Source organism: Lemur catta, chromosome 3 (genome assembly GCF_020740605.2).
Source record: "Lemur catta isolate mLemCat1 chromosome 3, mLemCat1.pri, whole genome shotgun sequence".
In the NCBI taxonomy this organism is placed as follows: Eukaryota; Metazoa; Chordata; class Mammalia; order Primates; family Lemuridae; genus Lemur; species Lemur catta.
This window is the reverse complement of record NC_059130.1, coordinates 66,555,250-66,665,910: the sequence shown is the minus strand read 5'-3', so window position 1 is coordinate 66,665,910 and position 110,661 is coordinate 66,555,250. Positions and strand designations below refer to the sequence as shown.

At 34.1% G+C, this 110,661-nt stretch overlaps 1 protein-coding gene across 1 annotated transcript; it reads right to left on the bottom strand.

The window, feature by feature from the left end:
* Positions 1–822: 822 nt before the first annotated feature.
* PIGK (phosphatidylinositol glycan anchor biosynthesis class K) lies at positions 823–109,793 on the bottom strand. Its single transcript, XM_045547721.1, has 11 exons — positions 109,662–109,793; positions 100,661–100,714; positions 95,980–96,071; positions 77,482–77,617; positions 75,678–75,789; positions 72,686–72,782; positions 70,227–70,344; positions 69,919–70,029; positions 65,926–66,095; positions 29,798–29,882; positions 823–1,278 (listed from the first exon to the last, which is right to left on the bottom strand). The coding sequence occupies exons 1-11, from the start codon at positions 109,752–109,754 to the stop codon at positions 1,162–1,164; spliced, it is 1,185 nt and encodes a 394-aa protein (XP_045403677.1). The 5' UTR covers positions 109,755–109,793; the 3' UTR covers positions 823–1,161.
* Positions 109,794–110,661: the final 868 nt, after the last annotated feature.

The window sequence follows — 110,661 nt, the reverse complement described above, 5'->3', positions numbered from 1 at the left end:
TTAGCTTTTTCTGATGACTCTTCGGTTTTAGACTGCATTTCAGCACTTCATCTTTATCCAACCATTGTGTCAAATGCTTGCAATTGTCAAAAAGCATCCATTTTTCATCATACGTAACAATACAGTGTAGAAATGGTTCGCCTTTATGTCGCGACAGCAAAGAAAGGCAAGCTTCCAGATGACCGCTCTGCGGATGCTTGTTTAATTCATGCAGAGCTCATTCATCCAGCTTTACCTTGCCAATTTGTTTCAAATGGTCCAATATTGTTGGAACAATAAGGTCAACCCTTGCTGCTGGTTCACATGTAGGTTGAGATGGATTTGCTTCCACTACAGCTTTCAGCTCATCATTGTCCACCTTGGTCTCAGGCTGCCGAGGTGGCTCATTTTCAAGATTAAAATCACCAGAATAGAACTTCTCAAACCATAGACATACTGTGCTTTCATTAGCTACACTCTTCCCAAACACTTCGTTGATATTTTGAGCTGTCTGCACTGCATTGGTTCCACAACGGAACTCATACTCAAAAATAACACAAATTTTTGACTTATCCATGGTTTCTCAAAAATTGCTCTAAAAAATTCTGAAAGACAATCTCAGGCCAAAACACGTATTTGCAAGACTGAGTACCTTCACAATAAAAATAAAACAAGAAGTGTCAAAGTGAAATGTCAGAGATATCAACTGTCAAACTTAGTACTTAAGGAAATCGGACATTTCATACTTAATAACCTAATATATGATTCCCAACTTTGGGGTAAAATATGTGTATACATAAAAAGATTGGGAGGACATACAGAAAATTATTAACAGAAGTTACCTCTGTTAGTGAGAATTTAATGTCTTCAGAATTTTTTCTTCTCCAAATGAAAAGGAGATAAAAGAAAGTGTGATTTCAAAAAAGAATCAATCAGTATATATATTCTCATTGTACCATTTGTTTTTATGACATACAAAATGAAAACCTGAAATATATTTAGTGCCATTAAGCAATTACATTAATAATTATTTTTAAGTTATAAAATCAATAGTTTGTTCAAATTTAACCTCCTTATACTTTTTTCCAACTCACGTAGAGCAAAGCATGTTTAAAACATATAATAACATAAATTTTTATCCAAGGCTGCAGTTTTCCATGCATTCTTCTTCATACATCAAGTCTAAAAAATGAACTTCATATGCTTGATTCCGTAAGTTTTGAAGAAAACCATGATAATGAGTGCCCACAATCCCAGAATAAAGCCCCCAGGAGGATGCCAATCTTTCAGCTTCGGTTTCTGTAAAACAAGGATAACACAGTAAATTTAACAATAGCTAACTAATTCAGCAATGGATAAAGCAAATATGGTGGAAAAGAGAAATTTCATTTACTGTGTTTTAAGGGGGAGTAATTTAGCCAAATTAAATGTATTGGGATAGCAACAATGATAAAGACTTCAAACAGGGTAAATACCCCAAAGAGTAAACTACTGACTCATAACAAAGATCAGTTTCAGCTCACATCTTGTTTCCTCAAAGGGTTCTTCCCTGACTACCCAGTCCAAACATTTATCCTCACCCAAATCATTCAGTAGCCTAACAGTCCTTCTCGCTTTGAATTTGCATATTCATTAGTCAGTTTCAGCTGTCTCTCCTATTAGACTGTAGCTCTATCTTGTTATATTCCCAGCACTGACCTGTCACAGTGCCTGGCAAATAGGAAGCCCTCATAGGCCATACGGAATCAATCAGTGGAAGAACAAATGCTATCAACTCCATTCATTCAGATATTCAACACACACTTGTTTGGGGGCCAGTGCCTTTGGTCATGTTTCTCCCTTGAGGTAGAATGTTCCTTACCCTATCTGTCGTGCCTGTTCAAAACTCACTTACTCAAATGCCAACTCCTCCAGATTCTCCCAACTGATATATTTTCTTTGAATTCTCATAGTACCTAATCAATAACTCCTTCTACTGTTACTCCTATCTGCTATTATAGTTATCTTTTTCATTTATTCCCCTGCATACTTCCTGGGGTTAAAGTCCATCTGAGTCCATTTTACATTCCCTTTCTCCATCGCCCACCCCACAACACATAGCCAAGTGTCTTGCATATTTCTTTGTCCAGCAAGGACCAGTCTTCCCCATTTAGACACCATTTTAACAGATTGGTCTTCCACATTTAGTCATCATTTTAACAGCTACATTATGGCCCTGTAATTGGAAGTTTGTGACAATGACTTCTTTATGAGTCTACTTGCTGAATTACTGGCCAAAATTGTAAAAATAGTTATGATATGAGAATCATGTTTTAGAGTAGACCAGAGGGAAGAGAAACTATAAGCTAAAATTTGCTTTAGTCATCATGTACAACTTTCATCAATTCAAAATTAACTTGTCAAACTAGAAAGACAAAAAGCCACCTTAATATTTTAATTTAGATCACAATGCTAGAGTTTTTGGAGCTTTTAATCAAATGCTTAATACAAACTGAATTGATAATACTATTTAAAGTGGTTACATTCCATCTTCATTGCTATGCCTACTCTCACCCTCTACCACTCCTTCCAGAAAACTCTGCAAAAATTGACCCAAAAATATCAAATCCAATTTTCCTCATGTTACTTTTCACTCAAGAACTTGCAATGGCTTCTGATCATATGTGTGATAATGATGATGACAAAAGTCCTTGTCCTCTAGTATTTTACAAGATGGTAAGTTCAATGGTTCTCAAACCATGTCAAATGTCAGAGCTCTTGGAAGTCACTGTGCTTTTTGTACAACACTGTGACAAATCTTTATTTAATTCCAGTAGAAAATCTAGAATAATATAAAGCATAGTTATACTAAAAATAGGTAACATAAGTATCACAAGCATGTGTCAATGAAAAAATAAATGAGTGAACTAAACATGACTGACTCCTGCTCAGTTTTTGTCCTCTTTATTATCCACTAGTGAAATAATCGGTAATTCACACAAAAGGACTAGAAAAGCTTAAGACCAAAAACTATTTTTCTACTACCTGGGAAACGATTACCATCATTCATTCTTAGTGGAAGCACACCTTTATACAACAGTCTGTACATGTTCCATGAGAGCTCAGTTTAAGAGCACTGACCTAGTTAAGAAGACAAGATTCTGATTATCCCTAATGACTGTAGGAGTCTCTGATTTATGTGGCATTTGAAAACACACACACTTAGGTTACTACTGTAGAAAAGTTAAATAAATGTTGTCAAAATCTGGCACTAATGTAAACTCTTAACTGAGGAGGACAGGCTATAGACAATTGTTCCATAAACCAAATTCATGAACTACAGTACTAATAAAGTTCAAGAGATGTTTACACCAAGTCATTTTAAAAAAATGGTGAACATTGCTTAAGATCTATCATTCATCAGAGATTATAGAAGCAATAAATCACATAGTTAATAGCAAATCTTACTTCTGCAGCTGTAGAAACTCGAGTTACTTTCCAATGAGATGGAATCCCTGAATTTGTAATTTTACCATTAGATCTTAAACTTAGTGCCAGAAACAGTTACCAATAATAAGGCAACTAAGGAAAAAACAGCATCTTTGGAAGTAACTATCACTTCTCCAAAGATCTAACAATTAGCCCTGGCAGCTATTTTGACCTATTATTCCAAAGGCTGGCTTGGAGAATTCTGGAGGTACTCCTTTCAGTCCTTCACCCTCCTTGACAGGCATACGTCCCACATTTAGACCACAGATGGCTAGGAGAGGACCAGAGAGAAAAGCAAAGTGCTGGAGCTGTGGTTCTCCAACAGCAAACTTTAGAATTCATAATGGAGGATGATATAGTTTAGACTTTTGTCCCCTTCAAATCTCATGTTGAAACTGATCCCCAATGTTGGAGGTGGGGCCTGGTGGGGGGGTGTTTGAGTCACGGGAACAGATCCCTTATGAGTGGCTTAGTGCCCTCCCTGTGGTAATGATTGAGTTCTCCCTATTAGTTCATGTGACAGCTGTTGTTCAAAAAAATGTCACACTTTTCCTCTCTCTCTTGCTCCCTCTCTCACCATTTGACACTCCTGCTCCTCCTTTGTCTTCCGCCTTGACTGGAAGCTCCCCAATGCCCTCACCAGAAACAGATGCTGGTGTGATGCTTCTTATACAGGCTTTCTTTATAAATTACCCAGCCTCAACTCAAGTATTTTCTTTATAGCAATGCAAACAGACTAACACAGATGACTAAGAAATATATGTAATTACTCCAGAATTATAATGGAATAGTTGTCCAGCATTGGTGGTTCAGTGGTAGAATTCTCGCCTGCCAAAATTATAATGGAAGAGTGTATTTATTCACATTATAACACTGCACAAGCTAACAGAAGCAGTAAATCTTAGCCTTTCAAAACTGCTGTTTGCAGATGCTATGTTTTTTATTATATATTCATTACATCTTTTTGGTTAACAAAAAATGGAAAATGCATTATTAATTAAATACATTTTGGATTCAGCTTAAGATGGCATCTAAATAGAATCCCCCAGTCCAGCCTCTCCCACCTTCTCACAACAATCCATACAAAGGCACAGAAAAGGAAAACAGCACACCCTACCAAAATTAAGTTAATCTATGATGAGAAACCTCAAATAGTTTCACCATCTGAAAGTCCTAGAAAACCAGGACTAAAAACAAATGAATGATGGTCCCAGTTTTCTGATTGGTACACACCATGAAAAGGATAGTTCTGCTCTGTGAAACACAATAATTCTGTCAGCTGAGAAAGGGACTTTAGCTTGCTCCCTTTTCCTCACTGCTGTTTAAGAGACACATTGCCTATGTCGTGGAAGGATAGCTTCAAGGCAGCCAGAGTTGTGTAACTCATTCCAACTCCCCGGTGGCACACCACTTTATACACCCATTTAAATACAAGTCCCAGTAAAGAACAGGACAGAGGGGCACTGAAAATGGTTCACTGTATCCTAGAAGTTTCAGTATCATATGAAAAGCTATGCAGAGAGGGAAAATAAAGGAAAAACCCTGTTAGTAGTGCATGTTAAAGAAATATGTTTTTTTCCATATATTTCACCTTTTTAAAGTGTCCCAAAACCAGGCATAAGTGGCATGGTAGCAGATGATCCTAGCTTAGTTCAGCAAAGCCACATTTATGACTGCCTGCCAGTCACTGGGAACCATATTACAACCTATTCCTCAGATACATACTTGAGAAGGCATTTAAGCTTGAGTGGATAGTGAAAAGAACCCCACACTCTGTTGGCAAATACCAACAATGTCCCAAGAAAAAAGAAAAATCACTGTGGGCTCTGAGGAGAAATACTCTCACACATGAGAAAGAAATTACACCTTGAAGATTCAGAGAAGATATCTCTGAGTAAAATTTAATAAAAAGCCAAAAGATTATTTTAGAAAATTTTTATTTGGCATAGATTTGAATAAAGATACATAAGCAACCAAAAATGAAAGAACGCTATAAAAAGAATAAAAAAATATAAAGACAACAGGCTGAGATAAAAAGGGAGCTGGGTGACACAACTGTATAATAGCAAATTAAAATCTACACTGACGAGGACCAGTGTTCTAAGCACATCTCTGAGTCCTTCATGTTAGACTGATGGCAAACATGGCCCCAATTCTTCATACTTCCCTGTGTCCATACTCTTTGCAATGTGACTTTATAGCAGCTCTCATCAAGAGGTAGAATCTATATCCCTACCCTTAGAATCAGCTGGTCTTGTGACTTCTTTTGGGCAACAGAATGCAATACAAATAACATTGTCCCAGGTCTGATTATAGCCTCTAGAGGCTTTGCTTGCTTCTGCCACTAAATTTCTGGAGAAAGAAACATTGACTAGAGGAGAGCTGAGGCACCATCAGCCAATAACCAGACAGCTCCCAGAGGTAAAACTACCTAAGTAATCCAGAGTTAACCACAGACTCAGGAGGGAGCCTAGCTGAGAACAGAAGAACTGTCCAGCTAAACTCGACCTAAACTGCCAACCTACAGAATTATGAGCTAAATAAATGATTGATGTTTTAAGTCACTAAGTTCTGGAGTGGTTCATTATGCATCAAAAGTTTTGGAATACATCCACAGAGGTGACAATTTAAAGGGAAAACGCTGATCCTTTATCATCATAAGAAAACAGAAAAAGTTCCCATCTATATACTTGTAGCTTCAGGTCTCTGCAACAATGGCATAAGTGAGAACACCATGAAGGGCAGCTAAACAATCTCTTGTCCACCATGAACTTTGCTGGGGTAGAGAAGGTCCATCAAGATAATTCCCTCTGACCCTCCTAGAATGAGAAATCTAGCCCTGTTATCGGAGAAGTCTGAGCTAAATTCCACAAAGTAGACTTCCACAGCCACCTGTGTCACTTGAACAGTGTTTACCGCTGGACTCTGATAAGGCCATCTAAACAAAATACCTGCTCTGCTATCTTCTAGAAGTAAATTCCATGAATGTTCTTTGTCACCCTCCCACTTTAAGAGAGGTGCAGTGCTGTTCACCTCTAGTTCTCCCTTACAGTCTTCCTAGAAAACAGAGACAATCCACCCATCATCATGCCAGAAATTGCTCTCAAGGAAATGAAGTGGGGGAACCTAGAGACGAACTCACCTAGCTTCCTTCTAGCTTTCCTCCTCCCCCCCAGCTGAAGTCTAAATCTGAAGTTTGGTTCGTTTCCTTTTAAAGTTACCAATTAGTAGTAATTAGTCATTGTCACCTTGCTGTCACCCTGCTGAAGAAATGAACATTGCCCAAGATCTTTATGCACCACATCTATGGTAACTTTGCAAAGCAGTTAATCAAATCCAAGATAATCAAAGATGATTTGTTTTCAACTATGATTTTAGTTTTAAAGGAAAGTTGACCATAGATTTCCCTTAACCATGATTTTAGCTTTCCTGTGACAAAAATATCTACTATTAACATTATTAGTTAATATTATTCTGGAATTTCTGGCTAATCCAGACATAAGTTTTAGGAAGGAAAAGTAAATTTTCATTATTCATAGATATTATGATTAAATATCAACAAACTCTACAAAATCAACTCATAATTATTGAGACTGAAGTGCTCAGATTTCAGGTATATATGTTTTTAAAAATCAATACCCTTCAAATATTTCAGTAAAAATGAGTCGGAAAATCTAAAAAAAATTCATTCACAACAGCAATAAAAAACATAAAATAACTATGATAACCCATAACATGAGATGTAAAGTAAACAATCTATATTACTTTACAGGGAGAGGTAAACAGTCAAGAATATAAAAAAAGATAATGATAATGCTAAACAATAATGTGGTTCTGATGCAAGATTAGAAAGATGAATAAAACAGAATAAAAAATAGGCAATCAGCCCAGTATTCCAGAATTTAGTATCTGATAAAAGAGCCATGACAAATCAATGGGCAAGAAAATATTATTCTTACTGGTGCTCTAACAATGGATTAGTATCTGAAAACAAATTCAGTTTTATTCCTAACCCAACACTATAACCCAAAATACACTTTACATGCTTTAGAATAAATTTAAAAACAGAAAGAAAAAAAAAAGAGAGAGAAAATGTAAGAGAAACTGCACAGTAAAGGGATTTATATAAGCCTAAAAGCGATGAATGAAAACAAAAAGGTGGAGAGATTTTAAAATGAATTTTTTGAAAGATCTGTATTTCCCAAAGCATATAAATCAAATTAAAAGGCAAATAAATGGGAAAATATAACAGAAAAGGGGATAAATGCAGTACATGGTCTCCAAAAATCAATAAAATACAAAGATTTATCAATAAATGGGACACAAATGAAAAATGTCACAAAATAATTACAAATGGCTAACACTTTAAAAAATTCATTCTTCTTAATCACAAAAACTATTAACTATTAACTGTTTCTTCCTCTTTTTAAAATAAAACTAGTAAATGTTAATAAGGATGGTCAACTTCTCGGGAAAGTAATCCACTAACATGTTCAGAGGTCTTTAAATGTTCATCTCATTCCTAGGACCTGTAACACTTCTAGAATCCCTATTAAGAAACTCAGAAATGCAGCTGACCAGTGATTGCTGCCCCCGCCCCAGCCCCTGCCGCCCTCCTCCCACCTGTGTCTCTTCTGCTCAAGGGCTGGGGAGATGTGTGGCTGGACACCCGTTCCCAGCCTCTTCTGCTTCCCCACCACATTCCCATCACCACCTCATTGATTCACTGACCAAATCCTTAACCTTAGCGATGGTTTGGGAGATGGGAGGTTGGTTAGCATCCTCTTTCTTGGCCCTTCCTTATCCTAGGAAAAGAGGGTTCCTCTCCTTGTATGTGTCTCTTCCCCCCACCCCTAATTCTTCTGCTCTGTTTGGAAAGGATGTGGAAGAAAAGCAGACTTCTGCCCCCACCGCTCTTACCCCCACTGTAGTGGCCTTTGGAGATCCCCCTGCCTCCCCCACCAACTCTCTTGCGTGTTGGAGAGAAGGGGCCCTCCCAGCACAAAGTTTCATTCCTCCCCCTAATTTATTCTAATTTATTAACTTAGGCCCACCCCGTCTGAGCCCACAGCCTTCAGGTGTGCCTGGGGGCTGCAGAGTGAGCTGCCCTGCCCCTCCCAGCCCTGGCCCAGCCTGGGGAGGGGAGAAGGCTTGGGTGTGGCCCCACTGGAGGTTGCTCTTGCTGTTTTGCTTCTGTCTTTGTGTTTGTGTTCTGTGGTACTGGCTGAGAGGGAAAAGAAGTGTGAGCATAGCAGAAGGAGGTGGGAAATGGATCCCGACCCAGCGTGCCCCGCCCCATGCCTTTCCTTTAGTGGTGGGAAACCCTTATCTCGCAAAGTGAATGTGTCCCCTTCCTAAACCTCTAGTGTGTTTCACAGACAACAAAACCTCTCAATAAAACTGTTGAAACTGAAAAAAAAAAGAAAGAAAGAAACTCAGAAATGCTAGCAAAGGTTTTGCATAAAGATTTTCTTCTCAGTGTTATCTATAATAAAAAATGAGAAACAGTCTCTATAAACATAACAAGGGAAATATTGTACATCCACATATTAGTCAACAAAAATGTTTTCAAACAATTCTAATGATTTAGAAAGATGCTTATACTACAATTATAAGAAAATAAAAGATACAAATTGAATATGAAATATGATCTTTTGCTATAAAAATATTCAAAGGAGGGAAATATACTAAAGTCTTAGTAGTATTTCTCTGGGGGAAGCAGGATTATAGTGGTTTTAAATCTTTTCTCTATACTTACCTATACTTTTGAAAATGTGTTCTACAATAAGTATTATTACTTTAGTTATTTTTTGGGGGAAGGGGAGTACACAGGAAAAAACTTGTATTGAAAAAGTCAACCTAGAAGAATCTTCATATATTCTTTTCCAAATCAGGAGAAGCACTGCAATAAAACTGTTTAGTACTTGATATCCTTTTAAGAAAAAGTAATATGAATAGCATGACAGCAACATAATATAATAAAGTGCTTTTTCAGTATGTGTTTAATGATATTGCTGCCATATAACAACATTGCTGTTTTTAAAATAACTATACATAACATTTTAGACAGTCTATAATAATTTTATGTACAATCAAGATCTAGTGACAGATTGGTATAATTATTACATTTTGTAGTAGAGCTGCATTTGAGGTAAGTTCATACTAAAGCACATCTTGTAATTTCATTTATGTCCATTAGAGCTTCTTTAAAAAATGACTGATTTTATGTAGTTAAGGTATTCTACTGACTGCTATTAAATACAGTCCTCTTTTTTCTTAAACTTTCACAATAACAGTTATAATATACAGAGGCGAAAGCATACATAAAACACTGCAATGTGTTATGAGCAAACACTTAAAAGCTTAAGGGCTACGCTATTATTGAAATGCCTAGTATTTAAAATTAAAAAGATAGGTAGCTAAGCAACATTGCACTTCCAGTTGTGAAAAGCATTCAGTTTCCCCCTTCGTGTTGCTAAGAGAACATTACCACATCACTTCAAAATAGTTAACAGAGTACAGATCTAAGTATTAAAATTATATAAAAAGAGGAAACTAAGGATTTTCAAAAGTGCACATATTTATTGGGAAGCAAATGGAAAATTTCCAAGGTTTCAATGAGATTCTTTACTTAATGTATAATGAGCATATCAGTTCAGTTAAACTATATTTTAAGAAAATAAAAAAAGTAAAAATAATCTACTAAGGTTACAGTAATAATTACTTTAGAAAATAGCTGTTTTCAACTATTTAATTGCTTATTAGTATTTCCAATCTATCTAAATCCTTTACATAAAGTATAATTTGCATTCTACAAATGATATTACCATGTAAGTCAAACTGTGGTAGGCAGAATTCTAAGATAGCCCCTATGACTCCCTCTCCATGGTGTATATGCCCTATATAATATCTATCGCTTGAGTGTGGATAAGACCTGTGAATATGATAGGATATCACTCCTGTAATTAGGCTGCACCATATGGCACAGATGAAGGGATTCTGATGATATAATTAAGGTCCCTAATCAGTTGACTTTCAGTTAATCAAAACGGAGATTATGGGGGAGAAGGTAGGGAGTGCTGAGGTAGGAAGGAAGGTGTTAAACTAATCAGGTAAGCCCTTTAAAAGAAGGTCTAGATATGAGAGACAGAAGTCAGACAGGTAAATATATTAGAAGCAGTAAAGATGCTCTCTTGTTGGTTTAAAGAATCAAACAGCCATGTTGTGGAGTGGACCACGAAAAGAGAATGGTAGACAGTCCCTAAAAGTTGAGGGCCTGAGTCCTATAATGACAAAGAACTGAATTCTGCAAATTAGTAAGCTTGGAAGAAAACTCTGAGCCTCAGATGAGACTGCAGTCCTGGTTGACACCTTTATTAAAGCCTTATAAGACCCTGAGCAGATGGCCCAGCTAAGCCATGCCTGGAATCCTGGCACATGGAAAGGTGAGATAATAATGGTTTTAAATCACAAAGTTTGTTTGTTATATAGCAATAGAAAATTAATTCACAAACTTGACAAGCTTGGATAAATAAACAATACATTAGCAAGACATAAAACTATTTATTACATCTGATACTTGTTCCTTGGGTGGAATAACCCCTGAAGTTATGATATTAACTTTATGCTTAAAAAAACAGAAATAAAGAGAATGAAATATTCTAGTCTAATTCTTCCTACTCTTTCATACCTATCTATTCTCCAAGAGCTAGCTCAAATGTCACCTCCAGGTGAAGTCTGTTCTCATAACCTAGTAAGAAATAATTTCTTCTTCTCTGGGCACCAGTGATACTTGGTTTATACCTCACATACTGATTATGAGTGTGATTCCACTACATTTTGATCTGTTTGTGATACTTATTGCTGAACCTGATCAAGGTCTCACAAGTTTTGAATACAATATGGTAATCAATTTGTCTTAGTTGTATATTATTTTCCTCTCCAAAAAAGAAATATAAAACATTCAAATATAAATATCATATATTAAATGCTAATTTATTAGTTTATATTCTTGGTTTTATGACTTAAGGAAAAAATAAGAATTGCAGTTATCGTCATAATCTATTTTAGGAATTCATAGAGGGAAATCATTAAGTTTAAAAATGTATAAACAATTTGAAGTTTGAAATAAAGAAATCTATTATTTCGCTCTTAACTACAAAAATAACCCATAGATCCCTCAAATAAATAATGAAGTTTCATTTAGCAATAGAGTCTAGCTGCATCTGTTCAGTTATGCTTCCACCTACAAAAAAGTAAATGCTACAGGAATTATCTGCTCACCCTGAACAATTAGAAAATCACACAAACAGTAAGGAACAATGGGTTTCAGACAGTGGACAATTTACACCAGTTTTCTGATCCCTGAGAGAATTCAAACACGTAAGATGAGACCTTTAATTGCCCCAAGCTTATTGCCTGGAGCCAGTTTCCAAGCTGCAGTACAAGGAGGGAGATTCAAACAAGGCCTGGCAGTCTTGCTGAGTTGAAGAGACACAAATTAGAATTCAGGAAGGTTTAGATGGTTAGAATTTGCAGGGTAGACTACTGGAGGGAGCTACACACAAAAAAAAAAACATAAAGGAGCTCCAGAGATCTGCAGAGAGGTCTCCTTGAATTTTCGGCAGAGTTCAAATATGTGCATGCATGACAAGAAACTAACTATAGCTGATAGAGGAAAAAACCAAAACCAAACATAAAAAGGCCAAACAATCCCCAATGCTCATTTAGGGATGGGATAGTCCATGTTCACACTTACAGATGTGGACAGAGCTTGTACTATATACACAGTATCAGGTCACAGCTTATAGTGAAGCTAAATCAGAATAAATCAGAGATAGCGGCGCTATCTCAAAAAAAGAAAAAAAAATACTATTCTGGATCTGCCTAAAACAACTTAAAAGTAATCCTTAAATAGATCAAACTGACCCTGAAACAAAATTTATCACTCACTATATAAATAAAATAAAAATCCAAAATCTAGCAGCTAACAATAATAAAAATAAAAATATCTAGCATCCAATAAAAAAAAAAAAAAAAACCCCAAGGCACGCAAACAAGGAAAAAAAATATGACACATAGCCAGGAGAAAAAGCTATTAATAGAAACAGACCCATAAATGAAAGAGATGAGAGATTTAGTATACAGAGATAGGAAAGCAGATATTTTAAATTGAATGTAAAAAAAAAAAACAAAACATGAACATATGAGGAGAGATTATAGAATATATAAGTAAGACTCATATAAGATCTCTAGAAATAAATAAATACACGAAATGAAAAATACATTGAATGGAATTAGCAACAGATGAGACACTACAAAAGAAATATCAGAGAAAGGCTGGGTGCGGTGGCTCACGCCTGTAATCCTAGCACTCTGGGAGGCCGAGGCAGGTGGATTGCTCGAGGTCAGGAGTTCGAGACCAGCCTGAGAAAGAGTGAGAGCCCGTCTCTACTAAAAATAGAAAGAAATTATCTGGCCAACTAAAAATATATATATAGAAAAAAAAAATTAGCCGGGCATGGTGGCACATGCCTGTAGTCCCAGCTACTTGGGAGGCTGAGGCAGTAGGATCGCTTAAGCTGAGGAGTTTGAGGTTGCTGTGAGCTAGGCTGACATCACGGCACTCACTCCAACCCGGGCAACAGAGCGAGACTCTGTCTCAAAAAAAAAAAAAAAAGAAAGAAAGAAATATCAGAGAACTAATTAAATAGCAATAGAATTTACTCAAAATGAAGCAGAGGCAAAAAAAAAAGGGGAGGGGATCAGGAAAGAATAAACAGAGCCTAAGTGAGCTATGGCACCACATCAAGCAGGATAACATTTGTGCAATTGGAGTCCCAAGTGATGAGGGAGAAAAATATCTAAAACAAATAACAGCTAAAATTTTTCCAAATTTCATGACAACTCTAAACCACTAGATCCACAAAGCTCAATACCAAGCAGAAGAAACACAGAGAAAGCCATACAAAGGGACACTGTAATCAAAACACTGACAAATGATGATAAAGAATATCTTAAAAGCAGTCACAGAAAAAGAGATTTGTTCTTACAGAACAGAGTTCAGTAAACTACAAGACATGTACTGGCCACCTGATTTTATAAATAAAGTTTCAATGGAACACAGTCATGCTCATTCATTTACATATTGTCTATTGCTGCTTTCATACTACTGCCAAAAGTTGAGTAGCTGCAACAAAGACCATGTGGTCCATAGCCTACAGTATTTACTATTTTCCCCTTAAAGAAAAAGTTTATAGACCCCTGCTACAGAGGAACAAAAGTAAGAATGATTGAAGATGGGCTGGTCAGAAACCATGAAGGTCAGAAGACAATGGAAAGGCATCTTTAAAGTACTGAAAGAAAAACAACTATTAATCTTGAATTCTAGGGAATACGTACCAAGTGAAAATCCAAAAGGTATATTAAAACTACATCTGTCTTATGGGGTATCAAAAGAAAAATCACCAACATACCAATAATGAATAATGCTTGTTTCCAATTGTCCAACTATTCCTAAATGGGTAAATAATTTTTAAAAAATTTTTAATTACCATAATGGGCTTTTGTTACTTTGCTGTTTAAACAACAGGTAAATTCCAACTCCTTGTTTTCAGAGAGAATTTCTAAAACTTCTTTTAAGTGGGGCTCCCAAGAGAATAATCACATGCTTTCAAGTATTAAAGTCTGAGGACTGGCATCTTCTCTTTTGAGATATATAGTCTGAAAAACAAATCATTAAGCCTCCCACTGTGCTTAAATGAAACTATTCTTAGGAGAAAAAAGTTAATTTCAGTCAAATTCATTTTTTGGAACACTATTTGCTTGTATCAAAGATCATAAACTAAATTCTTTTACTAAATTATGTAAAGTTTGACAAAGTATTTTTAACAGAAGTAGTCACTTTTCAACATGATAATCAACATAAAAATGTTGAACATAATTGTACAAAAACCAAATCTTATTATTTTTCCCATACTTTACTTATAATGATCTTTCCCATGGGTAAAGGTCTCTATGTGGTTTAGTCAATGACAATGCTCTGAAACAGATCTTTTCTACTTCTATACTAGATGAAGACAGCAGATTAAGGTTTATAGTCTATAACAATTATTATTTTACTTTATTTTTGTACAAAACAGCCAACTAAGATGTGAAAGTAGTAAAATAAGAAGTGTGACAGCTCTAAAAATTGTTGAAATGTCAATTAAATTTACCACTTTATCACAGGCCTTAACAATTTTAGTTATACTAGATAGAGCTATTTAGCAGGAGGAAAATTTTAATTAGTGCCTAACTTATCCATTTATAATTATTACATCTCTCTCTAGCAATGTTACAGACTGAATAACACTACCTAAAAGTATACATGTTTAATTATTTCACAAGATTAAAATGTCTATTGGCACATTTAAAACTAGAAACCCCTTAATTAATCAAAATTAGGTAACATGGATACTATTCTGTTTTCACAAGGTACTAGCCTTGGCTATAGAACTGGTAAATAAAAAGGACAAACAAAATCAAACAAATACATTAGGCACTGATAAACACATCTGAGTGTAGATTAAAGTAAAATAATCTTTAAAAGAAAAATCTGTGCATGTCTAAAAATGATTGGAAATTATAATCTGAGAAAGTTAAAACAATAATACACAAATTACACACTAAACATGATAGGCGGAATGAAATGAAAGTTAATCTTCAATGTTAAAAATGTGTAACTAAAGACATTGATTCCTTTAATGTAAAGAATAACTTTTCTGACATGCGTATACCAGTTTCACAGTGAATCATAAGTTTTAAAGTGAATGATAATCTCAACTCTTATTGGGAAGCACATTAAGGTGATTTCAGGTCAATTTAGATGACAGATTAAATAACTCCTGGTCACACTATTTCGATCAAGTTGTAAGTCAGCATCTAACTATATTGCCAAGTATATAGCATGCAGCTGAAGGGAACTATGTTTTAATATGTCTCTGTCTAGACAGTCAATTTCTGCATCTATATAAGAAGAGATCCCCTGGGGCTTTATTTGCTTCTTTGTCCACTGGTATTTCTAGTACTGTTTTTGGTGGATCCCTGGGTTTGACTGATGACAAGTTTATTAAGATGGGCATATAAAAATGACAGTCATTTGATAAAAGTAACAGAGTATTTTCCTTAATTCCTTTTTTTTAAACTAATGTTAATTTACCCTATTACACTGTAAATTAAACCCCTGTTTTCTTCACTGTATAATGTACTTTTCCTTCCCTATACAGTTTCTGTACCTTAAAAGTAGGTGCAAATATGTAGCTAGTGAACTAACCAAGGAGCATCCCTTTTCCATTTCTTTTCCATTTCTTGAAGCTGGAAAAGGGTCCACCTCCTCACTTCCAGTACTGTTTACTTGAACCCCTAGAAAGTCATTTATTAAAAACCAATAATCCTCTACCAAAGCACATTTATGCCCCTAATATTATGGTCTATACTTCACCCTTAAAACAAATACAGTCAGAAAACCTAAGAATATATCAGAATGGAATACAGAAAAGGAAAACATTCTTCATATTTGGCATATTTATGAAATTACAATGAATTTTAAAAGATCAAAACTCAATTTAGAATTGCCATATGACTCAATCATAGTATCTGCTAATAAAATGAAAATCTATCATAAAGTATATGTTAACAAGTCCTTACTATTTATAAAAAATATTTTAAAAGAAGAAAAAAATCTCTAATATATTCTTTGTTGAAGAAGCACCAAAAACTTTTTTGAAAGCCTTTTGTCTTAGTAACTGTGCTGAAGAAGCTGTAACCCAAAGGGAGTAAAGTTAATTACTACCAAGTATCTTAATATTCAAAGCAATACAAAGGGTCAAATGTCTAATATTCATTAGGGATGTCTGCTTTCTAAATGTGATGAACTCTAAATTACTTTGACTTGTGAAAGAAATGTGTATTTGTCTAGTTGTTTTTAATTACTGACTGCTTTAGCTGTGTATAGCTAATTCTCAAGTATTCCAGGTCCACTTATAAGTTAATGATCATTAAGGCTCTTTGACACTCATTTTTTCTTACAACTTTGGACATTCCACTATTTATTAGGCTGCTCACAGTAGTGAGGAACCAGATAAAAAAATTAGTATAGGCAATCTTCAACCAGTGAGTGAGCTATATTCTAAACATTCTCTTTAGTATCAGTTGTACAGAAATAAAAAATAATGTCCTTAAAGATCATGTTATAAATAGAGGCTAGATTATCTGGATTGTTCACAAAAGCTTATTAAATCCTTAAGGTTGCTGAATTATCTGAATTAAATATGGAACACTGCAGAATAGGTAACCACATAGCAAAAACTTTTCTCTCTTTTCAAGTGAGTCATATGTAGGTAAAATTTTAAGTAACCAAAGCTAATTTAAAAGCACCTTCCCCTATCACGTTTTGTAACCATATCCCTTCAGATCTCTGCTTTCTCAAATCCTCACTGGAAAGCCAAGTACAATTGGGGTGGAGAAGGAAATCAGAAACAAAATTTTGAAGAGGATGAGTCTCTTTAAGCCAGTTTATAAAGAGATGGATACTCATCTGCTGAAGAATAATGAACTAAGTCTGTGGATATTTATTCTTCCAAAATATGGTTTCAATTAACCAAAACATACATCTGTTGACACCTCATTCATAAAATTTTCTGGGAACAAAATTCTTTGTAAGAAATTTTAAATGTTTGTAAGGAGAATGAATGGCACAGTAGTTAAGAGGATGGACTCTGGAGTCAAACAGACCTAGAATCAAATTCTGGCTTTACCATTTATGAGATGGAAGACCATAGGCAAATTATTGAAACAATTCTGAACTTCAGTTTATTCACGTGCAAAGTGGAAATGATAACTTTTTCAGTGATACTAGTTATTTTCTGATGACGATTATGATCAATTGTGAAATATGATGTTTTGTACCTGTTCACAGTTGCACAACAAAAATGGAAAAGAGCAGATGCCTCCTTATCAATATCAACTACTACTCTCATTTTTAAAATCTTTATAAATTGGGTGAAAACAAGTATCTGTTCTTGCTTTGGAATATCTATGATTAGTGATGCTCACACTTTTCATTTTTATCATAAAAATTTAATATATCAGAAAGTGATATAATGATAAATTTATAGATGGGCCAAAAATTGTCAAACTTACATAAAGTTGATGAAAAATCATTATTGAAATACTGATCATTATTTTCAAACAGCTTTCCACTTTCATTTACTCCTTGAGAAGTGATATTCTTAGAAGTGATTGTCGTAAATTAGAATATGAAAGCTGAAGTTAATTTATATTAATTTAAAAACATATCCCAGTTGATGTAGAAGATTAGCACATGACCTTCAAGTTTAATTTTCATTACTTGCCTTATAATTGGAATAAAAATAAATGAACAATATATTACTTTTCACTAGACATCAGTTTTAAAGTTGCTATGGTCAGGGAAAGCTCTGTAAGATTTTGAAGCAATCTAAGTCAGTATCTAGGCAGAGACAGTGATATGGATTCAGTACCCTTTTGATGAGTTTCCAGATATCAATAATTCAATAGGCACATTTTTTAGAAGAGGTGTCAGAGATTTTCTACTTGATAGAGATTTCAGTCAATCTTTAGTAAAGTTTAGCTATATTGGGGTAAGCATTACTGCAATTTTAAAAAACCATTAAAATGCCAAAATAGCTATAATAGAACAAAATGAAGAGTAACAATAAACAAGGATGGAGAACTAAAAAATTAGCCCAATATATGTCTATAATAACAGGAGCTAGAATTGCAGAGCCCAAGACAACTTTTCAGAATGTAGAAAAATGAGAAGAGATTCTCCATTATGCATATTTTGAAATGTCACAATTATAATAGTAAGAAGGCTAAATTATACAAATAACAGGTTCGATGGAGAGACACTGCAAATAACCAGCTGTGATGGTCCTCATCCTGATGTGGTACTGTCTTCCACAGGAGAGGGGGAGTTCACAAAAGGTGAAGGCATTTTTTTGGTGTCACAATGACTGAGGAATGCTACTGGCAACCAGTATTTGGAAGGGCCAGAGATACCAAACATCCTGCGATGCACTGCCCAGTACTGCACAATAATAGAACTAGAACTGTCCCACCCAAATACCAAGAATGCCCCCAAAGAGAGACAATGAACACACCAGGATACTATATGAACTGGTTATACTGCAAAAAATTACGTCAGGACTAAAAAGGAATAACAAAGAACAGATGAAACAAGACTTTGCAAGATAATCTTCTATGTTTTAAGTGAAGGCCTAGCAGTAGATGCTAGTATTTCTCTCCAGGAAACTAAATCTGTAATGGATACATAGCTCTAGACTTTGTGCAGCTTGTAGGAATAAAAGAGAATAGTACGGTTATACTCTACCACGGTCATGTACAGTGTGCAGAGATGCATTAATAAATAGAAATCTTGCAACCTACTAATCTTATCAAAATATTAAAGGATTTGTAAGAGGCCTTGTAGCTGAAATAGGGGATCTAGAGAAAGCCTGGAATATGGATAAGAACACAGGGGGGCGGGGGAGTAGATATTCCTTAGCCAAGGCAAAGTATTCATTGGTATATAACAGTTGAGTAAGTTGAAGTTATTAAAGCATATGTGGGTTTGTGGCTTTGTTTACATAGACCCTTTGCTTTAGTGGAAGGACCTGAATTAATGAAGATAAAATTGTCTCATGATGTTGAGTCCCAGAATTAAATCTCTCACACATCTTAAACCCCAGGTAAGCATCTACCAAAAGGTCTGTAATCCAGTTGTTTAAATCATGCATGCATGTGTGTATATGTGCATATCCTTGCTTATTTTAGGAACAGACTCAGATAATAAAGATAAATTTACTTTCATAAATAGAAAATAATCATCAAAACCAAGAACATAGAGACTGCTGAGAGGTTTAAATTAAGTACTTTGCATTTACTGAGTTCATACCGTGCTTTGTTGCTTTCATAGCATAATGTAGTCACCATATTTAAGTTGCAAATTTTTGTTAAATAGTCAATTGTTTCACTATGTCACTATGTAACTATTCTTTGAGTTGAGCCACAAAATATATTCTGATAATATATCTTTTCTTGTACAACTTTTGTTCCTGAAATTAATAGTTACTTCTTTATCCTGCTGACTTAATTTTCTATGTGGCTATAACTAAATCTACTCTTAAGTTTAAAATTTCTCTTTGCATGGTCAATCACATCAAATAATTTATCATCATTCCACTCATCACAGACATCTATCTTGAAGGTCTCCATTGTCCTGCTCCAATCTGTACTCTTTATCCTTTAAACTTCTACACAGCTGTCACTCCAAAACTCACTTCACCATCAACCTGGAAATTTCACTAGCATCTTACCTTGATGGAACAATCTCTGGTGTCCTGGGAAATCTTTTCAGGTTTTTTGGTTTACTCTTTCATTTAATGAATCATATCTCAAGTAACTTATTGAGAAAGGATGAATAGGGAAAAGATAGCTACTGAGACTTGGAATGTCTTTCCTACATCATGATACTTAAAGGATAATTTGGCAGTGAATAGAACCTTAAATTGGAAATTATTTTCTCACATCATTTTGAAGACATCATTCCACTGCTTTCTTGTTTGAAGTGTTGCTATGGAGAAGTCTGATGACATTCCAATTCTTTTTTTTTTTTTTTGAGACAGAGTCTTGCTGTGTTGCCCGGGCTAGAGTGAGTGCCGTGGCGTCAGCCTAGCTCACAGCAACCTCAAACTCCTGGGCTTAAGCGATCCTACTGCCTCAGCCTCCCCAGTAGCTGGGACTACAGGCATGCGCCACCATGCCCGGCTAATTTTTTCTATATATATATTTTAGTTGGCCAGATAACTTCTTTCTATTTTTATTAGAGATGGGGTCTTGCTCTTTCTGAGGCTGGTCTCAAACTCCTGACCTCGAGCAATCCACCTGCCTCGGCCTCCCAGAGTGCTAGGATTACAGGCGTGAGCCACCGCGCCCGGCTGACATTCCAATTCTTATTCTTTTGGTTGTGGGCTTCGGTTTTTTTGTTTTTATTCTTGAAGTTTTTAGAATTTTCTATTTTTTACTGTTCTAAAAATTTCAAAATTATATTCCTTGGTATGTGGTATATTTGTTACTCATTGTTAATGAACCACTGATTTCTGGAAAAGTTTTCTTATTTTATTTCTTTAATATATTCTTTCCTCCATTTGCTCTGTCCTCGTTTTCTAGTACTTTTATTAGTCAGATGTTGGACCTCATCAGTTATTGTCTAAAACTGTGAAGTGTCTGAAATTTTACCCTATTTCCAAGCACACAAGCTGGCCTAGCACAGTTTCATGGATACTGGCAGAAGACATGAGACTCTTCGGTCAAAGACAAAGAACTTTATTACTCAAGGTAACATGAGCTTCATATTTGTGCCAATTCCCCTTGCATCCCAAGTCCCATGGTGGCAATGCAGTGGTGGGCCCAGGTAGATGCTATGTACACAGTATGTTTAAATAACAGACAAGGAATCCCAAGATTAGAAAACCCCAAACCTTTTTATAAGAGGCTGCAACAAACCTGTCCAACTTTGCTCTGGAGAGAGAGATTATCTTCATTATATTGGACAGCACCCAAATCTACCCTTTACCCCAGACAGAGTCACTATCTCTATCTTTCAAGTCTGTTCACTATACAAACACCTTTGACAAGATAATCCAGAACAAAAGGCTCTTAGTGCCTCTGCTGACAAGACGTAAAGAAATGTGACAAACTCATGAAGAATTAGTTACCAACAATTACTCCTCTAATTTTCTTAACCTTTCCCTCCAATTTCCCTTCTGTTTGTCTTTCTGTTCTATTTTGTTGAAGAGGAATTTCCTCAATTTTGCCTTCAAACCCTTCTTCTATTGAAATTGTTATTTCTACTCATTTTTTTAATTTCTAAGAGCTTTTGCTTGTGTTCTGAATATTCCTTGTTGTAAGTACCCTGTTTCATAAATAAAATACCTTCTCATTTCTTTCTGAGATTATTATTGTTGTTGTTACTGTTGTTGTTTTTGTTTTATGTTCCTACCATTGTGTATGTTTGCTAAGGCCCCTTTGCCCATTTGTTATTTTAATCTTTGCCTTTTGTAAAGAGTATATTCCCCAAAAGTCTGATGATTCTTGGTTGTATCTTCATAGTTAAGAGTGAGGCAATAAAAAGCTGATCATAAGCTCTTTATACATTAACAGTACTTATCAACCAGTGGGCTTACAAGTGGGGTAAATAGAAGGGGACGTGGCTATGAAACTGGGGTGCTGCAAATTTCAAAATGTACATAATTTTTATATTAGAATGGAAATTTCATGGAAGAATTGTCCAGTGGTCTGCCTAATAAAATATAAGCCTGAATGCCAATGTTCTGAGAGCTAAATAGGAGGAAAACACTTGGGAGGACAAGAGGGAGCTCCACTTTGGACCCAATCTCAGAAGTGCCTAGCACCTACCCTTCCAAGGTTCTGCAGTACAAATTGGCTTTTTCTTACAGGGCTCTCCCATGATAGAAGGTAGGGCTCAGCTTTTCCACTCTGCTAAATTCGTTACCATTTGTCCATCGGTAACTTTTTCTTCTTCCAAATGTTGTTGCTGCTGTCATCCACTATTTCTACTTTTCTATTTTCTTTGTCTTTTGGGGTTTATATATTTTATGTCTTTAGTCTCATTTTAGTAGTGTTGTTAGAAAGGGAAAGAATTAACTGTGTCCTCAGCCTGTCATGTTTAACTAGTTTATAAATGAATTTACATATTTTGGAACAAATTATCAAAATGACCTCAATTTGTACCAATTTATACTCTCCTCCAGTAGTATCAGTGCTTTGATCACCACTGAATATTATTACTTTTCATATCTTTGCTAATCTAAGAGATAAAAAAATGGTACTTTCTGGGTGAAATAATTCTTAGATCATTAATGAACATGAACATGTTTTTATCACTTTATTAGCCATTTTTATTTCAACTTTTGAGGCATGTGTGTGAAGGTTCTTTGTGTAAGTTCACTGGGGTGTTCAATTTTTTCCTTATCTCTCTGTAAAAGTTCTCTCTGTATAAGGATATAAATTCTGTAAGAAAAACATTTTTCCACTTTAGTATCTGCCTTTTCATTTTGATGTAAAGAAATTTTATATTTTTGCAAAGTCAAATATATCAATTTTCCTTTGTAGTTTTTGCTACAATTTTCATGCTTAGAAATCCTTACCCATAAATATTTACCAGCACACTTTTCTAATGTTTTGCTATTTTTTTTCACATTAAGCTATAATCCAATTGGAATTTATTTTTTCCATGTGTTATGAAGCAAGAATCTAGTATTCCTCCCCCTTTAATAGTTAATCAATTGTCTCAGCATCATTTATTGATTAATCTTTTAATTTCCCACTGATCTCTGATGTACCTTAATCATTTATATAAACCATATACATATTAGGGTTTTTAGGTTCTCTAGGTAATCTACCTATTCTGCTCATTATATGTTCTACTCATAGATCTGCCTACATTTTTGTATCAGTGTCATCTCCCAAACCTAAATAGCACTGGTTTAAATATTTTAATATCTGTCAAGGATACCTAAAATTGATTCTTGATGCAAAGTGAAATAAATATAAAGATATGCCTGACTAGATGAGACTAAAGTGTTATGATAACAACTAAATTATAAATATATTCATAACTGATCTTTTCATTTTTTGTACATTTCTAAAATATTTTACTTCAAAGAAAGTTTAAATAACATCTATATTTGAAACTAATATACATTAATAACCACATACATATCTCTTTTGAAAAGACTTTTCTGTTTTTTAAGTCACTGTCATTTTATAATTCAATAAACACTACATGGTATTAATCAACTTTTAATGTTTACAAATTAAAATGATATGAACCTACTAATTGTAAAAAAAGAAAAAAAAATGTTACCTGTCCCATCTGCAAGTGATTGTTTTTACAAAAAAGAAAAAAATACCAGTTTTCCATAAATATACCAAATTATATTCACAAGTTTTAAATCTTAATTCAAAAGTCAAGCTCTTTTTTTATTAAGTACTTTAATTTTAAAATTTATATCTGTGAAGTAAATGTAAAGTTTACTTATATGGAAAAATCATCCACATCTCTCTATTTCTGTCTCAATAAGACAAACTAGTTCTATACCTCCCTTCCTAGTAAACAGATCTAGAGAAAAAATAATTACCTTTAAAGGGAAATTATCAATATAAGCATGCAAAGTTAACCAAACCATTTTCTTTTTATGTATTTTTCTGCTATTTCTGCATAATATTCTAAGTCCTAAGAACTTAATCAATCTTTAAAGGATTAGTTGTACTTTCATATATATAGTAATGTCCCTTATATCAATAATTGCAATTTATATTTCTCATGATTTGTACTTTTAAACTTTGCTACAAGACCACTAGATTGCCTAAATAGTTAATATAATGGATGTTACAATTTGCATACCTTTTCAGAAATGTTTAATAAATTCTATCATTGTTGGCTATGAAAGAAATCTGAGTATCATCAGGTTTGTCAATAAGCTCTTGGTGACCTTCTTTAGAGATCCCTTAACCATCTTTGCTTCTCAATCAGTGTATGTCAAAAAAGCCTAAATTCAACAATCAGTAGTCATCATACTTATCCAGTGTCTACTATGCATTAAACACTCCATTTAGTTAACTGTTCAACAAAAATACTAATAAAATTCACCAACATTTGGGAAGGATTCTATCACCTTGACTTAGAAATAGAAGGAAATGAAATAGAAGGAAATATGGAGGGAAATGAGAAGAAGGAAAAGTGAGAGTCAGAAGACAGAAGAGAGGGGAAGATAAAGAAGGAATGACAGCAAATGACGAGCTGATCTCTCCCATTACCTACTTTGTTCTCTTCCTCTAACTTTGCCAGAGCTAAGCAACCATGTGTAGAGAGATGATGTGTCAAGTATTAACCCATGTGCTGTGCACACCAGCCATCTCAGTGGTTACCAGAATAGATGCCAATCTAAAACCATACGATGTAACAATATATCTCAGTCAGGAAGACTTTGAATCTCTTAGTGGCATGAAACTGTGTCAACTATACCCTATTACCTGAGCTGTGATTCCATCATCCCAGGAAGAAGCAGAAGAGGGAGAAAACCCTGGGTGTGAGTGACTTTATCTAAAAGTGACTATATTAAATTTTCTGCTCTCAGGAGGGAAAGGAAAGAAGGTTAGTTGGCAAGAAAATAAATCCAATTTTAAAAAAATAAAGAAAAGCATGCATTTGCTCTATTGCATTGTGGCTTCTGAAAATCATACATACTGTATCAAGTATGCTGAGGGGCATTCACGTTGTTTCCAGTTTGTTGTGCCCACAGGAAGGCTGCTATAAATATCACTGTACTGAGATACTTACATATTAGTACTTTTATTTATATATTAGAATCATGGGCTAGATTCTCATGAGTGGAACCATTGTGTCAAAGAGTATGCATATAGACACTCTTCTACTTATGATGGGGTCCCTACCAACCCATTGTAAACTGAAAATATCCCAAGCCAAAAATGCATTTAATACATCTAACCTCTCAAACATCATAGCTTTGCCTAGTATACCTTAAATGTGCTCAGAACATTTATGTTAGCCTACAGTTGGGCAAAATAATCTAACACAAAGCCTATTTTATAATAAAGTGTGGAAAATCTCATGTAATTTATTGAATATTGTCCATTACATCGAAACTGCTACCATTTCACACCATAGTGAAGTTGAAAAATTTTAAGTCGAACCATTATAAGTCACAGAGTGTCTGTATACTAAATGTGAAGAGATGTTGCCAGTTGGCCTTCTAAAAAGGTAGGAATAATTTATATATCTGCAAACAATGTACACAAGCACTTTTTTTCCTAGCATCTCTGTCAGAAATGGGTGGTTTTAATTTTTAAAATATATTTATTGAGATAAAATTACATACCACAAAATTCACCCTTTTAAAGTGTATAATTCAATGGTTTTAGAATATTCACAGAACTATGCAATGATTACCACTAAGTTTAGAACATTTTCATCACTCCAAAAAAAGAAACCCTGTACCATCAGCAGTCAGTCCCCATTCCCCTACCTCATTCCAGACCTCAACAACCATTAATCTATTTTCTAGATTTGGCTATTCTGGACATTTCATATAAATGGAACCATACAATATGTAGTTTTTTGTGATTGGCTTCTTTCAGTTAATATAATGGCTTCAAGGTTCATGCATATTGTAGCATGTATCTGTACTTCATTCCCTTTTATTGCTGAATAATATTCTCTATATGGATATATTAATACTATATTTTTCTAATTTATTTACCAGTTGATGGACATTTCGGTTGTTTCCACTTTTGGGCCATTAAAAATAATGTTGCAATGAACAAGTTTTTGTATAGATGCATGTTTTTATTTCTCTTGGGTATATACCTAGGTTGGAATACTGGGTTATATGGTAAATTTTTTAACCTTTTGGGAAACTGCCAAACTGTTTTTCAAAGTATGACATATGTCAGTTTGATGAGCATTAAATAATTTCATTGAATCTGTAATGTGTACTTCCTTACGGGGTTTGAAGCTCTTTTCTTTCATTCACTGGCCATTTCAGTTTGTTTTTTTCTAAATTGCTTTTCATCTCTTTTATACTTTTTTCTACTGAGTTATTTTGTTTGCCTTTTATAAACTTCAAAGAGTTCTTTGTACATTATATTATACCTATTAGCCAATTTACTGTTATCTTCTTTGTAAATATATTTGTCTTGATCCTAACATTTGTCTTTTAACTTTGTGGTACGTTGTGTCATATAAAATATTCCATTTTTATGGAACTACATATATCTTTGGGGTTTTAGTGTTCATTAAAGTTTTTCCCTACAGATTACATATGTAGTTGCCTATATGTTGTTCTAAGATTTTTAGCTACTTATTTATTTTACATTAAATCTTTAACCTATACCAAATTTATTTTGTTCATAACATGAAATAGAGGTTTAACTGCTTTCCTACTGAAATAAAATATCATCTTTATCATATATTAAATTATCAAATATAATAAAACAATTTTTGAGATTCTCCAAGATTCTAATGCTTTTTGAGCTAGAGGTCAGGACTACCTGTTGCTTGTAAAATCAATTCAGTAGGACTTACTTGGCATTTTTAAAAATACAAAATAGAATAGAAAAAAAAAATAAAGTATATCATGTAATAAGGGTAAATGAGTCTTGAAAACTTCTATTTCTGCCTTATAATACACACATATATATAGCAAGGATCATTATGTATGTAAAAGGTATGTCTTATTGTGAATTAGAATCCAGTAAATTTGAAATCCACTCCCCCATTGTGTTCCATTGATCCATTCGTCTATTCCTCTGTCCACACCATATTCACCTGATTATAGTTGCTTTAGGCTAATGTTCTGATATTCAGTAAAGCAAGTACTTCTCTTACATACTTTCTTTGGTTATTCTTGGACACTTGCTCTTCCATATAAATCATATAGTTATTTTTTCCTAACCTTAAAAAAAAAAACTTGTTTCTATTGTAATTAGAATTGCTAATTTGGGAGAAATTATACTTTTATCACATTGTTCCTCCCTGTCCACCATCCAGTAATTTGGTATGTCTTTCTGTTTCTGAAACATGGTACATTTACATGATTCTTATTATACTGGTCCTATGGCTTACTTGTTAAATTTAATTATAATTATTTTATAGTTCTTTTCATTGTTGGACAGAAAATTTTTCCCATTACCATTTCTGTGTGTTTATTGCAAATATAGAGAAGCTATCAATTTTATTTAGCTTATGTCTGGCTATTTCACCAGATTCTCTTATTAATTTTATTGTTTATAACTTGAGTCTCCTGCTTAGATGTACAATCATATTTGCTAGGACTGCTAGAAAAATGGTAAATAATTTGACTGTACAAAATGGCAACAGTGAGAATCCTAACTAGCTCCTGATTATAAAACGCAGTTTAAATATCATACACAAGAAATGAATTACTCAAATGACTGGGCCTCATTCTTCTCTCTTGTAATTATCAAGTTTCTCCTCATATTTTGGCCTCTGCCCCTGCTCCCTCTCCAAAAGCCTCCATCTCTCCTGCAGCTTCTAAATTGTACTAACAGTGAGAGTCCCTGGCTTCTGATGACTGGGTGGTAGGGATGAGATGTGGTCCTATGTTTCAAGGTGCCATTAAAAATACATATCTATCCATTCAGATATATGCACACATGGTACAAGGCAAGATGCTGAAAGAAATATTAAGAAATCAAGAATGTCTAGAAAGATAATCAAAAAGGACATATAAAACATGTAAATAAATAACTTTATTTTAAATAAAAATGACACATGCTCCAAAAGAGGTATAGGTAAACCATAATGCAAGATTACTTCTCATAAAAATAGTTACAGGTGGAGGTTAGTTATTAATATATACTACACTAATGCTATAATTTAGATATAGATCAAAAAGATTTTATGGAGTTGCCTGAACCTAATTATTACATATATTACTATTCTCTTAGCGAAAAAGTTGATTTCAAATAATCCACTTATCAGTGAACCTCTGGCAACATAACCCATATGTTTAGAGACCACTTGGACAGGCCAAGAGTAACAGTCCCGAAGTTGTAGTACTATCAAAAAAGGGAAAAAAAGGAATAGATGAAGAGCCTAGTATTAACAATGACCTTTCCTGACTACTGTTCAATTGAAAACAATTAATTTTATTCAATAAAAATGAAAATAAAATAAATTCCTATCATGCAAAATTTCTTAAAGATAGAAATTTAGTAAAATCAGGTACTACTGAATTTTAATATAATGTTTACAGCTCAGTATTGAAATTAATACAGCCTTTTATAGTGCCAAAAAAATCACAGTCTAAAACTTTCACCAGGGTCAAAAATTTTCATCTTTGAATTCACACAGTGTATAATAGCAAAACACAGATGTTACATAAACTAGGTAGTTTATTGGTTCATTCATGCTATAAAAGTATTACTGACATTTCATCTGGTCAACCATCTTAGAGGTTAATTCTTGTTTCCTCTTTCTGATTTTATTCTAGGTGAACTGTTCTGGGCAGATTCTATTTACCTATTCTGAGCAAACCACAAACTGTTTCATTGCTCACTCTTACTGTTAAGAACATATTGACTTGCTGCCTGCTCTGCTGTTTAATTCATTTATGCTGAGAGTCAGGCATGAAGACAGAATTTTAAATGTGACATTTGCAGACTGTTAGGTCATTTAAGCTCTGACAACACTAGGGAATTCCTGCCATATAAACTGGACCTGATTACCAAGCACAGATGAGCTTCCCAAAGGAGCAAATTTCTGACCATTTTTTGTAGTTTCTCACAGAATTTTAATACTAAATTTTAATGTCAATGAAAAAATATATATAGCTAACATTTTAAAGTAAAAGCCTCTGTTTCTTTTAGTAAAGCTCAAACTGGCACTTCTAATCAACATATATGAGCTAAATAAAAATTCTTTTGATTGAAAAAGACATGAAAAGACTCACAATAACAATTAACACTCATAACATTTCTGAAGAACTCTGCCATTTAAGGGCTTTTAAAATTTCCTATAATCTGTAAGGTCCTGAAAAATCTGTTGGGTCTAAAGGCTTATATGACTCTAGTCAACAGACCATTTAAAATTATTAGATTCTGGCCCAGCAGGGCAGAGGTTATATGCTGTCAAAATTACAGTACAAAGTGTAAGCTTAAATACTTATCACACTGTCTTCTCTAAGATTGTAGTTATGCAGAAGGGATGATAGAGTCATTATAATTGGAAATTAACAAATTGCCCACATGACATGCAGAATTATACTTTATAAGAGCTGATAATGGGGTGGGGTGGAGGATGCAGGGCAAGATTTTCTCTTTTTAGCTACTCCAAAAAAAATTATACCATATGATATTTTTTCAGCTCTTTTTTCTTGTCACTTATAACAAGTACTATACACAATGGTTCAAAATGAAAGTTTTCTGAAATTAAGTTTTGTTGTTAAGTAATGCACAAAAGATAATTCTGATTTTACCCTGTATTTTACATAAGGAAGATTTCTAGTGTTACATAGCAAATAGCCTTTTAATATTGTACTTTGAATGAGACTTTCAACTGTAATAGGTGTAGTCTAAATAGGGACAGACGGCCTGGAATGCCTTTCAGCTATAGCACATTGATTCTGAAAAACCCAACAAAAGCAATTACTTTTCAGAGATTAAAAATCTTGTTTCTTTCAAAAGAATAAAATGGAAAACAAACCTGGTGTATTATCTGAGCTACAGGAAGTTGTTCAGCATATTTCAGAGGTTCCATTAGTTCCTCATCCATCTGATCTTCCTTATAGCTGGAAAAAAGAATTAAAAAACACAGAGCTAAGGCAAATACTATTTTTAAATATGAGAAATATTTAAATATGCCAAATATATTAAAACATATATTTAGTGTAAGTTTTCGAAATAATCAGTATTTATCAATAATCTTTGAAAGGCTACCTAATGAAAATTTTTAAATGACATGACTATAAATATATTCATACTGCATTAAATTACTATGTAATAAGGTTAGCTAACATTACCCAATGTTCTCAGATCCTGTCTTTCTCTGAGACTTAAAATGTTTTAGAACTCTCTGTTCATAGAGGGTGCTTTTTATCATAGCATTTAATGGTCTTCAAATGGCTCAAACCACATTTAAGCCTCATCTCTAGCAACCCTTTCTCTATGTAGCAGTCTATTGTTTCAGCCACACCCAACTACTGGCCACCTCCTAGTGGGCCTTGTACCTCTGGGACTCTCTTGTTCCCCATGCTGTTGTATCTGTTTGGACCAACCACCAATTCTCTTCTTTGTTTATTTTTCTTTTAAATATATTAATTTGTTTATACCCACCTATGTATATATGTTTTTACAACCTTGAAGATAAAAACCATGTCTTATTCTTCTTTGTATATCTATTAAATAATATTTACATATAATAAAGACTTAAATGTTTGTTGAGTGAATATAGGAATAAAACGAAATAAAAATTTGGAGAGGTTATTTTATATGGAAAATTTTTTTAATATTTACATTTATAATGAGATGCAAAGTTGACATAATGCACACCTAATACAAAATAAAATAGTAACTGCAGAAAAAAGAATTAAAAATACAATCTTCTCAAATTAAGAAAATTGGATAAAATGTTTTTTAAAATTATTGACCCTTTCAGAAATAGCAAATAAACATTAGATTTCAAGATAATAAGACCTGAAGATATTTAAACTCCCTTTTCCCTTTTTTCTGTAAATTATACATCATCTTATCAACTTAAAAATTAAATTTTAAAAACCTAAACTTTGAATTATCTTGAAAAATAAATGAAAAAAGATTGGTCTAAGTCTCTAGGCTGCAGTTATGCAATCTGATGAGAACTTTGGAATCTTTTTCCAAGAGAAAGGTGGATGTACAAATGAAGACAAAATTTTGCATATGATTTAGAAGCATCCAGAATATCTTATCTAGGTAAAAGTTTGTAGATACCTTGCAGAATTAGCATAAAAATAGTTAATTTGCAGGAACTTTGAAGATTCTCACTGATAAAAAAATGTTTCAAAATACTATGTTTCATAAAGACAGACAGTAGAATGGTGGTTGCCAGGGGCTGGGGGGAGGGAACAATCCAGAGTTATTGTTTAATAGGTAAAGTTTCAGTTCACAAGATGAAAAAAGTTCTGGAAATGGATGGGGGTGATAGTTACATGATAATGTAAATATTTAATGCCACTGAACTATATACTTAAAAATAGTTAAAATGGTAAACTTCATGTTGTGTATTTGTTATGGGGCTGAATTGAGCACCCCCACATACCCCTCAAAATTCACATTTTGAAGCCCTTAACCCCTAGCACCTCAGAATAGGATTATATTTGTAGATAGGGTCTTTAACATGGTAATTAGGTTAAATGAGATCATTAGATTTGGCCCTAGTCAAACATGACTAGTAGCCTTATAAGAAGAGATTAGGACAAAGAGACAAAGTAAAGGCCACATGGAGACATCGGAGGAAAATAGCCACCTACAAGTCGAGGAGGGAGGCCTTAGAAGAAATCAATCCTGCCAACATCTTCTAGCCTCCAGACAGTGAGGAATACATTTCTGTTGTTTAAGCCACCCAGTCTGTGGTACTTTGTAATGGCAGCCCTAGCAAACTAATACGGTATATTTTTACTTCAATTAAAAATAAACTAAAATAAATATTCATTGACCAAAAAAACCCACATTGCTTTAAAATATTTTACAATGTATATTTAAAATGTCTATCTACATTATGTATAAAAATCATATATACAGCAACAAAATAAAAAAATAGACAACTGGACATCAAATTTTAGAATTCTGGTGTTTTCACTTTCAAGAAAGTGAAAAAACAGTCTACAAGTGGGAGAAATATTTGCAAATCATATATCTGAAAAGGGACTTATATCAAAAGCATATAAATATTATAAGTGAATATAGATTTTCCTCCAGGAAAAATTCTTAAATGAAAGGACCTTCTGAAAGGACATTCTTAAGTGAAAGTGACATATTTTTATTTCTTCTTTACTGTGGTCTACAGTGGGGAGAATATAGTGACTATTCATGCAATTTGGTGCCACTACCTTTATTCCTGCTAAGGCACCAGCAGTTTCAATAAGTATCTGCTGAAAATAGCAAAGATTAGATGATTGACAGTAATTCTAAGAATATACAGAAATACGAAAAAGTCATTCTTAGTTGGTTATTCCAAAGATCTAAAGTAATGATGTATAAGATGGAATACATTTTACTCACAAAATGTCTCTTGGTCAATATAAAAGATATATATCTTTAGGTATGCAACAATATTTGAAATTTGGCCATTTATTTTGACTAACTTTTTAAAATGCCAAGTAGTTGTTATGAAAAATTCCAAATACAGTTCTATATTTTTTATATTATTTTTTACTGGCCCATTTGAAAGTAAGTTACAGATATCATGACAGTTCACATCTAAATATTTCAGCATTTATCAACAAAGGGTATGGCTGAAAATTTTCTTAACTGTAGCATTTTTTCAAAATCACTCAAAACATAACTCACAAGTAATCTTGGGTATCACTATGGACATAAAAGTTTTTTCCTTATTCAATGTTTCACAATCAGTTAAAATGATTATTCATTTTTAATTTCTTAAAAATGTCCATTGTTTTCTTGCTTTATGTTGCTATCAAGAAGCGTGATACCAAGTTGATTTTCTTTCCATTTTAAATGTATTTTTCATTTTAAAATTACTTATTATTTTTTGGCTTGGAGGTTCAAAGGCCTTTTTTCCCCTTTTATTTTAAGGTCTAACAAACACCCTAACATATCTTAAGAGTTGGTTGTTCTAGATCAATTGTCCCAGGTACACAGGAGACAGGAGTCCTTTCAATATGGAAATTCAAATCTCATTTTATTTCAAAGAAGGTTTTTAATTCTAATTTAAAATATTACATCTGTTAATTTTCTGTTTGTTTCCTAATTCTAGGTGTTGAACTAAATATGTAGGATCTTCTCTATCACTTTCTTTTTATCTCTCTTATTTCAGTTTCATTCTCTTGACTTTTTCATTTCTATTCTTTATGTCTCTTACTGAACTTCCGGAATACCTATCTTCCTTTGGGTACCTTGTAATTCCCTTTTCATTTCTGAGATGAGTTTTGCGTTTTTTCATCATTTTCTTTTAAGAGTTAACTCAGCTGCTGTTTCACACTTCTTCCTGTTGTTTTTCCATTTCAGCCGTGAGTTTTTGCATGTCTGACTCATGGTGCCCTTTCATAATGCAATTGCTTGTTTAGTATAGGTTATTCATGTTCCAGTGTTGCATTTCAGACTTCCTCTGTTTTGTGGTTTTCTTTTATTCCTTTCCTTTCTTTTTATTTTTGCTTCCATTCTTTGTGTGTATTTGTATAATTTACTGAGAAGGTTTGATTTTAATTTTCTGCTTTATACTTATGGTAACTTTGTACAGATGCTGGCTTCTTTCTCTGTTGAGGATTATTTGCATTGGCTTTTTCAGGATCAGCAATAGCAAGTTATCTTGTGATGGAGGGAGAAAGACAAGTTGGCTTATTATAATGGTTTCTCAGTTCAAGAGCACCCTCTTCTGTGGCTACTCTGAAGTGTAGTTTCTTTAATAAATGGTACTTTTTGTGGCAGTAGGGGGACAGAATTTGTCTTTTAAAAAAAATGTTATCTTGCTTCCATAGGGCCCTTATCTTCAGCTGCTTTCTTTGCTTTCACTACCAAGACTCCAAGGGACACCTCACTCTCACCGCACCTCTTGCATTCTGTATCCCAGAATTAGTACTTTCCCAAGACTGTCACCTACGGTCACCCATACCTTTCTAAGCTCCATCTTTCAAATCATCAATAGGCAGAGCTCTGATCAACCATAGTCCATGCTTATAGCAGAATTCAGACAGAAAGAACTACAAATGTTCATTTCAATTTACATGTGGCAGCCATTCTAAGGTAACCTAGAATTTTTCTCTTAAAAAATAATAAAATCTCTTTCTTAAAGTCATCCTAGTATTCCTTTTATTTAACATTTTGATTCCTCTCAGGGACCCTCCTAAAAGAATATATTTTTTTCCATTATCTCTTTCCAAGGTCCTTCACTAAGAAGATCTATTTAAACAATTTAATTAGAGAGTAATTTCTGCATGGAAAAAAATCTGTGTATTCCTTATCTTACCGTACTATTTTTTAACAGAATTTTTTGTAGAAAACAATAAATGGAATATGTTTACTCTATGAAAGGATTTTGGATCTAATACATTAATGGTACCATCTCAAATGAAAAGGCAATTAAAATACTGTCCAAATCTTCTTCATAAATAAAATACTGCTGGCAAATTATAAAGCACAAGTTTAGTTTTTACAATCCCCTGTGTTTTGTGTGTCCTTTTTCTCTTTTACAGAAGTCCAGTACCTCAAAAATCTTTTTTGTCTGTGCTATCCAAGACCTCCTGAAATAACACTGTATAATTATTTACTGCGCCTATACATAAGGTTATCTCTGACTCCAATAAAGTTTTTCTTCTATAATACCATATTGAGATCAGATTATTTGTGTATGAAATGACATAGTTTACTATGGGCTGAAGGCCAAAGCATGTCTCCAAACACTAGATAACCCACTCCCAGAAAAGAACAGGAAAGCAGAGACATTGTGCTATGCTAGATACAAACTAAACATTATGAATATCGATAAATAATTCAAGACACATCATCTAGAGTAATCCAAAATCATTAGGAAGAAATTCCCTAAACATACCAAAAACAAGGAGGTAGATCTATAGTTAGTATAACCTCTTGAACATGATAACGTAAAAGAATTACTTGAAACTAAAAGGATATATAATAGAGAAATCAAATTAATTTCTTATTTCAACCTTTGAAAAAAATGTTGAAAAAGTTTTTAGTAAAAAAATTTTTACTCCTTAACTGCATTTTTTTAAATTTTCAAGTAGTCATATAATTGGTAACACATGTTGTGCAAGATATAAGGATACATCTGAAAATTTAAAGATGCTCTAAGAGAGAAAAGAACTCAAGTTTATTGGTCAATTGGGACAAACACAAAACACTATTACAAATCCAGAAAGGTCTCAAAAGTCACTAGGGATTATTTTTGTGAAAACAAGCTACATAGCAATGAGGAAACAATCTAATGCATCATCTCTCTTGAAATAAGATCCCTCTCCGAAACTCCCTGCATCACTGTTTTTCTATTATAATTAAAAAACTGGTGAGAGAAGATATGAAAACATAACTTGGTTATAACCTACTTTAAAGAAGCACATGGAAGATGGTGAACCAGGAGAAAGAGATGTAATATGAGGTAAAGAATAGAAAGTTAACTCTCAAGAGAACTAAGGTTACGCTAATTTATGGCCCAACTGTTGAAATGTATCTTATTTACTGTCAGTTTGCAATGTAGTACAAAAAAATGCACATACTAGTCTAAAAAAATACTTCCCAAGTAACTCAGTAAAGCTCATGTAATAAAATCACAGAAAAGCAGACTCTAGTCCTCATTTGAGACTACAGAAGTAACCTCTTGTCTAGTAGAAGCTGTAGTCACACAACCAGCTAACTTCAATGCATAAGGAAGCCACCTGTGTACAGTCAAGGCAATTCTAAAACAGTAGTATGTGTTGGGGGAGGAGGGATGTCAGAGCCTCTCTTTGGGGGTGTTATGATATGTTGCACATTTATTTACGTATTATGAACCATTATCACATTATTTCAATCACTAGAGGTTTAACATAGAAAGTCCTGGTGTCAGAGTAAATGCCTCTCTACCAACACTGCCTATAGTCATCTAAATGGCTTTAGCTATTTTTGTTCCTTTACTGGTACACATGAATTTGGTAACTAGCGTACTAAGTTCCATGAAAAATCCTGGAAGGGCAGAATACAGTAATGGATAAGACAGCATTTCTGGAGTCACACAGCTAGCACTTCCACTTATTAGTTGTGTGACAAGATACAAACCTCTCTGCATCTGTAGTCATATGTAAAATGACTACATACCTCACAGTTTTGAGGATTAAATGAGCTAATATAATAAATTCAAAGTGCTTGGAATAGTGCTGGGCATTTATTAAATAATGGAAACATGTTTACGTCCTAAGCTATTTCCTTCCTCAGTGTTTCGTAGTTCTCCCTGTAGAGGTCTTTCACCTCCTTAGTTAAATATATTCCTAGGTATTTCGTTCTTTTTTGTTGCTATTGTGAAGGGTATTGAGTCTTTGATTTGGTTCTCAGTTTGACTGTTGTTGGTATGTACAAATGCTCCTGATTTCTGTACATTGATTTTGTAACCTGAGACTTTGCTGAATTTGTTTACCAATTCCAATAGTCTCATGGCAAAATCTTTGAGGTTTTCTAGATATAAGATCATATCGTCAGCAAAGAGCAATAGTTTGACCTCTTCTGCCCCCATTTGGATGCCCTTGACCTCCTTCTCTTCTCTGCTCCGGCTAGGACTTCCAGCACTATGTTGAATAGAACCGGTAATACAGGGGAAAGTTGTCTGGCTCCAGTTCTAACCAGCAATGCTTTCAATTTTTCCCCATTCAGCATGATGTTGGCTGTGGGTTTGTCATATATAACTTTACCATTTTTAGGTAAGTCTGGTTTATGCCTATTTTGGTAAGTGTTCTTATCATAAAAGGGTGCTGATTTTTGTCAAATAATAGGAACACTCATATACTGCTGGTGGGACTGCAAACTAGTATAACCTCTGTGGAAAGTAATATGGAGATACCTCAAAGAGCTAAAAGTGGAACTACCATTTAATCCAGCAATCCCATTACTGGGCACCTACCCAAAGGAAAAAAAGTTATTCTATAAAAAAGACATCTGCACTCGAATGTTTATAGCAGCACAATTCACAATTGCAAAGATGTGGAAACAACGCGAGTACCCATCAATCCATGAGTGGATTAATAAAATGTGATATATGTATACCATGGAGTTCTACTCAGTTATAAAAAACAAGGGTGACCTAGCACCTCTTGTATTATCCTGGATAGAGCTAGAGCCCATTCTACTAAGTGAAGCATCCCAAGAATGGAAAAAAAACACCACATGTACTTACCATCAAATTGGTATTAACTGATCAACACTTAAGTGCACATATAGTAGTAACATTCATTGGGTGTCGGGCAGATGGGAGGGGAAAGGAGAGGATGGGTATATACACACATAATGGGTGCAGTGCACACCATCTCGAAGATGGACATGCTTGAAGCTATGACTCGGGTGGGGCAAAGACAATGTATGTAACCTAAACATTTGTACCCCTGTAATATGCTGAAAAAGAAAAATAATAAAATAAATTTTTAAAAAGGGAGGAGTTCCTGATTCTTATACCTCCTATTTCTTTCACTTATCTTACTCCATTAGTTGGGATTTCTTGTGCATTGATGAATAGACAGAATTATAGCATGTATTCTTATCTTGCCCCTGACTTTCATTGACATGCTCCCATAGTTTCATCCTAGAGTATAAAGTTTGCTGCTAGCTTCAGATACATTCCCTTTATTAAGTTAAGGTAGCTCCCATTTATCTTTAGTTTCTAAGCCATGTTGCCTTTTTTTTTTTTTTTTGAGACAGAGTCTCACTCTGTTGCCCAGGCTAGAATGAGTGCCGTGGCATCAGCCTAGCTCACAGCAACCTCAAACTCCTGGGCTCAAGCGATCCTTCTGCCTCAGCCTCCCGAGTAGCTAGCTGGGACTACAGGCATGCGTCACCATGCTTGGCTAATTTTTTTTTTCTATATGTATTTTTAGCTGTCCATATAATTTCTTTCTATTTTTAGTAGAGACAGGATCTCACTCTTGCTGAGGCTGGTCTCAAACTCCTGAGCTCCAATGATCCACCCACTTTGGCCTCCCAGAGTGCTAGGATTACAGGCGTGAGCCACTGCACCCGGCCCATGTTGCCTTTTAAAAAAAATTTACCACTTATTAATTTTATTTAAATGTTTTTTCTCTATCTATTGAAATAATTACAAAATATTTTTCATTTAATGTACTGATATAATGAAATATATTAATATATTTTCTAATCTTAATTATTCCTATAATTTTAAGATAATTTCTATTTGGTCATGAAGTTTATTTATACATTATTGGATTTGAATTTTATCTAAGATTTGTGACCTTAAATGAGGTTGGCTATATCTTTTTTTTCATTCTTTCCTTGTCTAGTTTTGGTTTCAAAATCATACTAGTTCAATTGAATAAGTTAGGTGGCAAGCTTTCTTTTTTTATTCTATTCATAAATGTCAGCCTCCACACATTTGATAAATGTGACATGTAAAAACCATCTAAGCCTACTGTTTTGTTTGCAGTTTGGGAGAAAAAGGCAAATATTTTTTACTTGAAGGCTTGATTTATTTATTTTAATTACTTTTTTCCTAAATTCCTGTATATTACTTTAGCCACATCCCAAGTGATTTTTGTATTCTTATATTACAGATGTCCCATGTAACTAGCACATTTTTAGTTGTTTTTAATTTAAATTGATCATTTGATTCTCTCAAATAGAGTACTTGGTCCAAGTATATTTAATGTAATAATTGATATAGCTGGCTTTATAACTATTATCTATTTTCTATTTCCCATCTGTTGGAACTTCCTTTTTCTTTATTCTTTTAAATTAACCAAATATTTTATTGAATTTTTTTTGCCTCCATTAACTTATAAACCTATTTTTACCATTATTGTAGCACTTACATTGGACATTATAACACCCAACATTGCCTTGTTAGTCTAATCAAACTGATCAACATCATTTCTCCAGTAACAGTAGTACTTTACAACACTTTAATTCCATTTATCCCATCTTTGACATTATTGTTGTCATATATTTTAATTCTACAAGTATTTTTAAACTCAATAAGAGACAATTTTGGGGGATATGTCCCATTAATATTCAATTATTTTAACTGATGTATTTATCTATTCTGGTAATCATCATTCCTTACTGAATTTTTTTGTTTCTCTTTTATTTCTGGCTGAAGAATTCCACTTAGTTTCATTTCTGGGGCACTGTCAACAAGTTCTCTCTTTTTTGGTCTGAAAACATCTTTATTTCACCTTCATTTTTGGAGGATATTTTTGCTGTATATAGAATGATAGGCTAGAAGTTTTCCTCCCTTTGGCACGTTAAATATGTCATTTCATTGTTTTATGGTTTCCATGGTTTATGTCAATATTAAAGATAATATGCCTTTTCGTCTATGGTGGGCTTTTAAGATTTTTCTCTTTGTCTATGATTTTTCAGCATTTTGATTATGATGTGCCAAGTTGTGGTTTTCTTTCTATTCATTCCACTTCGGATTAACAGAGTTAATTAAATCTATAGTTTGATATATTTCATTCATTTTGGAAAACTTTTGCATGTTATCTCTTTAAATATTGCTCTTTCTTTCCTATTTTCAATCCGTTCTCTGGTTTGGGATGCTGTTTATACACAAGTTGGACTGTTTTTCTGAGTCTAATGTGTCTCTTATTCTCTTTTCTGTTTGTTTTCTGTGCTTCAGTTTAAGTATGTTCTATTGCATTATCTTCAAGTTCATTAATTCTGTCTTCTGTATCCAATTCGCGGATCAGCCATTCACTGAGTTCTTAATTTCAGATACAATAGTTTTCAATTCTAGAATGTTCATTATTTTTGATATACTCATATTCTCTGGTGAAATTTCCCGTCTTTTCAAGAGGATATAGACAATACAAGAATATTTTTCCTATTTTCTTAAACAAATGAAACATAGTTATTTTAAAGTTCTTGTCTACTAACTCCACTTGAGTTTGGATCACTTGAGTTTGCTTCTATATTCTTTTTTTTTTTCCTCTTGATATATGTTCATAGTGCAGTTGTAATTTTTGATTGATATGTGTGGGACCCTGCATACTTAAAAAACATTTTTAAAAGCTACAGACAATGTTATTTTCCACTTGAGAAGGTCCTTGCTTTCCTTTGCTGAGTAGTTGAGTGGTGTTCTGGTCACTTTAATTCATTGAGGAACTGAGCTGAATTTAGACCACCTTACAATTTTGACAGGACTCATTCATTACACCTTGAATTGGTCTCTATTCTAATGGTGGAGACCTTCAAGGTTTTCAATTGAAAGCCTGGCAGGTCTTTGTCTCCTCAACACAGAGAGACTAAGACTACGGGAAATTCGACTATGCTTTCAAAGGTCTCTGGCTTAGATTTTTGGCCTACTGTCCTAAACAGCTTCAGAATTTGGCACTCCAGCCTCAGTGAACTACCAAAAGCTGTACTGGTCACTCTGTCCCCATTAGTGACCATTTATCAAAGGCCAAACCCAGAGTTTCAGCCTCTAGCACAGAGCTGTGCAACTTTTTTCTATAAAGGGCCAAAGAATAACCATTTTAGGCTTTCTAGGCCATACAGTCTCTGTCACAACTAATCACCTCAGCCACTGTAGCATGAAAGCAGCCACAGACAATATTTAAATGAATGAATATGGCTATTTTACAATAAAACTTTATGTTAAAAAACTCAGCAGGCCAAATTTAGCCCATGGGCCAGTCTGCTGACCTCTGCTTTTGCCGCACCCAGAATCAGCAAGTATACCCAAGAGAAAAAGTGGCTGGAAATTGTTAGCATCAGTTCACCACAATCTCCAGGCTGTCAACTCTCACCTAGTATGTTCTTAGGGGACTCTCATCCTGAAGATCTTTATCTATTCAGTACTAGAAGACTGGAAAATTCAGCTCTGGCTTTCAGAAGTTTTTTGCTTAGCAGTTTAGCTTTCCCTTAGTTTTATAATTTGACAAATATTTTGAAAGGGAAATTAGTTATATCATTGAGGCAAACATCTTGAAAAGGAAACTGTTTTTGTGTTTGAGTGACAATTCTTTCAGGTTAGCCTGACACAACCACCAAAAATTGTGCTGTTTTCTCTACTCCCCAGCAATGGCCCACTGCATGGACCAAGCCCACCTCCTCAACCTTTGGCCTCTTCTCAGAATTGGAAAATTACTATAGGGGAGAAGAGGCTCAGTCCACCTCTGAGAATTTTTCCCAACTTTGGAATTTTAGCTTCTCAGTCCTCATTGCTTCTGCATTTCTCTGTATCTTTTAAAATATGATTTTGTCTGGCTTTTCTAATTGTTCTTGGGGAGATCTCATAAGCCTCCTGCAAACTATTTTATCCCACTCAGAATCAGAAATTGTATCCCACTACTTTTGATATTTAATATTTTCATTATCACTCAGTTCCGAGTATTCTTAAATTTCCACTGATTTTTTATATTATTCTAAGTGTGCTTTTAAATTTTCAAACCATACGTGTTTTAAACAATTCTTTTTTGCTATTGATCATAACAATTACATTGTGGTTAGAAAAAATATTACTTAAGATTCCAGCATTTTACACTTAAGACTTGCTTTTTTAGCCTAGTATGGATCAATATTTGTAAATATTACATTTGGTCTTAAAGAGAATGTTTATTCTCTAATTGTTTATTCTATCAGATTGAGTTTGTTGATTATGTTGCTTGTATCCTCAATTTAAAAACTTTTAGGGGGATCTTTTACTGTGATATTGAAATCTTCCATTACAACAGTGAGTTTTTTTTGTTTGTTTGTTTGTTTTTAAGTGACAGGGTCTCACTGTGTTGCTGAGGCTGGAGTACAGTAACACAATCATAGCTCACTTCAACTTTGAACTCCTGGGCTTAAACTACCCCCCCACCTCAGCCTCCAGAGTAGCTGGGACTACAGGTATGTGCCACCACACCCAGCTGATTTTTGGTTTTAATTGTTTTGTAGAGACAGGGTCTGGCTATATTGCCCAGACCAGTCTCAAACTCCTGGCCTCAAGCAATCCTCCCACCTCAGCCTCCCAAAGTGCTAGGATTATAGGTGTGAGCTACCGCACCCAGCTTTGTGAATTTATCCACCTCTTTTTTAAGTGTGTAAATTTTTGTTTTAAATATTTTGTGGGTATATTACTACGTAACTAACAGTTTTACATGCTTTTCTCTTCCTGATGAGATAAATCTTTACCATTAATTTCCCTGTTCATGCTTGATAATGTTCTTTCCTTAAGTCTACTTTGTCTAATATTACTATAACTATATAAGCTTTCTTTTGGTTAGTAGTTGCCTGGTAATCCTTTTACTTTCAGCTATTTAATATCATTGTTTTTTTGTCTGTAGTTATATTTCTTTTTATCCTAATATGATGACCTCTATTTTACAACTGTTCAGATTAATTTAAATTTATTGTGATAAATAACATAATTATAATTATTTCTGCCTTCTCATTTTGTAATTTCTATTTGTCCTGCTTTTTCTATATTTCATCTTTACTCCTTTACTGCCTTCTCATTGATTTTTTAATTCTATTTTTTTCTCTTGTACTGTTTCTGATCTTATGTCCTCTATTTCTATTCATTTATTGGTCATTCTCAAAATGTAAACAGCATACTTATCAGTAAAGCTATTAAAATTTACAACCCTTTTCCTAAAACAAAATGAAAGCTTCAGAATCCTTTAAAAGCAATCACTACCTCTTCAATTACATAACATTGTTATTAAATACATTAATACTTAGATTTATCTTAATTCTCCAAATAATTATCACCATTGTCATCATCATAATTACAAAATATACTCAGTTTTTGCTTAAATTTATTCACAATTTACCAATTTATTAGCCCAGCATTTTTACTTGCATTCAGAACTCCCTTCTGGTTCATTTTCCTTCTTCAAGAAGTACAGCCCTTTAGATGTTATTTAAATAAAGGTGTATTGATAAAAAACATGCTCAACTTTCAGATGTTTAAGAATGTCCCTTTTTTTGTTCATTCTTTTAATTTAATTTTTATTTATTTATTTATTTAGAGACAGGGTCTTGCTCTATTCTTCATTCTTTAATGGTAGTTTAGCTAGGAAATAAATTCTAAGCTGATAGTTATTTTCTCTCAGTATGTTATTGATATTACTCTAGTATCTTTTTGTTTCTACTGTTGCTATTAAGATGTTTGCTGTCAACATTATTGTTATCCCATTGTAGATACTATTTTTCTCTTTGGCTGATTTTTAAATCTCTTCTTTGTTTTGGGGGTTCTAAAATGTCAGCATGAAGTGTAAACTCTGTTTATTGTGCTTTGGATTCGCTGAACTACCTTCAAAATGCAAAAGTATAATCCACTAAGTCTTTGAATGCTTTTTGCTCATTCTATATTTTCTTTTCTCTGGAACTCTAATCAGACATAGTCAACAGTTTTCAACATTACCTTCATGCCTTACAGCCTATCTTACCTACTTTCCATCCCTTTGTCTATATTTCACATATTTCACATTCATGTTTCAGATCATCTTCCAGCTTCCTAATCCTCCTTTCAATTGTGCCTGTTCTGACAAAAATAGCTAAAATCTTTTACTCCTTCCTGTATCTACCCATACTTTTTGTGATGTGATTTTGTAGCTCTTTCCAACAAAAGCTATAATCTATTTCTCTAGCCCTCAAATTTGGGTTGGCTTTGTTTTCCCTCTGTAAAACAGGATGTAACAAATATAACAGTGCTTCCGTTCCCAATCTAGGCCACAAGAGGTCCTGCCAACTTTTGGGACCCTTACCTCTGCCATATGAACTTGCCCAAGATAATTTCCTGGAGGATAAGGGACCACATAGGAGCTGATTCAACATCAAAAGCCCCAGAAATATCAGATAGTCTAGCCAAGACCAGAAGCCATACACTCACCCAAGAGATGACCACACATTCTGAGAAAGCCCAACATAAACTAGAAAAAACCATGCAGCTGAGCCCACCCTAAACTGTTGACTCTCAAAATCATAAGCTAAATATATGGTTATTATTTAAAGATATTAAGTTTTGGAATGGCTTGTTATGTGTTAATAGCTAGATAATTCATCTATTATTTAACCTATTCATTAAATCTTTAATTTGAATAATTGTGTTGTTCAAATATAGAAGTTCTATTTTAGTCTATTTCAAATATGCCTCATCATTTTTTTAATCATCTTGTAATCCTTCTGCATGTCTTGTTCTCCTTTATTTTTTAAAGCAATTTAAATGGTCATTTCATGTTTTTTATCTGATAATTCAAATATCTAATGTTCTTGCAGGTAACATTCCTCTATATTGTGGTAGATGAAATTCTGAGATGGCCCACAAGAGCCTCATCCCCTCGTGTTCGTGCCCTTTATAATCCATTTTCCTTGAGCATACATAGGACTGTGAATATATGATGGCTTTCACTCCTATGATAAGGTTATGTTATATGACAAAAGTAAAGGAATTTTGCAAATGTAATTAAGGTCCCAAAATAGTTCACATGAGTTAATCAGAAGGAGACTATCTTGAGTGGGCTTGATCTAATCAGATAAGCCATTAAAAGGGATCATGCCCTTCCTAAAGGCAGAGAGATTCAAAGTTTGAGAGATTCTACTGCTGGCTTTGAAGAAGCGAATAACCATACTGTGAACTGCCTATGGAGGGGGCTGGGGGAAGGACCTATGGCAGCCTGTAGGAGCTAAGAATGGTTCTTGGCTGACACATGGAATAAAATGGGGATATCAACCCTACATGTGCAAGGAACTCAATTTTGTCAATAAGAAGTGAGCTTGGGAAGAGGACCCCAAGCCTCAGATTCCCTGAACATTCTTTTTTCATTCAACTCCAGGCAAAGGACCCAGCTAATCCCTACCCAGCCTTCTGACCTACAGACACTGTGAGATAATAAATGGTTGCTGTTTTATGCTGCTAAGTTTGTGGTAGTTTGTTATAATAGCAGTAGAAAACAAATACTCTCATGGTAGCTTATTTTCTCAAACTTCTTTGCAATTGAAGAACATTAGCCCATCTTTGACCTTAACCTAAGAGAAGTCTGAGGAACCTCAGTTGAGAGTGATTCCTTAAAATAGAATTTGAATTTGCATCTTTCTTGCTTTGGGTTGCTATAACCTAGTATCACTTCAACTGAATTTCTCAACTTAAAATATCTTGCACCAAGAAGGAAATTACAACCCTAAACCATGTGAGAGCATGATTGTGATTATATATTCTCAAAAAAGCCACTTCTCCATCTTCCCATCTGTAGCCAAAGCAAATCAGAGAAATGTCCACATTTTCTTCCTCTAAAAGCTGCCAGATTTTATTCCAGCCTACTCTTTGATTGAGGGTAAAGCTTTGGAAGTTAATGGTCTTACACAGAGGTCTTAAGCCCAACTATCCACAACAAATGGATACACAGTCTTTTGTTCCTATCCTCTCACAAAACCATTTTTACTCTAAACTTTATGTTTCTATATCAGTAGTTATCACTTAAGCAGCCTTGCCTTCCACATTCCCCTTAGCACTTGGGTTTTTGCTCCTTACACATTTTTCCCCAAACATTTCCCTATTGTTAAGCCAAGTAGAGCTTCCTTCCTGTTGAGAACCACTGTTCAGCAATGGGCTCCTGCAAATACTTTCTGCTCACAGATAAATAGGCCAACAGCAGGATAAGGCACACAGTCTCCTATACAGGCTTATTTGAATTAAGGTACAGTTAGACCTATCATGGGTTGGACCAAGAAAGAAATTACAACCCTAAAGCATGTGAGAACCCTAAACCAGGAAAGGAACTCCACGCACTGATACTCTTTTTTTATAGTAAATCTAAGCTGGCCTTGCAAAAGGAGACTAAGAGTCTGAGTTTGCTGCCAACTGCTCAGGGAAGTTACATGTTTGCTACCATCCAAAGACACTGTAGGAAGCTGAACCTGTGTAGTCCCTTCCACTGAATAAGGGGGTTCTACCAGTTCTAGTTCAATCTTTAAAGAGCTAGCAATACTGTTCATCAAACCATGTTGTTTGTCTGTACATACCTGCTTTCTTGGCAACTCAGCTAAGTATTTTAAAGTGCTTTTTTGATAATTTATAGTGTCTAGGTATCTTAGAACAGAAGAGTTTTCAGAAAAATCCAGTCTGCAACAATTGATAAGTTTTTATTATTAACTTCAAAACAACTCTTTAACTCATTTACATTAATTTCTTATTCTGGGAAAAGTGAAATGTTGCATTTCATTCTGAATATTACAGGACATTCTTTTATTGAGAAATATTTCCTTCTGATGAAATTTGAACTACGAATACCAAAGGCCATTAAAGTCAAGTTGTATTTTTACATCTAAGGTAAAAATGGGATTTCTTACATTCAGTTTTAACTTGCTGGCAACTTTCATGTATTCTTTATTATCAGAAGTTATCCTGATTTCTGGCCATTCAAGGTTTTACATCTTAATTTTCAAAGAAATAGTAAAAAAAACTACACTTTAATACTAATACCATACAAGATATATATTAACCATTTTCTATGATTTAAAAGACACATATTACAGAGAGGAGATGGAACAAGATGGCTGAATAGAAATTTCCAGCGATCATTCCTCTGCACGAACACCAAATTTAACAACTATCCATGTAAGCAAGCACCTTCAGAAGAACCATAAAATCAGGTGAGCAATCATGCTACCTGGTTTTATTTTTTTTTATTTTTTTATTTTTTTTGAGACAGAGTGTCACTCTGTTGCCCGGGCTAGAGTGAGTGCCGTGGCGTCAGCCTAGCTCACAGCAACCTCAAACTCCTGGGCTTAAGCGATCCTACTGCCTCAGCCTCCCGAGTTGCTGGGACTACAGGCATGTGCCACCATGCCCGGCTAATTTTTTTCTATATATATATTTTTAGCTGTCCATATAGTTTCTTTCTATTTTTTAGTAGAGACGGGGTCTCGCTCTTGCTCAGGCTGGTCTCGAACTCCTGAGCTCACACAATCCGCCCGCCTCGGCCTCCCAAGTGCTAGGATTACAGGCTTGAGCCACCGCGCCCGGCCTTGGTTTTAATATTATATCAAGTAAAGAGGCACTGAAGAGTGCCACCCATCCCCCACCCCTGGCAGTGCCACACCAGCAGGCCAAGTGGAAAGAGAATCTATGCGCCCAGGAAAGGGATAGTGAAGTGATTGTGGGGCTTTGCACTGAAACTCAGGGCTACCCTGGCACAATGGAACATAGCACAGGGCAGAAATCTGCCAGTGCCCATGGAGGAAGCACTTAGACCAGCCCAGCCAGAGGGAAATCCTCCACCCTGAAAACCGAGTTCCAGTTAGCCCTACCACCAGCTGACAAAAAGCAACCTGGGGCCTAGACTAAATTCATCAGGCAGACTGCTGCAGTCCTTGGGCAATTCCTGTGGCTGTGCTGGCTTAGAACTAGTGGGCTTGGATGCACGTGACCCAGAGAGACACCAGCAGCTACCGCCAAGCCAGTGCCTGTCACTCCTCTAGGCAGTACGGTTCAGGGAGAGTCTTCTTCCACTTGGGGAAAGGAACGGGAAGAGCTCAGAGGACTTTGTTTTTCAACTTGAGTACCAGCTCAGCCATAGCAAAATAAAGTACCGAGCAGAATCCCGAAGCCCTTGAGCCCAGGCCTTAGTTCTTGGATGGCATTTCTGGACCAACCCTAGGCCAGAAGGAAACATGCTGCCCTGAAGGGAAGGACTCAGTCCTGGCAGGATTTACCACCTGCTGACTAAAGAGCACTTGGACTTTGAATAAACCTCAGAGGTAGACAGGCAACAGTCACCACTGCTTTGGGTGAGACTAGGCTGGCTTCAGGTGTGACCTAGCACAGGTGGGCCATGAGAGAGTGCCCATATCACTCTGCTTTCAACTCCAGCAGCCCAGCACAAAGAGTGAGGGAAGAGTGTGAGAGACTTTGCCTGGCAATCCAGGGAGTTCTCCTGTATCTTACCTAAGTCCACCAAAGCGGTACCACCAGGAGTCTACAAGAGTCACAGCATTACTGGGCTTGGAGAACCCCCAGTGCTGATATGGCTGCAATGACCACAAAGACTTAGATCACAACACTCAATTCCCTCTGAATATGTGAAAAGCCCTCTCAAAGAAGGATGAGTTCAAATAAGCCTAGACTGTGAAGATTAAAATAAATACCTCTTTAATGCCCAAACATCAACAAACATCCACAAGCATCAAGAACATTCAGGAAGACATGACCCTCACCAAACGAACCAAATAAAGTACCAGTGCCCAATCCTGAAGTGATGGAGATAGGTGATCTTTCAGACAAAGAATTAAAAATAGCCATTCCTGAAGAAGTGAAATGATCTTTAAGACAACACAGAGAAGGAATTCAGAAGCCCATCCGAGAAATTTAACAGAGACTGAAATAATAAAAAAAAAAAAAAGCAGAAATTCTAGAGCTTAAGAATTCAACTGACAATCTGAGAAATGCATCAGATTCTCTCAACAGTAGAACTGACCAAGCAAAAGAAAGAATTAATGAGCTTGAAGACAGGCTATTTGAAACTACACAGTCAGAAGAGAAATAAAGAAAAAATAATAAAAAAGAATGAAGGACACCTAGAAGATCTAGAAAATAGCCTTAAAAGGGCAAATCTAAGAGTTATTGGCCCTAAAGAGGAGGTAGAGAAAGAGAGACTGGGGTAGAAAGTTTATTCAAAGAAATAATAACAGAGAATTTTCCAAACCTAGAAAATATATCAATATTCAGGTACAAGGAGTACACGAACACCAAGCAGATTTGACCCAAACAAGGCTACTTCAAGACATCTAATAAGCAAGCTCCCAAAGGTCACTGATAAAGAAAAGATCCTAAAGGAAGCAAGAATAAAGAAAAAATAATATATAAAGGAGGTCCAATACATCTGGCAGCAGACTTCTCAGTAGAAACCTTACATGCCAGAAGAGGGTGGCATGACATACTCAAAGTGATAAAGGAAAAAAACCCTTAAGCCTAGAATATTTTACCTTGCAAAAATATCCTTCAAACATGAAGGAAAAAATAAAGATTTTCCCAGACAAATAAAAGCTGAGGGATTTTATCAACACTAGATCTGTCCTAGTGTTGCTAGGAATGCTAAAAGGAGTTCTTCAATCTGAAAGGAAAGGATGTTGATAAACAGTAAGATATCACCTGAAGGTATACAACTCACTCAACTCACTGGTAACAGTAAGTACACAAATATAGAATACTCTATTGCTGTAATTGCAGTGTATAAACCACTTATATCTTAATTATGAAGACTAAAAGACAAACATGAAAAATAACTACAAAGTTTTGAGAGATAAATAGTATAAAAAGATATGTATGGAAACAACAAAATGTTAAAAAGCAGGAGAGAGATGTAGAATTTGTTAGGTTTCTCTTTGCTTTGTTGTAAGCAGAGTTGTCATATATTTAAAATAATTGGTCATAATATGGTTATTTTTTGCAAGTCTCATGGTAACCTCCAATCAAAAAACCTACAACAGATACATAAAAAATAAAAAGCAAGAAATTAAAACATGCTACCAAAGGAAAACAGGATGGAAGAAAGAGAGGACCACAAAACAACCAGAAATCAAATAATAATGTGGCAATAGTAAGTCCTTACCTATCAATAATAACATTCAATGTGGAGGAACTTAACTCTCCAAGAAAAAGACATAGAGTAGTTGAACGGATAATAAAAAAAACAAGAACCAACCATATGTTGTCTGCAACAAACACACTTCACCTAAAAAGACACATACAGACTGAAAATAAAGAGTCAGAAAAAGATACTCCACACAAATGGAAAGCAAAAAAGAGCAAGTGTAGCTATACTTCTATCAGATAAAACAGATTTCAAGACAAAAACTGTAAAAAGAAACAAAGAAGGTCACTATATAATGATAAAGAGGTCAATTCAGTAAGCAGATATAACAACTGTGGATGTATATGTACCCAACACTGGAGCACCCAGATATATACAGTAAATATTATCAGAGCTAAAGAGACAGATAGACCCCAATACAATAATCACTGAAGACCTCAAAACTCCACTTTCAGCATTGGACAAATCATCCAGACAGAAAACCAACAAAGAAATATTGGACTTAACCTGCACTGTAGATCAAATGGACCTAATAGATATTTACAGAACATTTTATCCAACAGCTGCAGGATACACATTGTTCTCCTCAGCTTATGCATCATTCTCAAGGATGACCATATGTTAGGCCACAAAACAAGTGCTAAAAAAATTCAAAAAAATGAAAATCATAGTATTTTCTCTGACCACAATGGAATAAAACTAGAAATCAATAACAAGAGGAACAATGGAAAACATACAAACACATGGAAATTAAACAATTTGCTCCTGAATGACCAGTGGGTCAATGAAGAGATTAAGAAGGAAATTTAAAAATTTCTCAAAATAAATGAAAATGAAAACACCACATATGAAAACCTATAGGATACAGGGAAGGCAATAATAAGAGGAAAGGTTATAGCAATAAGTGCCTACATAAAAAAACGTAGAAAAGCTTCAAGTAAACAACCTAACAATGCATCTCAAAGAACGGAAAAACAAGAGCAAACCAAACCCAAAATTAGTAGAAGAAAAGAAATACAATAAATAAAAATCAGAGCAGAAACAAACAAAATTGAAACTAAAAGAAATACAAAAGATCAACAAAACAAAAAGTTGGCGTTTTGAAAAGAGAAACAAAATGACACACCTTTAGCCGGCCTAAGGAAAGAAGAGAGAAAATCCAAATAAATACAATCAGTGATGAAAAAGGAGACATTATAACTGATACCGCAGAAATCCAAAGGATCATGAGAAACTATTCTGAGTAACTATATGCCAAGTAATTTGGAAAACCTAGAAGAAATGGATAAATTCCTAGACACATATAATCTACCAAGATTGAACCAGGAAAAAAATCCAAAACCTGAATAAACCAATAACAAATAATGAGATAAAAGCAGTAATAAAAAGTCTCCCATCAAAGAAAAGCCCAGAATCTGATGGCGATGGCTTCACAGCTGAATTCTACCAAGCATTCAAAGAAGAATTAATAGCAATCCTACCTAAATTATTCCAAAAAATCAAGGAGAGACTACTCCCAAACTCATTCTATGAGGCCTGTATCACTCTGATACCAAAACCAGGCAAAGACACAGTAAAAAGAAGAAAACTATAGGCCAATATCCCTGATCAACAATAGATGCAAAAACCCTGAATAAAATACTGAATTCAGCAACACATTAAAAAGATTATTCATCATGATCAAGTAGCATTCATCCCAGGGATACAAAGGCAGTACAACATAGGCAAAACAGTTAGTGTGATATATCATATCAACAGAATGAAGGACAAAACCGTATGATCATTTCATTTGATGCTGAAAAATCATTCGATAAAATTCAACATCACTTCATGATAAAAACTCTCAAAAAACTAGGCGTAGAAGGAACTTACCTCAACAAGATGAAAGCCATATGTGACAGACCCAAAGCAAGTATCATACTAAATGGAGAAAAACTGAAAGCCTTTCCTCTAATATCTGGAACAAGACAAGGATGCCCACTTTTACCGCTATTATTCAGCATAGTACTAGAAGTTCTAGCTAGGGCAATCAGACAAGAGAGAGAAATAAATGGCATCCAAACTGGAAAGGAGACGTCAAATTATCCTTGTTTACAGGTGATTATGATCTTTTATCTAGAGAAAACTAACGGCTCCACAAAACTATTAGAACTGATTAAAAAAAATTATTAGAACTGATAAACAAATTCAGTAAAGTTGGAAGATACAAAATCAACATATAGAAATCAGTAGCATTTCTATATGCCAACAGTAAACAATCTGAAAAAGAAACCAAGAAAAAAATCCCATTTACAATAGCTACAAATAAAATACCTAGGAATAAATTTAATGAAAGAAATAAAAGATTTCTACAGTGAAAACTATAAAACATTGATGAAAGAAACTGAAGAGCACACCAAAAAATGGAAAGATATATTCCATGCTTACAGATTGGAAGAATCAACAACTACACATTCAATGCAATCCCCATCAAAATACCAATGGCATTCTTCACAGAAATAGAAAAAATAATCCTAAAATTTATATGGAACCACAAAGACCCAAATAGCCAAGGTTATCCTAAGCAAAAAGAACAAAAATGAAGGAATCACATTACCTGACTTTAAATTATACTACAAAGCTATAGTAACCAGAACAACATGGTACTGGCATAAAAACAGACACTAAGACAAATGGAAAAGAATAGAGAACCCAGAAATAAATCCACACATCTACAGTCAATTTATCTTTGAAAAAGATGCCAAGAACATAAGGTGGGGAAACGACAGTCTCCTCAATAAATGGTGCTAGAAGAACTGGATATCCATATGGGGAAGAACGAACTAGACCCTTATATCTCACCATATACAAAAATCAAATCAAAATGGATTAAAGACTTAAATCTAAGACCTTAAACTATGAAACTACTAAAAGAAAACATGGGGGAAATGCTTTAGGACATTGGTCTGGGCAATGATTTCTTGAGTAATACCCCCAAAGCACAGGCAATCAAAGCAAAATTGGACAAATGAGATCACATCAAGCTAAAAAGCTTCTGTACCGCAAATGAAACAATCAACAAAGCAAAGAGACAACCCACAAAATGGGAGAAAATATTTGCAAACTACCCAACTGACAAGGAATTAATAACTAGAATATATAAGGAGCTCCAACAACTCAATAGGAAGAAATAAAATAATCTGATTAAATATGGGCAAAGGATCTGAATAGACATTTCTCAAAAGAAGACATACAAATGGCCAACAGGTATATGAAAAAATGCTCAACATCATTAGTCATCAGAGAAATGCAAATCAAAACTACAATGAGATATCATCTCACCCCAGTTAAAATTGCTTTTATCAAAAAGATAGGCAATTACGAAGATTGGCAAGGATGTGGAAAAGGGGAACCCAAGTACGCTGTTGGTGGAAATGTAAATTAGTGCAACCACTATGGAGAACTGTATGGAGGTTTCTCAAAAAGCTAAAAGCAGAACTACCGTATGACCCAGCAATCCCACTGCTGGGTACATATCCAAAGGAGGAGAAATCACGATATCAAAGATACATGCACTCCCATGTTTGTTGCAGCACTATTTACAATAGCCAAGACTGGGAATCAACCTAAGTGTCTATTAATGGACAAATGGATAAAGAAATTGTGGTATGCATACACAATGGAATAGTACATAGCCACAAAAAGAATAAAATCCTGCCATTTGCAACGACATGGATGGGAATGGAGAACATTACGTTAAGTGAAATAAACCAAGAACAGAAAGACAAACCTCGCATGTTCTCACTCATATATGGGAGCTAAACATTTAAAACAATTAATCTCATGGAGACAGAGTAAAATGACGGTTACCAGAGGCTGGGAAGGCTAGCAGGGCTGGGAGGATAAACTGGGAGTGGTTAATGGGTGCAAATACATGGTTATATAGTTAAACAGAATGAACAATATTTGATAGCACAACAAAGTGACTATAATCAACAGTAAGTTAGAGTATACTTTAAAACAACTAAAATAGTGGAATTGTTAGGAATAGTTAGGAATGTTCCTAACACAAAGAAATGATAAATGCTTGAGGTGATGAATATCCCAATTACCCTGATTTGATTAATTCACATTGTATGCCTATATCAAAACATCACATGTACCCTATTAAAGATATGCAATATATACCCATAATAATTAAAACTTTTAAAAATAAAAAAGATGTACGTTACAGTTTTTTAGCACACTAAAGAGAAATTATGAACATCACTTGTTTTCTAAAGCATAAGTTAGAGCTTTCCCTTTACTTACATATAAGATTTTAAATGTATACGTTAATATCATGCTTAGGCAAAGCAATTACAGCAATTATTACTTTATGCCTATCATACAGCTTATTATTACCTGTCTCAGTACCTTAAAGTTAAAGTGCCAAAGACGGTTGTAAAGCATGCAATCTTTAAATCACCTAAAAGAAATCTAAAATATTAAGTTCCTGCTCTCTCAATATATATGCTCTAAATATACACATCTTTGGTATAAAGATATAAACATTTTAATAATCATATACATTAATTTTAATAAAGCCTAGTTTAAACTGCTCACCAAGTATCCCTGAGTCTCTGACTGGCAATATAGTTCAAGCAAATTAGATCCATTATTACTCACATTGTAGTGCAATATTAATTCTCAACCAGCATTTACACTTAGTTATGTGACAAACTCAGGTATTTTGAGGTCATATCCTATGAACTCCTGCATTTCATTATTTTTTGTTTGTTTTTCACTTCTTGGGAAATCATACTGGAAAACATTAATTATGAGAAGCTGATGCCATCAGATACAGAACAGAGAAATACTGAAGTTAAGATGAAGTTAATCAATCTCACTGAAAAAAGCATTCTATACAATATCAGCTGCATGCTTCCCTAAGTGAAAGTGCTGTCAGAATAGTATGTCACAATTTCATCAAAATATTAAAGAAAGTACAAAGTCTGGAATATCACTGAATATGATAAGAACTTTGTACATATGAATTTAAAGCAGAGAAAAATGGAGAATAATAGAGCTAGTCAATGTTGGTAGATTAATGTCATCTATAGCTCAAATGAAAACTGTCAATAAATTCTTTTTTTTTTTTGAGACAGAGTCTCCCTCTGTTGCCCGGGCTAGAGTGAGTGCCGTGGCGTCAGCCTAGCTCACAGCAACCTCAAACTCCTGGGCTCAAGCAATCCTTCTGCCTCAGCCTCCCGAGTAGCTGGGATTACAGGCATGTGCCACCATGCCCGGCTAATTTTTTCTATATATATATATATTTTTTAGTTGGCCAGATAATTTCTTTCTATTTTTAGTAGAGACGGGGTCTCACTCTTGCTCAGGCTGGTCTTGAACTCCTGACCTCGAGCGATCCACCCACCTTGGCCTCCCAGAGTGCTAGGATTACAGGTGTGAGCCACCGCGCCCGGCGTAAATTCTTATTTCATGAAGAAACACAGTATAGAAAAATATACTTTAAAACAATACTTACTGAATTCATTTAATGAAAACTCACATAAATAAACATACTTTCAATTTTTAGGTCTAGTTTGGCTTTACTAAAAAAATTAATCACAAAATTTCAATTTATTGATTAACCCTGAGAAAATCACAGTTTCTATTAAAGTTAATAGCTGTGACCCCAAATTAGTATCAGTCATGAAGGATATCATTAGCAAATGCCTCAGGGCCCTATCACTTACCAGGTCCATCTTTCCCCCCACAATAAAACACACAGACAGTTGAACACTAATATTAATATGTCAGAATGGGTACCCTAAAAGACTGAGAGGCTAAAATAATGAACTAATACTTATATTAATAATTATTAGTAAGATAAAAACAAAAAGAAATAAGCATAAAGTTCTGAAATAGAGTTTTAAAAAAATCAACTACACAAGTAAGTATGGGAAAGCCAGGCTGAAGATTCCTGTCAGAATGGGCCATAGGTGGCATGGCTGATAAAAATGCAAACCAAGCTGTATAAATAGAGCTATAGTACACCAAATAAAGATAGTAACACTCCCCTGTATCTTTTGAACTGGAAGGAAGACATCAATGTGACTACGATGAATTTTAGATGGCATATTTTTGAAAAGGCATTGACAATGTATGTTCATTTTATGTACATTATCCCCAATCTTCAAAATAATTCTGAAGGTAAAGAGTAGATGACGCTTCTATAGATAGTCTCTGAGTTTCAGAGAGCTTAAATAATGTGCCTGAAGACACAAAGCAAGTAACCAAATCAAAATTTGAATGCAAGTCCATTCACCTCCATGCTCTTTCTTCTATATTACATTGCCTTAAAAGTTCCATCTAGTACTAGTGGGAGCAAACAGACAATACTGCACCTGTAGAGTACTTGAAAACCAGGTAACAAAGGATACCACGATTTCAAAAAGAGTGGCAATTTCTGAAATGGATTACAGATTTATATTATTAATATAAATGTTGCCTTTCTTTTGTTTTACCTAACAGCTACAATCCTAAAGTGTTATATATAAATCATTCTTTTAAAAATTGAATCTATTTTCCTCACTGATAAATTAGGAATAAAGATTGCTTTATCTTCATTACTAATTAACAATACATAATCATCACACACTTTATGTTTTTTGAACCTTCAATTTCTTAGTCAAGTATTTAATAGTATGCAAACTAATATCTAAAAACATGCCAGAGGGTGTTAATTCAAAAGTATCCTATAGATTTACCTCTTTCATGGGTAAAATTCCATACTGTTGGGTTTCTCAAAGCAAAACAACTTACATAAAGAAAAATTTCTACCATTCTTTTTGAAACTGACAATTCAATATCAAAAGTCTTTTTCTCTTTTCAGTGTTCTGAAGATATAAGTATTATGATTTATTTGGAGGTATAACCTACCGCAATCTCCAGCATTTAAAAAAAATTACTGTTCCACGTGTACAAATATATACTACTGCTGCCATCTTCTGGTAAAACACAATTTCCCAATTCTTTATAGTATTTCTACAAATGAGAATCTTCCAGATATGAAATAACTAGTTTATATTAACAAAAATAGAATAGATAATTTAAGCAACTGCTAAAAATGCAGTACAAATAGAATTCTAGCAATAATTAATTTTTATCAGTGTATATAATAAGTTCTGTCAATAATACTGAATACATTGTGTACTTTGAGGCACAGAATTAAGTGCTTCAGAAGCAAAATAAAAATTATCTTAATAACTATATGAGGTAAAGTTATTTTTCTCCTTTCACAGATATGGAAACTGAGAATAGAAGAAGTCAAGTAGTTTGCCCAAGATGACATAGCTAGTAAATGGCAGAGGATCTGAATTCAAGAGTTAACAGATTCCAATGACCTTGCCTTTAATTATTGTATTGTAATATCCCCTATAATGTCAGATAATAGACATTAAGTAAATCTGTTAACTCATTCAGAATATTAAGGCTTAATGTAGTGGAGTGGAACAATAATATTACAATTACCAGCCTGAGCAAGAGTGAGACCCCGTCTCTACTAAAAATAGAAAAAAATGATTTGGACCGCTAAAAATATATATGAAAAAATTAGCCGGGCATGGTGGCTCATGCCTGTAGTCCCAGCTACTCAGGAGGCTGAGGCAGGAGGATTGCTTGAGCCCAGGAGTTTGAGGTTGCTGTGAGCTAGGCTGACACCACGCCACTCACTCTAGCCTGGGCAACAGAGTGAGCCTCTGTCTCAAAAAAAAAAAAATAATAATAATATTATTACAATTAGTATCAGTAGAGTCACAGAACACAGAATCAAAGAATTGTAAGTAACCCTAAAGGTCCCATGAGCCACTTTTCCATATAATTCAAACTTCTTTCTCTAAACATCCAAACAGATTAATCTCTAATGACTTTATAAATAATGCCATATCATTTTTAGATTTTATACAATTTAAAATTTTTAGGTTCTATATGGTTAGTGTTTAAATTAGAATTTTGTTTTGATGTAATTTAAAATATTAATAAGCAGTTGGAAACTACTACTCTTAGTAAGCATGATATTTATCAATTTATATTCAGAGATGTTTTGTTTTATACAAGGAATATAGTGCCACATTGTGCTACACTATTTTTGTACACTAATTTCTTAAAAGCCATAAACCAACTCAATGAATGTTTTTGTTAATTATAGGTAGTAAAATAAATTGATTTAAAAAATGCCCATGAAATGACCAACATATTCTGGAACTATAACAATAACTTTATATGTATACAAAATGACAAAATGGATAATTATTAGCTTTGGTGCCTTTAAAAACAAATTAATCACATTTAATTCTTGAAGTTCCATTTTAATGAGCTCTTGAATAACAGAAGTGACAAACAGTTATATACAACAATATTTAAAATAAGTGGCCAAGTGAGATACTTAAGATAATACAGAATTATACTGATGAGTAAATTAATCATTTTGAAATATATAGTATTATATAGAAAAGTAGGGGAGAATCCTGTAAATTGTTATTTAAGCCATTTTGGTAAATTTTGGTTCATAAAGTTTCCCAATCATATCAATTTACTATGAGTAATTATCAGTGAATCATTTAATCACAAAGTTTTATATTCCCCACAATTTTACCCAACTCTCAAGCAGATGTTTCTACTAAATATGTACATTTAAATTTAACTTTCAATTTAATTTCCTAGTAAACATTGTAAATACACTAGAGTCCATAAATTCAATGATATACTGTATACCATAGTAGGTCCTTTATATTTCTATATAAATTTTGGCATCAGCTTGTCAACCTCTACAAAAAAAGTGCCTACTGGAGTTTTGATTGGTATTGGGTTGATCCAAAATCAACTAAGATACCAGAAAACAGAAAACAGCATCAATATAGAAATCAATTGTAGTAATTCTATATTTAAGCATCAAAGAAATGAAAAAATAGCACCAAAAAATACTAAGAAATAAATTTAATGAAAAGTGTAGAAGAGATCTACACTTACAACTATAAAACAATACAGACAAAAATTGTAGGAGAGCTAAACAACTGTAGAGATATACTGATGGATTAGAGGATTCAATATTATTAAGCTATCCATACTACCCAAATTGATATATAGATTCAATCTAATCCCAATTAAAATTCCAGTAGGCTTTTTTCTTTCTTTTTTCTTTTCTTAGAAATTGACAAGCTGATTCGTAAACTTACATAGATGCAAAGGACCTAGAGTGGTCAAAACAATCTTGAAAAAGAAAAAGAAATTTGAAGGACTTACATACTAAAGACATCACTAAGGAGATGAAAGACAAGTCACACTGGAAAAAAAATATTTGCAATACATAGATCTTTGTATCCAGAATATACAAAGAACTCTTATAATTTAGTAAGAAAACAACCCAATTTTTTAACTATGAGCAGAAAACTTTAATAGGCATATCATGTAAGTATGAATAAACAATAAGCACATGAAATGTTCAACATCTTTAGTCATCAGGGATATGCAAATGAAAATCACAATGAGATACTACTACATACCTTCTAAAATAGCTAAAATAAAAAGATAATACCAAGAGCTAGCAAGGATGTAGAGCAATTATTTGTAGGAATGGAAAATGGCACAGCCACTTTGGAAACTAGTTTGAAAGTTTCTTATAAAGTTAAACATGTACTTTCTCATGGCCCAGCAATCCCACTCTTAGGTATTTACTCACATGAAATTAAAACATATCTGTATGCAAATGTTCATAGCAGTTTTATTCATAAATGCCAAAAACTGGGGGACAGGGAGGATATCCTTCAATTGGTGAATGGATAAACTATGGTATACACAAAGGTATACTACTCAGGAATAAAAAGAAATACTGATAGATATGACAACATGGATGGATCTCGAATGCATTATGCTAGTGAAAGAAGCCAGACCCAAAAGGGTACAGAATGTGTAATTCCATCTATATGACATTCTGGAAAAGGCAAAACTATGAGGAGAGAAAACACATCAGGGGTTTCTAGGGACATGGAGAGGGAGTGGATAAAAAGGAGCATAAAGAAATTTCTTACGGTGCTGGACATAGTGATTATTCAATAGTATTAATTTGTCAAAACTAAGAGCTATACACCAAAAAGGGAGATTTCACTGTAAGTAAATTATACTTCATTTTTTTAAAACTCAAAAAGAATGAACTGGTTAATATACAACATAAATGAGTTCTATTAATATAAACATAGCATTAGCAAAAGGAGCAAAACACAGTGTTTAAAGATACAGGCTTAGGAGATAAAACTAAAATGAGCAAGAAAAGTAATCTCCAAAAACATTGAGATAGTGGTTAATTATAAGGCAGAGTGAGTGGGTACAAATTGGAAATGGGCAAAAGATAAACAGGAGCTTCCAGTATATCACCATCGGTCTTCCTTTTTCTGGCGGTTGCCTGATTATTTGCCTTGTAATAATTCATTGAGCTATCATTTATATTTTATATCCTTTTCTGTATGTGTGATAGGAAAAATGATTAATTTTAAAAGACAGCAAGCCAAGTAGCTCAGGATAAATTATGAAAGAATAAAAGAAGATTTTTATTTTTCTTAGAAGTATGAAGTATTCCTGTTTCATATCTTGGCTCTATCATCTGTTAAATATGTGACCTTAGGCAGGTTTCTCAACCTTTCTCAGCCTCAGTTTACTCATCTATAAAATGGAGAAATTGCATCTGCTTCATAAAGTTATAATATCATGTAGATTAAATGAGGCTGATGGAAACACCCTTCAGAGTTTCTGCCTACCTTGCAAGTCTCTTTTTGAGGGTTCATTTTACGCACATGGGTTAGATTCACAACAGTCACAGTTTTATGTTATATGACCCCTGCTCTTGCTCAGTTAAACCAGAGGTGGGCACTTAGTCCTAACTGGGCTAATCACAAAGCCTTCTGGGGAATTTAAAATGGGGAATGAGTAAGTTCATTCTGTCTAGACTATATTACATACAGAAGAGATATAAATCTCCAGAACACAAACAATGAACTATCCAAAAAAGAAATCAAGAAAACAGTCCCATGTACAATAGTATCAAAAACTAAGGTAAAATACTTAGGAATCAATTTAGCCAAGGAGGTGAATTCAGTACACTAAAAACTATAAAACACTGATGAAAGAAAGTAAAGAAGACACAAATAAAATGAAAAGATATCCCATGCTCATGGACTGGAAGAATTAACATTGTTAAAATGTCCATACAACCCAAAGCACCCTACAAATTCAATGCAGTCTCCAACAAAATTCCAATGGCATTTTTCACAGAAATAGAAAAATCAATCCTAAAATTTGTATGGAACCACAAAAGTCCCTGAATAGCCAAGGCAATCTTGAGCAAAAAAGAACTAAGCTGGAGGCATCACACTATCTGATTTCAAAATATACTACACAAAGCTACAGTAGTCAAAACAGCATGGTATTAGCATAAAAACAGATACATAGATGAATGGAACAGAATAGAGATCCCAGTAATAAATCCACGCATTTACGGTCAATTGATCTTCAACAAAGGTGCCAAGAATAATACACAATAAGAAAAAGAGAGTCTCTTCAATAAGTGGTGCTGGGAAAACTAGATAAATTGGACTGTCATCTCATACTATACATAAAAATCAACTCAAAATATATTAAACATTTAAATGTAAGACCTAAAACTATAAAACTACTAGAAAAAAACACTTAAAAAAAAGCTCTGTGACACTGATCTGGGCAAAAATTTCTTGCACATACACCAAAAGCACAGGCAAAAGAGGCAAAAATAAACAAATGGGACTATATTAAACTAAAAATCTTCTGCAAAGCAAACAATCAACAGAATGAAGAGGCAACCTATGGAATGGGAGAAAATATTTGCAAACCACACATCTGATAATGGATTAATATCTAAAATATATAAGGGACTCAATTCAATAGTAAGAAAACTAATAACCCATAACTGTATACAGCTAACCATAATGTATTGCATATGTGGAAATTTCTGAGAGTAGATCTACAAAAAAAAGGATAATTATGTGAGGTGATAAACATGTTAATTAGCTTGATTGTGGTAATCATTTCACAATGTGTATATATATCAAAACATCACATTGTACATTGTAAATATATATAATTCTTATTTGTCAATCATGCTTCAATAAAGCTGGGGGAGAAAAAGAAAGTAAATGAGAAAGAAAAATAAGATCTCCAGAACAGTAGTGGGAACACATTATGTCCCTTTCTTGGCTAGAGTAGCAGAGAAAGAAAAGACTGAAACAACAGGAAGAGAGTGCTGCCTGCATTTCTGGTTCCTGATTCTAGTCCCTTACTGGGACTTGCCCTTAGGTTCCATAAAACATAGAGTATCTATATAACAAACATTGCTAAGAGACTAATGCTAGATCAGGTTGGATTCTATTATTTACAACCCAACTGTTTTAGCTAATGCCTTGAAGCACTATGTTTGGCACATAGAAAGTGCTCAAATTTAATGACTGTAGCAGCAATTGACTGATCTCTGATCTCCTGTGTGAGGTGGGCACTTCCTTACCAAGCCCTGAAAGAGGCCTACTCTAGTGTTTAAAATGTAAACTGACCTTGATGAGGCCTTATTCACACTATTGTTGGAGGTATATAAGAAATATGTAAGAAAAGAGCCAAGTCTCAAATTTGTGACTCTCCTGCTACAGTCACAGATTTTTACTGCTAAAGACTGCATTAAAAGAGAAGGAAATTCCAGTATTACAGAATAAAATTACAACAAAAAATTGAGATTTAGTACCTAAATTTAGAGCCTAAAGCAAAATTTCTTCTAGCTCATTAAGATAAAAACTAAGTGTTTACAGTTCATGATGTCCTAGATTCCATTTTTTCCTAAGGCAGTTCTATAGAATTTAAACTTCTACAAATTTGGTAAAACTAAAATGTGCAACATTTTTACTTCCAAAACCTGGAGGCTATCTTCCCAATACACAAAAGACACAAAACTAATAACCTATGTAAAAGGTATGTAAAATTATCAATAGTTTCTAGAGGATAGAGACTATTTGCATACTTATCCAAAGCCAGCCTATGAAGCAGTTTAGAATCAAGTTATCTAAGCCAAGCATATTGCAATAAGTCTTTATTTTACTTCATCTGCTCTTGCAAATAAATTATAACACAATTAGTTAAGACATATGCAGAAATAAAGTGTTGTTACTAACTATATGACTTCATCTAACTTAATATATCTATGTTTCAGAAGACATATAAAAACAATTCTTACTTCATATAGGTACTCCCAGTTGGTTTTATATACTAACGTTATCCACCATATCTGATTATGGTCTAGCGTACTCTCCTACACAAAATATAAAATATGGACAATCTGAACCAATGGATTCCATTGTTTCCCTAGTATATGTAGAAAGTAATATTTTAAAAAGTATAATTGCTAATTTTAATAACATTATATTGATATTTTTAACTTATAGACTTAAAAAAATACAAATACACTCTAGCCTATAATTTCCTTAATAAAAGTTTTATTGTCATATCTGCTCTCATGATATACTTTTCTCTACATAAACTTCTGATTCCCATTCATATTTGCATGTAAATAGCAACTACATATGAGATAATATTTGTAGTATCCATGTAAAAATTCCTGGAGCACATTGGAAACTTAATTTTCATAAATTATTATTTTTTTTTTTATTTCAGCTCATCATGGGGGTACATAAGTTCAGGTCATATACATTGTCCATGTCCCGCCCATCCCCCCGAGTCAGAGTCCCAGGCGCATCCGTTCTCATTCTCCAGACAGTGTGCCTGGCACTCATCATATAGTCATACCTCCATCCCCTCCCCCCCCCACCTCCCCGGGTCTGCACCTTCAAGCATGACCATTCCCCAGAGGGTGTGCAACGCACTCGTCATGTAGGCATACACCTATCCCCTCCCCCCACCCCCCATCCCAGTCTGATATCCAATTGGTATCCTTCCCTGATGTACATTTAGGTGATGATCAGGGAAACCAGTTTTCTGGTGAGTACATGTGATGCTTGTTTTTCCATTCTTTGGATACTTCACTTAATATAATGGGTTCCAGCTCTCTCCAGGAGAACCAAAGAGATGTCGTATCATCGTTATTTCTTATAGCTAAGTAGTACTCCATGGTATACATATACCACAGTTTACTAATCCATTCGTGGATTGATGGGCACTTGGGTTGTTTCCACATCTTTGCGATTGTGAATTGTGCTGCTATAAACATTCGGGTACAGGTGTCTTTGTTAAAGAATGACTTTTGTTCTTCTGGGTATATGCCCAATAATGGGATTGCTGGATCAAATGGTAGGTCTACTTGAATCTGTTTAAGGTATCTCCATATTGCTTTCCATAGGGGTTGCACTAGTTTGCATTCCCACCAGCAGTGTATGAGTGTTCCTGTCTCTCCGCATCCATGCCAACATGTGTTGTTTTGGGATTTTTTGATAAAGGCCATTCTCACCGGAGTTAAGTGGTATCTCATTGTGGTTTTGATTTGCATTTCCCTGATGATTAGGGATGTTGAGCATTTTTTGATACGTTTTTTGGCCATTCTTATGTCTTCTTTTGAAAAATTTCTATTCATGTCATTTGCCCATTTTTTGATAGGATTGTTTGATTTTTTCTTGCTGATTTTCCTGAGTTCTAAATAGATTCTTGTTATCAGTCTTTTATCTGATGTGTAGTATGCGAAAATTTTTTCCCATTCTGTAGGCTGTCTGTTTATTTTCATGACTGTTTCTTTGGCTGTGCAGAAGCTTTTTAATTTAATCAGGTCCCATTCGTTTATTTTTGTTGTTGCTGCGATTGCCTTAGGGGTTTTCTTCATAAATTCTTTGCCTAGACCAATGTCTGTAAGAGTCTTTCCTACATTTTCTTCTAGAATCCTAATCGTTTCCCATTTAAGGTTTAAATCTTATTAACAATTGCTTAAAGTCTGTCAGTATTATGAAACCATCTGGTAAATAGCAACATCATAAATAAAATTTATTTACAAACACTAGAGGGTGCTCTAATTCAACAGTGCTTGGTATCTGGCTTTGACACTTAAAATATTATTTTATCCTTGATTAAATTAAAACAATCTTTAGCACTAAAATTTTTACTTTCGAATTAATACATGCAGATAATTTAACAGCCAAAATTCCATTTTTCCCAAACATACAATGAAACTTGGTAGAATTCCACTGAAATCTTTTATTGTATAATTATTAAATATTTAAACAAAAAATAAGTACAGCAGTATAAAGATGGTCCTTGCCTACAGAGGAAACTGATGCAATGTTCAGATGACTAAGAGAAGGTGAATTTTATCTTTTGTAGGCTTAAGTTCAAGAAAAATTATAAAATGTATTTGGTAAAAAGACATAGTGACCCTAAGTATTCAGGGATAATTTAACATTTTACAAAGGTAATTTGAAAGCTGGTATTTAAACAAGGAATAAAAGTGATATTGCTGCAGGATCTCAGCTGCTGTCTTAAATTAATTTTTAAGTCAACAGCCATAGGAAATTGGAAAAGAAAAAACTGAAGTCTTTGAATATCAAGATAGAAAATAATATCAATTCTAACTCTTCATTAGAAAAGGATTTTGTGCTAGTTTTTTAAATTTATTTCTATAACATTCATAAGCTCAATTATAATCTTTGAAATTTTCAAAACTGAAAAATTTGTATATTGCCATTTGACAATCCAGAAAAGTTCCCTGAAGTATGAGTTTCTAATAGATAGCATTAGACAATCACAAATAACAAAGTTTGATAGCTAGCAAAATATACTGTTATATATTTCAGGAAAGTGGCTATTAACAGAGCCATTATTTAATCTCAATAACATATTTTACCTTTAAAAATGACAGAGAAAAAACAAAACATTATAAATATTTCTAAAATTATCATACCCAAGTCAACCAACTTCTCTCAACCTCTCTCTCTCACAAACATACACGCACACTCATTGCTCACTCACACACAATTCACTCCCCAAGAAGGGAGTACCTGGCTTGTACCTCTCATTCCTTTCCCTAATGAAGTATCGAGAGGCCCGATAGAAAAATATGGCTCGGAGATAGTCTGTTATGGAGAAAATTTTAGGCCATTTTAGCAAGTCTACAGTTGCACTACTAACATTGTATTTTGGAGCTCTAGCATAATCCTAATCATAATTTTAGCTTCCCACTAATATTTATAAGTTTTTGCCCATAAATCTGAAAAGCATACAGGCTACATAAATCGAAGATTGAGTGGAAACATGTAATTTTACTTACAAACACCAACTTTCATCTCTTAATATAGTGTTTCATAAAAATTTACAAATTGTGAGACTAGAATATTCTATTCAAATAATAGTTTAAGATAAATACCTGCTTTCCATTTCTGAATACTGTTGTAAACTAATAGTCTCTGTTGTAATTTCTACTTTCCGTACACTTCCAAAGAAATCAGTTATCAGGACATTTTTAGGATCCCTCTGAAAAAGATCAGTGCGATGTCCAGGAGTAGATACACACAAACTTTTAGGACATACCTGAAACTGAAAAAAAAATAATAATAATACATACATGTATACCTACACACACTATTTTTATTAAATCCAGTGACACAATACAATAGACTATAGTGTATTTATAAAGCTCTTCCAACCTAAAGAAGCTAGTAGTTCTAAAGATTAAAGTTTCATTCCTATTGTAATGCTTGGCATTGTAAGAAAACTACACAGACATTAGAACAGTGACAAAAAAGGAAGCGGTCATGGAAGGAATAAACAATACCTTTCTTGAATCATATGCTACAAAGTGTATTCTGAACCCTTAAATCCACCAAGAGCTCACACTCAACACTAACACAACAGAATTGCTTTATTCTGTGTCTATATTCATCTCAGTGGGGTACTCTACTATAGTGGTTTTCAAACATTTTGTAATCATGACCCTTGATTTAAACTTTAAATTCAAATAAAATATCACATGGTAGCCCAATATGTAAAATACATTAAAGTAGAGCTGCTTTGAATTGCAAAGTTGAAGTATAGCCTCCCTGCTGCATATTCCCCTTGCCCTCTGCTGTAAACTTATGTACCATTTTATAAACCAAATAACTTTCTTACAATATCCACCATGAAAATAAACTCAAGCCACCTCCACACATACTCTAGAGCTCTAAAGAATACAGTCTAAAAACCACAACTTTACTGCAAAACAGATGTCATAATAATTTTTGTGTTAATCTCATACCTGATATTCCACATCAGTGAATTACCAAGGACAGACACATATTCATTCACTCAGCAAAGCATAAAAAGTGTCTATTACATACAGTTCACACTGTTACACTCCGTAGAGGATATGAAGATTGATAAGATATGGTCCTGTCCTCAAGGAGTTAAGCCTAGTTAGAGATGAATAAACATAACAAGGCAGAAAAAAGATGACAGGTTCCATTCAGAAAAGGATAAACTTCTTATAGTTTAAGGATGGGAAAAAAAAATAGTGGGAGATGATGGGATTTAAGCTATTTTTTGAAGGAAAAGCAGGATTTACAGATGGAAAATAAGAACATTGCTGATAAAGGAGCAGTTTCAGAGATATGTAAAGCAAATAACTTAGTTTGGATGAAGCACAGGATATATGAAGGATAAAACTGAAGTCCCAGGTATACTGAAGGCCTCTCAGGTATACTGAAGGCCTCTCAGGCATTCATTCCTGTATGAGCAACTTGACGGGCTTTAGGAGGTACCAGTAGAAGAAAACAGAAAAAGCATAGTCAAATGAGCTTGGGAAACACTAAATAGTATTATCTTCTTCTTTGCTGCTAAAATAAACATATTTCCACTTATTATGAAATCATTCCTTCCTTTCTTGTTTATCATAATCTGATTTCCTTAGCCTGAGCAACACAGTGACTCACAGGTCCTTCATTACCCACTTTAATTTTCAATAATCCCCTTCACATACAGAATGGCCACACTCTAGACAGGCCATACGTTTATTACCAAAAATAAGAATCAGCCGGGCGCGGTGGCTCACGCCTGTAATCCTAGCACTCTGGGAGGCCAAGGTGGGTAGATCGCTCGAGGTCAGGAGTTCGAGACCAGCCTGAGCAAGAGCGAGACCCCATTTCTAATAAAAATAGAAAGAAATTATCTGGCCAAGTAAAATATATATATATAGAAAAAATTAGCCGGGCATGGTGGTGCATGCCTGTAGTCCCAGCTACTCGGGAGGCTGAGGCAGTAGGATCGCTTGAGCCCAGGAGTTTGAGGTTGCTGTGAGCTAGGCTGACGCCATGGCACTCACTCTAGCCCAGGCAACAGAGTGAGACTCTGTCTCAAAAAAAATAAAAAATAAAAAAAAATAAGAATCATGCATTAACCCAATTTCTGTGTGTCTGCAGTTCATACTCTAGAAAAGTATGCTAAATTTCTTTCTTCTCTTCCTTCAAGCCTGAAAACTTACCTCTTCCAATAAAAAATTTAATCACTAATCCCGACATATTTAAAGGAACCATACAAATATGCATTGTTGTCATGTTCCTTCATTCATTCACTAAACATTCAATGAGCATCTACAAGTATTAAGTTCTGTGGATAGTAAGATATGGAAATATCACAGATATAAACAAGTACAGTGCAATGGTAAAAGTATAATAAAGGCACATGGCAAGAACATTACCTGGAGGATCCAGAGACTTCATATAACAGGTAATACTTTATAAATGTGCTCATCAACTGTTACCAATGACACTGTAAATTTTTAAGGGGCTAAGCACCAGGTTTTCTAATTTTACTGCTCCTGAAGCACCTAATATAGTACTCTGAATATAGCTGATAGAAAATTTTACTATATGCATATAATCCAATAGAAAATAGGTATCATTACACAATTGATCTAGAGATATGTCAAATCACTGTACTAGTAAACTGCAAGAAAATGGATCTTTCTTATTGACTAGGATTAAAATAGTCATCATTAAATTTTTTAAACAGAGGTGGTAGGAGAAGATGAGATATTAGTGAGGAATGTTTATTAAAAACTAAATAGCAAGTGTGAGCAATTAAAAAATTATTACTTTTCTCAGTCTTTCCTGTATAATTTCAATGAAAAGTATTTTTTAAAATCCATTAGACATGTAAAGTGTGAGGTGCATATACTTTAAACTTTTGAGACATCATGTCATGCACTACATAATATATAATGTAAAATCCAAATGAGAATAAATTTTTAAATTAATTAAAATTTAGGTGACTATAATTTTCTTACAGTTAAAGTAACATTATCATAAATTTTGTTTTAATATTCAAATTCATATCAAGATCAAGCATCAAAATACATAATCTTCAAAACATAGTAATTCTATCAAATTTGAAAGACTATAATAGTAGTTTTCAGAATTTTGTAGTAGAACCCCTTTAATAAATGAAAACTTACCTAAAAGGTTTCTATATAATAAAAGTAATCAATGCAAAGTAGCTTGCCTGAAGAACTAAAGCACAGAGCCCTTTCTATTCAGACTCCCCCTCATTTCTAAGCTCCATGAAGGAAGGAACAGTGTCTGCCACTTTCATTGGGGATAGCCAGTGCTTGGCACTCAGCAAACACTCAAGAAATCTTTGTGAATGAATGAAAGGGGCATAAATTAATGGAAAAAAGAGTGAAAGTCATTGACTCATAGTAATTATCCAGTCTAGAATTGTTGTTTCAAGCATTTATTATGCCTAATTTCAATAGCATCTCCAAAGTAGATTTAATTAAAAAGATACAATCAACATAGAAAACTCAAGGGAAAAATTTGAAGTAAATTCAAAACACTATGTCAAAAGATTATACTAGAAGTTGTAGGGCTCACAAAAATATGTAAGGAAAGATCCTTGTTTTCCAGAAGCTACAAATTAAGTGAGGACTGACATTCAATTAGCAAGGTCAATAAAAGACATACTTTGATAAAAGTTATAAAAGAGAAATATAGTTCAATGGAGGCTCTGAAAATATAAGAAATTCCAACAGGGAAGAACTTAGGAAGACTTGCTGAAGGAGGTATGATCTTATTTGACCCCTAAAGAATAAGCAGAATTTCAAAAGAGGAATCTAAAAAAAATTACATTTCTGTTAAAGAAATGAGAATGAGCAAATGAAGGAAAACAAGAAAGTACTTCAAGAATAGCAAGTTACTAGGCTAAAGCTTTAAGACTCTTATGGCAAAGAAAAATACTAATATAAAGGTAGATTCTAAACAACTTAAAAGGCCACAATTCAACATATAAAACAGTACCCTCTAGGAGTAAAGGGAATAATAGATTTCATTTTTCACATTATGGTTAGCATACCTATGTGCTATAATCAAATCAAGCAAATACTTACAAGGTCATTCATATTAGTTTGGCTAGCTGGATTAATTTCTTCCAAAAATTCCAAGACATAAAATGTGTATCTATCCATAAGATGGACTCCAATGGCAGGATCAGGTTGATGCTATGAAAAGAAAAAAAAAGTATATGTCTAATAGCATCATTATAACAAAATGTTTAAAATGTAATCAAAATTTCCTTCTAATGTATTAAAAGGTCTAAGAATATGAAATAACAGATTCATAAAGCACATAAGTGATTTCAGAAATAGCTATACATTCCAAAGATACTGCAGTTTACAAATGGAGAAAATGTACCTACCGAGAGTGAATCTTCTCCCACTTGGCTACTCGCTAGAGCCATTATGTTAGGAGAATAAAATCGTTCATACATGGATGCCCCTTGACAAGTATCAATAATAAACAGTAGCTCATTGTACCTGAAAGAAAAGTGATACTATCTCTGACAAGAATCACATTGTTAATCACACATTGACTAATATTTCTATAATACTTCCATAATATAAGATGTTTAAATCATATCTTAGTCATTTCATTAGCTAAAATTTGGAGTTTTCAGTAGAATCCCCAGTAGAAATTTGACATCAGAAATGTTAAAAGTATAAACCTGTCCAAGGAAACTACCCTAACAGGGATTAGTTGTTGTGCCACAAACTAGCTGCCCCACCTCTCTCTTCCTCCCTTTTCTATGTCACATGATTCAGAATCCAAATGAAAATTTAATTCAACACACACTTATTTGGCACCCATGCTGTCCTAGAAACTGAGCTAGGTTCAGGAAAAAAAATATGACTTAGTTACTATACTCAAAGAGCTTAAAATCTAACTGGAAGGCAGACAAAACATGTGACTCAATTGGAATGTGGTAAGTATTACAAATATATATTGAGCACCTACAATGTGCCTGATACTATGCTGGGAATACAATAATTCCTGCCCTCATGAAATTTAGTGTCTTCTAAAGTCAAAGTGCTAAAAGCATTAAGAAAGGAAAAGAGGAAACTGCAAAGAAAAGTAGGTCTGAGAAAGGTGATGCCTGACATAAGCAATGAAGAGTGAGCATTATTTTATATAACAGAGAAAGGAAAGGAACATTCCAGTAGAGGAAAAAGCAACCAATTTTAAAAAGTATAAATATTTTGGAATAGTTCTAAGTAGTTAGGATTGGGAGAATGGGAGGAAATTACTTTTAAAAACATAGAGTAGTGTCAATTTGTAAATGCTCCCGTTTGAAGTGTGGATCTTACAAGTTTGGAGAAGCCACCAAAGCTTTTTGTTTTTTTAATGAAAGAATAACATAATCCAGTATCTACCATCTAATAAGCAGGCTAGCTGCTGAAGGTGGAAGTAGGGAGGAGATACATTTTCTGGGAAGTTTTTTTTTCAGACACTGGGTCTAGGTAAACAGCTAACATTGCACCTAGAAAAGAAAGCATGAATCTTGACCACAATATTCAAAAAGGTGATGGGAGTCACAATTAATATGACACATTTATTCTGAGGCAAAATCTGTGAAGGCCCCTAAGGATCAGAAACATCTAAAGTTATGAGAGGCAGTATAGTAAACAAGAGAGCAAGCTCTGGGATTGGACCACTTGGGCCTGAATCCTAGCTCTGGCACTACTAGCTGTGTAAAGTTTAGTAAGTTACTTAACCTGTGCCTCAGTTTACTCATTTGTAAAAATGAAGATAATGACAGAATCTGCCCTGTAGAGTTGCTTTCTCCTCAACACTTCCATGCATTCTGCTTATGCTTATATTTCAACATTTATAATATTTATTTTGTAGCATAGTTGTACACATATTTCTCTTTTCCACTAGATTTTTAAATACTTTGAAGACACAATAAGCATCATATTCCTCTTTGTGCCATATGTATAGAAGGTAGCCCATAAGTGTTTACTGAAGGTAATCAAGTTAAAAACAGTTCTATTGCTACTTTAAATTCACTTACATTCATATATATAACAACTTCCAACTAAAGGAATGCATACCAAGGATTACTAACAATATATCATTCTCAATGTGAGCTAAGTTCCAGTTTTATGCTAATCATAATTGCAGTGATTTTTTTCCAAAAGAGAATGAGCTAGGAAGAACAGGTACAAGCTGAAAAATAATCAAATGTTCATAATCTCCATAAATAATAGGAAATTTGGTTGGAGGGACTCCTATTTCCTCTAAAAAGGATGCTAATTAACATGAGATATGATCTTAAAAGGTTAACTTTTTTCATGTAATCCTCAGTTTTTCTTTTAACAATAACACAGTTCATAGTCAGACATGGTGGCTCATTCCTGTAATCCTAGCACTCTGGGAGGCCGAGGCAGGAGGATCACTTGAGGTCAGAAGTTCAAGACCAGCCTGAACAACATAGTGAGACCCCATTCTCCACAAAAAATAGAAAAAAAAAAATTAGCTGGGCACAGTGGTGCCCACTTATAGTCCCAGCTACTTAGGAGGCTGAAGCAGGAAAATCAGTTGAGCCCAGGAGTTTGAGATTGCAGCAAGCTATGATGATGCCACTGCACTCTAGCCTGGGCAACAACAGAGCAAGACCCTGTCTCAAAAAAAAAAAATTTTTTTTAATTTAATTTTTTTTAAAAAGCCTCCGTTCAGTGGAAATAACCAATATAAATTTAAAAGGGTGGAATAAATGATTAAAATAAGTTAAAATCTTATACAATAAAAACTATAAATCTAACCAAGTAAAAATCAGGTATTAACATATCTTATGAAAAGAAGCCAGTTGCTAATTACCGTCTTTTCTGCCACATTTGTTCAAAAGCATCTGCAAGTTCTATGTTGGTAATTTCTTCAGAATCTTGAAATTTCAAGAAACCATTTCCACCATGTCCTTGTAAAAAGTCAAGAAGTACAATAGATACATTTGTAAATGTTACCTGCATATGTCCAGATACAGTTATTTCATTCACTGTGATATTTCAATGTCACTTATTATTTTATACTCTAAAATACTGTGAACCAAGTAAATTTAATTTTCTATTATACCAATTTAAAAAAGAATGATAGACTATATAAAAAATAGCAGATACAATATCTTTAAGAGTATTTCTATCATTCAATTCCAGAAACCCACATTTATAATCTTTCAGTGGCTCTATTATGACCTCAGAAATGAGTTTCCATGCATAAAAGCTTTTCAAATACAAGGCAAATATTTTTGATGAAAAAGAAGTTGAAGATACTAGCTAATCCCATGGTATGTTAGTAGTCTTCACAGTATATGCTTAGAATGCTATCACTACTAGAAAGTGTAGTTCTCACCTAAAAATCAATGTTTTTACTACCATAGAGAAGACCAGAAGGTTGTTGACACTTAGTGTGCATGCTAGAGCCAGTCTGTCTGGATCTAAACACTAGCTATGCCACTTATTGTGTTACTTTAGGCAGATAATTTAATCTTTCTATGCCTCAGTTTCCTTAGCTGTAGAGTGAGAAATGTATTAGCAAGAACATTATTACCTTGCTTACACAGCTCCTTTGTGCAGATTTTTAAAAGGTATCTCCACTGGGCATCAAAGTAGAAAAAAATGGTCTATTTTAGTGCCCCCTTCTGGATATACGCAGTGCTGTGACCTCACAAGTAGTAATAGTGACTATGCCTTTGTGGGAGGGAAGGGGGAAATACTCCTTCCTCCTGGTAGATACAACCCTGTGCCAGGACACACAGTTTACTAAGTGTAAACACATGCTAGATTTCAGCTCCCACTTAACCCCCTGGTCAGATGCTTGTGTGCACTATATAACCCGAACAACTACATATGGCAGCCCTGAATATCAGCACCTAAGTCACTGGGCTGCTGTGAGGATGAAATGAGTTCAATATACACAATGATTTAGAATATTGTCTGATGTATAGTAAGCCTCAATAATCATTAGCTATTATCATTTTTATTAACATATTATCACAATTATTAATCTTCCTACTCTCTCACAGATGTTGGTAACTTTCTTCCGTAAAGGATCAGGCAGTAAATGTTTCAGGCTTGTGAGCCATACGGTCTCTGTCACAACTACTGAATCCCGCCATTGTAGTGTGAAAGCTGCCTTATGTGTAAATAAGTGGATACAACTGTGGTCCAATAAAACTTTATTTCCAAACAGGCAGCCAGTTCATTGGCCATAGTTTATCAAACCCTATCTTAAACTACTAGAATTTGTTCCATGCCTGAAATTATCCTGAAAGAATACCAAGAGAATATGAAAAAAAATTAATAAATTCTTTAGTGTAGTACATCAAATAAAGCTAAGCTACAAAACTGCATTTCACTTTATTTGCCACAAAAGCTTGAAAATTTCTTGTAACTTTCAGATAAAGTAAAATGAAAATTTTCCTGACTTCATTAAGTCTATTAATTTATAAAGTTTATAAATTGAGTTTTGAAAGTTATAAATAAATGCAACATGATAGATTAAGAAAAGCCACTAAGTAGGGATCATTAACTGCCCTGCCATGTGACATTTAAAAATCATTCCCATCTGTTTTATCATCAGGTGAATGGAACACCTTCTGAAAAATTTATTTTACATCTTTTTATCAATATCATATTTACTAACTACTTCTATAAGATAGGCGAATGGTGATAAAAAGAGGAAAAATATAATCAATGATATCCTGGAATTCAGAGTACAGTGAAAGCAACAGATACCCCAACAAGAAAAGAATAATAAGTTAAATGCTATCATAGAAACTAAGAATTAATAAAAGAGTACAAAGAGGAAAGCTCACATCAGCCAACCAGAAAAGTGTTTTTGGATAGAGCAATTACACGTGCATTATTCATACCAGGACACTTCTGAAGGAGAAAGGAGGAGATATTAATAATTACACTGGGACAACAGATATAAACTATTATATTAATACAACTGTCCCAGGAAATTGGAGACTTAAGTCACCCTAGACTTAGAAAGGAAATCACTGAAGAAAGTGACTCCTGAGCTAAGACTAAAAAGATAAGGAGTAATCACGTAGGCAAAGTGGACTGAGAGGACACCATAGCAAGGGCTACAGCTTAAATAAATGTTTGGAGGACAGAACAGTCGAGTGTTTAGAAGGGAATTAGGAAAAGTGTAAGAACTAAGACTGAAATTAAATAAATAACATGACTAAATCATAATATATATTATATACTATTATGTATAATATGCATTATTACTATATTATATTACGGAGCACTTTATCTCCAATATTTCTCAAAGTACAGTCAAAAGACTACTATCTCACATCTGGGGAGTATAATCAAAATATAATTTCATGAACCCCCACCCCAGACCAAAACTGAATAAGAATTTTAGAATAAGGCCTAAGTATCTATATTCAGGTAATCCTCATACACATTAAAATCTGAGACTCAATCAATGGAAAACCATTATAAGGTTTTAAGGATAAGGGCGACAGATTTGTAATTTCTATTAACCACCCTAGTAGGATGATTAACAGGAGAACAAAACTGAAGGATGCTATAGCAGGATACTATGTAAAAGGCGATAAACTTTACCAGGGCAATAGTAAAAAATATAGAGATAAGAAAATAAGAAACAACACAAAATGTTATACTGTTTTCAAATATCATTTCAAGTAGTTCTGTATCACAGGAAAATAGACCTACATGACAAACTATTTTAACAAAAAATCATTTAATGTATTTAAATTTCTTTCCATGTGAATTTCTTTTCAAAAAGTGTTTCCATATATTCTATCATAAAAATCTCTAAATTATGGAATTACCTGTCATATAAATAAGAATATTGCTTCTGTCATCAGAAAGAAGACGTTTTGACCGAGGAGTACTAGGTGGGATCCTGCCAGTTAATACCCGTAAAAAGTTCTCCACAGTTACCTGAAAATAAATAAGAGAAATCAGACGAAATATAACCTGGGGAAACTTAAAAATTATTTTTTACTTTCAAAAACTTTCTTTCTTCTTTCTCTACATACTACTCAGCATAAACTGAAAATTACAACACAAAAAGAACTATAACTCAAAATTTGTTCATTTAAACATATACCTCAGAATAACTTTACTTCTATTAAAAAAAAAGTACTAGAAACAAAGAAAAAACACCCTGGAGAAAAATAAGTTAAGTCTAAATTAAAAATTTTATATGCTATGCAAAGTATTGCCTTTCAAAATTACCCAAAAGCTTAAAATTATTAATCTGTCTACATAGATAATTTATATCTTCTTTGGGAAGATATAAATTAAAGGAATTTGTAAATAAAGTCAGCTACATCATTGCAGCTAATCTGTGCATCTACTTAGTCAACTATAGATTAACCATGAAAGAAAATAGTTCCATATATAATTCCCCAAAATTATGTATCTTTAACTTTTGAATACCTTTTGTTACTTAAATTTCATTAGGAGTATCTTTAATGTGTAAAAAAAATGTAACACTTTTAACTAGATTTCCCAGTCTGGAATTTCTAACCCTCTGGAATTCTTTGAAGGCATATTAAAGTTGTGGAGAGTAAAATACTTATTTAAAGTTAACAGCTAAGTCATATATTATGCATTTCTAAATTTAAAAAGTAGAAAATCTATCCAGATTTCTTATTCATCTTTTCCCTAGATCACAGGTGTGTCAATGTGTAAGTATACGTATGTCTGTAAGCTGTTTAATTTACATTCTTCCTAGAAGACAGCAAGATGCTAATTGTTTTAATAGGACTGCTTGTTGGCTAACAAGGAAGCGAAATTTTGGATCTACATTTTAAGATAACTAAATAAACAAGTAAAAAGTCAAACATTCATACATATTTAATTCATTGAACAAACATCTTTGAGTGCCTGACGTAAGATATAGGTACTTTCTAAATATAAGTTATATAAGATATAGGCCCTCAAGAAGCTTACAGTCTAGGAGATAGATATGCTTTTAAAATTGCTTCATAAGAGGTCTGGGAACACAGAAGAAACTGTGTCTTACTTTTGGTAGGCTTCATAAAAGGGGAAGGATTATCTAGGAACACTTCATAAGGGAAGACTTCAAAAAACATTTTCACCATCTATTAAATTTAAAATAAATTTTCCAAGGGAGAATATATACTATAATGTCATTTTTATATTTTAATTTTTAATCATATGCACAAAAAAACAGGAAATTTATTAAAAGTGGTTATCTCTAAGTAGTAGAAATAGTGTGTGAGTTTTTTGTTAGTCATTGTAACTTTTCCACAATTAATATAATTATTAAAAATACTAAACTTGAATTTATAGATCAAATATAAAAAATATATCCACTGTAAAATACATTTATTATAAAAGAAAACTGATGCATGAAACCTCATCAAAACAATACAGAAGCCTATATAAAGTTTTTCTATTCTAGCTGCATATATAAAATGCTACTGTCTGAATATTTCTACTCACACATTGTTTCCTTAATATGAACTCTAAAGACAGAATTATGTCAAGGCTTCAGTGACAATTAAGTTTAAGGAAAAAGAATATGACAGTTCTGTTCTACCACTGGTTATAGAGCTTAAAAGTAATGACATTTCAAAAATGTGGCTAGATTAAACAATTTACCTCATAGCTTCTGTAATCCACTTCCACATCATCTCCGTATACATTTAGTTCCATATTCTTGTGACTAAACACTGTAGCTGGTTTGGGATTTCTAGGATTGCATGCCATATCATCTGCAAGCATTAGGACAATGTGACTAGGAAAAAAAAAAAATCCAGTAAATATACTATGTGAATAAAACCAAAAAGTTAAATACAAATTTTATTTATGTAACGTAGCAATTATAGTCATTCTTTTCCTCATTAAAAAAAATAACTAAATTTCCAACTAAATATTTAGAGGGACTTTAATTATTTTTTCATATTCTTATATAGTATATATTTTAAAGTAGAGAAATTACAGCAATTTGGCATAAACTTAACAGAACTTGAGGGTAATAACAATTTTTTTCCCAGTAGAGTATACTTTACATCATATAGCAAAGGGAAACTAAAGAAGCTGTCTTCCCCAAAGAGTTAAAAAAAATTTAGTAATATTTGTCATTCTCAAGACTTACAGAGTCCACATTAAACTATGATGATGTTGCAAATAATTTAACTTTCAGAATCCCAAATGCTTAAGTAAGAAAACATGTCGTGTATCAGCAAGTACAATCAGTGTAGCACAGGTATTATACAATTACTCCTCACTAGCTCCACTCCATCTCCCTAATGCCAGCCACCATCATCTCTTGACTAGATGCTGAAATAGCTCCCTACCTGGCTTCCTGCTTCCATTCTCACCCTCTTTCAGTTCATTTCCTAATAGCCACCAGAGTGATCTTGGTTAAATAAGTCAAATCATTAAATTTTCCCACTTAAAACCTTCCAAGGACTCCCCATTATAATTAGAGTGAGATCGAAACTCCTTACATCATCTAAAAGGCTCAGTTAATCTGTTCTCTATGTCTCCAACTTCAGCACCTATCAACCACATTCACCATGCTCTCTCCACACTGGCCTTCTTGTTGCAGGAATATGCTGAGCCTTTCCTGCTTCAGTGGCTGCTGACCAAATTTAGACTTCTCTTCTCCCAGATCATATCACTCCAATCTTAGCTGAGGTACTCTGTCTCATTATGTGTTTTATTTTCTACATCACAGCAATGAGTCTGAAATCCTCATCATCTCCCACCACCACCCCATTAGGATGTAAGTTCTTTGAGGGCAGAGGCTGTATGTGTCCTGTTTACCACTGTATCACTCAGGCTAAGTAATATAGCCTGGCATGCAGTAGGTACTCAACAAATAATTTTAAGTGAATGAAACATTTTCATTGTTGCACATAATTTCTTTAAGAGGAAATTATAAAATCCCTCTTAAATACTTCTCATGTTGATTCTACCATTAAAACTGGTGAACATGAATCAGGAAATTTTCTATTCTACCATACACTTGAGCTTCCCAAACAGAAGGGAAAAATTAATGTGGCATACGTAATTAGTTTGGCAGGAGATACCAAGAAGAAAATGTTCTGCTGCATATGTTCCAAATACATTAAAGTTCAAAACTGAAACATTGTGATTTTTCTTGAAAATTGGCTAGATTTCTACTTTGAAAGCATTCCAACCCCGCCACATTCAAAGATCAGATCTTCAGCTGTTACTGATTCATTCTTACAGAATGGTGAAAGTTATTCCTCTTAAAATGAAAAATATATCTTCTCTTTTTTATAGCTTAAGGAGATCATTAATTTACATTAAGTTATTGTTATTAAGTTATTATCATTCATTTTTTTTGTAAAACAACACTGAACTGACCTCCAAAGGTTGATATAAAAATGAGCATCACTTTAGGCCATATGTTTTGTTTAGGGTTAATTCCATTCTATGAAACTACTTATTCAATATCTATACAATGTCAATATCAATCATAAAGTTCAGCTTAAAAATCATAAATTTGATCATTATTTTTCCTAGAGATAATTTTGAGCCTCAGTATAAGTACTATGAACCTCAATTAACATAACCAGTATCAGAAAAAAATCATTATATTTGTAATAATGTGGATAAATGAGAAATAAGTAAGGAAACAGAATGGATTTCAAAGTTTTAAAAGTCCAACCATGTATTCTAATTCACTGTTTCTGAAACTTAAGATACACTTAGAACTCTTTTCTGGGGAAAAAAAACTGTCACTTGCTGTAAGTGTTAAGTTATTTTTATAACGGTACTTAAATACAGACATACAAGTAAACCATTTAGGTTTATGGTTCTTACAAAATGACAGAATCAAGAGAAAATTATAAATTATGTTCTAACAAAGCTACCAAACTAATAATACTCTAAAAGCATTCATTCCATTTGAAAGATGATGTTATTTTCCAACAACTAAATGACTATTATGTTTAACAGAAGAGCTTCAGGTCTGGTTCTACATTTAAATTTCTCTATATTTTGAAATCCATACCACACATATAATTCAATGATATAGGAAATGTCTTTTCACAAAGGATGTTGTACAATATGCAGTTGATAATTTCCAGGTTCTGTTTACTGTTCAGGACAATCAGATCTTATATTTAAGTAAGTTTTTGCCAATAAACATTAGTTGAATGCCAGTTATCATGAGATTTCACTTGACTCCTTAAAGTGTCTTTTTCACTTGAATTATAAGGCTAACATCACAGCAGTTATTTAAATCTGCAATGAATGGGTATTAAATCAATCACTAGTAAAATCAAGACCAAAAAATATCTGGCCGGGCGTGGTGGCTCACACCTGTAATCCTAGCACTCCGGGAGGCCGAGGCGGGTGGATTGTTTGAGTTCAGGAGTTCGAGACCAGCCTGAGCAAGAACAAGACCCTGTCTCTACTAAAAATAGAAAGAAATTAGCTGGACAACTAAAAATATATATAAAAAATTAGCTGGGCATGGTGGCGCATGCCTGTAGTCCCAGCTACTTGGGAGGCTGAGGCAGTAGGATCTCTTGAGCCCAGGAATGGAGGTTGCTGTGAGCTAGGCTGATGCCATGGCACTCTAGCCCGGGCGACAGAGTGAGACTCTGTCTCAAAAAAAAAAAAAAAAAAAAGACCAAAAAAATCTACATTGAAGACATACTACTATGTTCCTATAAATAAAAATAACAAGTTGCTTTGTATCTTATTAAAATTAAGACAAACTCCCCAAAATATATCTCCCATCAATACAAGAATATGATATTCTTACAGTTTGGCAAGCCTATTCTACCATGCATAATGACTCAACTCTCACACTTTATTCTTTCCAAGCCCCTGCAAAACCTGCTTCATAAAACAAAGCATATATAATGTGGCCTTCTTTCAACACAAAACCAAAAGAAAAAGTGAGTACTGAAACTGTATGGCAAGTTCAGTTGCACAGTACATAGTTATTTATATAGATAGTTTCCAAATTTTTTAAATCATGTATTCCTATTAGTAAAAAAAATTGGTAGGACACACCCATATATATCTACTTAGTTATATGTATTTACATATGACTTATAAAATGTTTATTATACATATAACAAATAATAGTGAAGCATAACTTTTCTCTTGGATTAAAAACAAAGAAAAAAACTAATACTTTCTTCCCTTACCATTTTTTGGTATCTTATCTAAATAGAATATCCAGATCATGCTTATACAGATTTTTTTAAAGATGATCATTAATATGAAAATGATATTTTAAAACTTCACAAAAAAGAAGTCATGAAACCCAATTCGACAAACATATGTGGAGGAAGAATGGTCTAAAAGAAATACTTTCCCATTGTTACATCTGCTAAACATTGAAGGAACAAGTAAACTGCATCAGGGCTACTTGGCCATTCCTTACCTGCCTCCCTGAAATTCTTCTTTAGCCCAATCAGGAACCAGTAACTAACAGGTAAAAAAAATATGTATTTCAAGAAGATGAATAATCTTTCACAGTCATGGACCATTAGAGTATGAAATTTCAAAAAGTATAGCTTTTCATTTATAATAGACTTGTATTACCTTAATAAAATTTTTTCACTGAATGAAATTTAAATAAATCACTGCATTGGCCAAAATATTTTTAAACTGTTCCCTTAAAAATGCTATATATTCTATAGCCATGCCTAATCAGATACTACCTTAGAGCATCTTCAGCTACTAGAGCTAGGATCACCAGGCTTATCTTCAATATCATCATCTCAAGCTAGAATGGTAGCTGAAATTAAAGCATCAGGAGATCTAAGGGTCACAGAAATAATTCATTCCCTCTTACATCTCTGGGTTTCTGCTTCATGTGCGATGCTTTTTTTTCCCCCTTGTCATAAATTATTTGCAATATTCTGTGGAGTATTGCTTCTGCAGCAATGAAATGACTATTGGACCAAGAAAATTCAGGAAATCAAGCTAATCAGTAGTTTAATGCCAGGGTAATTTATTTTTTGGCTTTTCTTCTTCCTCATCTTCCATGTCTTGAGGAAATCTCCAAGTTAATAACTCTTCCCACAAATCCACTATGAAACTAATCATTAACAAACCTGCTAGTCACAGACGCTGGATCATCAAGATTTTCTGAATTACTTCCAAGTTACCAAATAGCAAACAATTAGCATTTCTAGATTATATGATGACAGGCATTTTGTACTTATATCAGTAGAAATAAAAAGTCAAAAAAACACAGGCAGACAGGAAGAGTTATCAGTTGTAGACATGATATCATACTGCCAAATTTAATGGAGATACAGCTAGCAAGCTGTAGGCTCATATATTGAAAGTCACAAGTGGTTTAGTATAATAATAGTTAACCTTTATTGAACACTTGGCATATCTCAGGCACTGTGCTAATAAAATAAGCACATTACAAGCTTTTTGTAAGATATGTATTATTATCATCTCTATTTTATAGGTTATGAAACTGAAGCACAAGTTTCATAACATGCCCCAGATCACATAGCTAGCAGGTAGTGAAGTCTGATTTCAAACCCAGATTTACTTGACATGAACTTTTGCTTTTAACAACTCTGCACTACTCTGAAACTATGTAAACTGGTATTTAATGGTGTGTTTTGCCTTATATTGATAATTTAATTGACTCAGATGATTAAGTTATATATATGTGGCCTCATTATCGCTGTTTAATATTTTTGGTGTATAACTAAAGTAAAACAGGCTCTTGAAATGCTGAATGGAACCATTCAGAGACCTTAGCAAACTCTCAAAGAATAGCACTATAACACATAATTTCTCCTATAAATGTAGTAAAGTATAACCGAAAACTTTCAAGCCCCCTTAGATGCAAAAATAAGAGAACAGAACTTCAAAGAGATGCAGAGGCTAATATCCTAGTCAGCCTCTACCCAATTTCCCAAAGCACCTAATTCCTTTTTACAGAAGGGCACTGGGGCTACATCCTGCTGCTGGCCGTTCTCTCATTAGTAGTTCTTTTCAGCCATGAAGCCTGCCATTTTCATTCTCAACCATCTGCACCAGTAGCCTACACCTTAAGTCTTCACTGTTTCATCTCTATCTCCAAACAATCCCCAATATTAACCATTTTTCCTACAATGGGGGAGGGGCAAGTAGCAGAGATGCCCCACCCACTGTCTTCCCTTCTCCCCTTAGGGTTAAAATCAATATTGTGTAGACAACTTCTCCAACTCTTTCTTCCTTTTTTCATTGCTCAACTCCCCACTTACCAGTTTACTGACTTACTCAAGCATACCGGCCTCAAGGCTTCAAATTCAAATCTATGTAATATATTACCAAAATTAGAATTTATTATATTTCCTGAACATTCTGGGTAGCTACAGAAATAGTCAAAATCAAGAATGTTACATTTTCATGAATGCCATTGATCTAGTATAACCTACTTTTACAGGTTATATAGGAAATATTTGCAAAATATATAGGAAAAAGTTTTTTAAATCTTGATACATCGCAAATAGCCCATTATAATGAAAACTACTGTGTGCAATCTTTCATATATTCTCATATTTAACAGAAATTTTACTTTTGTTATTTTTCCAGTAATGATCTGTACTGATCTATTTACTCTCTCTAATTCAACTACTTTGATAAAATATATTTTGGATTCTTGCTTAACACCAATAGATTTTAACAGTCTATATGGAACATCTTCAGAGTGCTGCAAGCAATTTCCTAGGACTTGACCACAACTCCTGAATTATGGAGTTACGCTTTGCCTAAAAAATATGTGCAAACATCATTAATATGCCTTCTCTCTACATTCCTATTCTCAAATAGCAAGAAAATCAAAAGGTTTTCTCAGTTTTCTCTAGGCATTAAGCAAAATAGCTAAGATATTCTTTTCATTAAGAGAACTTAAATGGCTATGCTTCTTCTGAGGTAATACTTTTATCATTTTTTAAATATCTATTTGGCAAAGGGTAAAATATAAGGACCCAACACTGGTAATGAAGAATACTTTGCCATTGCTCTGCTCTTTAATTTGATCAAAAAGTAAAGTAGGACAAAATCAAAGGAGAAAAATGTAGAATGGGAACTGTCATGCACAAAAATCAAAGAGTAATTAACTGGAAGATATTAATAAATTTCAACTAAATGTAATTCAACAGTGTATTTTTTAAAACACAATATAACGATATTGATTCACATGAATTTGATTTAACCATTCCATATTAAATTGTCCAGCTACTTATTATAAAACTTTATCCAAATTATCAATTTTGGATTCCACATTTCTATAAAATTATGGAAAAATAAAGTTAAAGGTTAAGGACAAATGGAAACAAGATTACAGAATTAGCTACTGAACTTCATTTCCAGGGAGTAAAAGAGAACATTGACTTAAATTGAGAAGATATATATTGAACAATATGGTAGAATTTCTAAAAAAAAAAAAAAACCTCCAAACATAGAATTTTAGCAGACAATCAAAAACAAAAGAGAAGGCAGAGTTCTAGTTAAGGAAATTTTAAAATTCCTTTCAGTTCTAACATAGAAATAGTGATTACTAATATTTAAAATTTAGCCACAATACACTAGAGGTAATGAGATTAGAGTACAAGATGGTGGAAATAGATACAGAATAAGTCCTAAAATATATTTAGGACCACAATACATTAGTCACAAAAAAAAGCTTCCTCATAAGATCTTATCTGATTATCCTTTGCTTTTTTTCTTCAGCAGTCCTATGTGGTTAAAAAATTGACAGGTTAGGTAAATTAAGCTCTGATTAATATGGCCTTTATTCTCTAAAATAACATATCTGAATTTCATGATTTGAAGCCTAAAGATGGATACAATTTTAAATATATAAGTTAATGGATGGGCATAAGGATTTAACATCAAGGTATCTTCTACTGAACTGAGTAACCTCTCACTTGTGCTCAGGCCAAATTCTTGGAAACCATTAATATGAAACTCTGTGAAATATCTTTTCTCCAAAGAAATCAAATTCTTTTCACAAATGTTAATTTCAGGCCGGGCGCGGTGGCTCAGGCCTGTAATCCTAGCACTCTGGGAGGCCGAGGGGGGTGGATTGCTCGAGGTCAAGAATTGGAGACCAGCCTCAGCAAGAGCGAGACCCTCGTCTCTACTAAAAATAGAAAGAAATTATCTGGCCAACTATAATATATATATAGAGAAAAAAAAAATTAGCTGGGCATGGTGGCACATGCCTGTAGTCCCAGCTACTGGGAGGCTGAGGCAGTAGGATCACTTAAGCCCAGGAGTTTGAGGTTGCTGTGAGTTAGGCTGACGCCATGGCACTCACTCTAGCCCGGGCAACACAGCGAGACTCTGTCTCAAAAAAAAAAAAAAAAAAAAAATGTTAATTTCAATCTTGAAAGAGTCAGATAGATGACAGAGAAAGAACATTGGTTTCTATCAATTCTCCATTAAAAGTCCTCAGAACTTTCTCAGAAATACTTATTATTATCACCACTTTCCATGGTAAAATGTCAAGTTATCTCTGACTTATTCTGAGGCCACTCCCATTGCCACCACTCAAGCATTTAAGTTTTTCCTGAGTGCTATAATTGACTCCTCTACCTTTTTCTCTTCCCTGTATCTGTACTTTAGTTAAAATTACACAAACTGGCAAGTGTATTCTCAACAGCATAGGCTCTTAATACACACAACTGTCCAGGACTTTCTCTTTCAAGTCAAGCAGGTTGTCCCTAACAGTGTGACATGTGTGTGTGTGTGTGTGTGTGTATGTGTGAGAGAGAGCGCGAGAGTAAGAGAGAAAAAGAGATCCTCCTAAACTATTCTCTTTGGTCCTTCAAATGACAACTCAGGTATGAGGGAATGAGACTTACATTGGGTGGGCAGAATATCCATTTTGGCTTAGAAAGCCTCAAGCCCCACTGGAGTTGGTATCTTATGTAGCAACTCCATAGATATGGTTTTCAGGGTCCCTAAAAGGAACAAGCCCACTTACAAGAATCATCACATTCAGGGAAGCCCAAAGATATGTCTTTCTCCTCAGGTATTTATCAGTCATTCATCCCAGTCCAGTTGTAGTCATGTACTCAATAAGGGAACATTTTTACCATAAGCAACATTGCCTGTCTTTATCAGACATCCATGGGAACAAAGTTATAAAGTGAACAAAAGTCAAATTCTTTTTTTTTTTTTTTTTTTTTTTGAGACAGAGTCTCGCTCTGTTGCCTGGGCTAGAGTGAGTGCCGTGGTGTCAGCCTAGCTCACAGCAACCTCAAACTCCTGGGCTTACGCGATCCTACTGCCTCAGCCTCCTGAGTAGCTGGGACTACAGGCATGCACCACCATGCCCGGCTAATTTTTTCTATATATATTTTTAGTTGTCCAGATAATTTTTATTTCTATTTTTAGTAGAGACGGGGTCTCACTCAGGCTGATCTCGAACTCCTGACCTCGAGCTATCCACCCGCCTTGGCCTCCCAGAGGGCTAGGATTACAGGCGTGAGCCACCGCGCCCAGCCAAAAGTCAAATTCTTATGCAGAGCTTTGTTAATCCTTTATCACATCTTAATTCTAGTTATTCTTTTTAGTTGCAAGGAATCATGAAAGCTAGTTCAAGAAAGAAGGATGAGTATTAAAATGGCACATAATTTTATGGAAATTCAAGAATAAGGCTTTACAGATTAGAGCTCAAGAGTACTTCTAGATATATCAACACATAATCTGTGGAACTTCACAGACTCCAGTGTTTTGCCACTATGTTACTCAGTTATTCTGCAAGCATCTGCTTCTTTCTCCTTTGCCTACTAATAGGCTTATTATTCTTGTCTAGTCTGTACACAACTCATCACTGAAAATGTCTCAACTTACAAACATCTACCTTTTTATGACCTTTCTTATGATAATTAAGACTCTCACAGTAATAATAAAACTAGCATTTAGTACCATCAAATTAATGCCAAGTCAGTTAATGCTATACCAATGCAATCAAAGTAATTAGAAAACATGATAGGCTGATTCAAGAGATTGTATAATGAAGCAAGGGAGAAGGGAGCTAGGAATTACTGTTGGGTCAGCCGATCAACAATATTCACCCCATGGAGGTATTACAGATAAGAGAACTAAGGCCAAGAGAAATTAAATAATTTTTTCAAGATTAAAAAAAAAAACTAATAGTGATGTTCTCGGGCCATTTCCAGGTTTATTAAAGGCCTGGTGATACAGTAAGAAGTAAATATAAGCCTCAGACACAGCAAAGAATTGCCTTATGTGATAGTAGTCAGAACTTAGAGTAACAATGTGGTCACTTTCCTATTCTGGATTCCTCTGACCTGTCTGCTTTCTTACTCTCTGCAGGCTGTGCCACTGCCAAACTTTAAGATCACCATAGTGAGAAGTAAGGAAGTAGACAGAGGGGAGCTGTAGTCAGTCACTCATGTCCTTATCTCATACATCGTTCGTATTGCTTCTTTGTTGGTTTGGTAGTAACCTGGACCAAAAGCAACTCAAGTAAAGTCATCTTTCTTGCCCATCTCTGAAATTAGGTCAGACTTCACTAACAGAGTCAGAATTTAAACTAAAGTTTTCTGACTCCAGAGTCTATACTCTTAAAAACTTGTTAACTGCCTCCCATCTAAGTTGTAATATCCATATGTTTACACAATCCTTGAAAGCACCTAATTTTATACTGGTTTATAATTTATTTTAAAATAACCATTAAACAAAGGTATTTAACAAGGCCATTACAAATACTCAGGAAACCAAGTTATTGCACATTCTGACATAAATACTAAATGTAAGATGCCAAAAGGTTCACTTTATTGGGGGTACCAAAGTGAAAATGAAAATAATTCACTGAGTTGCCCTCAAATTGAAATAAATGGACAGCTCTAGAGAAAGCTTATCACAACAGAAAGCTCCGAAGATAGGCAACTATAATTTTGGTAAAGTTATTAAATTATTATTAATAATAATAAATCAAATATATTAAGTTATCATGGAAACATCAACTTCATCATGCATATCAGCATTTATCTTTATCTTTAATAAATTGCTTTCACTTATACTTTTTATTATTTCTTTTATTTATACTGATGAATTGGGCAACATAGTATAATATAATCACTGTAACAGGATTCCAGTATTAGGTCTGTCACTATGTAGTTGCCGACCTTAAATATCACTTAACTTCTCGGGAACAGATTTTTCTCATGCATAAAATAAAGTATTTTTCTGGACTACTAATGTTGAGGTCTCTAAAGACTATTTTCATTGCAAAATTTTCAAACATGAAAAGCTTCTAAACATTAAAAAACATCCTAAAAGTACAAAGATATAAAAGGAAGAAGATTATCATTGTAGATTTTATGGCTATCAAAAAAAGAATTTGTAGTCAAATTACTAGAATTAATAAGAGTCTGGCAAGTTGCTAGAACAATATACAAAAACCAACTGCATGCATGGCAATAAAAGTTAGAAAATGTATTTTTGGAAAGATACCATTTACAATATCAACAAAAAATAAAATAACTTTAAAAATCTACCAAAGACGTTTACGGAGAAAATTAATTATAAAACTTAATTGAATACTATTAAGCACATAATTAAATGGAGATATACCTTATTCATAAATTGAAAGATTTAATATCAAAAAGAAATCCCTTCTCTCTAAATTAATGTATAAATGCACCACAATGCACATGAAAATCCCAACAGAAATTTTTTTTAAGAACTTGACAAATTGATTCTAAAATTAATATGGACAAACAAGACCCAAGAATAACCAAGACCATTCTAAAAAAGAACAAAGCCAAGAATATCAAGTTACCAGACATAAGAATAGTGACAGGAGTCAAGACATTGTGGTACTGGTGAAGAAATAAACAGTTCTCAACATCCTAAAACCTTCCTATCTATTTATAAATCAATAAAGAATTTCCTCTATGCTCCATAAAACCACTCCATGGTCTTCTGTCTTGCAAATTGGTCCTGTTTACTACCTAAACTTAAGAGCATGAAGGTAGTGGCCAAAATGCCCCTTTTACCTTGTCACTGGTCTACTCAGAACACATTTCAACTTCCTGTTTCCCTATTTAAGATATTATACACTTCTCCACCAGGATCATCATGTGGAGTGACAGACAGATCAGCTGTCAATGTGTGACTAAAATGACAGATTGTTCACGATACACAAGCATCCATATTCAAACATTATTATTTATATTTTTAAGGAGTATATGAGAAAAAACTGTTGGGAAGTGACAGGAGATGAGAAAGAACATTCAAAGGCAAAAGTTAAAATTATCTTCACAATAACTATGACTATATATTGCAAATTATTTACAAAACACATTTTCTATAGTTATAGTACTTTTGTTCATAAAAAATGAGGCAAAAATAAAAAAAAATTATCAATATATTAAAATAATAATATAAAAATAGTAAAAGAACAAGTTTAAAATTATATATAATTATTTAGAAAATTTTATAAACTAATTGTAATGGCTTAAAAAATATATCAGTGACCTCCCTGTACAGAGCAATCTATGAAGTTCTACCTAGTGAAACAAAGAAAAGAAAAAAATGTATGGATAGGAAAGGAGAACACACGACATTCTAGGTGTTCTAGGTTCCAGAGCATTTCTATTATAATCACAGCTATCTCCTCCCCTCAAAATTACAACAGTTAATATTTACATAATATTTAGAAAATTCTTTCAATATACATTACCTCATTTTAGGAGAATCTATACAGATTGGTAAAACATACTCATTTAAATATCTCATTAAATTCTAGGTGGGCTAAATGGTCAAAAATAGAAATGAGAGTGACCAAATATTGTGTCATAGATGTTGCAACAAAATGACAAACGAACGTAGTGAGCTGGAATTAACAAAGCAACAATTAAAGCCTGAAGGCTGGTTGAAAACTTTGTATTTGTTGGAAAGGCAATAGAGAGTCACTGCACATTCTTGATCAGAGAAGTGAAGAGACGAAAGCAGTGTCTGAGAAAGATAATTCTAACAATTGTGTGCAGGATGAGTTCGAGATAAAAAGAGACTAGAAGCAGAGAATAAACAGCCACAAAGCTGCTGAAGTACAGAAGCATGTACTATAGCTACAATGTATGCTGAAGTACAGAAGCATGACACACATGAAGCATGAAATAATAAAGACTTAGACAACAGTAAAAACTATAAAACGAAATAAGAAAATGGGAAAATCAAGGAGGCATTCCTTACATTTATTTAAATAATATTAACTATTTTCACAATCCCCCAGGCACTACATTCAACATACAGATATACATTTTAGAAATAAATAAGATATTTAAATGACAAGTGAGCAAAATTATATCCATCTCCAAAGATTGTCCTAAGAATAAAATGAGATAACATATATTAAAAGAACTCTATTTTGGTTGTTTTAAATTCAATTCCCTGTTTTCAAAGAACCATAATAGCCACGCCCTTTTCCATATTATTTTAATGAATTATTATACAATAAGATTGCTGAAATATTTTACAAATGCTCCTTCGACGATGTATAAAATTAGCATGAAGAGCAACAGTCAAAAGCTATATTGCCAATATGATTTAAAAAACAATAGTAACAATTAGTGATTTTTTTTTCAATTTATAAAAACATTACCAGAATTCCCATAACTAACCAAATAGCTCCCACTTCTAATATTTATTATTGGAGAGAGAAGTTAAAAGGGACAAGGGATGAAAAGGAAAAAATGTAGTATCCTGAGGGAACTTAAATGGTAGAAGGGTAGGAAATTACCATGGTTGAAGTTAATGTGTCTTGGGCATGGCTCTTATGGACTTCTATCTCATAGAAAGAAAGCAATTTGAGGTGCCCTGGTAAGACTGACACACCCATGCGTCCATAAGTATGAGTTGGGGAACAATCTATAAAATTGACTCTAGAAAACTTCTAGCTCAGTAGGGTTTGAGAAACAAGATTAAAAAAGAATATATATTGCCTTTGCCCCACCCGAGTCACAGCTCCAACTGCGTCCATCCCTCAGACGGTGCCCACCGCACAATTAGGTGTATATATACCCATCCCCTCCTCCCCCCTCCCATCTGCCCGACACAAAATGAATGTTACTACTATATGAGCACTTAAGTGTAGATCAGTTAATACTAATTTGATGGTGCGTATATGTGGTGCTTGTTTTCCAATTCTTGGGATATTTCACTTACTAGAATGGGCTCCAGCTCTATCTAGGATAATACAAGAGGTGCTAGATCATTATTGTTTGTTTGTGGCTGAGTAGAACTCCATGGTATACATATATCACATTTTATTAATCCACTCATGGATTGATGGGCACTTGCATTGTGTCCACATCTTTGCAATTGTGAATTGTGCTGCTATAAACATTCAAGTGCAGATGTCTTTTTTACAGAACGTCTTTTTTCCCTTTGGGTGGATGCCCAGTAACGGAATTGCTGGATCAAACGGTAGTTCTACTTGTAGCTCTTTGAGGTATCTCTATATTACTTTCCACAAGAGGTTGTACTAGCTTGCAGTCACACCAGCAGTGTAGGGGTGTTCCTATCTCTCTGAATCCACGCCAACATTTATTGTTTTGGGACTTTTTGATAAAGGCCATTCTCACTGAGATAAGTGATATCTCATTGTGGTTTTGATTTGCATTTCTCTGATGATTGGAGATGTCGAGCATTTTTTCATGTTTGTTAACCAATTAGTCTATTTTCTTTTGAAAAGTTTCTGTTCGAGTCCTTTGCCCAGTTTTTGATATGGTTGTTTGATTTTCTTCTTGCTGATTTTCCTGAGTTCTATACAGATTCTAGTTATCAGCCCGTTATTGAATGTGTAGCATGCAAATATTTTCTCCCATTGTGTAGACTGTTTGCTCTCGTGATAGCTTCCTTGGCTATGCAGAAGCTTTTTAATTTGCTTAGGTCCCATTTATTTATTTTTGTTGTTGCTATGATTGCCTTTGGGTCTTCTTCATAAATTCTTTGCCTAGGCCAACGTCTATAAAAGTTTTCCACCATTTTCTTCTAGAATTCTTATAGTTTCATGCCTTAGATTTAAATCTGTTATCCACGTTAGTTGATTTTTGTGAGAGGTGAAAGGTCCGGATCTTGTTTCAGTCTTCTACATGCGGCTATCTAATTTTCCCAGCACCACTTACTGAATAAGGATTCTTTTCCTCAGTGTACGTTTCTGTCTCCTTTGACAAAGATTAGAGGCCTATATGAGGATGGTTTTATATCTGGGTTCTCAGTTCTGTTCCATTGGGCTATGTCTCTGTTCTTATGCCAGTACCACGCTGTTTTCATTACTATAGCTTTGTAGTATAGCTTGAAGTCTGGTAAATTAATGCCTCCCAATTTGTTCTTTTTGCTTAAGGTTGCTTTAGCTATACAGGGTCTTCTCTGGTTCCATACAAAGCGTAGAATTATTTAACCTAAACATTTATACCCCCATAATGTGCTGAAATTAAAAAAATTTAAAAAAGGAAAAAAAAGATAATGGTGACGATGATGTCTTGGGGGGACATATATATTGAAAATTTTCTTTCATCAAACTTTGAGTATACAACCATGTCAATAAAAACAATAAATAATAAAATAAATATTTCAGCACCAGAATAAATAAATAATACTCAAGTCTTAAAAAAAAAGAGAATATAAACAAATAGTATTCATAGATGTTTCCTTTTAGTCTAGACCAACGAAGTTCCATTTAGCTATGGTTCTTTAGCACACTATTCATTCACTCATTCACTCTGCACAATATCCCAAAGAATACACTGTTGAGGAATACATAGTATCACATCCAGCCTTGAAGAAATGAGATCAACACATATAAGAAAGTACCATAAGAGAAGCACAAATAAAATATTATTTATGCAAGAAGTACCAACAAAGCTTCAGGGAATATATAGATTGAATTTGAACATCAGAAAACTAGAAATGAGGAAGAAAGAAAAGAAGTATAGAAGAAGAGACCAGAGTAAGGCAATGGACAGAGACCAATACAGGGATTAAAAAAAAGAAATGGCTAGAGCATAAAGGATTGAAATGAAGATATCAGAATGTCAGATTGGAAACTAGACTGCAAAAAGCCTTGAGTACCAGGATAAGGGAGCTGAACTTTATTCGGCATACACTAAAAATTTCTGAATAAGGAGATGAAGAATAAAAGCTTTAAATTAGGAATATTTGTCTTACATAATGATTGAAATATGGAAAAATAGTGTCAGGTAGTTCAGAAAAGCTACTGGATTTAACTATAGAAACAGTGCATCAGTTTCTATAGTTATGTAGACCTCTACACTACATAACAGTTTATGTAGTATAGGGATCACTACATAAATTCACAACCACCCAACCTGTAGTAGAGCTAAATCATATTTTAAGAAAAATTATATAGACATTTTACTCCATGAACTTAATCTTAGGTACTCAGCCGCCCCTCCAAAAAGAGAGACCAAATCTCACCCAACTTAATACTAAATGCATTTATTCCCCAGAGTAAACATAAAAGGGAGCTATCTTTCTACATTCCTTCAATTCCCGTGTGCCTCTCACAGCATAAGCAACACAATTCTAGTGTTAAAGATACATATATTTTCATATAACGTGGCTCCTAATCATAAGTAAGCCACTTTATTAAGTGCTCAAAGAAAATAGTAATCTGTTCTAGCACTGGAAGAAAAACTGAGCAAAGAAAGACAATACTACACTATAACCTATGTGCTATTTAAGAAAATTTCTAGAGTAATTTTGGCTCTACTTTTGCTTCACATACTGACTTGAGAACCTAACCCCTGCTTAATGCCTTTCTCTCCTCATCTTAATCATATTAAGCATATTGAGGTAGCTAAACAGGCATTTAGTCCAAAACAATTATTTGAGGGCAGAAAATTGCCTAAAGATAGTGAAATGTTTCGGGAAGCTAAAACCAGGCAAATAAAAACAAAATCTCCAAGGACTGAGTAAGGTTACAGAAAAAGTGTGGGCACAAAATGCAAAACACCTCTCCTGCATGGAGCTTAGGCATAAAATTGATAATAGTCAAAATGGAGAGCATTTATGAAGAAGGTCTTGTAAGTGTGTCTATTCACCTTTCCCCAGAACCAATAATATCCCTTTTCCCTGAGTTAATATTTTGAAATAATATTATAAAATTCTGGCAACCTATTTATTAAAATGTCTTTAATGTCAGATTAACATTCTTTAAAACTTCGACTAACAAAATTTAAGGGATATAAATATTTTTACTTATAAGTACAAACTTTAGAAGTACTTTTAAAGATTAAAAGTTTAAGTGTTTGCTTTGCACAACTGATAACATATTTCCAAGTCTATTTATTTATCCAACACCTGCTGAGCAGAATCTTTTCTATTGATTTCTATTTGTTAAACAGCAAATGGCTTAAATCACCAATTGCTTAAAGCCCCAATTCACTCCCTTAACAATGACTTCATACACAGAGATACAGACAAGCAATCATTTGAAACAGAAATAAGCCTTTAATGAACACTATTCAGAAACCTAGGGACCAATCTACTAAACGTAATATACAAAATACATCCTTTTGCTACCTTCTATTTCTAAAAACTCCCTCCAAATCATACTCAAACCATTTAAATGCATCTTAATGATCAATTCATAAAATAGACAAAGATTCATTTGCCAACGGAAAAACTATTGCCAAGCCATGCGTAGTAATTCTCTGGGGTTGTATGTATATCAGGTATAGAAGCAAGAGCAATTAAAAACCAAAAGACTAACCACATAGACCTATTTGAGAAGAACCAATTGACCAATGATAAGAATTATACCCATGTACTTAAATCAATCTTCTTCTCAAACTTAATTTAATGTAATTTTGAAAATAGAAATATTATCTAGTTGCCTTAATTTTCAGATTAAATACAGAAATTAAAGCATAGTTTTGTCAGTTTCTCAGGCTTAAATGATCTATTTACATAGAATATAACTTTGTTTCCTGAGTCATTCACTGCTTCCTTTCTGTTCCTGCAGCACTTTATACATATCTCTATTTGTTTTAGCTGTAAGTATAATACTTGAATCCTGTAAGGAAGGTACTGTTACCACTATGTAACAGATGAAAAAACAGGCTCAGTATGGTGAAGTGACTTAACCAAAATCATCACTAAAGTCAGATTTCAAATTCATATCTGACTACAAAGTTCTTTCCGCATTGCTTCACAGGTACTAAATGAATCAGACCTAAATAACTAAATTGACTGCAGTTTCTTGCTAAAGCTGCTTTGGTAGCAGCAAAAGCAAATCTATCATAGCCAAACCAAATGTAGAGGAAATGATCTGAGTAAAAGTACAGAGGTGCTGCCTCATACCTGTACTCCCTCCCTACTAGCAGGAAATTTCTCACTTTATGACTCTTCATATAAGGCAGAGCCCATCTCCCTACATAGAAGCTAACAATGCCACACACGCAATCTTCCAGTCACCCTGCGGCACAGACATGTTTGCTTAACCTAGACTCTGCCAATACGACATTCCCACCTAGGACTCTACAAGAGTTAGAGACAGTAAGAAGTTGGGACAGCAAAAGTTGGATTTTGGCAGCAGGAGGCAGTAGCAACATTAAATTTCAAAAGGCAACAGTAGTAGCTATGCTGTGGCTGAGTCTAGTCTTCAGCAAGATGCAGCTGCATTACTGTCACCAGACTCGTTTTATGCCATGATTTTTAGCTATGTCTTTTCTGTTATCTAGTCTTCCTTGTTCCTGACTACTTAAGACTACATTCCTAAGAATTTGGTAAACTAATCAATATGCTTTCAAAAATCCCTTTTCTGCTTGAATCAGTCAGAACTGCCTTCTATTTCCTGCAATTAAAAACCCTGACTGAGGTATCTAATAATTAAATAAATAACTCTAAACAATTTTTTTAAAATCTTTTTTACCTTAGTATTTGATTATTCTTTTATATAATTTGCCATTATGGTTTTAAGTAACATCTACTTTATACACAGTGGTATATTCTAACAACAACAACAAAAAAACTTCAAATCAGGTTTATCTTTTTCAAAAACAACATAAAAATACAAATATATAATAATTATCTAACAGTAATCTTTACTGAGATGCAAAGTTAAGTTTCATTAAGGTTTCTTACCTGTCCGGAATACCTAGCCTCTTGACACTTCTATAAACAGAAAGAGTATTTGCAACATGTCGATAGTTAAACCAGAATCGGGATGTACACACCTAAAGTATTAAAACAAAAATATAATTTTTATGCATCAAAATAAACCATGGACTTACAGAATATTTTTCTTTAAGTAGAATACAGAGATGTCTAAAGAAAGAGTATGCCATAATTCAGGCTTAGAAATAGCAAAGAATATAAAGAATTGTCAATAAACCATTATCCCTAAAGAGAGGTCATTTATGACTGATATTAAATTAATAAAGACCATTCTGCTTAGAGAAAACAAATATTTAGGGAATTTAATCAAATACTGAACCTATTCTGTTACTCTTAATTTCTGTGATTCTATAACATTCCTATTTCTAAAAAATTAAATTCTTTAGAAATCAAAGATAATGCTCATAATCTCTTCATAGAATAGAGAATAAAATTAGCCACACTGGGTTATATTTGTTTCACTACGGATTGCTTCCTTAGTTGTAAGAAATGTAGGACACAGGCTGAAACATGACATACAAAACATTTTTATATGCACATAAGAGAATATATCGTAAAGAAGCTATTGGCCAGGCGTAGTGGCTCATGCCTGTAATCTCAGCACTTTTGGAAGCCAAGGCAGGAGGATCGCTGGAGCCCAGGAGTTCCAGACCAGCCTAAGCAACATAGTGAGACCCTGTTTTTATAAAACAATGGAAAACATTAGCCAGGCATAGTGGCATGTCTACAGCTATTAATACTTCTGAGGCTGAGCCAAGAGGATTACTTGAGCCTGTGAGTTTGAGATTGCAGTGGGCTATAATGCCACGGCACTCTAGCCCAGGCAACAGAGCAAGACCCTGTCTCAAACAAAAACAAAAAAGACACCATTGAACTGAATAGGGAATTAGAAACAATTCAAAGAAGTTTTACACTTAAGAAAAATTTCCTCAAAACTATATTAACAGTGGTAGGAAAATCTAACTCCACGACTGAAAAGTTAGTATTCTTGGGAATCCATTTCAAGGTAGGTAAACAGAGACTGAGGTTGGTTGGTAGCACACCAACCTGCCATATGCCTATGGTTATAATAGGTAGAGACAATTTTGAGAATATCATAAACGTTCTTGTTCTTGCCAAATACAAACGAACTACATAGTTTTTTTTTATTATTAAAGTAAATTTTCAACCTGGAATCCAATAAGGAAAAGAATACAATTTTTGACCATATAAAAAGGCAAAACTCTACATGTCAAAAACACCATAAAATCCTAACTTAAATGAAAAACTCAAAATAATATTATAAGGGATAACTTCCTTAATTATAACTCTATAAGAAAAAATGAACAATCTAACTTTAAAAACGGGTAAACAATAAGAGCAAGTGTGTCATAACAAAAGTATTAAAAATGGCCAATGAAGTTCTTAAAGATGCTCACTCAACTTCAGTCATACTTTAAAAAATACAAACTGGATTGGTAAGTATCAAAAAGTCTGAAAATTCACAATATTGGCAAGGCAAATAAGCTTACTGATGGGAATGTAAATTAATATAAACCTTCTAAGACAGTAATTTGCAACATATATCGAGTTAAAAATGTACATATCTTTTGATTTAGCTCAAACAAGTATGCAAAAATATGCATTCAAGACTTTTTACTATAACATTGCTTGTAATAGCAACAACCAAAATAAAATAGCTGGAAACCAAATCACTGCCCATAAGGAGCAAAAAGTCTACAGGGTTCCCTAACTTGAAGCAAAAATAGTTTAAACAATTTATATCTAAAGTAGGCATAATAAAACCCAGTATTTTCGGTGTACTTTATCATACATAAAAGGCTTTTTTTTTTCATTTATCATACTATTTAATGAGCATAAGCCTAAGAAACTGCCCTCATTTTCACCAGCAATTTACTAGACAGAAAATTAAGGTTGAAAAATAGGAGGGATCAGGATTATCACATATTCACTGAATGGAATACCAAAAAAGCAAGTTGTAAAAGGACATGTGGTATGGCCCATTAGTCTTTTAAAAAGGAGTAGACACAAATGTGATTATACACATTGGACATTTCTGAAATTATACACATGAAACTGCTAATAGAGATTATTACCACTAGAAAATAAAAATGAGGGTCTAAGAGAGGTGCAATAACCTTTCAGTTTATACCATTCCTCACAATACTTTTCTTTACCATGAGTATAGATTATCTTTATAATTATTTTTGTTAGAGGCAAAATATTTATACAAAGCAGATCCTGAGATTAAAATGGAATCCAACTTTCCTTCTATCTACCTCTGATGGCAAGTTTTCTCAGTCATTTCATAAGATCAAAGGGGCATTTCACTTACCTCTGGTCATCTAATCAAGACTAAAAATAAATTAATTCAAACTCGGGGGAAACCTAGATTTTTAAAAATTTGAATTACATAACATTGAAAGAAATGCATTTTTAATAATTTCAATGGGACCTGGGCAGATTTCATAATTTTCCAGTTAAGAAAGCACAATTTATTCAAGTTTCACTATACTAATATGTAAAACATTGGGTGAAAAACTGCAGCTGTCATGAAACACTTAGTTTCTCTTTTTCACCCTCTATTTTTCATCTGAAACCCAGGTTACTGAAATTGGAGAGGGGCTTGGTTAGAGGTTTCCCAGAGCAAGGAAGCCTTTAACATGTGTGTAGGGACGAGCCCTTTGGCAATCGGTAGTCAGTGCACAGGCAGTTTTTCCCTCGTCTAAGAATTCCCCATAGAGAGAATAATCACAGAAGAGCCCTTAGTTTCCTGTAAAGTAAGTTTATCCTCTCAAATTGGTGGATCATGGCCCGGCTCCTGACAGTTGTCCTCACTTGAAAATAGTCATTGAAAACCTCTCTCCTTATCTCGAGCAGCTTTTGCTCAATTCCTTCAGAAAATTTCTCATGAGGGGTAGCATATACAAGGTATTCTTTCTTGGAAAACAAGAAAATGAGCCATGAACCCATGTTATGCTATTCTATTTAAGCACAATACTATCATGTTTTAAACAAATAAGTACAGCAACCCTATTTACTTCTGGCAACCTACAGATAACTACATGTTTTTATAAAATGATTCTCAATAAACTTACAAGACCTCAAACATTCATACAGTCTACCTTTGGCCTTAGTCAAGTTAATTATGGTCTTATATGTTTATTCCACACTTTTAGTTGAATTCCTCTACCCACCTTCTTTACATTCCCACTATATTCTTACCATTTGTGTTCCTCAGTTGTCTTTCTTTTCCAACGTGAGTTACTGGCTTTGAGATGCTGTACATTCTCTGCTCCCTTTCTTCCCTTTGCCTTCCTTTCCTGCCTCACTGAAGCTATTCTTTATTTCCTCATTGTTTCCTCCAGTCAACCCACATACCCATTTTTTCATTAAGTCAAACTTACGATATCTTTTAATCATATAAATGTCATTAAATGAAACCCCAGTAGTGAAACTATTATCCAAATATTTTCCAAGTACAAGAAAAACAGAATTGATTACATGTATTCTATTTGTGGAATTAAAATACAAATTTATGAATCCAGAAAAATTAAAGATGGTAATTTACACCAAGGGGGTGGTAGGGGAAGGCAGAAGAAAAAAGTAGGCCAATAAGAAAACCTTACTAAGAATCAAAACAATACAAATTAAAACAAAAATTTATTAATAATTTGTTTCCCAGCAGTCAAAAAGAAAAGATAAAAGTTAATAATACACAGTTGACTTGGATTTAGAAAAAAAGACACAGCCTTTCTGGAGGGCAATCATGCTCCATGACTTCAGATTTTTATCCCTAGGAATCTGTCCTAAAGAGAAAATGAGTCAAGTTCACAAAGACGTATAAATATGCATGTTCAACACAGACTTGTTAACAATACTGAAGAATTTAGAATCTAAACACCTATGATCTGGGGGTTATGGTATACTCATAAAAGAGAAAACAAGAAAGCCTTTGGAAAAGATTATATGTCACCATACCTACTGGCAGGGAAAGATCCCCAAGATATGCCAAGGAGTTATGAAATAGCAGGTATAATATGATCCCAGTTATATAAAATCATATACTTTCATATCTTTATACTTATATATGTAAAGAGAGAGGGCTAGAAGAATGCTTACCAAAATATCAACTCTGGGATATGGGACTTGAAGACATTTTCCTTGTCTTTTTTTTTTTCTAACTGAGATGAAATTCACATAACATAAAATTAATCTGTCGTCTTTTAAACTTTTCTGTATAATTTGAATTTTCTACAGTGGGCATTTATTATTTTTATAGATAGAAAAAACAACTGAAAAAATAAAAATAGCTTACATAGAGAATATCTATAAACTATTATAGATAAGAAATACAATTATTAGTTACAAGCATTAAAATAATTCTATTTTTTATAAAATGCTTCCTTTAACAATAGCACTCCTGATTTATTCTTATACTTATTCACAGATCACCACTTGACAGATATATTAACGGCAAAGAATATTATTAGCTGATACAGTCCATTTAAAATATAGCCAAATCAAAATAAAGAATTTCTGTTATAAGATATACAAATTTTATTTTCAAAAACTTGATTCACACAAAATTTCTCAGACACATAGCCATGTGAACAGCAAGGTATCCCCCTTCATAGAATATACTTACCAAAACGGCCCAGTTGTTTGTATGGCCACTTCTAAAGAATTGTTCTGCTTGATCCTATTAGTAAAATAAAAGCAAAATGATTAGAAGAAAATGCCACAATTCCCAGATAAAGTCCGAAAGGACAGTTAAGACTCATGGAGTTTTTACAGTTGTAATAACAATTATCTAAGTTTATGAAGATGCTTATATTTGATTTTATGGACAAAATAAAGAATTAAAAGAGCTTATAGTTTAAAATACTATGAGAAAAAAAGCCCTAAACTGGAAATCTGGAGAGTTGGGTTTCAGTCTTGCCTTAGACACTGATTAAATAGAGTAACCTTGATTAAGATACTTAACTTCCTTGAGAATCATTCTTATGTGCAAAACGAAAGCAATGTCAACCCTACATCACTGTGCTATTTTAAAGGACTCTAAAGATGTATGTGCAAGAGCTTCTGCTTTAAAAAATTGTTAAGCATGAAGCAAATGAAAATGTATTCTATAAGTCACAATTTACTACTTCTCATCACCTGAGATTTATTAAGAAAGTATTATAGAAAGTATGCTCAATAGAGAACATACCATTTGTTTGTTCAATAGATTTAACAAGGCTAGTGATATAATTTGGATATTTGTCCCCTCCGAATCTCTTACCAAAAATTGATCCCTGATGCTGGAGACAGGGACTTGGGGGAGGTGTTTGAGTCACAGGGGTATATCCCTCATGATCAGCTTGGTGCTATCCTTGTAGTAATGAGTACAGCTTTCACTCTATTAGTTCACATGAGAGTTGGTTGTTTAAAAGACTGTGGTACCTCTTCCTGCTCTTTTGCTCCTACTCTTGTCATGTGACACACCTGTTTCTCTTCCTATTTTGCCATGATTGGAAGCTCATTGAAGCCTTCACCAGAAGCAGATGCAAGTGCCATGCTTCTTGTACAGCTTGCAGATAAACTTCTTTTCTTTTTGTAAATTAATCAGCCTCAGGTATTCCTGTTTGCATAACAATGCAAACGGGACCAAAACAGTTACTATTTAAAATTGCAACCTCACCTCACCATTTTCCTTATGATTTATTTTCTCCATTTTGTTTATCATCTTCTTACATTATATATAATTAACTTATTTATTATGTGTATTATTAATTATCTGTCTCTGCTGAATATGATGTGAGCTCCAATAGGGCAGGGGCTTTCATCAGTTACATTCACTGATGTTCCCCAAGTAAGTTTGGTACATAGTAGATTCTGAATAAATTATTTGTGAATGAATGAATACATAATCCAAATGCCTTTACTGGCAGTGAACGAAGCAAGAATCTGTTGTAGAAAACTCTAACTACATGGTGGATAAGTTCAGAATAAGGTAAGATGGTATTACATAAAGGTTTTACTATAAAACTATAATAAAATCTATTTTTATTATTTTTATAGTCAAATAGAATTTTACTATACTCCTTTCAGGGTATACTCTGATAATCTATTAAAGTGATCACTCTCTTCAATGAGAACGCAAGATGAAAATGCTTATGCCAGAAACTTCTCAAAGATTAGTATTTCATTTTTAGTAATATCAGAGATAGTTTTTATCCCCATGAGTTTCTTGTAAGGAATAACAATCTCCCTACCTCCTCAATCAAAATTATTACCCGCTGAACTTCTCACAGATGTTTTTAATCATTGAATCACTTAATAATCATTTCTGTTGATTCTCTAAAAATCTCTGCAATTATGCTAACTCACTCCTTAATATTGGTCACAATGTTAAACAGTAAAGATAGGACAAATGTGCTGAAACATCCATAAAGACTGCTGACTTTCATTTTTTGCTGCGGGTTATTATTGAGAGGACTGTTTTTAAACATTTTATCTCAAACACAGCCAGGTGTTCATCATATGCTTCTAATTTTCCATTCAGTCTTGAATTGTGAATGACTTATTTCATGTCTTGATTGTATACATAACAACTAATATCCTCCCTGCTAGAATTTCATTCAACACCATTCCTACCATATGCCGGGAATCATATTTGAACACACCAATGTATCTGACTGAGGACATCCGCTAGCATTCTGCCAGGTTTCACTAATCTGTTAAAGTAAGTCTGAATTATTAATAAATTTCCCATCTCAAGACATTAAAAAGTTCCAATACCATTCTGACACCTAATGAATATCCCTTTGACTATAAATTAAAATAATAGTGGATATAAACCATACTGACCTCAGATCTATTCCCAAACATTTTAATTACTAGATCAGTCAGAATGCCTGGGTTCAAATCTGGGCTCTATTACTTACTAGCTGTATAAACTTAGGAAAGTTGCTTAATGTCTCTGTGCCTCCATATTCTCATCAATAAAATGATAATAATATTCTTTGACTCACAGAATGTAGGAATAGTTGATTAGTTAAAACTGCCTGACAAATGTTAGCAGTTTTAATTTCTAGCCAACAAGAAAATTTCAGGGAGAATGAAATAAAAAATTCCATGCAAATATGTGTCTGTGTGTGTGCACGCACATGTCTGTACACAGTCATACAGAAACTCAACTATATGCTGCCTATAAGAAACTCGCTTTACCTGTAAAGATACACACAGACTGAAGGCGAAGGGATAAAAAAAGATATTCCACACATATGGAAAACAAAAATGAGCAGAAGTAGCTATACTTAGATAAAACAAACTTTAAAAACCATAGAGAGAGACAAGGAAGGTCATTTTATAATGATAAAGGGAGCAATTCAACAAGAGGATATAACAATTATAAACACATAAGCACCCAACACTGGAGCATCCAGATATATAAAGAAAATATTATTAGATCTAAAGGGAGAGATAGACGCCAACGCAAAAATGGGAACTTCAACATCCCATTCTCAGCATTGGACAGATCACCTGAACAGAAAATCAACAAAGAAACATCGAATTTAAACTGCACTATAGACCAAATGTACCTAACAGACATTTACAGAATATTTCATCCAACAGTGACAGAATCCATATTCTTCTCATCAGCACATGGAATATTCTCCAGGACAGACCATATGCTAGGCCACAGAACAAGCCTCATCAAATTTTTAAAAACTGAAATCATATTAAGAATCTCTTCTGATCACAATGGATTAAAACTAGAAATCAATTAACAAGAGGAACTTTGGAAACTGTTCAAATACATGGACATTAAACAACATGTTCCTGAAAGACCAATGAGTCAAGAAAGAAAAAGGAAATTTAAAAATTTCTTAAAATAAATGAAAATAGACACGTAACATACCTAAACCTATAAAATACATGTAAAGCAGTATTAAGAGGGATGTGTATAGTAATAAATGCCTACATCAAAAAAGTAAAAGGATTTCAAATAAACACCCTAACAATGCATCTCAAGGAACTACAGAACCAAGACCAAACCAAACCCAAAATTAGTAGAAGGAAAGAAATAACACAGATCAGAGAAGAAACAAATGAAGATCAACAAAATGAAGTTTTTTGAAAAAATAAACAAAAACAAAACTTTAGCTAGACTAAAGAAGATCCAAATACATAAAATCAGAAACAAAAAGGAGACAATACAACCGATAACGCAGAAATATAAAGCATCATTAAAGAAGGTTATTAACAACTATATGCCAACAAATTGGAAAAACCTAGAGGAAACTGATAAATTCCTGGACACACACCACCCACCTAGATTGATCCAGGAAGAGACAGAAACTTTAATCGGCCAATAATGAGTAACAAGATTGAAGCAGTAATATAAAAAGTTTCCCAACAAAGAAAAGCCCAGGACCTAACCTACCTAAATTCAGTAAAGTTGTAGGGTACAAAATCAACATACAAAAATCCGTAGTCTTCCTATACACCAATAACAAACTGGCTGAAGAAAAATCAAGAAAGCAATCCCATTTACAATAGCTCCAAAAAAAAAATAATAAAATATCTAGGAATAAATTTAACCAAGAAGTTAAAAGAACTCTATAATGAAAACTATAAAACTGATGAAAGAAATTGAAGAAAACACAAAAAATTGGAAAAGATGTCCATGCTTATAGGTTGGAATAATAAGTACTGTATTGTTAAAATGACCATACCACCTAAAGTGATCTACAGATTCAATGCAATCCCTATCAAAATACCAATGATGTTCTTCACAGAAATAGAAAAAACAATCCTAAAATTCACATGGAACCACAAAGACCTCGAACAGCTAAAGCAATCTTGAACAAAAAGAACAAAGCTGAAGGCATCACACTACCTGACTTCAAAATATACTACAAAGCTATAGTAACCCAAACAGCATGGTGCTGGCATAAAAACAAATGCATAAACCGATGAAGCAGAATAGAGAACTCAGAAATAAATCCACATTATTTACAGCCAATTGATTTTTGACAAAGGTATCAAGAAAATACATTGAGGAAAGGACCAAGTCTCTTCAATAAATGGTGCTGGGGAAACTGGATATCTATATGCATAAGAGTGAAATTAGACCTAGATCCCTATTTCTCACCATATACCAAATAAACTCAAAATGGATTAAAGACTTAGTGTAAAACCTGAAGCCATGAAACTACTAGAAGAAAATATAGGGAAACACTTCAGGACATTGGTCTGGGTAAAGATTCTGTAATTAAGACCTTAAAATCATAGGTAACAAAAACCAAAATAGACAAATGGGATTATATCAAACTAAAAAGTTTCTGCACAGCAAAGGAAACAACAGAGTAAAGAGACAACCAGAAGAACAGGAGAAAATATATGAAAACTATTCATCAAATAAAGGATTAATATCCAGAATATACAAGGAACTCAACAGCAAAAAAATCAAATAACCCAAATCAAAAGTGAGCAAACAAGTATAAAGAAAAATATTCAACATCACTAATCATCAGGGAGCTGAAAATCAAAACCACAATGAGATATCATCTTACCCCAGTTAATATGGCTATTATCAAAAAGACAAAAAATAACAAATTCTGGTGAGGATGTGGGAAAAAAGGAAGTCTTACACACTGTTAGTAGGAATGCAAATTAGTACAGCCCTTATGGAATATAGCACAGAAGTTCCTCAAAAAGCTAAAAATAGAACTACCATGTGATCCAGCAATCCCACTAATAGGTATATATATCCAAAGGAAAGGAAATCAGTATGTCAATAAGATATCTGCACTCCCAGGTTTATTATAGCACTATTCACAATAGCTAAGATATGGAATCAATCTAAGTGCCCATCAACAGATGAATGCATAAAGCAAATGTGATATATATACATACACACACATACACACACACACACACACACACACACAATGGAATACTATTTAGCCATTAAAAAAATGAAATCCTGTTATTCACGGCAACATGGATAAGCCCAGAGGACATTACATTATTTGTTTTTCAGAAAAATAAATACTGCATGTTCTCACTCATATGTGAAAGGTAAAAAAGTTAATCTCATAGAAATAGAGAATAGAATAGGGGTTATTAGTGGCTGCAAAGAGCAGAGGGGAGAGGAAGATAAGGAGAAGTTGGTTAACAGACACAAAATCATAGCTAGATAGGAGGAATAAGTTCTAGTGTTCTATAGCACTTTAGGGTAACTATAGCTATTGAAAAAAACATAATAAATTATTGTTTACTATAGTTGTAACATTCTGAATGTTACCAGCACCAAGAAATCATAAACGTTTGAGGTAATGGTATATTAACATTACCCTGGTTTGATCACTACACATTGTATACATGTATCACAATATCACACTGTATACCATAAGTATATATAATAATTGTGTTAATTTAAAAATATATATATAAGAGAGAGGCATGGCTTAAAGACAATGCAACATTAGTCAGAATGTAAAGCATGTATTTCTGGAGATTTGTAAAATATCATTAACACATTTTAGAGTACATAGGCATGTGACCCTCAAGAAGGTCAATATTCACTAGAATATGATTTGCTGTAGTGATCGAAGGTAAATCTTAACTACCAGCAGAGATTGAAAGACTGTGATCTCTTTGAAATTACTATGGTTAGGATAAAATACATTTAATATAGCAAGTTAATAACACAGTATTTCATATTAAATGAAGATATAATGGGTCTTTTGTTGTTAGGCATTGTGTCTGGTAAACCGTTCACATGATAAATATAGAATAATAACCTGAAAAAAGTATGTGTGGCATATATCTGTGTGTGTGTGTGTGTGTGTGTGTGTGTGTGCGCGCGTGTGTGTATACAAGGGCTGTCGGGAAAGTATACAGCCATGTAATATGAACACATTGTGTGTGTGTGTGTGTGTGTGTGTGTGTGTATTTTACCCACTCACCCCCCACAACCCTTCTTAACAGCTGCCTAGATGCTGAAGAAAGCAAGGTGCTATAGTGGATAAAGCATTGGTTTGGGGATTTGAAGACCTGGGCTAAAACCCGGTCCTACTCCCCAGCTGGCTGTAAGACTGGGGTAAGTCATTTAGCTCTTCAGACTTGCCCTTCCTCATGTAGAAAATAAGAATTGACCTAAATAATCTCTAATATACCTTCCACCTCCAAAATACTTGCTTCATTAAGACTTCAGTGAAAAATCTGAGATGGCAAAACTTTTTTGTGATTGTCTAGACAAGATAGTTACTATAAAGTTATTCATTCTACATATAGCAAAGGGAGCACCGATAATACGCAAGGTACCATGTAATGTACAGTGATATAAAAAATCACTAAAAAGCATGCTGTTTTTTCTCAAGAATTCCAGAGTTTAATAAAGACAAGCATGCAAACACATTACACTACAATGTAACATTCACTAACATCACGATAACTGGGCATCTGAGTGCTCAGAACACAATGAAGGGCAAAAATTGTCATAGTACTTACCTTCAAAGAGGTTATTACCCAATTAGATAAACATGCATTAAGCAGATAAGGGCAAACTATAAACCCTATAAAGCTGCAGTCCCCAACCCCGTACTACTCCTGTTAAGGAGCTCCACCACCCCTTCTCTCCCTGCCCCAACCCACGGAAAAATTGTCTTCCATGAAACCAGTCCCTGGTGCCAAAAAGGTTCGGGACCATTGCTGCAAAGGAAAGACAAAACCCTATAATGAAAGAGTATAATAAGGGGCCCTAATCTGGTCAGGAAATTTTCCCTAAAGAAGTGACTTTTGGGTTAAGATCCAAAAGTTGAAGAGAAAACACAAGACAATTCCATATAGAGGGAATGTGGGCCCTTAACGGCAGAAGGCAGCTTAAAGGTTTTGAGAAACTGAAAAAAGACTAGCATAAGCAGAAGTATGAAGAGAAAGAAAGAAAGAGAAAGAACTGGAACTATAGTCAGGGGCCAAGGTGTGCAGAGCTTTGTTTGTGGGTCATGATGAAGAGTCCGTTCTTTATCTATAGGGCAACATGAAGTTGCATATGAGTGACATGATCAGTTTTGCATTTTAAAAAGTTACTCTGGGTGCAGCTTGGAGAACAGATTGGAAGAAAAAGAGAATGAGTCAAGGCAAACCAGTTAGAGGACTTCTGATCTCATCTTAGGAGATGGTGGATAATAAATAGCACAAAGCATACATAGTAAATGAGTGCTACAGTAGCTAAGTGTACAATTACAACATTAAGGTACAGGTAAGAAAAAGGAAAAGGCTCTACAGAGGTTATGCTTTTACTGCACCTTAGTAAACGAACAGAGGAAACAGGATGCATAAAATATGGTAATGTGAAAAAGCACAGCAATTGTGTACCTGCAAAAAAGAGTAATGGTGTCCAAAATGAAGTATGCAAGATAACCCACTATAATAAATGAGGAAAACAGTATAACTTCTATTTATTCGTATTATGTTATGTAAAAGATATGCCATATATAAACATTTAACATATAAATTAACATTAATCATGAATATTTATAAAGTGTATGCTTAATATCTGTTTTTAACTGACAAGGTGTGTATTCAAAAAGTTTGGGGTCCACTGGTCTAAACTCAAGGTGGAGAGAAGAGGCTCCAAAATGGAAGACTGGAAAAGTAGGCTGGGATCAGATCTTAATGTTTAGACTTTATTCTGTATGCAATGGAGAAACATTTAAAAGATTTAACCATAAGAATAATCTGATCAGGCTTACATTTTTATGAAGACTAATCTAGCATTAAAATGAGGGAATATGGAAGCCCAGAGGAAACAAGATAAAATAATTGCAATAGTCTAGGCAAGAAATGATCAGAGCCTGAATTAAGCCAGTGGAACTGGAGTGCTGAAATCAATTTTAAGAGTTCAGAGTTCAGATCATAGAATTTAATGAATTAAAATTGGCATTAGTGAACTAGAATCAGAAAATGGTATAAAGAGAGGAGTTTATTAAAACTCCCAGGTTTCTAGTTTAGGAGCAACATTTCTGGGTTAAGAAATGCAGGAGAAAGGGGTTATTTAGCTTTTCACAGTCTCTTTAAGAGAAGGGGGGGGGATAAGCATAAAACGAATGTCTGCTAACTATCCTGGCCCCTAGCCAAATGGATATGCAGACCTGAAAATGATACTGGAGATCTCGATTGTAGAAGTGGACTGAGCAATCAGAGAACAGAGGATAGTTAAAGCAGACCAGAATGTTCTGTGGCCATGTTAAAAAAAAAAAAAAAAAAGGAGGGACGCTGGAGAGAAGTCCAGGGTAAAACACCGTACCCCATTCGACACCTATCAAATGAGAGCCTTGCTGTTCGTAGTAAGAAAGTATGTGCTACACTCCTGTGCTGACATTTCACCTGCTAAGGGCTGCCCACACGTAGGGGCAAAGGATCAAGTCCACCGCTGTTTCTGAGGATTTCGTTCTTTCAATTTATCGTCTTCAAAGGCTGAAACAGACCGACAAGGTCCCATTTGGTCCCACTGACACCCGCCCCACAGCCGCGCCTGGGTCTGACGACTCCAGGTTTCCCTCAGCTGCTGTGGATCTGACGTCTTCCGAAGCGCTCCCACCACGACACAGCCAGCCTCCCAGGGCTCTGTCGTCAAAGAGCCTGACTCCTACCTCGATTTGACTAGCTGCAAAGCTGCCGAAGGACAAGAGCAACAACGCTGCCAGGGCAGTCGAGGCCCGGCCGAAGCAGTGGGCGGCGGCCATGTTTGCCTGCTTCAGACTTCCCGCACCTGGAGGGGCGGAGCAAGTGCCGTAAAGCAGAGCGGCGGGTTTTTTGTGTGTTTTACTTTTTGCGACGCCGCCGGCACCTCCTAGAGGCCGCCCGTCGCTAGTCTAGAAGTCAGCGCTTCCAGCTCTCTGGTTTCCCGCGTAGCTGGGACAAAATATGTGGACGGTATTGACCTTTTATCTTTAATTGCGTTTTAAGTTTTTGTATTGTAAAATAGATATAACATTTAAGAAAGAAATTCGAAAGGTGAGGGGGAAAGCACATGATCCCATAAACTTTTCAAAGTTATTTTTTCCTTTATCCCTGCTTCCTACCCTTTTCTTTCTTTTGCATTACTGCTGACAGTTCTTTGAATATATGAAGCTGGATGTGGGCAAAACAAGAGTTTTAAAAAGGTGATTGATTAGATAAATTGCGAATGGGAATCTGGGTAAGTGCTGCAACTCTTAGGCTTAGGGTCTACTACATAATAAAAGGTCGAACCTGGGGAAGTTAGCTAAACTTTTGTTTGTTATGTAATTATGGAGCTAAAGCCTACCTCAAAGAGACAAGGATCATGTATATATGTTCCAGCATTATATTGAATATATGCATTCAGTTTTAAATTCTGCTTTTCATCTAGTGTGACATAAACGTTTCCTTGCTGCTTCATAATCCTCACAGTTTTAATGTTTAATGGTAACATGAAATGCCATCCATTATTGATGCCCCACAAAGTAATTGTCCCTCAACTGGACAAAGCAAAGTTACTAAGTTTTACTGTGAAAATTATATTGTGAAGAGTACCTTTGTGCATTTGGCTTTTTACATCTGTTGAATTATTTTCTTTGAATAATTTTCCTGGAATAGGAATCTTGGGTCAAAAAAATCAAAAATGTATTA

What these genes read in the sequence shown, in the direction of transcription:
- PIGK (XM_045547721.1), bottom strand. Translation starts at nt 109,754, where the DNA reads ATGGCCGCCGCCCACTGCTTCGGCCGGGCCTCGACTGCCCTGGCAGCG. An exon ending in TGGGAGAAGATTCACTCTCG is followed by an intron (nt 70,030 to 70,226) that starts GTAGGTACATTT and finishes TTCTTTTCATAG; the next exon opens with CATCAACCTGATCCTGCCAT. An exon ending in AAACTAATATGAATGACCTT is followed by an intron (nt 66,096 to 69,918) that starts GTAAGTATTTGC and finishes TTTTTTTTTCAG; the next exon opens with TTTCAGGTATGTCCTAAAAG.